Below are 144,179 nucleotides of genomic sequence, written 5' to 3'. Positions count from 1 at the left end.
TTATATTATTAAATTATTTAACTCTTATATAAAGCGCATCTAACATTAAAATCATCTTAAATAAAAATTTGTAAAAAGATAAAAGGACAATAATTGAATATTCAAATTTCAGAGGCTTGTGATTTTCTGAATCATCAGTCATTGAGTATAGTGCAAAGGTTTGCCCTTATGCCATGTGGCTACTAAGGGGGAGTCCAAATAATGAAACCCGTGGTACTTGCTTCATGTTTAGTTTATTTATAAGATGCCTTAACATGTAATTAGTTAATTAATTACATTGCATAATTATTTAATAATCATGTTTCTACTCAACCAGCCTTCCGACATATTCCTAAGAGGACTTTTATATTAGAAATAGTATAATAAAATTTAGTTGACTCGGCGGGTAAATTAACCTATATATATATATAGGGTCAAGTTTAAGTGAAAATCAAGCTTATATGAGAATTGTGAGAAGCAAAAAATATGTTACCTTTTTACAGAAAAGGTGTTACTTTTGCACAAAAAATATGTTACTTTTATTTTTTAAAAATCTAGTACTTTTTACCAAAAAAGTATAACTGTCAGAAAAAAATATAAATGCAAAGTAACACATTTTTCTGGAAAAGTAACACCTTTTTATATAAAAAGTAACACTTTTTTATAGTTCTCACGGTTCTCATATAAGGATGGTTTTCACTTAAACTTCTCCCTATATATATATAAAATAATAAAATATGTATTTATTGTTGGTGATTTGTTTACCCATAGACAAATAAGAATACAAAATATAATTGTTGTTGGTAAGGTGTATTTCAGTATTTATTAGTGTTTATTATAAATGAGTTGTTTATCCAATAGATAGATAAAGTATTGTGAATTTAGCTTTTTAAATCCGAAAGTTATAACCAACAAGAAATAATGGATGTCAACGTTTGAGGTTTCAATTTCTGCGGGGAATTAGTAATTGGTATGTCATATTCTTTCAATTTGTAGGACAATTTCACAACATATACACATGAAGGAATTAAGTTATCTTAATTACATAAAGAAAGCTTTTCTAATATATTATCTTAATTATAGTTAAGTAGAAGTTTAGGAGTTTAATGGGGAATGGTATACATGTATAAATTAGATGTTTAAATCAGTTATTTATGATGTTTAATAAAAATAATCAGAGAAAAATGAATAAAATGTCACAAGTTAATAAAAACCTAATTAATGAAATCTTTTTTAGTATTATATTTAGATTGTGTTTAAGATTATAAGATATGTCGCTCTTCTCTTTTCTCAACCTCTCTTACATCTAAAAAAATTACTAGTTAGATAATTAAGGAAAAATTATAATAAACTATTTAATCTATAGGTCTATTTGCAAAAAACTATCTTATGTATTTTTTTTTTTTGTAAAAAACTACCTAATCTAATACATTTCTCTGCAAATAACTACCCCTTAACGAAAAATATTAGTTGACTGTTAAGTTTGAAGGTTTGACCGATTTGAAAGGTTAAGTTGTCTATGTGGCAGTATTTCATTCCTCGTTTTTTAAATAATTAAAATTAAAACATATAAATTGACAAAATAAAAATAAACGATATTTGACGTCAATTTTACCCATCATAACGAATTTTTTTCAAAAAAAGGACGTCGCGATTATCCTTATGGGATAACTCTTTCGAAAATCCAGTCGAAACAAGTACTTATGCGCCTATTTCCCGACATATAAACCGAAAAAGAAATTTAAAGTCATTTTTACTCATCATAACGATGATTTTTCAAAAAATGGATGTTGCAATTACCCTTATGGGATAACTCTTTCGAAAATCCGGTCGGAACACCCCTTATGGGTAATCGCGAATATGCTGCTTCGAAAGATTAAATAGGCGAATAAGTATTAAGTACTTGTTTCGACCAGATTTTGGAAAGAGTTATCCCATAAGGATAATCGCAACGTCTGATTTTTTAAAAAAATGTCATTATGATGAGTAAAAATGACGTTAAATATCTTTTTGGATTTGCGTATCGAAAATAGACAAATAAGTACTTGTTTCGTCCAGATTTTCGAAAGAGTTACCCCTTACGGATAATCATGACGTCCATTTTTTAGAAAAAAATCGTTATGATGGGTAAAATGGACGTCAAATATCTTTTATTTTTATTTTGTTAAATTATGTGTTTTAATTTTAATTATTTAAAAAACAAGAACCAAAGAGATACTGCCGCATAGACAACTTACCATCTCAAATTGGTCAAACCCTCAAACTTAACAGTCAACTAATACTTTCCGTTAAGTGGTAGTCATTTGCAGAGAAATGTATTAGATTACGTAAGTAGCTTTTTGCAAAAAACATACATAAGTAATTTTTTACCAATAAACCTATAAATTAGATAATTTCTTATAATTTTTCCTATAATTAACACAAAATATAATTAACACAAAATATGAAGGATGGTCAAAGTAGAAGGGAAAAAGTCAAAGCAAATGTCTCTCTCACGTGTACTTAGCACATGCAATGACAAGTCACGCTGAGAGAGAAATTTTTTTACCCCTTTTTCCCTATAAATTTACTATATTTGTAAAATATTTAAGTTTTATTAAAAATAGGATAAACATTTCCTATAAACAAGTGAAAGAAAAATTAATTATTTCTAAAATTGATGATTATTGAACTCTTATCAAATTAAAAAAAAATTTAAAAAATATTGGAAGAAAAATGTATAGATGAGGTGTGGAGGCTACTCAAATAAATTTAGTTGATTTTAACTTTGACTTTTTATATGTCAAACAGTTAAAAAATATGTTTAGTGAATAATTTTTGCTTTTTAAATCATTTTCTCACTAAATAGTTGATAAACAAGAATTATTTTTTCATCAAAGATCTCCCTAAATTGCTTTGAATTGAACACAATTAATGTCTTTAATTTAAAATTGTATAATACTCCCTCCTATTCACTTTAAATGTTTCATTTAATTTTGCACATTTGCTATGCACATTTTTAATCTTAAATATTTCTAATTGTGTTTGAGTAAAAATTATAAAAAATTGATATTAATAAAATTTTCAATATGATCCTATTTGACTATATTTTAACTTATAGATTAAAAACAAAATATATAATAAGATGAATTGATGAATATTATTAAAAAATCAAATGCAATATTTAAAATAAATAGGAGGGATACTCCACTAAAAGGCAAAATGGAGATAGACAAAAATCAAAAGTATTTAAATAATAAATTTGAAAGGAAGAAAGTGCAACCAGGTATATTGTTTTACACTTTACAAATACTAAGTATTAAATTTGTAGGAATTTTTTTATTTTTAAATGGGAGGTATTAAAAGCTGAAAATAAAATAAAGAGAAAAAAAGGGGGAGGGAGACAAACTGCCGCTAACTGCAGGGTGGATGTCTGAAACACAACTCCCTGCTTAACCAACTAATTTTCGTCATCCCCTACAACTAACGTGGCTGTTTATTCACCCTTCGATCATTCTTCCATACAGAGCATATATACATTCTCAACATATATTATTATTATAAAGGAAAAATTATTAATAATTTAATTTTTTATAATTTTTCTACGATAATTTTCCCTATTGATTAACCATGAATAATTTTAACTTTAATGGGGTAAATATAGAGTAAACTTGGATAACCCGATAACCTGCTATAGTAGGTAATTCACCAAAAAGTTAAACTGAAAATAAATATAAAATTAGAGAAAAATTTTAAAAATTTACATAAAAAAGTTTAAATAATAAAAAAATCAGAAATTTTTTTTATATTTTTTGAATATATTTTCGACATTTTAGTTTAATTTGTCTTTTTTTAAATAAAACTTGCAATAGAAAGTCATCCAGTTACCCAAGTTTACACTAGGAAAATATCCCTAAAGCTGGGATTATTAATGGTTAATCAATAGATGAGATTATTGAAGGAAAATCATGAAAATATTGGATTATTCTAAGTAATTTTTTAAAAATATTTTTAGTCAAATCATTTTTAAATCGAATTATTTTTTCTTGTGTTCGAGACACAAAATATCAAGAAATCTTTTTTTGAAAATCTTATTGGTAAAAAGTACCAAAAGATAAAAATAAATTAATTTTATTTCTATATGTATTTTGTTATGAAAAAGAATCAATACCTACACCAATTTCTAGATTTCAATAAGAAATATTGACTAAATTAAAATAATTAACTAAAACTATAGGGTTTTGATTAAAAACTTACGATATAGAATAGAAAAAACTGACAAAATAAGAAAAATGGGTAGTTTAATCCAGTATTTATCTCGTACTTTTTGGGTAGTGTCATTTTTGGATCACAAATCAAAATTTTATATTGTTTCACTGATTTTTGATTAGATCAAAAATTGAGAAGTGAAGTAGATATGAGCCTAATTAATTAGGAACCATATAAGACTTAAACCTAATTACTATATGTGCTAGTTTACAAATTGTTAGAACCATAAACTCATTTTGTGGTTAACATTTTGTACAATAATAATTCATAAATCTTACTTGATCAAGGCACATTCCATTTATTTCAATTAAGGTGTTATCTAATTAGTAACTATACACATAATGAGCTAACGCCTCAATAAATTATGTTACAAATAGCTCCTATAAATATAATACATATCCTTTCATTCAGTTAGTTTTTCCATTTATTAATAAATGGCACGAATATTAAGTAATTGGATACAATTAAAATAGTAAAATATAAAAAAATGGTGAAATTATATATAAAAATAAAATTAAGATATATTTTTTGAAACGAAGTTAAATGAAAAATAAGATAAATTCGTTCAAATTGACATAAAGCTAGGGACTTGGGTGCGTTGAAATTTTTGTATTCTATTTATTTTAGTTGATCCTTAGATAGTGCATGCAACAAATTTCTTCTTTAAAGTACAATTTGATTTAAAGATGTAGTTATCATGAATTAATATGTATTTTATATGTTTGCCTTTTAGTGCCCAAAAAGCCTTACGAATTTACACTTCTTTTTTGATCTTCCACTTTGGGTTTTTCACACATATTAAGGAAGATAGAATTTTTGGGTTGTAGTGGGTATTATTTTAATTAAATAGTAGTGTGAAGTAATGATTGTATTGGAAGTATGAGGTTGTAGTGGGTATTATTTTAATTAAATAGTAGTGTGAAGTAATGATTGTATTGAAAGTATGAGAGAGAAAATAATTATAAATAAAAGAAAAGGGGTACATTAAAAGAAAAGGAGGGGTTTTAAGGGGTAAAAGTGGGATTAAAACTTTCTAAAAACAGAAAGTATTCTAAAGTGGAAGAACTTTTGAAAATACCCGTTATAATAATGTGAAAGATAAAAAGAACGGAGGGAGTAAGATTTAATCAGGCCAAAGGAACTAATTGCCAATTATTCTACAAATATATGCAACAAGATTATTGATGAATATTGAATAGTGCATCATATTGATACTATACAAATAATTCAAAATCCTTTTTTTCTCTATAAAAATTTTCTAACTTATCCCAAATATTAGACGTTTATACTAAACTCGGCTTGCCATATAGATTCATCTACAATCATATACATTTCATATGTATATTTACTTTTTTACGATTTGATTATAAACTGAAAATCAAAATTTTATTTCAATCGGAGTATTATATAATATTTTTTCGTAAAAGAATATAAATTTAATTTTCATAGCCCTCATTTCTAACCAGAAACCTCCACTTCCCTTCATCAGGACTGAAACAATTTCAATTAGGGTTGACTAGTTTTGTTCACTTCAATTAGTTAAATCTTGTTAGGGGCCTTCAATTAGAAGAATTTCCTTTTTTTCACTTATGCATTTATGGTTTTATATGGAGTTACGGTATAAACTGAATCGAATTCAATTAAACTAGACTAATTATATTGAAAAGGATTGAATTGAAAATGAATTATACTATTAAATAGAGTTAAAATAAACTAAATTAAATAGAATCAAACTTAATATTTCAATAGAATTTAATTAACCTTGACTAACTAAGGTGAGAAAAAATTAACATACTCTTATATATATCACAAATTTCAATATATTCATTATATATTTTTTCAAATATTACAAATATGTATTAAGAATGATGTAAGTAGACATTTAAAATATTAAAAGTAGGCATTAACGATACAGTAAGTAAGCATTAAGAATAATATAAGTTGTCATTAAAAATATAAATACGCTATAATCTTTAATAGATTGGGTTTGAGATACGACACTTAAAAAAACGGTGTCTCAAAAGACTAACGGTATATATACATATGTAAAATATAGTTAAATACCTAAAATTAACAACCTATATTAATTTTTGAGCCTATCCATTACTTGTACGAAAAGGCTCTGGTCTTTCACTGTCCAAATAGAAAAATAACAACATTAAATAAAAATAAATACAAGGGGTAGGATGGGGGGACAAATTTTCTATATCATAGGTTCAGAAAATAATAAACATAACCCCACGTCCCCACCCCTTGGGTCCCACCATCCATCACAAAGTCACAATTTCCACTTCTTTCCTTCATTCTACGTTCCACCTCAAATATCTTCAAAATGAAAAACGTTCATTTTGATTTATTTTGATTTCTATGATTAACTTTAAAAAACAAATATAAGTATTTACTTTTTTCGTTCCATATTAGATGCAATATTAAAAAGAATGATACTATTTATTTATCACTTTTAATTTATGATTAGTTTTTAATCTATAAGTTAAAACATACTCAAGTGAGATCTTGTTTGATTCGTCTCATTGCAAAGATTACTAATATAAAATTTTTATAACTTTTTATTATACGTAATTAGAGATATTAAAGATTAAATTAATACATTAAACTGCGTGAAAAAGCAAACATTGTAAGTAAATTGGAACAGAGAAAGTATAAGAAAACCCTGCCTATGTCTATTTACAATTGCAAGTAATATAAAATATATTTTTTTCACTTATCTGTTGTTATTCTTGTTCTTGCCTATTTACAATTTATTTTTTTACTCTATATTTATTTATTTATTTTTATTTTTATTTATATTAATGGTTTAGCTTGTGTTATAAAATTCATGTTTGCTGGCTTAGCTTTACTCAATGTTTTTTGTTACACGAACCTCTCTTTTTGAGTGTCTTTTTCGAGCCGAGAAACTTTTTGGTCGCATTTTCTTCTATAAGTATGATTTCAATTTTCATTTCTTCTCATACTCGAATCATAATTCCTATAAAAAATAGATATATACACCTAGTATGATAATGAGAATGATAGTGATATAAATGTTGATCTCACCTTTATTAATACCTCCCTTGTTTATATATACCCCTCCACCCCACCCTTACTTTCTCCACATTGTCAAAATATCAAACTCTTAAACACATACACAACCCATAAACATAAAATCAGTTCCTTCTAAACCCATCATCATCATCATCATCATCAAATTTGATCATAATCATGGTTGTAGCATCAACAAATCCTCTAAAAAGATCAAGAACAAAAAAAACCAAAGCAGTAGGAGTCCCAACCATTGATCTATCCCTAAAAAATCAAGATAAATCCACCTTATTAGACCTCATTATTGAAGCTTGTCAACAATGTGGGATTTTCAAGGTAGTAAATCATGGTATTTCTATGGATGTTATTTCTTCACTTGAGAAAAATGGTCTAGACTTTTTTACTCTGCCACCGACGGAGAAACAAATTGCTGTCGGTCCCACTGTTTCTAAACCTTTTGGCTATGGCTTCCGTAATATTGGCAACAATGGTGATGTTGGTGACCTTGAGTACCTTCTTCTTCACGCTAATATCCATCACACTTGTCCTCCTATATTAAGGTAATTAATGTATATATACTTGCAATATTTTACTTTATTATTCAATTTAATGCGTTATTTTAATAATATTTATGAGTTATACACTATTAAAAACCTTAAAACACAAATTGTTATGAGAGATAGTTTTTCTGAGAGACTCATTGTATATATGGGTTAAATAGTTCAATTAATACATATTAAATAGAAAATAAAAATGTGGGCTTTTTAATTTAAGATCATCTCTTTGAAAAACGGTCTCTTAAAATTTAATATTGTATACATATAATAGATACCATTAGACGATTTAAATAAAATTGCATTTCACTATATTTTTTTTCTTACATTAAGCGTTATACGTAAAATAAGTTTATATGATGAACTATATAAAAAAAATTGTAACAAGTATTATACACAAAAGAGTATTACAATTTCGATTTTAATCATCAATTTAAAATTTTACTAAAGAAGTATAAACATTGGAGTTATGAGTCCATATGTATTGCATTTACACATATATTTCAACTTCAAACGATTCTGGATATTAAGGGATATAAATTATATTATAACACAAAGATAAAATTATTAATTACTCACTCTATTTATTTGTTTGAATTTGCAACACTAACTTTTAAAAAATAATATTAAATTTTTAAAAATATAAAAGTAAATTGGGTTCAACCTTGTATGTCATTTGGTTTGCATGGACCAAAAATAAGTAATCCAAACTTATGAAAGAGATACTTTGCTCTAATTGTGACAAGAACCAATTTTCGATGGTAACGTATTAAGAGTAACTACTCTATCAAGTATTCTAACTAATAATATCTTTGCTATCATGGGGTGGCCAAGGGTAGTGTAAATGAGGAGTTCAAACTAATCTTTTGGCAACTTAAATACGAGTATTAAATAATCATAAATACTAATAATTCAGACGTTTTGAAAGATAAATACGTAAATATATATTATTATATCGTTTTTTTTATTTTTTTAATTGCTATATTTTTTAAAATTATTTTTGATTGAGATGGTATAGTGAGACCTATTAATGGGTTGACCCATTAATTAAACATTAAAAAAATAAAGAATAAAAAATAAAAAATAATGTTTATAATCCCTAAAACTAAACATGCATATTGTTTTATAAACTACATTGTCCGTTAAAATTTAATTTAATTAATTAATATTTTTTAAAAAAATACATAATTTAAACTGCCTGTATAAGATTGTTTCATGGTGAAACAGTCGCATATAAGACGCACTGAACTATACTTATTAGTTTTCACGCTATTAATTTAAAGATTTTTTAAAAATGAAATATCTTTACATCTACTTAATATAAAAATATAAAAAAGCATATAATGAAAGTATACAAATCAAATAAAATGATACATGATTAAATTTTTTTTTTCTTTTAAAGAAATTGTAATGTAAAATAAGATTATTTAATACTTTTAGTGTTTTGGTTAAGATTGATGGGTATTGTTGCCTACCAACTCTAGACGTTGACTTTTGTTCTAGAATCCATTATTCAACCTTAAAATAATTAATTAATATTTTTCTCCACGGTCTTCCTTCATTATTAAGTTGAATTGATCAGCTGTGTTGCATGAAAATCAAAGTAAAACCCAACTTGATGACTAATGTCCTAATCGATCACCGTAATTTTTAAATAAAAAAAAATTAAATTAAAGAATATCAAGAAAGATAAATGAAAATTACAAAACTTTCATATTATCAAATTATACCACATAAGAGTGATTTGTTAATTTAACAAATAAACGTTATTTACTAAAACGTCCTTAAAAGTTAATTACTACCACTATTTCTTTAAACTTGCCTCATTTTATTAAAAAAAAATCATAAAAATAGTCAAATGGGTAAAAAAAATTGAGGCTTGTCAAAGATGCCCTTTTATGATATAGAATGATCAAAAGTTGTACTTCAACCAACCGTACAACATGGAGTATATAAAAATGGGTTCATAGTGTACATTTTATGATATCCTTTATTCTATACAAATTAATAAATTTTTTTCCTTGCAAAATACTTAGTCATATTACGTTTATCATTATTATTTATTTTTCAAGCTTATTTTATTTATTATGACTTATTTGTAAAAAAAATATTGTTAATTAAAATTTTTTTTGAATTTTCTAATCCCATATTATCTGAATATTAATTTTTTTTATAATTTTTAACTAAGAATAATTATTTAAAGATAAAGGGTTTTTTGATAAAAATATAACAATCGGACCGGAATGAAAAACATATCCTATGACCATAAACGTGGGAATAAAAGGGTAAATGTGCATGTGGCTAAACAAGGAAAGTAAGGTTTACACATAACAATATTGTGCTACGTATCATCATAAGATAGCTACCTTCTCCACGTTGCTTCTCAATCACATTATTAGTTTGATGATTATTTTATTTTTTAATTATAAAATAGACCGAGAAGATGGATGGTCGAATGGCAGAACTAAATAAAAAATAAATTAATAAATTATTTGTGAAAGTAATACTTATTTAAATTGAGATAAGATCTGATTCTGATGATGGGTTTGGTGAATTTCATTGATCAAAAATCGTTTATACAATCATCATTCATCAATTACATGATTGATGAATGATAAGGAGCCCTACAAATAGTGAAATAGTATATGCATGTCTCTAGTAGATGAAGAAGAATCTTGCGCATTGAAATGCTAAAACTAGAGGATATAATACTTTAAATGAACAAAATTCAAATTTCCTCCTGTCCCAATAATACTCTATATTCCAATTTTTTTTAATTTTCTATTTTTCTATTTTTTTTCCTTACATTATCTTTGTTTAATTAATTGTTGATTACATATTTCACATTGTTAATGTGGCAAATAAAAATAAATTAGTTGAGATGTATCAATTGATATGAGTAGTGCATCATCTAATGGCCCTAGCTACCATTTACTCTCTTTGTTTGACTTTTTTTTACACAATTTTTTAAGCATAATATAAGTCTTACTAATAAATACATATTTATATATTTCTATCTTTTAAATATTTCTATCTTCATATATGAAATATTTTTAATGTAATTAACAATATGAAAGGTTATTATATTACTTTTCACAAAATTTGGAGGAAAATAAGATTATGTGTCAATTATCTTAATTAATTATACCTACTTTTTTTTGAGTAGTAATTATACCTACTTTTGATAATCATCATAGCCTAATCTATTTGAATTTAGGCATTATTTTTTTTATGGGTTTAGGATTATATGTCAAAATCTAGAAAATTCATTTTGAATCTAAACACATAAAGAGTATTCCCTTATTGTATGGTACTTTCTCCAATTCATCACTAACGTTCTATTTGCTTTTTGAACACTATTCGTCTCTTACTTTTTATTTGTATTTTATTATTAATCTACAAGTTAAAACATAGTCATGTGGGATCTTGTTTGATTCGTCTCAAAGTAAGTATTAATCATATTAATTTTCCATAATTTTTAATAATGCACAATTGGAGATATTAAGGATTGAATAAGTGCATTAGAAAAGTGTATAAAGTAAATGAGACATTAGTGCTGAATTAGAGGGAGTATTATTTTGTATCTTAAGTACATTAATAAATTTTAAACCTCTAACAAACAATATTAAGACATGTCACCGATTAAGCCATGACTTCACCAATTGAGCCATGTTTGACTGATATACTTTAATGAGTTTGTTAATATTTATTTCGATTTTAACCTGACATTAAAAAAATAAATTTACATTATATAAAAACTAATATATATAAAATTTACTTTTAAAATCGAACCAAAACAGTTAACCTGGAATCGATGTTTATTTCACCCTAATCAAAATCTTTAGTTAGGGAGTACTTGTAGTAGCAAATTTATCATAGGAAATATACATAAAAGGATGGGGAAAGCAATTGACACAAGTGTAAGCAGCATTGGCTAAGAAGAAACTTGTAGCAGTGGTAGTGGCAGTGTCAGAAATAGATCAATGAATTTTCACTAATCAGATTACTCATTACTGATTTTATATCACATCAAATCAAATCAAATCTATCATAAATTTGGATATTATTTTGTGGAAACTCAATTTATCCTTATTTTTTACTATCTTTTTCATTTTGTTCGTCACCTTTATTTTAAATTAATTTAATTAAACGACGAAAATGCCTTTGAACTTAAAAATTTTAAAACTTCTACACAACATTTCAAACTCACTCAAAATACTTTTATCACTTCAAAATACACAAAATCTATACATAAAATTAATCAGAGCTAAAGTGCGACTTAACCTAGGAGTAGTCGATAACAAAAACTCGAGGTAATTTCTATTTTAATGTAATTCAAAAAAAAAAAATTACGAGTGGTACAAAAAGTGCGACTTGTAATTTTTTTTTTTTTGAATTTTGAAATTCCTTTTGTTTATTTAATTTTTTTTAAGTTATTATTATTTAATAAATATTGTAATAAATTATTTTATTTTAATATATTATTATATTGTGATAATATTATTATAATAATTAGTTTTGAATTTAAAATACATAAAAAAAATAAAATAAATTAAAATAACATAAATAAATAATTTAAGTAAACACAAAAATATATATAAATATATAATAAAATAAAATAATTTACTATAATATTTAATAAATAATAATAACTTAAAAAATAATTATAATAAATAAAAAGAATTAATTTTTCAAAAAACAATTTCCAGAACCCCCCGGTTCTAAGTCGTGTCGCATTTTTTGTGCGACTGGAGGGGGTTCTAGAATTTTTTTTTTGAAAAATTTTGAATCGATTAATTACTTACCGAAACGTTATCATGCTCGTTTCGGTTCGCCATTTTATTCGATGTACACTTTTAGCTTGCTTAAGTTAACATAGTGTTTTTAGAGAGTTTTAGAGAGATGTTACAGTTTTCGAGTTCGAAAATTAAGCAGAGACAATTTTAGAAATTCATTATATATAGGGTGGCGATAAAATAAAAAAGATGGCGATATTTAAGAATACCCATTTACTATATTCAGGGTTGAAGCTAATCCATTTACTATCTTTCTAATTTAAGATAAACCCTATAAAATACTTGCTCATTCAGTGTTATGTATTTATTTATTTTGTATTAATTGCTATAAATCTAAATTAATCAAATATAATTAGACATCACTATAATTAAATTGAGTTTGTTTAAGTATATATACTTGTAGTGTTAAGCTCTAATAAGGTGATTAAATTTTTGTTTATGCAGTGAAGTTGTTAAAGATTATGTGGAGGTAGTAACAGATTTAACATGTGAATTATTAGATTTGATGGCGGAGGGATTGTGGATTTCAGATAAAACTATTTTTAGTAGGTTTATCAGAGACGTTCGAAGTGATTCTCTCCTAAGACTGAATCACTACCCTCCAATTAAAAACTACGACCCAGCAATCCTTAACGGTTCCGGTGAACGGATTGGATTTGGGGAGCATTCTGACCCTCAGATCTTGACTATCTTAAGATCAAATGATGTTAGAGGCCTACAAATTTGCATGCCTGATGGTTTATGGTTCCCTGTTCAACCTGATCCTGATGCTTTCTACGTTATGGTGGGGGATGCACTTCAGGTTAGCAGCACATAATTAATTAATAGTATTAGTCTTTTACGTCATGATTGATTGATTGATTGATTGATTGATTGTTACATCACATATTTTGTTAAAATTTATAGGTGTTGACAAATGGAAGGTTTGAAAGTGTGAAACATAGAGCAATAGCTAATAACTCATTAACCAAGCCAAGAATGTCAATCATCTTTTTCGGTGCTCCTCCTTTGAACGCAACAATCTCTCCAATACAAGATATGATTTCGCCTTTGAATCCAAGTCTATATGAGCCTTTTACATGGTTGGAATACAAAAGAGCAATGAATGCTTCAAGATTAAGTGATTGTCGCCTCAACCTCTTCAAGAGACGCAATCAATAATCAATAATCAATGATCAATAATCAATAATCAATAATTTTTTTTTAAAGATAATTTTATGGTCCATTTTCCTAGTTTGGTAGTTCATATATTGGACAAGAAAGAAAGAAGGGGATTTTTTTTTTTCTTTTTTTAGTTTTGCTCCATCATGATGAATATCTTAATTATGTACTTGTGTTGGGATATTAGCTTGCTAGTTGGATATAGACACTTTGGGAAAGAGGAAAATGATGTATATAATCATGGTTTTCAATTTAGGTTTTGAAATTATTGGAGGGTGATCTCATTTTGAGTAATGAGCTAGAAAAATTAATGACACCTTTCATTATTTCATTGTAATGTAGGCCAATGGTTTCGTTAATTAAGCAAATATATATTAATGAGAAATAATAATCTTTTAATTTATATGATTTTTTAGTTTGTTGTTTAATTAATTATTGTCTCTTAATTTATTGGTGTTAAAATATTTGTAGTTTTTTTATTTCAGATTATAATGAACTAAAGTGAAATGATTTTTAAAACATGTGCACTTTTTATCTATGTGAAGTTGCATATAATATTTACTACTAAAGATCAATAAAAAACAACCTCTTTACTAGAGTTATCAATAATATAGGGAATGTTGATTACATTCGACCTCTAAACCTCACCCTAGGTGGGAGCTAATTAATGCATTGGCATTATAGAATATCGTTGTTGTTTTATTTAATTTTTTATTATTTATATTTTATACGAAAAGAATAAATTCAAACTTTAAACATTGCCCAAATATATGGAATTCACGTGAATTTGCACAAGATGTTTACTATTAATGTTCAATTGGAAAATAATCTCTTTACTAGAATTATCAATAACAGATTAGATTGCTTACAATCGATCCCCTAAACATCACCCTAGGTAATTGTAATTATAACAATTGTGTTAATGAAAATTGAATGTATTTATTCATATTTTCATGATACAAGTTTTCACGGATGAAATTATTTCGTTAATAGTTCTATGTCGTCCAGAGATTTATACATTTACCCTTAAAAGTTCTTGTAAAGGTTAAATATAGCAATTGAATTAAATAGATAAGTAATCAATAATAGTTATTTTAGAGTTTGTCTAGGTAAATTACTATTATTTGTTAACTTGATAAATCACCCTTATATTACATGATTTGACAGGGGAGAGATTTTAAGATTTTTTTTATCCTTGTAAATTTTATTTTTTTTCTTTGTATTTTTGTGGTGATTTATATATCAACGTGATTGACTAGAAATTTCTAATTATTTTAATGTTTATAAGAGGAGTAGGAGTACTCATATCATTATCTTAATGTCTGTTTGGTCATCACATTCAATGATAACAAGGAAGTGTTAGAACTCCCAAGTCTCAATCATGCAATTGATGTCCACTAACTATAATTGAATTATATGATGATTCATCCCATGATAATCAATCTAAGTTGAAGTATATCATGTCATTATCATTTCCCTACAAGAAGTTTCACTCTACATGCTCTTCTTGATATTGACTAATCGAAAAGATTGGTATGATTCATCTCATTAATGCTTACCTTGGTGTGACAAAACCTCTAGCAATTCATACCACTTGTGGTGATAGGCTAAACAATTAATCATCATCAATCATCATCTCTCAAAGGTATTCTTATTTATTATTGCAACTGCTTACTCAGTTCTGTTTTAGTTGCTATATAAGATTTCGTACAAAAACTAAAAAATGAGTATTTTTGTGTTAAAAATTATTTTTTACTTCTGAATAGATAAGATTAAAAGACTAAAAGTTAATGAGGTGTGGGGTAGAAAAAAATAGACATTTATATAGTTTTTTATTTAAATAATAATGTAGCAAGTATACTACTACGTCAACAGCAAAGAGAAATATATTATTTTTTAAGATAAATGTGAATGCTTGTAAATAAATAAAGAGAGAAAACAAAGTGTGTTATTGAAATTAAAAAAGAATTATGTATGTATGCGATTATAAGAAAGTGATTAATCATTGTCTAAAAATAGAAATAATATGAATCGAGTAACAGAACCAAGATAGCAAATAATGTTGAATAAGTGAGACAAAAAGGGTAATAGATAAGAACTTATAGAGGAACGAGGTTCTAAGATATGGGCAGAAAAATTCATATATTGTAACTAATACATCTTTTGTTTTTACATTATTAATGCAATCTAATATCGTCTCCTTTATTTCACAATGTTTATAGTGTTGATGTAGCCTAATATCTCCTTCATTATACAATGTTGACTACCATAATCAAAGATTGATTTTAGTATGAGATTTATTAATTTCTGATTTTGTTATTTTAGTAAATATTAATTCGGAACTTTAAAATTTTTGGTGACCCTCTATTAAACTAACCAATAAAACCATTTTTGTTCATTTCTTAACTAAGAAAGAAACTTTTAAAATGAAATTTATACAATCAATATTGTACACTTAGGGAGTATTTCATTCATTGATTCTTTATTTGGTGTTCACAAAATTAGTCAAAATAAGATAAACAAATAAAGTCAATATAATATTTCTTTTTTCTTAGGAGTACATATGATGAGACATTGGCATGTGAGTTTTTCTTCCATACATTAAATATATGGGATAAAAAAAAAAATTACATTGGGCACTTATCTAGCACATATAGAAATCAAAGTCTAGAAACACTAGCAAAATTTGTTAATCTATGGATAAATTATTCATTACTAATATATAAATAAATTATAGTACTTATTATTGGTGAATTGAACTCCATTATTTATTAATATTTATTAATAATAGATTATTTATTAGTGGGTAGATAAAGCAATGTTTTAATAAATAGTATAGTACTCTTAATTAATTGTGGTTGGAACATAAGTTAATGGGACCATCATCTAAGTTGTAATTGCTCTGTCTAGCTGTCCCATTGATTTATAAGAAATGACTACATTGAGTATATCTTTGAATTGATTATAATTAGTAATCATAATCTAAGAGATTATCGTTGCTAATGATCCAAATGATTGAGATGATGTTACTTTAGTTTACATCAATGTAACAAGATTATCAATTATCATGCTTGTTTCCATAAATGATATGGAATTCATCCTTGTAATGATATATTGTTAATGTATTACATTAGTGAAATTAATTATTTAGATAAGGATGAATTGAAAAGTAAAACTATAATTGTGTACTATTCTTTCAGCTCCTTTTAAATTTTAATAAAAAAAAACTTCATACAAATTAAGAAATTATGAAAATATTTAAATTGTATGGATTATTCAAGTAAAATTAAAGTGTTGGAAATGAATTTTATCCTTCTATTTATCATTTCTAAATAGGGGAAAATTTTCGAGAAAATGAAAAAAATAAGACAAAAATAAAATGTGTTTTGAAAGTAAAGAAAAAGTTATCCAAGAGTATTTAATCATCAACTTTTCTAATGATAAGTGATAAATGATAAATGATAAATAATAAAAGATATTGATAAATGTGGTTGGTGAGATATTAAATGAGATATTTAATCTAAGGTAATGACTCTTACCACAAGTTTACTGAACTGCTTATGTTCTTATGAGTTTATTAATATTTTTATTTGAATATATTATTTTTATTTTGTACTAATTTTATGTTGGATATGTCTATATCGGAACAATATCAGAGTTTTAATTTCAAAAGGTCGAGTAATGTCTCCACTATTTTCTTTAACTACTATTCACACATCTTTTTTTATTTTCTCCTACTTGTTATCATATTCACACAATAATATTGTTCCAATCACTTTCTTAGTCGGCGTGTCATTTTTTATTATTTCAATCTCATAGGGATCGAATGAATATTCCTTTCTTAGTCGCTAACTCGCTATCAGGAGACAATCTCATAATAGGACTAGGTAAGAGACATTAAAATGACACCATACCATAACCAATAAATAACAAGTGTCGATCATCTATCAGAATAAGTTTTATTATGAAAATTAGATCTTATTTCAGTTGCGATATGCAACACTTACACAATTACACTTCCCCATGAGATATCCAAATTTAATTTTGTTTTCTATCTCGTTTCCTAGCTTTTTATCCTTCAGCGTTCAACCTACCATATACAAAAAAATAGATTATAATTTATAGTATAATACATCAAATAATTAAGCAAAATATTCATTAGTAGGACTATGTTTTACATTATCGTTTTTTGTAGCTAAAAAATTAAGAATATTTATAAATGATAAAGCGTTAAAATGAATTTTTGAGAAGAATATGAGATTATTAAAGTAGTATACAAGCATAAGCATTAAAATAATCAAAAAAATTTTTTTATTAATATGACACTAAATTTTCCGTATCATTTCTACCGAGTAAAAAAGGGCCGTGAAGGTATCAAAATCTCTCGAGTTTCTTTCTCCCATTTTTTTATCAGTTAGTCTTCTGAAAGACGTCTCTTCCCAATCCATTAAAGCTTGTTGCCTATTCTTACAATAAAATTTTTTATGGCCGACCCAATCAGAAATGACCTCTCAAAAAGACCGTCTCTCACAAGAATTTGCGTTGTTTTTATAAAATCTAGGGTTGTCCAACGCCCCTTTTGACTATCATGCAAAGAGCACCAACCATCAAGAAATTTGTAGGGCATGGATTGCATGAAGATTATCCTTTTATTTCTTGACGAAAACCAATAACTTACACTATTCCCAAATGCATCAATCATGACCAATTTTCTAAACTGAAATAACTTTTTTTAACCTAAAATAATTAGTAAATGGAATACTCATATAAAATGTGGTTATAAATTTAAATACATATTATCCTTTTAAGTCTTGTATATAAGGCTTTCATTGAGTTATGACTTATGAATATTGCTTATACACTGCACATATTCTCAAAAGAATTTCATTCTAACCCTAATTGTAGTCCTTGAACCCTACTATTTCAATGGCTTCTCTACTGTTGTTAGTGAAAGCAATAATGACATGTCGACAGGAGACAAACGATAACTTGATGGCGACAAAGGAGGATAGAGAGAGATATGTCGATGACATGAATGACCGCCTTGATAAGATTAATGAAAGAGATGACTTCCTATTTTATTTGAAGATGAAGAGAAATGGGCTCGGTTCAATATTTCTTGGCCAAGATTTCAACTATTGATCCATCAAGTTGATGTTGCTCTAGGCGGTCAACATCTTGAACCAGCCCAGAACCACCCCTATTCTTAGACTAAAAAGGTGGTATTAATTTTTTATGTCAATTCAATTGTCATATAGATATAATGGTTAATAAAAGCAAATCAAATCTTATTTATGTTTTTAATGGTTTTGAAGAAAAGTAAGAGCTTTTATTTGTTTTTATTTGCATGTTTTTTTTGAGTCGAGTTGAGGGTTTCAATGCTTGTAACCTTCTTTGATAACGGTGTGATATGTAGTTTTTCATTCTTTTTAGATTCTGATTATAACTATGAGTAGAAACTATTTAATACGATGATGAGGATGAAGAAAAGTAGGACACCTTTATTTCCTCTTGTACGAGCGAAATCTATTAAATATGATGATAAGATTGAAGAAAAGTAGAACGCCTTTATTTCCTATCGCACTATTTTCCACATAGCTAGCAATTGTACGAATTTGACCAACGCAAGGCTCCTTTCAAATCCTAGGTTCATAAAGGATCTATAAGTACCAATATGTCGGTATCACTTGCAAAAATTCGTGTTGGACAATAGGTTGTTCAAAAGTAGAGCCCTTTGAGGGTAGTTTTCTATAGCCTTCAATTTAATAAAAATTATTATCTCCGTCCTACTCAATTTTCATATTTGATCATTTCACTTTTTTTACGTTATTTTCTTAATTGAAAATAAACCTCACCACATTCTTATAATTTGAACCATATATTTAAACTTCCTTTTAATATTATCTAACTTAATTAATCTCTCTCTTCTTTATCATCTTTTCACAACTTCAAATATTTTTCTTAAAAATTACCTTTTTTTCTCTAATTTAATCTCACAGAGACCGAAAATATATTTATGAATCATTAATAATTGATTGAAAGTAAGTCTCAGAATTTCAGTAAGACTTACTCATTCAAATTGAACCAAAATGCAAATGTAAAAATGATTCACACAACTAAACTGTTAACAAGTTAAGAGTGTGAGGGAAAGATGTCAAAGATAAAAACGTAACAAATTAAATAGAACCATTTATAACAAATGTAGCAAAACTAGTAAAACAGATAAAATATATACAACTAAAATGAATAAACTTAATAAGACCCCTACCAGTTTTCGATTAAGAAAGGACTGGATACATATATAATAATAATACTCCATGTTTTGTAGGACAATAATCTCAGGTCGTACTTTTATGACAATGATGCATTCCACTGATTTATGTTGTTCATAGACCGTAGTCCATAGTCCACACTAGCATTAGCATTAGCATATAGATAGTACTAAAAATAAACATAAACCACTCAAATAAAAGGCGCTCACTGCGACACATGAACCTATTGTTCACGGCTAAAAGCATCATGCATGTTGGATTATCCGTATCCAGTATCAAGGCGTGTATTTACGTCTTTCAGAATCTACTAGTGCTTTGTCGTAGTATTTCATTAAGCTGATGCCACTAAGTGGCTTCAATCTATGCAGGATTAGAGAGTTGGATGTAGACAATCTTACCGTTTTTAGTAGCCAAATGGCTTGGTATGAGGATAGTATGAGAAAATAACGATCAAGTTGCAAGTTTTTCAGGAGACAGATAAATTCGAAAAAAGGAAGCATTATTTTCCAAGTATATGTACCACCAAGCATTTGAAGGAACTAGAGAAGGATTGGTATAATTATAATAAACAATAATACTTGTTTCAACATGTGCCAACAAGTGAACAAGGTGAGCACAAATATTAGATGTTAGTACAATGTACTATCTGTAAATAGCTATTTTCTAACAAAATTTTTGTCCCAATCTTAGGACCGAATAAAAATAGAATCAACGTAATGGGATGGAGGAATTGGCTCATCAACCCATGGTTCAGGTTCAAGCTAACATGTGATCTAGTTGAAGTCTTGCTTTTTGCCTATTAGACTCGGAAAACCGAAAGATGTTAGCAAGGAATCTAGTTCAAAAGAATACTGCACGTAAATTAGATAGAACATTTGAACAACAAAAGCCTTCAACAGGAAAAGTAAATTGATTACCGTAAAATGCTCTGACTCTATCAATGGGGTAGCTTGAGTGTTGGCTTACCGTATCGTAATTCATCATGAGATTCAGCATCTGGGTCAGCTTTATCAGTATCTGACCCATCGGTTCTTTCTGGAGTTTGCTTCTTAGTTGAGCTGTGCTCGCTAGATTGAGGGTTCGAGTCCGTAGAACTTTCTGTTTCCTTATTGTCTGTGTTATTCTTTACAGGCTTCTCTATCTTCGGCTTTGGTTTTGGGATTCTATTCACTCTGGCAACCTGAAAACCAAAGTAGCCTTATTCAAAACGCTGTTACAGCAAAAGGTACATTATGATACATTAAAAGTCATCATTATGAATAAAGTCAGATTTACCGTAGCCTGAAGTTCGCTTAACTTCACATATATTTCCTCAGAAGTTAAAACAGGTACACTTGAAGCAGGAATCCTGTGCAAATACTAACCTCGTTAGAGTTTGCAGTCTAAACCTGAAGAGCTGAACTTCACCTTCATATTTTCATTTAATTAAATATCAAGGACACAACTAAAAAAAGTACTCCATCACTATATCAACTCAACCTCTGAATTCATACAAAAACATGAAACGTGGCTTCAGAAAAGTCTTTTGAAAAAACAAAGAATTTTATCTATTATACGGTCTCCAACTTTAGATTAAGCTAACATAAGATGACCAAATAACACTTAAACATGATCTTCTGTGTTCTAAGTCATCTAAACCTTAGTAATGGTCGGCTAAGAATCCTAATATTTTCCAGCTATCGCAGAATAATTAGAGATTCAAGAGAGAAACAACAAACTGTACATTGGATTGAATTTCCAAATAACCATAGAATTTAATGAACTAGAATCCAATTAGGTGCCCCAGCTTACCAAAAGTTTATTACACTTCAAGTCTTCAACATAGCAAACATTTAACAAGGATATTTTTAATAAAGTGTGAAAAGTTAACCAACAATACTCTTTGTCTCTGTTGGTTAAGTTGGTATGTATTTCTAAGGATTAATAAACAGGTTACTCAATCTCAAAAAGTAATATAAGATGAAGCTTACTTGTCCTGTTGAGCCAGCTTCTCATCCAACCACTTTCTAAACTTTTCAGCGTTACCCAAAACCTAAAAAATTAAATACAATCAACTGATGTAAAATGCAAAAGGTAGCTAATAGCCCAGCTAAAACATGCAAAGACCAACATAATGGCTCAGATTTAAACCTCGTTTTTTTTCCTTTTGGGATCCAGGATTTCTTCCACTCCCAGTTACGTACTATCTGTGGTCAAAGAAGAAACAGATCAGTGCATCCTTTTGGCAAAAACAAACTCCTCACTAGATACATAAGCAAGTTAAAGTATAACATATAACCATAACCATTATCAATCACAAAATGTTCTCCAAACAATGATGGCAGCTGCAGCCCCCTTACATACCTCTACTACTTCAGTAAGGTATCGTCTAGCTTCTTCAATGGCTGTAGGGCGAGCCGTCAATTCCTTTAATCTAACTGAAGTATTGAACGAACATCAGTCAGATATAATCATCTAGCTTAAAGATCCAATTTTGTTCTTGATGCCAAACTGACCTGAAAAATATGGGGTCACCAATAGCTTTTAGCTTTTCAAAACGTTCTTCAAAATTCTACAGCATTAGCATCTTCCCCGTCCATATATAGCCAATCTTGGACCTGACGCCAATAATAGAATTTTAATTTTATTTCATTGAAAAATCACAAAGAGAATGAAGTTTCAGAGTTTTATATTGCCTCCTCAAGCTTTCCAATGAATGATTGCCGCTCTTCATCAGTTGAAACTTTTTCAACCTCTATTGATGACCCCATCTATTACAGGTAGCACAATGGAAAAAACAATTAGGGCATAGTTCACAAAAAATTTGATGGTATATTCTATTGAACAGCAACATTTCATGGTGGCTTCAAATGTGTGCAGATCGACATCAACAATGCACTATAACTTATTCAGCTTCCTTAGAATCAATAGACGACAGAGTCCCAAATATATCAACTTATAAGAGAATGCAGAAATACTTTTGAGTATTGTAAAAAAAGCCAAACCATACAATTGCTATCCAAGAGAAGTTTGGTTTTTATCTCAGGGGAATGTGGGTATAACTGATATTTGTATTGAAGGTAACCTCGAAAATCCAGCAATACAAAGAAAACGGCCAGCATTTGGGATGGAGCCTTAGATTAAAACATCAACACTATGGCCATTCCAGGGTAGCAGACTTGTCTCTTATTTGTATGAGTAGCAGAGAAGGGATTTATAGATTCAACGGGCTCTCTCACTAGCTAAACTAGTCTTTTGGGATGAAATTCCATGTTTGATTTATATTTATATATCAACGAGGATGCCGGGCCTTATTGGGAAGGGGGGGGGGGGGATCAAATGAAATGGATTGTATAAGAAACAGATGAGGGATTGATAAAATAAATGGACTCTCACCTATTAGACTATTCTTTTGGATGAGCTCTCCTGTGTGATCTATAACAACCCTGGAATTAATTGTGCATGATTATACACCAACATGACTCTATGCAGCAATGAAATCAAATTTTGTTTTTGCTTCTACGAAAATCCTCCTAGAATAGCATTGCAAAAAAGATTGCTAACAAACAAAGGAAAGTACTTGACTTTTTATGTTACCAAGAAAAGGATGAACTACAAACCCTTATTTCAACAGACCAAATTTAATAAGGGCAGGAACCTTTTCACGAGTTGAATAAATGTATTCTTCCAGGTTGTTTTTCAATTCAGCTGTCCTCCTTGGCTCGGCATCTCTTTTGTTGAGTTCTTCCAGCTTGCGCTTTGCATCAGCCAGGGATTTTTCGGAAAATGGTGTTCCAGGTCCACTTGTTTTCTCAGCTATCCGCATGTCACCAGGAAATTTTAGTTAAGGCATCCGCAAAATGGGTTTCACCAAAAACATTAACTTCACAGAAGAAATACTGTATCAGCATCAAGGAGCTACCTTCAAAGGCATCCTGAAGGTCCACTTCTTTAATTTCTTTTCAGTAACCTCAGCAATATTTTCTTTTGTTACACTGGAGTTGGAGAGGTTATTTAAGGCATCATTTTGCATGTTTCCATTAGCATTTTCAGCAGAATCCCCACTTCCCACTTCAGTTGGTGCATTCCCAGATGGAGAAGCTTCAACTGACACGTTTGCTGAAGCACTGGAATTACCCACAGTTACAATCTTTTTAGGAACTACTACCCACTCAGTAGTCTCAACAACAGCCTCAGCACGATCTAAGGTTAGAATACCACTTATACTTATAGAGAAATGTAGGTTTGCCTTGATCGGAGCAGATAGATTTCGGGATGCATATCTGGAATAATAAAAACATAGATAGTTAAGAACTTAAGATTAAATTTATATCATACAGCAATTTAAAAGTTGCAGATACTCAAATCAGCAAAAGTTACATATAGCACAAGTTCACACCTCTCAGTGGTATTGGCCAACCCAGAGACTGTATACTGAGCAAATATGGGAGATGCAACACCAGGTGGCATTAAGTGTTTGCTCTCATAGGATAAAGACACCTCAAAATCATCCTTAAGAATGATTGACCGGAACAACTGCAACAAGAAACAAAAAAAGTAGAAGATAAAAAGTATCCTATCACGATCATGCTCAACAAGTTCAGTGAACAAATCAAATTACCTTACCAGGCACCTTCTTCATACGTGGCACAAGGACTTGCTTTGTGTTTTCATCTTTAACAAGATCAATGCCATCCAATTCCATCATATAACCATAAGTGTAGAACCATCTATCATTCCCAGTTTTCTGTTCAATTTAATTCCAACACTTAAATTTGCTGCATGTAATGCAGCCCCAAGAACTATAGCTTCATCAGCGTCCAAATGTTTGTCCAGCTCTTTCCTCCCAAGAAATTCCTGGAGCTTAGCCTGTGAAAATATTAAAGTCATAATCACAAAAATGGCCTGAGAAGTGGAGTTCCAACAGGGGGTGTTCCAGATATAGAATTATAACCTGCAATTTTGGAACTCGAGTGGCACCTCCAATTAATTCAACTGCAGATATCTCCTCAAGTTTCGAACCAGAATTCTTAAGGACTTTTTTCAATGGGAGAAGAGCTTTCGCCCATAGGTCTTCACAAAGCTCTTCAAATTTTTCACGGCTTATTGAACTCCTACAATTATGACAAGTAAACGAGAGAAAATCTTTAGCAATTCCTACTTTAATAAATTATTAGATTATTCAATATTACAATCAAAAAGACCAAAAGGTAAAAGAAAATTGCATGAATACGAAGAGGAAAACGAAAAAAAGACAACTCCAATTCCTCTAATTCACACAAATAGAACCATATCTATTTTGGAGATCTGGAAAATGTGAATGTAGATTCCCATCCAAGCCTAATTGAATCAACCATTTGTTATAAAAGCAACACAAAACAATTGCTCAACAGCTATAGATGATAATTAAGAGTATTATCAATTGATTGTTTGAACTCATCTTCAATCAAAACTTAACATAATTGCCTTGATTGAAGTTATGAACAAAATCAAAGTCATTAATGGAACTTGTTCGAATTTAATGGAACTCAGTGCAGGTGGATCAAATGGAGAGCTCCATTCGGAGTATAATGTTGCCACTAAGATTTAAGGGAAAATTTTATTGAACTACCACTAAACCAACACTAGTATTTGTGTTAGGATGTCGAACTTTCACAACAAATCATAGTATAAGTCTAGGTGTAGCTGAGAGCTGAGATGCGTAGATTAAAAATAAATGAGTGAACACACCCTAAAGGATAAAGTTCGAAAGAAGACATAAGAAGGTCCTAAAGTCGTAGATATTGAATAAACAAATTTCCCAATTTTCAAAAAAAAAGAAATGAAAAAACAAATTGTATATGTTGGCATGGTCATGTGCAAAGAAGACCAAAATATGCAATATTTAGAAAAGTGGAAGGCTGGGACTTTCATGAACCTAGAAAAGAAAAACTAAAAGAGGTGGTTATAGACAAACTAAATGGCCGGATTGAGGAATGACATGAAGAATTGAAATCCATATGAGCATATGATAATAAAAAGAATGAATGGATGCGAACAATATAAAAAGAAGATAGCTAGAATTGAGTTTTTTATAGATTAGTATTAGGTTGAGCTGATTTAAGTAAAATCTTCGTCGGCGACCATCATTCAAATAAATTTATTTGGAATCATGTATCCAAACTCATATTGTTGGGATCAAGTCTTTGACAACGTTGTTGTCAAGTAATATTAACTAATCAGTCCTTAAATTAAGTATTCAAAAGGAAAAAAACGCTTTCTCAACCGAATGGAACTACATTTTCTCCCATGAGGACATTGCAAGTTTCAAAAGGAAAAAACATGTCTTAGATAGAATGGCAATACGCTTGCGTTCAAGTTTCTTCACAGAGCAGGTTCAACAATATTGTGAAATGGCAAGTTCACTTTCAAGCTCATAAACCCTTATGGCCTGTCTATTAGTTAATATACCACAATCAAAATATTCTTTAGCTATGATGGGTTATTGGCATCTAAAAATACAACAAAAGCTTTAGGCATTTTCTAATTTTTGCAAAGAATAAATATCTATTTGAACATAAGAATAACTTTTCCTCCATTCTGCATCAACTAATTACGTCTGTTCCTTATTGTATGTCATTTACTTACCAGTGCAACCTTATGTACTCACTTGTATGGGAATGGAACATTAAAATAACTCAGTTTGCACATTACAATGACATAAGTTATACATCCATTATATTTGGACCATTTTATCTATATGCAGTAGGATCACGGTTCAAGACTCTTTCTGGCTTAAAACTAAAAATTTGATATTTTTTGGTTGACCTTATTTTTCCTTGGATTTTATACATTCATCAAAATGAATACGCAGAGAGGTACACAACTACATTAAAAGAAATAACACTACCCACATCGAAAAAGGGCCAGATGAACCTCTTATTCTACCACTATTTCCTTCTACTTTACTCGCAAATTTATTGGAGAACTTATGTATTTAAACAGAGATCATCATCAATTCATTACCTTAGAGAGAATGATCCACTAAATGGAAGTCGAGTTGAAGCAAAACATTGGAAACTCTCTGATACTCACAGTTCGAATTAGATTCTCAAAATTAACAATGCACAAACCTGAAGTCACGATCATCATAAATAGACTCGACTGATGTTGGTGTACTTGTGTTTGCACTCAAAATTTCTTTAGTACGCTTGACTTGTTTTTTTAGTTTAGCCATTGCCTTTGGAGACTCGCTTATATCAACCTCATTGCCAAGTTGCTTATTGAATTCATCAGCAAAGTACTCCACCAATCTCAATTCCATATCTTGACCCCCAAGTTCTGCATTCCATGTTACATCCTTGACCTGCCTCAATGTAATATAAAGACAATATTACATGAGAAAGAGATGCATCTAAAGTACAACAAACAAGCTCTCCAATTCAGAAAAGAAATCACAGAAATCTTCTGTATTTCTTGATGCAACACCAACCATTGTGAATCCAAACATTCATTTTTTCCCTAAATGCTTAAACTATGTTTGGATATCAAGTTAGGAGAGAAAAGAAGGGAAGCAAAGGGAAAGGGAAAGGGAAGGAAGGAAAAGGAAGGGGAGGGGTAAGGAGAGAGAGTGCACCTTTTTTGTTTAGAAGGGAAGGGAAGGAAAAAAGGAAGAAAAATGAGTGTTTTACCTCCATATCTTAATAGAGATGGCATTCTTAATTAAATTTGTCCATGTTTTCCCTCCAAATCCCTCCCCTCCAAATCTCTTCCCTCTCTTTTTGTTATCCATACAAGGGATCCTCCATCCTTCCAAATCCCTCCCTTCCTTTACCTCCATTTTTCTCTATCCGAACACAGTGTTAGTCAGGGTGTAATAACTAGAAATGCCAATTAAATGAATTGTTTGCACGATGAATGATACATAAAGTTATCATCTTATAGCGCTCTAAGGGCATTTTCTCCTTCTAAACTTTTTTTCTATTCTAGTAAGTTCAATTCATTAGATAAGTTGAATTCAGATCTGATAATTCCGTCCAGTTCTAACAAGTTCATTTCTATTTCAACAGATACTGTTTTCCAATATGTTCACTTCCACTTCATTCAATTTACTTTTAAATAAGTTTTATACATCACTTTCACTTCATTTTACTCTTTTAATATGTTGACTTGTAATAGGATAGGGCGAACACTTACTTCAAAGTCACTCAAATAGTAGTTACGGAGTAAATTACTATTATTATTTTTGATTAAGTAGTAAAGGGTAATAACATCAATACAATAACAAGCCATACACTAACATCAAATGTATGCAATTGTAACCTAATTCTTGTTTAAACAAAGAGGATGTGAGACACTTGAACCATTGTTTATACAAGAAGCACAACAAATTTAATGGCCACTTGAACCATTATAATCCAAAGCAAAGAAAATATAAATCTTTAGCGCCATCAGGAATAGACATCTATAATCTACATCAATACTAAAGTAAATTAATTTTTTTAAAACCCTTATTTAAGGACAAGAATTTGTAGGAAATAGTTCACATGTGAGATAAGATCCCACGTCAATAAAATAGTGGATTGTGGACTTTTATATATATTGGGTGGCCTAATCCTCCTAGGCCCATATAGTTTTGGGAAACAATGATCCTCACCAAGTGTACGTGCAAGTCTAACACTCTTGACCTGTGGGTTTGTGGGCCTGAGCCCACGGGCGTCCCGTGTATACACGAGTGGGCCACGGTGAGATTATGTGATAATTGACACGGCCTAAAAGAGTTATGTCTCTAGAATGGCCAGTTCCATCTCTAAACCTCGATTAGAAACACACTTGAGGGAAAAGCACAGTGTGTTCTTACTATGCCTCTGAAGACTTCAAGATACAAACTAGAGCAATGTCATCTTAAAATTTTTGAGGGACTATACATTATACATTAGGATTTATAATTTTTCACAAAAACTAATTAATCAATCTCAATTAACCAACTCTTTGCAGTGCATTAAGCAGCAAAATTAGCAAAATCGAAGGTGAAAACACAATTAAAAGTGCAAAACTTGCCTTGAATTTACTCATGCTCTCAAGTCTCAAGCCTAAATTTTATAGAAGAAAAGCAAGGTGAAGATTCGATCTCCCATTGCCTAACTACCTTACACATTCTCACTTTACCAACAATAGCAATTCTATACTTATCACAACAAACGCAATATTAAAAACAAAAAAAAAAGAAAAAAATTGAACAAGAATGAACTATACCTGAAATTGATTTGCAGAAACAGTTTTTCCGTACTCTTCGGTATCATAAGCAGAGAAATAAACAAGAGCAGCATAAGTACTACTTGCTCCCATATCATAAAACACAACATATTTCGACTCTTTCGCAAACTTCTTATCAATTCCATACTGCAAAGCAGCTCCAGAATTTTCATTAATCAAAGATAACACATTAACACCATCTAATTGAGCTCCTTGAACCAGAGCTTTCCTCTCAGATTGTCCAAAATACAGCTTACACTGATCACTGCATCTTTCAACACAACTTTCGAATGAAACTCCGCTAAATTCATTGCATAGCTCAAAATCATAGCTAACATTTCCTCCAATGAATAAACTTCACCATTATCAACCTTGACCGCTGCAACACCTCTAGAATCTTGGACAATTTGGTAAGGTAAATAAGAAAAATCAATCTTTTGTTTCGTGTCATCATAAGGTTTCGCGATTAGATCACGAATTAGGGCGTAAACCTTGTCAGGATAACGAGCGATTAAACCTGCTTATTCTTCGCCGATCAATCGAGTGCAGGGACAAAATACGGTGAAAATTATTGCCGACAAACAGGATCAAATTAGAAGAACAAAATAAAAATACAAAATTGAAGAATACCTAATTTCATATCGCAAGAGATGAACCGATTAGATCTTTTAGATTAACACGTATTTTTTAGAGTGACGACTTTAATGTTATCACTTTTAATTCTCTCCCATGATGGGATGGCAGGAGAAAAGGAAATATGTATAATTTAGGAACCATAACTGCTCTATATATATAATAACTTGTGATTAGTATTAGGCCCATCATAGAACTCAGTCATAAAACGAGTCTCTACACATTACCCACAACCTATTGATATATTTAAGCCCAAACCCTTTAACTTTAATTAGATCACTTTAATTAGGGCATAAAGATAATTTTAATTAATTATAATGACATATAAATATTTACATATAAGCTCAACGTTAGACTTTGGTCCAACAATCTCCCACTCGGGCTATGTAAAAATTGTATAAACTTGTATCATTATAAAACCAAATTTGAGCTCAACCATACTCTCAAAAACTGTAATGTATCAGAAACCAATCTCGTCCATCAATCATATTAACATAGACCAAAGCCGCCTTAGTTACATTTGTTGTGACTAGACCTCAATGATCATAATACCAACACAAAAGAGTGACACAGATCATGAAGTGGATGTGTAGCATGAAAACAACATGCAATGTGATCTTACAATTTCCATATCCAACTGATCCACTTTAATAGTGAGATCAAACGATTAAAAAACATAACTATGATACAAAACCAACTTTATCATAACTTTATTTCTGCTGAAAACTTTTTAACTAAAATGTCAACACATGTTCAATAAATTGAATTTACAAACTCCCACTAAAACTGAACATCTTACATAGATGAAACAATACCCATATGAGCCACATGCTCAAGAAACCGCTTGGGTGGTAATGCTTTGGTAAGCGGATCTGCAATCATAGAGTTTGTACTGATATGTTTAACTGACAATTCTTTATGCTGAACCCTTTCTTTTACAACCAAGAATTTGAGAGCCACAAACTTTGACTTCCTCGAACTCTTCTTGTTGTTCGAAAATTTCACAGCGGAGTCATTGTCACAATATAACTTAAGTGGTCTTTGAATAGAATCCACTACACGTAGTCTCGTGACAAAATTTTGCATCCATATCCCATGATTCGATGCCTCGTAGCATGCAATGAATTTTTTTGCCATAGTGGAAGATGTCGTAATGGATTGTTTAACACTCTTCTATGAGACAGCACCTCTAGCCAACGTATAAATGTAACCAGAAGTGGATTTCATTGTATCAATGCATCCAGCAAAATCGGAGTTAGCATACCCAATGATCTCAAGATAATCTGACCTCCTATACGTGAGCATGTATTTCTTTGTCCTCTGTAAATACCGTAAGACCCTTTTGACTTCTCTCCAATGTTCTAATCCTGGATTGCTTAAATAACGTCCCAACATCCCTATTATGTATGCAATATCTAGACGAGTGCAAACTTGAGCATACATTAAACTCCCTACTGTTGAAGCATAAGGAATATTTTCCATTTCCCTTTTTTCAGATTCATTCTTAGGGCACTGATCAAGACTAAATTTGTCTCCCTTAGCCATAGTGGTATCTCCTGGTTTGCAGTTTTGCATGCCATGCCTTTTTAACGCATTTTCGATATAACTCTCTCCTGATAACCTAAAAATAACTCGGGAACGATCTCGATGTATTTTAATACCTAATACAAAAGAGGCGTCACCAAGATCTTTCATCTCAAAATTATTTGGTAAAAATTTTTTAGTTTCACGCAAAAAGCTTATAGCGTTGCTGGCAAGCAATATGTCATCAACATACAAAACCAGAAAGATGTATTTCCTTCCACTAAACTTGCGGTAAATGCATTCATCAAGAAAATTCATCTCAAAAACCAAATGAGAGAATCATTTGATGAAACTTCAAATACCATTGACGAGACGCCTGCTTGAGTCCATAGATGGATTTCTTAAGTTTACAAACCATCTTCTTTGGGTCACCCACCGCAAAGTTTTCAGGTTGTTTCATATAAATTGTCTCATCAATATTACCATTGAGAAATGTTGTCTTTACATCCATCTGATGTAACCAAGATTAAAATGTGCTACAAATGCCATTATTATCCTCAAGGAGTCTTTCGAGGAAACCGGAGAGAAAGTTTCTTTGTAATCAATGTCTTCCTTTTGTGTAAAACCTTGCACTACCAGACGAGCTTTGAATCTCTCCACATTTCCATTTGAATCATTTTTGGTTTTAAATATCCATTTATTACCAATAGGTTTTATACCTTCTGGCAATGTGATGAGATCCTAAACATCATTGTCCTTCATGGATTGCATTTCCTCGTTCATGGCTTCAAGCCATTGCTGAGAATTTGCACTTTCCATAACTTGATGAAAGTCGACTGGGTCATATTCCATTACAATGTGTTCAAACTCATCTTTTTCGGTATCTATCCAGCCTGGAGAGGTAGAACTTTTATGTTCTTGAAGATATGCAATGTAATCATCTGGCAATGCACTTCTTCTCTTTCTAGTTGACCTTCTTAATGGCACGACTTCTTGAGGAGCGAGAGTTTGTTCTCTGAGAGGTTGTCCATCAACATTATTTTGAACTGCATCATAAGTAATGTCCGATTTGGAAATCGATTCAATACCAATGACATCTGGAGGAATAATAATATTCTCTTCTTCAAAAACAATGTTTCTAACTGTATCTCACTCCACAAAATCAACATCCTCAAGAAATCTAGCATTAATTGTCTCAAAAAAAGATTTAGCTTTAGGATCATAAAACTTAAACCCCCTTGACCTTTCAGAGTATCCAACAAAATAACAACTAACAGTTCTGGAATCCAATTTTTTTTCATTAGGCTTGTAAGGTCGTGCCTCAATTAGACATCCCCAAATATGAAAATGATTTAGACTCGGCTTTTTGCCAGTCCACAGTTCATATGGGGTCTTATTATTAGTCGCTTTTGTTGGTACTCTATTAAGAATATAAGCTACAGTCTTAAGCGCTTCTCCTCATAGTGACTCTGGTAAGGTAGAATGACTAATCATGCTCCTTACCATTTCCTTAAGAGTTCTATTTCATCTCTCAACAACACCATTCATAGTTGGAGTACTAGGCATGGTGTACTGAGGAACAATACCACATTGCTCCAGGAATTTAGCAAAAGGTCCTGGACGTTGTTCACCTGAACCGTCATAACGACCATAGTATTCACCCCCACGATCAGATCTGACGGCTATAGTCCTTTTGTTAAGTTGATTTTCAACTTCAGCCTTATAATTTTTGAACACGTCTAGTGATTGAGCCTTTTCATGAATGAGATATATATAGCCATATATGGAATATTCGTCTATTTACAAAATAAAATACAGTTGTCCATTCCAGGTGGGACTTGGAAATGGACCACAAATATCTGTGTGAATAAGTTCTAAGACATCTAAAGATCTGTTGGCATCATATCTCCTTTGATTGGTTTGTTTTCCTTTAATACATTCAACACACATATCCATGTATGTGAAAATTAAAGGTCCTAAAATGCCATCAGACACAAGCCTTTCCATTCTCCTTTTAAAGATATGGTCTAATCTCTTGTGCCACAATGACGCTTAATTTTCATTAGTTACCTTTCTTTTTATCCCTTGCGAAGATAATTGTAAGGATTCATTATATGAAGTAATAGAGTCAATTGTATATAGATTATCATTTAACAATAAAGAACCAGAACCAACCAACTTTGAATCATGAAACAGACTTAAAATCAATTCCAAGCGAACAAGAAAAATCAAATTTGTCCAAAGCAAAAACTAAAATCAAATTTCGTCGAAAAGACGGTACAACAAAAGTTTCATTAAGATCCAAATAAAATCCAGTTTTTAACAATAATCTAAAATTTCCAATTGCTTGTACTTCAACCGTCTTGTTGTCTCCCACATAGATGTATCTTTCACCATCAGTTGGTTTTCCACAACTCAGGCAACCCTTTCTTAGCACACCAAGCGTGATAATTGTTGCATTGCTTCTTCCTGTGATTAGGATTTCCACAAAAGAAACAACCCTTATTTTTAACATCGGTTGATTTGTCCTTTTGTTGCTTCTTTCTTTTGTGGTCTTTTTCTTTTAGATTTCGAGGTAAAGGCAAGATGAGCAATTTCAGTCTTTTCTAGCTTTAACCTTTCCTCTTCCTGTACACAGTGGGAGATGAGCTCATTCAGAGACCAGGTCTCTTTCTGACAATTATAGCTCACCTTAAACTGATTAAAACTAGCTGGAAGAGATATCAAAACCAAGTACACTATTAGATCCTCAGAAATTTCTAGGTTCAGTGTCTTTAGTTTTGAAGCTAGATGAGACATTTTCATTATGTACTCCCTGATATTACCATTACCTTTATATCTCATTGAAATTAAGTTCGTCAAAATTATACCAATTTCAGCCTTTTCATTTTTAACAAACCTCTTTTCAATATCCGTAAGGAAAGCTTTAGTTGTAGTTATGTCATCAGACATTGTACCCCTGAATGCTTCAGGAATGACCCTTTTGATAATCATCATACACATGCGATTTGATCTCTCCCACCTTTCAAACTCCCTCTTTTGATCAGAGGTACTCAAATCAGTAACTAGTGCGGGAGATTCAACCTTTAACGCAAGGTTGAGATCCATAAATCCTTAAACAATCGAAAGATTTTCTTTCCATTCTTTAAAATTTGAGCCATTCAACATAGGTATTGAATTGATGTTCGAAGTAATATTAGCAGGATTAGACGTAGCTGACAGAGAACAAGAAAAAATAAACATAATAAGAAGCTCACATACTTTAATTCTTAAATCAATAATAATAAGTTTAATTTAGTAACATCCCATTACAAGACGTCAATTTTCCATTAATATTCCATCTTTGGATGAAAATACTTACTTCTTAATGACATCATGTTTCAGTAATTAAACACTGATGATAAATAACCCGTCGACTATAAAACCTTCCTTTGGGACGATTAAATAATCATATGTAATCCTTATAATTATCACATGTTTATCACAACCCGAAAAAATTCACACAAGTATAATATTAGGGACCTTCTTTTGAGCCAAATCGACAATAATAAAATTCATATGAATCATCCTTTTATACTGTTAATAATTTAATTTTAACAAAAGAGGTCACTTTGGCGACTTATTATGTCAATCAAATTACCTCCGGTATATATAAAATCATACTATAATTAAACTTAAATTATTCCGAATATCCTATTTTACAATAACATTATAATTATTGTAATACGAGAGCAATTAATAATTCATAATTTCAAGAAAAAAAAAACAGGTTTCTCAAAACTTATAATAAATTGATTTGCTAAAATATCTCCATTAAAAGTGGATGATGAAACCATAATCCAAAAAAATAGGAGCTTAATAATATTAGGGCAAATCGTGAAAATTACCCAATAATAAAATAATTCCAACACCTAAAAAAACCAATTTCCTAAAAAAAAGAAACATCAACCATATAAAAAAAAAAAAACTTATTCTAAGACATTAAAAAAAACTGAATTCTTAATCTTAAACTTAAATAAAAACTGATTTCCCTAAAATAGGAAACTAATTAAAATCAATACTCCCACAGTCCAGACTTAAAAAAAAAACAGCTAAATTCCTTCAAAAAACCGTAAAAAAAAAATAACTAAATGCTGGAATGTATTCGGCGAAAGCACTTGATTTTCTATAACTTTTCTCTTATTTTATTTTTTTTATGAAAAAAATAAATAATAAAATAAACTAATTTATGGTGGTGGAACCAATACAAAATAGGGTTAAAATTTCAAAACCCAAATACATATCCAAGATCTTAAAAAAATCTTAATTTTAAAATCAGATACCTTATAACTGCGGCGGAAACTTGAGATCATGAAATCAAGATGCAATAATCAACGGAGTTAAAGGTTATGCACAAAAGTCCTAAAATCCAACATAAAAAGGCGACTGATACCACTTGTAGGGACAAAATATGGTGAAAACCATTGCTGACAAACAGGATCGATTAGATTTCCTGGATTAACACGTATTCCATGTCGCAAGAGATAATCTTGGAAATAGAAGCGATTAGATCTTCTAGATTAACCCGTATTTCTTAGAGTGACGACTCTTAATGTTATCACTCTTAATTCCCTCCGATAATGAGATGGCAGGAGAGGAGGGAATATGTATAACCTAGGGATCATAACTGTTTTATATATATAATTAAGATTAAACCTAATCTCAGCAACATTGCAGATTTCTGGGATGGTTGATTTCCCCAGAAATGTATAAATTTGATCAACAGCGTAGGATTATTTGTGACGACTGGGGAAGAACTATAGCGAAGGAAGAACAGAGTTTTAAAGGTGGTTTTAGAGCAACCACAACAATGGTGATTAAAGTTTAAAAATATCACCTTATGTTTTTTTATTTATTAATCTCATGATTAAGAATTTTTTTTTGTATATCACTAGTAATACAAAAAATTTATCAATTTGTATTTTTTTTTCTATTTTAACTAATTTTCATCATCAACATCAACCTAATATCTCGCTCAAAAAAATTTTAACTAATTTTTAATCATATTACAATATAAATGTCTATTTATAAAGAAAAAGTTATGAATTTTGGTGTAATTTTTGCAAATTATTTATTAAATTAACACTCACTCCGTTTCTTTTTGTTTATCCACTTTAAGTTTTTCCAGTTTATGAGAGAGAAAATTAAATTTGATTTTTGAAATATATATTCAAGATAAAATATATTCATTTGCGATCTTGTTAGATTCGTCTTGATACAAAAAATTTTAATATATAATTTTTACAATTTTTTATTATGCGTATTATAATATATCGAGGCTTAAAATTTGTTTTGAAATACATTAAAAAATAAAGTGAACAAATAAAAGGAACGAATAGGGTAGTAATTCCAAAAGTGAAGTAGCTGTTTGCAGTTAGTAATAACAGGTCAAAAAAAAGTCAAAGCATTCGTAGTTATTAACAGCCTCAAACTACAGGTTTGTGAATTACACGCTTACTTTTGGAAATAAGTTGAAACTTATTTTATTTTGTTCATTTTGTTGATAATTTATCTTATTCATTTCAAATTTTCGAAAAAATTCATCTAATGGTTTTTTCTCATCTCGTATAATCGAACAATTTTATTTGCATCAAAATTAAAAGATTTGAGGAGTAATCATTTATCCTATTCAGTTTGTTTATTAGGAGTATTTATTTTAGTTCATCCTAATAAAGTTATTCGATTTATATTTTTACGTACACGCCTTTATTACTTTTACTCTATATATTTGTTTTTATTATATGATATCATACTATTTTAACAAATTATACTTAATTTTGAATAGGGAATTTCACGTGGTAACCCTATGGTTTTGAGTTTTCCATATGATATCCAAAACTTTTAAAAAATTTACGCGGTAATCCTGAGTTTTCATCCAAATCATATATTTCCTCGAAATTCAAAATGGTAGAGTAGCCTTTATTTTTTTTGGAAAAAAGGTTGAAATTGATGGTATTTGAAATGGTGAGTCGTATAAATAAGCATACAACAATCTTAAAGCTCCGAAATTAAAATTTGCTAACATTTTATGTGAAAAAAAGGACACAGTGGAACAATTTGTTAAACCTTAAGGGTTACCATATGAATTTTTTAAAAATTTTGATTACCACGTAAAATTTCTTATTTTTAATTTATGGTGCAAAAAATAAATAACGCTAAATAGGGAATAATTAATTAATTGACAAAGAATTGAGTCCATATTTAGTATTGACCAAGGGGGAGTTTGAGCATTGTCGTTCCATTTCGTTAAAACCGTTTTCGCGCTCGAAAATCAGACAGCATCAGAAAATAGCCTTAACTTCATCGATTTTAATCAAATTGAACTGTAAGTCTGTAAAGAACCCTAATTTCAGTTTCACCAAAATTTTTTAAACGGATATTATTCATTTATCCTCAATTACATAAAATCCTTAACTTCATCGGTTTGCAAAACCCTAATTTTGTCACCGAAAGATGGATGCGAAAGATATACTCGGAATACCGAAAAATGCATTGCCAATATCTCAAGAGAAGAAGTCCAAGCCTCCTAAAGAACCTCAAAGGAAGCCTGATGGCATTTCTCGAGAGGTAATTTTTATTTTTAATTGCCTTTTAATTATTGGGAATTTTAGCTAAATTGTAAATCAATGGTGAATTATAGGTATATATGCTTACTGGGGGAGTAGCACCTCTTATGCCTACAGTTGATGTCTCTCAATTGAAGAAACGTCCACCAACTGACGAGAAGGTTAGTGTTTTTTTTTGTTTTTTAAAATTTTGTTTTTGTTAGTGCAACAGTCATATCTACAGGCCAAAATCGCACCATGTTGTGAGCAATTATGGGGTGCAAGGGTTGACTGAATTGAAGTTGGGGCTTCAAGAAAGCAATGAAGGAGGATCTTTGATGTCCCATGGTGATGGAGCAACAAAGTACAAGAAGATGGAGTGCATGAAGAGTGCCTTGACCAAGGCAAGAAAGTGCACAACAAGAATATTGGATCATGCCTTGAACGAGGCATGAGGAGCTTGGATGTTGTCTTGAACAAGGCAGTTAACAACAGTCGGTAAATCACATAGAGTAGGTGCTCGGTTGAGCACACATTTGTCAGGGGCCAATTTGCGGGTTTCTGTTTTATGCTTGCTTGGTGGGCAATTATTGGGCCTTTGGGCTAGGGTGAGGCTAATACATAGGGAAAATAGGGTTTGAGAGCCCTGAGTGTTCTCTTGTATTAGATGAGTGTGCACTATTAAAGGTGCAACCTTTAAGCATAATAGTGTGTGATCAAGCAAAGTAAGTGTTTTAGTACCTAAAACTTAAAAATAGCATAAACAGATTGAAGCATACACGAGGCGCGCTCCCCCTCGCTTCTTGTACTGCGATGCGCCTTGAGACTCTGAGGTGTGTTTCTGGTCGCCTTGGTGCGCCTCATGCCTAGGCGCGCCTCGAGCGCGCTTTTTAAAACCAAGGTGTGAGCTTTGTTCATCAAAGTTTTAATCTTTCTATTTCTCTTGTGTATACTTTATTTTTCCTACTTTATGCTACACCTCCTCTTGTCATTTGAGGGTCCAAACACCTTCGTTTCAATTTGCTATATTTCTCAAAAAGAATTGTTAATGTAATTTGGGCACATGCAATGATGGAGTGTTGGTGAATTCAGGGTATTTAGGAAGAGGGAGAGGAAGACCAAAGATGACTTGGAGGACAAGTGTGGGAAATAGATGTGTAGAATCTGAATTAACAGATTGAAACATGAAATGGTGGATAATCTAAGGATTGAAGAAGGATAGTTTATGTGGATGACCAATGGGACTGATTTATGATTCATGTAGATGACCTTTATCTTTTGTGATTAAGGCTTTTATACTTTGTTTTTCCTTAGAATTGGCCATTGGGATTGAGTTTTTGGAACAATTATTGAATGGTAGCTAATTATGGTATGGGGTTTTGTAAAAATAGTTGTAATTACTTACATTGAAGCTTTCTTAAGTGAATTTGATTTGTTATTAGTACGTGTACACTATTTGAAACTTTTTTTTTTACCTCAAGTACATGAGTTGGTGCAAGTTAATTGGTGCATTGACATAGCCATAGACATTTGACAAACAAAAATGACAATATTTTTCATGAAATGGTTGAGCTTGAGCCCTGGATGGTGGATATCTGTTTGTGAGTTGTGACACTATCAGTCAAGTCTGATTACCAAAGGTTATTGATGAACACAACTTTTAGGGAGAATTCCAAGAGTTTTTGTTCTTTTGGATTTGGGTTTGTGCTAGGTTTGTTTTCGTGGTGAAATTGTTGGTGAACTTGCTCATTAGACGTTTCACAGACGCGCCTTGATTTTGGAAATTGACCGCTGGGAATTATAAGGCCATTCTGTAACATCCATTTATACTTGTTATTCTAACATGTTAGCTATTGTATCAACAACAAATCAACAATGATGCTAAAGTTTGGATCCCAACAGATGGATTGGCCACTCGTATGCATGAACAAATATTTTTTTAGTTGCTTCAATCATACAATATTATTCCCCTCTTCCATCAATTTCTTTATACTATCACTGGCTCTCGCAAATCTAAGTTCATCATATCTCTTTTCACTCCCTAAAGTTTCCTCTTTCCACTCTCCTTACTTGTACATCTAGTGGACATTTTTGCAAATGTCTGATGTAATCAATTTTCCTTCATCTTTGTCACCCTAAATTCTCTTGTTATGTCCATGTTTCGAAATTTGGCTATTAGTCTAAACGATGGAAGTATACTATAAGCTTTGATCTAAACAAATTTCTGAATTTTTTATCAACTTGTAAATTGACATTGTGCTTTTGCGACATTGCTATTATTACTATAATCACTATCACATAAGCAACACATTTCTAGGCTGACTGCCTGGTTTTTGGAGCATGTACATTCTAAGTGACCCACTTCATGTTCTTGTAAAGGTTACCTGGCGATGGCTGTCATTCACAAATTCAGCTCGGAAAGATAATTTGGAGCTATACCATTGGGTATGTGTTTTGTGCCTTTCTAGGTGATGGCTTATGAAAATATTTCATCACCCATTGAAAATTTATAATATTTTTTGTTTTTTCCTGTAGGTCAGAGTTGTAAATGGTGTGCCTCCAACTGGTGATTACCCTTTTGCCAAATACAACAAGGTATACACTTTTCCTTTTTGAGATCAAGGAGATAAACCCGTTTCAAGTTGATTATAGGATTATATTCCTAATATTGGTTTTATTTTGAGTTCTAGGTGGTAGCAATAGCATTTGAAACGATTCCATGAATGTCTCTTTTTTCTTTTATCTTCTAGCCTTTGGAGCTGGAAGAATTTGTCTACTAAAACATACAAAATTCTAACTTAGATTAGTAGATGTTCCAAGGGGTGAGTGAACCTAGTTCCCATGGGTACTTCTCTTCCATCCATGATGCTATATTAGACAAGTCTGAGCTCTTATCTCATAATTTGATACTCAGCTATGGCCTATGGGGAATCTACCCTTTGGCCTCTTTCACTTGTTATCTAATTTTTGGGTTTCTTTGGTTGCTTTTCTATACTGCCTTCCTTCCTGACATGATGTGCTCTTTTTTTCGTCATAATGTTGCAGTCAGTTGATATTATCAAGTACACGGACGAGGAGTATGAGAAGTACTTGACAGATCCAGTAGGTACCAAAAATAATCTGCATGTTTGGGATGTAAATCATTTTTTCATATTTATCATTAAGTACAATGTTTTGCAGTCCTTGGCAAGAAAACAGTACAGACCATGCTCCATTGTGGAGTGTCTTCACCATCCCCTTTATGAAGGGTTGGGAGGAATGCATGTCACTACCAAAACTACATAAATGACAATATACTAAACAAATAGCATAACTTTGAGATTATAAGGTCATCTACAAGCAACCCTAAAAATGACCTCTTTCATCACCAATTGCTGAAGCATGTACATCTGACTTAAATGTAAAATTATCTTCTCCGAATGTAAATGGCAGACGGACTGTCAGTGAACAACACGAAATGTATTTTATGTATATGCACTCATTTCCTAACATGCTGAATAGCCATCAACAGTTTTTGAGAAGTTCTGTTCTAGGGAACTATCGAAGTTGCAGTAGACTGGTTCAAATTGCTGCAGGTTAACAGCATTGTTCGAAAAGATGGACTTTAAGTCTCCAACTGATTTCCGCATGAGAAAACCTGGAGAAGAGATTTATACGCCTCTGCATTAATCTATCTGATGTGGCCACTCTGTCGAGAATAGCTAGATATGACGTTATATTTTGGATTTTGTTTTTGTTTTGACATTTCACCTTATGGTTGTATTCGGAGTCATTCTACCGGCACTTTCACATATTCGGCTCTGGTATAGCCCTTTCATTTTTCTGTATGTTTACCGTCTGTTTTGTCAAGTTAGGTCTGTTGGCTATTTCTAGTGAGTTACCCGCAGATTGATGGGATTAAGGCTTGACCTTGTTGATGTATACTTGTGCGCCTTTCTGGGGATTTTGTGATTTTATCATGCTCAAACAATTGAAAGCCAAGTGTCTTGTGTATCTTATCCTAAAGCCTTTTCTTTTCTCTTTCTACAATTTTCCTTTTCCCAGAAGTGGTCCAAGGAAGAGACAGATACCTTATTTGACTTGTGCGAAAGGTTTGATCTCCGCTTCGTACTAATAGCTGATAGGTTTCCATCGACTCGAACTGTGGAGGAGCTGAAGGATCGGTATTATAGTGGTATCTCTCTGCTGGGATTATTTTTATTTTGTAGCATGATTTTACATTCCCCTCTCTATTTTTGGAAGCTTATTTGGAGGACACATGAGTACCTTATTTCTTTGGAAATTTAATTCTTTTGTTATATTTTGAACATATTATTTATGCAATGTAGTGTCTCGGGCAATACTGATTGCTAGAGCTTCATCTCCTGCTGAGGTTTCTTTTCATCCATTGATTAAGGTACGGTTAATAAATCCCTTTCAAGTAAGGTTCATGTACAAATTTTTCCTATGTACTCTTTTGCTTGTAATTACATTAAGATTTGATCACATTATGCATTTGTGTTTTAGGAACCATACAATGTAAAGCAGGAGACTGAGCGCAAGAAAGCTTTGTCTATGGTTCTTTCTCATACAAAGTATCAAGAGCGCAAGGATGCTGAGGTCTGAAGCTCATGTGGCATCACTAGTTTGCAAAAGCTTTATTTTCAGTCTCATGTATTTATAGTTATATAGAGGTAACTTCATGCTGTAATTTACTCTATTGCAGATTCTTGCTGCAGCCAAAAGAATCCAAGAGTCACGAGTCTCGGCTAAGGTAAGTTATGCTTTGCTAAAATCTAGTGCCGTGATTTTTTTTTTTTTGGATAAATACAATGGACGAGGATATATCGATTTTTTTTAGTTAATTTGTTCTATGTAACTCATTTTTTTATCCGATTGGTTGTAGCAATTGTGTCATTTGATCTAATATTCTTTAAAAATGAAGTATCCGAAAACTGTGCAGTTTTGTAAGATCTTTTTTAGCTTATCTATATCGTTGGCTGAATTGATACATAGTATCTTGTGTTCTTCTAGGGGAATGATTATGACATTATGAGTTGAGAGAACAAAGGAAATCATTTAGCTATCTCTCTAGTGGTTTATTTAAGTCCTAGTCTATTCACCACTTTCTCATACATTTTGATTTTGATGATAATTTGTCTTAACCTTTAAGACTGTAATATGTTCTCATACTCTGGTCTCACTTGTTCTGTGCCTCCTGGAATGTTCCCCTTTTGGATGTGATTGAGATGTCAGGTGTTTGGGATTTTCTATCAAATAGCTCTTGTGTAACGCATTTAGTTATCAGATATAACAAGATCTTTTTGTCACTCTGATTGTTGCCCTACACTATAGTCATTCTTTACTATGAGAGAATAACCCCTCTTAATGACAGGAATAAAACTGCTTAGTGTTTAGTAAGTTTCCTCTAGATGCTCACCAGCTCATGATGGTACGAATATTCATATCTTAATGTGTGTCTTTTGGCTTAAGCAAAACACTGTAGAAATGGAAAATACATGCCCCCCCCTAAATGACTTAGTTTCAAATAGAAAGTTGGGGTTTGTTCCATATATTATCAAAAACATTGATATTCCAATGTGTAATCGCTGCTGCCTCTTTCACATCTATTATAAAGACTGAATTTGCTAGTATCTGCCGTATGATTTTCTAGGGTGTAGAGGAGTCAGGATTACCATCAGCTTCAGATCCTGGTGTGGAACCTTCTGATCGTGCTGTTCAACCTGACTCTGGATCACCTATAGCTGCCGCTCCAGCTGCTGCAGGAGATAATGCAACCCCAGCCTCTCTTCGTATGGTGAGTTCATTGGAATATGCTCGCTGCACCTTTTATTTTTGTTGATTCATAATTATAATTATAATTATAATGTTCTATGTATAATTCTTATCGCTAAGTCTGTGCTGGCCTGTACTGTTTGCAGTTGCGCGTGTATTTGAGGACGTATGCTCTTGACCAAATGGTGCAGGCTGCTAGTTCTTCTGCTGGCCTTAGAACAATTAAACGGGTTGAACAGACTTTGCAAGATCTTGGGGTTTGTTCTTTACTTTTCCAGTAGTTACAATACTTCTATTTCATGCTCTCATGCTAATATACTGATTTTATATTGACGTACTCCTCATATTGCAAGTACTAAATTCTTGTAGAGTTGAAGTATATATATTAGAAGATCGTTAGTGCACCTAATGATAATATTCAATCTTTGACATTGAAATGTTTGCTATGCTGCAGTCAGCCTTTTCTGCCTGATGATCGCATCTTGTTCACTTAATCTCTGCACATTTTTGTTTACATTTTTTTTCAAACAGTATTTTAGAGTGAAGGAAGAAAATGGGTTGAAGAATGTAGGATTACAAATACAAGATTGCTTGTCTGCTGCCATTTTCCATCACAGAAATTTGTCCATTTCCCAAACCTTTGCTTTTTCAAAACATAGTTCATTGGCTTACAGAATCTTCTCTTGATGAGCATCTTTTGATCTAGTGTAATAGTAAGTAGTAACATAGCCCAGCTGGCAAATGCCATTTGAATAAAGTTTTTCGATGCCATTTGAGCTACTGCTTGCGCTGGAAAAGTTGTAGAGTCATAAATTTTTAGTAAATCTGCCTAAAAATGCATAGAAGACATGAGGCCTGTATTTCCATGCCATTTCTTCCCTGGTTTGGGAAGATTTATATTTGTAAAGTTGACAGGAAAATACATCTCTTCTAATGCCTTCCTTTTCCTTGGCTTAATCAGATAATGTAAAATGGATTGTTTACTGTTTTTCCTCTCCTGATCCTTCTACCTGAACAGCTTCCTCACATATATTTATCTTTCTCTCTCGTTCCCTCTCCTACTCTCTACTACCTTTTCTTGCTTTCCTGAATTCCTTTCCAAAAAAGTGTTGATGAGATATAAAGTGACTTTGACTGTGTTATTGTATACATCTATCCTATTCTAGAGTTTCCATAAATGAGCTTGAAAATTGGGATCCAGGCCACAAACTAGTGTAAAAATGTTTTAATGGCCTCGTTCGCGGTAACATAACGATGATGTAGTGATGAGAGTGATGTGATTATCGCAACTCCTAAATTTCGGTTGAATCATAAGATTTCCCTTGATACGACCTAAAACACGGCTTTTTACACCTTTACAACACGGGAAATATCGGTTCGTTTGTTTTGAAAACCTTTACAACGCGGAAGATGCCATGCGATGCAATTTGCCCTTGTTTTTACACTATGGGGCCATGGGACACAGCATCTCTGGAGCTCGTTTACAATCCTTCTTCAAAATGTGTATTTATTGCTCTTTTTTTCAGGTTAATTTGAAACCAAAAGTTCCTACAAAAGCTGTATGTGCAGAGCATCTTGAATTGAGAAAAGAGATATTAACTTTATTGAATCTTCAAAAGCAGGTAATATGCTTCCTTAGATCAGTCGTTCGCCTGCTGGGCCACTCGATATTCACTTCCAGTGTGTTCATTTTGCATTTTTAACTCATTTATTTATTGAAACTGTTAGTTGCAATACAAGGAAGCAGAGGGTTCATCTCACCGTGATGGATCTTATACCGACACTCCAGGATCACCAAAGGTTTGGATTTAACGTTTCAGCATAATTGTTATTTAGCATTTCAGTTTCCACTAGTCTAAATTTGTGTCCTCTTTTCTTTGAGAACATCTTTTCATCCAATGTGTCACTTTTTCTTTTATATTGAGGTTTATTAAGAACAGATTATTCCTTTTTTAATGTTCTTTTGTATGTAAATTTGACATGAGCTTGAAGAATTTCCTTTGTGTGTTACTGTGTTAGCTGGACTTCGTAATAGTATAAGACACACATTATCTTCTAGTTCTCACTTTGCTGAAATCGATAATTTTCTGTCTGTTTTAACAGCGATCACATCGTGCTGGGGATCAGGACCGTGCTTTTGTTCCCGAACCTATAAGCTTTGGTGGTAAATATTGAACCTGCTTGCAATTTATCTCCCATTTGCAGTTTTTCTTGTTCATTAGTTGGGTTGGCTCACATTATTGCTGAAATTTATTTTGATTCAGGTGATCGAGTAGGCAAAAGGGATCAGAAAAGAAAGGCAAGTAGGAGTACATGTTTTGTAAAACGCACTTAACTTGACATAAATCAATCTCTTTCTTTCCCTTTTCTTCCATGAAACTTCCCCCAAATCTTATTAAAGAACTTTCTGATTTTAACTTGAAGGGTCCTGGAAGATCATCAGATGTTCCATCATCACCAGCTACCAAACGAGCTCGAAAGATGAAAGCAGAAGGATGATTGCAGAACCATGTTTAAATTAGGGGTTTAGGACGATAATTGGATCGATGCGGCCTATATCATCTTGATCTATATTCTGTGCCCATCTGAGCTCTCTTTGTATCTCAATAACTCATTTGTATTTTACAATTGCGAAATTCAGGCATTTTTGTCATATTTGTATTGGGTCCGCAACACATGATCTAATTTTCTATGTCTTGGCGCTCAAATTAGATTATATCGGTAGGATTTGACCTACACTTTAATACCCCGATGCTAGTATTACTCTGATTGGTTGATGGTATTAAAAGGTGGTAATCTACAGTATAGCAGCTTGAAGGACAAGACAAGGTATGATTTCGTTTATCACCAGTTATACAAAGATGTGGATTGTGTGGCGATGTGACAAAGATGGCACAATTTGGTCACCGGCCTTCCAGTTTTACCATCCAATGGAAGTCAGAAGTATAATGGCCAAGATGTCTACGTTTCTGTTGTGTTACATTACAGCCTACAATGGCGAAGAATTGTGAAATGCCTCCATAGCACTTGTTCAATAACATTATATGGTAGTTATTTTCTTTTGTTTATGTTTATTAGTTTTAATGATTGTCTTATCTTGTTTTGCTATTTATTTTCATTTTCGTGTTTTCTCGAGTCAATGGTATTGTGAGCCAATCCAGCTAGGCTCATATGAAGATAGCAATAATGACCCAAGGAAATCCATAGACAACAACAACAACAAGGACCACAGCAACAGAAGCAATGTTGTTGGTTCTGATTTTGATAATAATACACATGGTTCTGTACTAAGGCCGTCGAGTCTTGATGATTTTAAGTTCAGGCCAACATATTCCACGAAAGGGTGAACTAATTAAGGAAGGCCAAGACTCAAGAAACAACCCAAAGGAACCAAAGGACAGCAACAACAAAAGCAACAAAAACCATTTTGATGCTTCTGATTTTATACATACAAGGCCATCATCTACGCATAATGATGAGTTCAATACAAACCAAAATAATAAAGAAGATAGGGAACTAATTATGGGAAATCAGGAACAAAAGCTTGAGACATCAAAGGAACAAAGAAAGCCAACAGAAACAGCAAGTTCAAACACACAGCAGCCTCTGACCAGCTTCACTGAGCAGGCCACCTTGGCAGGCCCGCCCAGACGAGACCCGAGCCCATGGGATGACGTGGAGGGTAGATTTGGAATCTCCACACATGGGCCTAGCTGCCATGGCCCAAGAGTCCTGCTCATAATCATCGGAAGCACATGGAAAATCGAGGTAAAGGTCGTGCAGTCGACAGTCAGCACAGCAGCTGTTGCATGTGTTCTGGTTGTTTTATTTTGAGTTTAATTAGGCTCGTGTACAGGCACGTGAGGTATATTACCGTTATTAGCCGTTAAACCTTCATGTAATCAGCCTAATCCTGATCCCTAGCCTTATAAATAGTAGATACAATCATTGTAAAGCTTACGTTGTTGTTTAATGAAAATTTTCCAGAAAAATTCAGTGTTTGAATTTTTTTTCAATTGCTTGCAATTGGGTTACTAAGGGTCAGTCTACCCTTCGTGAATGTGTAAACCCTTGATCAGCCTTCAAGATTACACTTCATACTATCCAAGAACATTGATAGTTCCCTTGATTAATCAAAGGAACTCTTCATTGTTGCGTTGAAAAGGGGCTTGGCAGTCCAACCCTTATCAAAGCATTGCCCAGCAGTCTTGGAATATCCCCTGGTTTGAGTCACATTGTGTTTGTGCGTATAAAGTCCATCATTCCACACGCATAATCACCTCATATTGCTACCTTATTTAATAAAGGTATTGTATGTCGTATTTTATTCTTATTTTCTTCTGACCTTGATTTATGAATTGGATATTCACTAATTCTTAAATGAGATGGTCTCACGGTGAGACCATCTCTATTGAGCTGATTCAATATATATTTTTTGTCTTAAAATGATTATTTATAATGTTAAATTGATCACTTATAATTTTAATATGATTAATTTTTATAGTCTTAGAGTGATTACCTAACTTTAAAACGATTACTTATGATCTTAATGTAATCAATTGAAGAAATGGGCTATTATATGGACTTGTGTTATGATGAGTCGGTCTCATACAAGATGAGCTGATTTTTAATAATAATTTTATTTAGGAAAAATTATTGTGAATAATATAACCTTTTGTTAATTTCCCTCTAATAATATTAACTATTGATTAACCATAAATAATACCAACTTAGTGGGTATTTTCAATTTTTTGTCCTATAATTACCTATAGTTTGATTTTTAACATGATTTGAATTAGTATTATTCATGGTTAATAAAAAACTGGTATTATTATAGAATAATAAGCAAAAAAAATTATGTTATTCATGATAATTTTTCTTTTTATTTATTATTAGCCATGAATAATAAGAAGATTTTTGATAAAGCACTTGTTCAATAACAATTGAGACACTCAAACATAACAAATTAGAACTTTTTTGAAGAGCAAAAGATTTTCTTAACCAAAAATGAAGAGCATGAGTTAGCAACCCAAAGGTCAAAACCGTTAGAAGGTAGTTTGTTGATAAGCAATACAAATGAAAATGCATCCTAAAACCAAAACAAAACTTTCATTACTTCTCTTATAATCTTATTACATCTGTACCAAAATCTCCCAATTATCAAACCCTAAATCAAATTCCCAATTTCCCCATTTGGATTTGAAGTTGAAATCACCTCAAACGAAGAAGGTTTCAAAGGCGCTTGGTATTTAGCTGCTGTTATTCACCCACCATCTTCATTAGAACACCAAACAGGAAATATTTTTGTTAAGTAAAGAATTTGTTAGATGAGAATTGGATTACTCTTTTGCAAGAATTTTCTGATGTTGAATTTGTAAGGCCTAAACCTCCAATTGATGAAAATGATAAAGATTGTTTTGCATTAAACGATGCGCTTTGCCAAGATGGACGGTGGTGCGGGGTTGTTACTCCTGTTTTCTCTAATAATTTGTTTTTAGTTTTCTTTTTTAATTCTCCCGATGAAGTTGAATTTGGGTCTTCTGATTTGCGAATTCATAAGGATTGGGTTGATGGCAATTGGGTTTTCCTTGAAAATCAGGTAATTTTTCATTTTTATTGTTTCTCTAATTAGAGTTTTCAGATATGTTGTTTTTAACTTTTATAATGATGGGGTTTTGTAAAGATTTTTTTTTCTTTCTTAGGTCTAATTTGAGAATTTAATTATGTGACATTAATAGTGTAGTATTACATGTTTTTTTTTGTTGTACTACTGTACTAGATGCAAATTCAATCAAATATTAAATTTACATTGATGCATGAGATGAAATTTGATGCTCCATATACTGCGTGGTTGAAGAGAATTAAATCCAAATTCCAAAATATTCTAATTGAGGGAAGATTGTTGGATGATTAGAGCATTAAAATATTTTTTATGATGTCCAATAGATCATGAAATGTGATAGAACAAAGTGTTTGATCAAATTGAGCAAGAGAAGGCCAAGTTCGGAGTCAAATTGCTGAAATGCTCGATATGCAATGGTGCTTACCCGAGTGTGAGCACTCTACTGAATCAAGGGGTTACAAGGAGGGATTTTGTGATTGATAGAGCATTGGATGTACAAAACGGGTTTGGGGAGGTGACTCCTAGTCTAAATTGGATTGTAATTTAGATGTGGGTTGAGAGGCAAGGGAAATCTGATATTTGACCCTTTGAGGGTAAAGATAGATGCTTCTTTGTAGTTTTCTATTAAGAATAGTTGAGGAAGGCTTTGGATAATGATGGCTTAAAAAGGAAGGTGATTGGAGGGGTTTAGGTTTTTGGCTTTTCTGAAGGCGGAGGAGGTTTTAGGTTTCATGGTGATTTCGATTGTGGACAAAAGATTCAAAAGAATTGATTCTTTTTGGGTTTTTTATAGATGATGGTGCGAATGTTTAAGGGTTCTATAGATTCTAAAAACCTTTACACTGTGATCGGTGCAGTGATGGGGCTTATATTTTGCATAAATGTATGGGTCTATCGGCAAATGTTTGATTCTAGACGTCGATTATAATTTGACTAGATTATAGTTTTGTTTGCTACATGCTAGTTAGAAAGCTTAAGAGGATCACAATATAAACAGGTTTTCCATCTTCTCGATGAGTGCATATGGTCTTCCCTTTCCATTAGTTTCGTTATATGTTGACATTTATTGTTCTTCAATGATCGATCTTCTCTATATTTTTTACTTATTATTTAAAATAATTCTTTACCAGCATTAAATTACCTTCTATCTTTATATATTTACATGTTTGACGGTTGATCGGACCTTTAATTCTTATGCTCGACAGAGAATGAGGTATTTAGATCTTTAGCCCAAGGACAGCTGCCGAAGTGAACACTGATCAAGATAATTCGTGCAGTGTTTGATTCCCTGCATCTATCATTAAACAAAGATCAAGTGAAGTTGGACTTCAGAAATTAGCTGTAGATTCTCTTCATATTAGACCTTCACCTTCAAGTTCAAGTGACAAAGCCTTTAATTTGTTGGAAACGGTTGACACTCTGTTTAGTAAGTGGGTAGTGACCAAAATTCTTGCAGACGGAAGATACATTGTTTATTTTCATCGCACAAAAAAAGGAGTTGTTTCATGCAAATTTGAGGCTTGACATGGAGTGGAATAATGGCAATTGGATTTATAGTTCCCAGGTATGCCTTGCCTTTTGCTTATAAGGTAATGTTTTACGGAGTATAACAATGAATTTCAGTTTTTATCTTATTTTTGTCCTAGATCTTTATTAAGGGTTGGCCATTCTTAGTTAGAAGATTGTATTAGCTGATTTGATTAGTTGATTGTGGTGTTGATTCGACTGATTCATTTCTTTAGCAATTCATATTGAAGGTCTTTGATTAATTTGGCTAGTAGCTGTCCTGTGGCGGTTAGCTAATAGTTAACGGTTAGTTTTAAGTATGTGCTACTTTGCTAGGTTGTAATTTGTAATAGAATACTGAATTGCTAACTACTTATGCTATGTTTCGGAATGATGATTTCATTTGAAAATATATATTTGACTCAAATTTAGTGTTTAACAAATAAAAAAATATTCGAATTTGGATTCAGTCAAATCCACCATTGTTATAAAAGTGGTTAAAGATGAGAATTTGAGAATGACTTCCCAAACCTTGTCATTCTCAAATTCTGCATTAATGATTTCATAATTGAAATCTACAATTTGAAATGAAATGCTTGTTCCTAGACGCAACCTAATTGAATTGCTAATTGAATCTGTAACTTGTAATTGATATATAACTTTTGGTATGTCCTAGTTTGTAAAAAGTAAACCATTAATTGCCGGTTTTTAATAAGCCGAGTTTTATCAATTTTATACCATTTGAGCTTTGTGTGGAATTGTATGATATGAGATGAGATAATGGTCATTACTCATGATTGAGAATGCATACCTTTCTTATGATTCCTTTATGAACTTAAACTCGTGCCAAATCTACAGGATACCTCAGGGACATCAAATTTTGAAAAAAGTTTGAACCTTGTTCTTAATAATTATAACGAGGAGAAGACCCGCGTTCCAGATGTTGCGAAGAACAATGTTCCATCAAATAATATTCCTACCATATCCGGTAAGAGTGGTCAGAAAGAGTTCCAGACGCCTGGCAATGAAACGGTCAATTCCAGTAGCATAGCACCTAACGACAAGAGACCTGAGCAGACAAGTGCTCACGGTGATGCTAATTTATTCCGGTCTTCAGGAAGATCGAATGAAGAGCATGGGACCTCAGCAAATGTAAACTCCACTGCACCTGACGATGCTCTACCGCCTAAGCTGAAACAAAGTAAAGAAATCAGTCATCCTTCGGATCTTTTGGAGATCAAGGTTTGTTTTCGGGAGATTAGTATCATTGCATGTAAATATTTGCTTGCATGGTTTCTGTGGTTGTTTTTTTTTTTGCTGTGATTGAAGAACGTGTTAGGTTGTGCTAGGGAGGGTTTTAAAGCGGAAAATATAGGTGAATTAGTTTTGTAGATTTGCGCTATTTTTGTTTAGATTGGATAGGAGCAGCCAGCCATGGGCTATGTTACTTGAACTTGGGTACTGATTTTGGATATTGGTACATGTTCAAGTGTCGGATACGTTTGAATATTCAATTTTACGCCTAAAAAGAAGTGTCTAAGTGCCATACCAATGTCCGAGGATCAAGGATCGGACACGGGTACGTGAAGCAAAATGAAGAGTCCGAGTAACATAGGCCATGGGTGTAGATCTTATAAATATGCTTAGTTGTATAATGTGAAGATTGTTCAGTATGCTTAGTTGTATGCTTTTTTTACTGTTTGTTATATAATATGAACATTTTATGAATATTTAATTTTGTTTATTAGGACTATGAAAAACAGTCTACCCCTAGAAAGAGGGGACGACCACCAAAGATAAAGATTTTATCCTCAGGTATGGTGATGATTTAAATTCTTTCGATTCAATTTTTCCGATGGAAATTCCAAGTTGATGGGAATTGTTATTTGACCATCGTTTTATATTTAATATTGTAGAAAATTCTCTTGAAGATTTTATTGTTCAATTCCCAAGTTGCCATGTGGATAATTTCGGACCTAGAGTTATTGGGTTAGCACATAGCGGCAAGGTGATTAGTCCACTTGGTCAGAGATCGAGTCAGCGTTTGAGGTTGGAGCAAAAAAAGGCTACGGAGAATCGAGAGCAAAATGTGGACGTTCATGAAAGTGTAGTAAGCAATGTACTTCGCATAGTTATTCCATCTATGTTTTTTCATTTCCTGAACCCGCTTTCCCTCACCCGATCCCTGAGAAAAGGTTGTTCTTTTTCTCATTCTGAGATGCTGATAAAGTAGAACTTTCTGCTAGGAGAGTGGGATGCAAAAAGAAGGTGAAGTCACCAATTTAAAAAGGAAGAGAGGCCGACCTTTTAAAGTACGTTCGCAGCTTGATAGTCCAAAAGCAAAAGAAGCAGGTATACTTCAACTTGGGTTGTAACACTGTCACATGATTCACTAATCCCCTGCGAATCGCGAATTAAAAAAAAAAGAACTATGGTCGGTTTTGGGCTATTTAAGGGTCATTTTGAGCGAATCGCAAATTCAAAAAGTGAATTAACCGGCGAATTATGTTACACTGTGCTGTAATCATCTGATTTTTGTGTTTGCTAACTTCCTTGCAATTCTCTTCACGTTCTATTATTTGGTGTTAATTTTATGTCAAAGATGTTGATGAAAGATCCTTTCCCGCTAATGAAGTTGAGGAACCCGATTCTATTACCGAACCTGTTCCTACCGCAGAGCCTTGTGGAACCACTGACTCTACTCCCCCTGAGTTATGTATAAACCGCATGATGAACATGAATGATCAAGTGAAGCGATTGAGTGACATACATAGCCATAATTTAGGAATTACCTCGAAAAGTCAAGAGAGAAAACAGAGAAAAATCTCCATTGGATCTTTTATGCCGGATTTAAATGAACCAGTGAAACATGTTATTTTGAAGAAAGTAATGGAACAAAAATCAACCCAACAGGTTGAACCTCAAACTGAAGGTAAGGAACTCTAAGCAGTATTAGCGTTGGTTCTCAAAAGCGTTTTGGTTTTTTGTACTCAATTTAGTCGTCTAATGTCCATCTTCCACATCCTAAACGATGCAACCTGTTTTATTTTTGAACTGTAATGAATGTGTATTCTTTTTGGAATTGTCCGATGTAGATAACTCGGGAATCAGAGCCATTGAGGATCTTAACAATGGAGTGGTGAGAGATGTTGACGGACTAGTCACTGGAACCTCGAGCAAGGCTTCTGATGATGAAGCGCCGTTATTGGCCTTGTTTGAAGGGACACATTCTCTTCTCACAACTGATTCACGTAAGCGTCAGTGCCTTTATGCAATAGTCTTCATATGATTTTGTAATAGATCCGAGATCTAGCTGTGCAACAATATAGAACGTAACAAGGAAAATAGTAGATTAATGCAGAAGGTCAGTAATAAAGTATAAAAGAGGAGGAAAGAAAGCTATGAAAGATAGAGAGAGCAGATTTCGAGCTTGGTCATTCATTATTATATCATATCTATATATAGCCACCTTTTTCGTTGCAGGAACTTTTCTTTCTGAGGATTTTTCAGAGGATCTTTCTCGAGCCGAGGAATTATTTAGCCGCATTCTCCTTTATGGGTATGGGTTGCCGCTTTCCTTCCCTTCCTAGACCCTGATCATAGTTTCCTATGAGCAGGATACACGGGGTACGATGATGATGATCTATGTATAGCAACCAAGTTTAACGGCCTGATGCTATATCTGTTACAAGATTCCGTTCTAGAATGACCTAATAACAAACTGCTTCCACAACATCAATTCATAACTCAGAATATTAGTAACCGATTCATTACTTATTAATTAGTTCACCTGCTGAGCTGGAATGTCGAGTCATTGCAGATCTTTGTTAAATGAAACTTCGTTGCTAAAATTTGTAGGGATCTCTACTGGTGCGTCTGCTGATGAATGTAACGAGAGTGGAGGAAGAGACCATACTAAGACTGCCCCGGCTGGTCAACGTAATGAGAAGGAACAAGATAAAAGGGAGTGTAATGGAATCCAATTGCAAGACAAGAATATCATCGGAAGACCAGATGAGGCGCCAATACAATCGGAGTCTACTGCAATTCTACCCGTGGAAGAGTGCAACTTGCCCTTTGTAAAGGATTCAGTCCTTTGGAAAATGATCGAGAATATGGAAGTATTAAAGCGGATTCCTCAAAAACCTCATTTCCACCCGTTGTACAACTGCAAGGAAGAATGTCGCGAAGGATTAGCCATAGGGAGTATGGTAACTTTTACTAGTTTGGTAGAGAGAATTTCCAAGGCTTGTTTTAATGATCCCAAAAGCCACTTAGATGGGTATCTAGAAGCTCTTGTGGACTTGGAAGAGCTAGGTTTTAACGTAGCACCCGTAAGAGAGAACTTAAATACTATGATATCGATCAAAAGCCGGTTTGAACAAGCTCAAAATACATCTCGAGAGATCGAGAGTCAGATCATGGAGCGGAACCTTGAGAAGTCAACAATCAAAGTGGAGTTGGAAGATGTAGATGAGAAGATAGCGAAGCTGATGGAAACACGGGCTTTGATATTATCGAAGAAAGAAAGGAAGGATGCGGAGATTACGTTGCTTCAAACAAGTATTGATTCCATCAAGGTTACCCTTGAAAGCCCTGAAAAAGAGTTTGAGAAAGTAAAAGCCTCGCTTTGGTAACTAAACCTGCTTATACCCAATTCTTTGTTATTCATATATGTACAGCAAATTAGCGGATTCAGATTATTGTTTGATTTCAAAAAACTGTCGTAGTGCTAACATCGTAGTTCTAGGAAGTAGTAAAAGGCCAGGGAAAGATGGCTTTTTTTCTCGAAAAGTCAATAGAAGGTCTCTGCTATTTATCACAAAGAACATGGGCGGCGTTTGTTTACAATTGCTTCCTTCTACTGCGACAACGATGCAGCCGTTATATCGTGTTAGTAGAGCTGTCCAGGGAACAAGGTGTTGTAATTGTTTGTTGAGCAATGAGCAATGTGCAATGCTTTTGGTTTAGGATTTTGCCTTTTCTGTACTAATGTTGTTTGATTCGAATTAATATTAATAAATTTTTTTTATCATTGTATCCGGTTTTTTTTTTTTTTTTTTTTTTTTTTTTTTTTTCTCCTTGGCACACTGAAAGAAGTCAAGAGCGTACAATCATCTTCACTTCAACAAACACGGAAATTCAGGCTTGGGTTTGCTTAGCTTATAGCTCGAATCACTTGATTGACAACAATAATAAAACACAAATGCTTGTATGAGACGGTCTCATCATGAGACATTCCTCATATTTGGACCGATAATAGAAACTTTTAATTTATAGGCTTCTTGTTTTGAGGTCATCTCATCGGGAGACAATCTCATACAAGATGGATTGTGCTTGAGCTTTAATCCCAAAACATAGAGATCAGATCAATTTGATTTTCTACCATCTCAACCTCCAAATCTAAGCTTTCATATTATTTTCAAATCTTGCCCTGCAGACCATCTTCGCTCTTTCTTACCCTTGTATTAAATCTCAAGTTTCAACTCTATTTTTCATCTGTTCTCCAATATATTGTATGTAAACGTATTGAATTGCACAGCATATAAAAAAAAAAAAAAATCGGTTATAACGACATCCTGGATCCGCGGCTGAACTCAAAAATGTTCCAAGGTCATACTCTATAAACCCTACAACATAATAATTCCCCAAGAATTGTCATCATCAACATAATAGTGGTTTCAAGGGTCCAATCATACATGTTGTTCAAATAGTGGGAATTGGACCACGTTAATTAAACTCACAACCAAGAATTTCCAACTCCATAACATATTCTCTGAGAAAGTACTGATGAACTAATCCAATGATTTCGCTACTTGGTACAAACTTGTATTTTAATAAGAGGAAATTCAACATTTTTATATTTGTACCGTCTATTTGGTTATCAATACTAGTTAATGGCAATGATGATGATTTTTAGTATAAATTTTCATGATACGTATTATGTGACTCCCATGATAATGAAAGTTGCATTATAAAAAAGATTTTTGTTTACATTTTTCCATTTTCACTTGATACCATATTGTTATGAATTTTGTGAAAAAAGAAATTGTTGAAGGAAAATAAGTATGATCATTAAACTTGTCAATAAGTATTCCTGATAAAATTACACTAACTTTTCATTATTATTCACACCATTTAATATTGATTACCAAACAGGCATATAGTATTAATAGACTGAAAGAATAGAAGACCTAGATGAGTAACAAAGTTAGCATTTTTCCTAAAAAAATATTATAAAATTGAGATAAAATCTAATTCTTTTATATGGAGTATATTTTTAAATTCCATGCTTATTAGTAATTTTATGTGCTTTTCATTGTTAATTTAAACCGTTGATTCTCGTCGCATTTCTATCTTCAGTTTATGTTAATTAAAGGTTAGTGTTTTTATTTTTTTATTTTCTTTTTACTTTTTTAAAAAACAAACACACATTAATAATGCTTATCATGCTTGGTTCATGTGTGACTATTGCAAAATTATAAAAATTAATACACCAGAATATTTAAGGTACCTAATTAAAAAATAATACATCTTCTTCAACTTAAAAAAAAATACATCTTCAAGAATAGGGCTTATTTTTATTTTTTTTGGCAAATAAAAAATTTTTCATTCACCAGAAAAAAAAAAAAAAAATCAAGGTAAGGGAACTCAACTTACCTTATTTGCATCAGTGTGAAAACGATGCCCACCTTCTATGAAGAGTTTCCCCCGTCCCACTCTTTATGTGCATACGAGGAAAGCGAGGCCGAAAACGAGCCGACAAAGTTTGTCAGCTAAGGTCCAAAGCTATACAGAAAGACTATAAAACAAGCACAAAGCCTATACAAAAAATAAGCAGTTGCAGATAGCAAACATGTGTAGTAAGCATGCCTACAAGAGCAACCGGCACAAAGGATCTATTCTCCTTCAAAAGATTGATATTCAGCGCATGACATCTTTGAGATACATCCACCTTAATCATGTCAACAATACATCGAGGAGATCGCACAAAGTGATTCCATATTGCCTCATTCCTGTAATGCCAAATATGGTATATAGTGGAGGCGTATACTGCAGTCATGACTTGTTGCTTTAATCGAGAGAGAACATACTTTCTAAAGTCCATACGAGGAACAGGCTTCAAAACTATACATGTCCAATCCTTGATTCCTGCCACACATAAAAGACTAAACGAACATTCAAAGAAAAGATGAGTGTGTGTTTTAGAGTGAGTACCACACAAAGAGCACAGGTCATCATTTACCACCCCATTATGCATTAGCTTGTCCTTTGTTTTTAGTCCTTGATGAGCAGCTAACCAACAAATAAATCTAGTCTTTGGTATAGATAGCCTATTCCAAACCAGATGCCTCCATTGTACCTTCGGACTATTCTCCTAGTTAGATTCATATACCTCCTTGATGGAATATTCATCCTTACATACTCATGGCCTCAAAGGAGCTGTTACTTGACAAAGCTTTTTTACAGTCCAGCTAGCTGTAACTGGCGCATTGAAAATCTCCCATTTTGCATCTTTAGTATATACTCCATGAACCCACTTAACCCATAAGGTTTCCCTCATCATATGAATGTGCCACGCGATTTTACCAACCGCTTATTTTTAGTAAATAGAAGTCTTTTTTTTTTTACTGAATTGAACTCAACTTAATTTTTACTAAATAAACTTATTTCTTATATTCTAAGGTAAGAAAATTAAAGTGACGTATATATGACAAATTCATATTTTCTTACCAATGCAAAATTCGGAAGTTTAAATTTTATAAATTAAAATAGACAAATTCTTTATTTAGACCGTTTTTTTGTAACATGACTTAATATGGGTTGAATTCTTAAAAATTTAATGAAGAAAAACTGTTTTATAATTCAAAATAAGGAAAAAAAAACGTTTTTAAGGGCATTTGAACAAATTTTAAACAAAACAAAAGGATTTTGACAAATTTACTTCTATTTAATGGTTTCAACTACTTGTGAGAATTGTCATTATTGCATTTTTTTATAGTAATTTTTTATAGTAATTTGTCAATCATCAATGCTTCCTCTGTCATTTTCAGAATACAATAATTGCATTTTTGGTGAACTTTAGTAAAAAGAAAAATTAAGTCAAAATATGATAAAATATAGGTGGATGATAAAACTGACTACTTAAAATGAAAAGAAAAAAAATAAATTTGTAAGTAAGATTAAAAAAAGAAAATAAATTCATTATAAAAAAAATACAAAAACAATAAAAAAGACTAAAATGAAAAATAATAAACTCCATAGCGATGTATATAGAATAGTAGGTAGACATATTGCCAAACTTTAAGGAGTTATCATATTGAATTTTGATAGTCATGTTTGCTATCGTGTTACTTGTTACCAAGGTAAAGGCAGAATTAAGAAGACTATTGCTAAATATTCCTACTCTTTTTATTTTATCATCATCTCTATATTAATAAAATAATGAAAATGTCCTGGACTTAAAATAACAATAATCATAATAATAATAATGAAAAGAATATTTAATAATAATAATAATAATTATTATTATTATTATTATAATAAAAATAATAAAAATAATAATAATGATAATAAAAATAAAAATAATATTTTCATAATGATAATAAAAATAAAAATAATATTTACAAAAATTTTAAAAAAATAAAAAAGAAAATTAAAGGGCTGAGTTGCACGCAACTCACCCCTTCAATTTTTTTTTAAAAAATATTATTATTATTATTATTATTATTATTATTATTATTATTATTATTACTATTATTATTATTATTATAATAACAATAATAATAATTATAAAAAATAATATTTTAAAAAAATAAAATGATAATAATAATAGTAATAATAATAATAATAATAATAATAATAATAATAATAATAATAATAATAATAATAATAATAATAATAATATAATAATAATAATAATAATAATAATAATAATAATATAATAATAATAATAATAGTAATAATAATAATAATAATGATAATAAAAATAAAAATAATATTTTAAATAATAATAATAATAATAATAATAATACTTAAAAAATTTAAAAAAATAAAAAAATAGAAAGGGGTGAGTCGCACAAAACCCGCGACTCGGCTGCGGCTCAATCGCACAAAACGTGCGACTGAACCGTGGTCGAGTCGCGGGTTTTGTGCGACTCACCCCTTTAAATTTTTTTAAATTATTATTATTATTATTATTATTATCATTATTATTATTATTAATTTATTATTATTATTATTATTATTATTATCGTTATTATTTTTTTAAAATATTATTTTTTTTTATCATTATTATTATTATTATTATTATTATTATTATTATTATTATAGTCCATAATTATTATTATTATTATTAAAGTCCAAGGGCAATATCATCAATTCATTAAAATAGAGGTGACGATAAAATAAAAATAATGGCGATGTTTAAGGATCGTTAATTAAGAATACTCATTTGTGGTAGAATATCATATCAAAAACTAGCTATTAAAAACATTTTTAGCATATTATACTAGGATTAGTGATAAGTTGTAGGATAACCATTTGATCCAAAACTAGTTATTGATACTATTATCTATATTTACTTTCTTTGTTGGTTTTGTTCTTCTTATTCACTTTTTTTTAGATTTAATGCAAATTTATAAGTCTAATAATTTTAATTATGAATTTTAAATATTATAAAGGAAGAATTACTTAGAATAATCCAACTTTTTCATGATTTTTCACAATAGTCTCATCTATTGATTAATCATGAATAATCCCAACTTTAAAAGGTATTTTCCTAGAGTAAACACGGTAATCGGATGACTTAATATAGCAAGTTTCTTTTTTTTAAAAAAAAAAGATAAATTAAAATAAAATGTCGAATAAAAGTTAAAAAAAGTTTATGATTTTTTAAATTGTTCAGAATTTTTTATATAAATTTTTAAAATTTTTCTCTAATTTTAAATTAATTTTGACTTTATTTTTTTGGTGAATTACCTGCTAAACTTGAGATTATTCATACTTAATTAATAGGTGGGATTATTATAGGAAAATCATGAAAAGATTGAATTATTCTAGATAAATTTTCTTATTATAAAAAAGTTTATATTTGAAATCTACTAAGGCTAATATTTCAATGAGAATTGGTAGTCAAATTTTAGCTCTAAAATTCAAATTATTTAATTTGGAAAAAAAAAAGGAAGTATTAGTGTCTTCATTCCAAATAACTTGCTAGTCACTACATATGATTATATGCATACAAATACATACACACAAATAAGAGTAATCAAATTCAATACATAGTGTAAATGCTTTAAAATAGGATGAATTATATTATATGATATGTACACAAACAAATACACACAAATAAGAGTAATTAAATTCAATACGTAGAGTAAATGCTTTAAAAAAAATAGGATGAATTATATTATATTTGATAAATTTGAAGGTTAAATACATAAAAGTTAACTATGAAATATTATAACAAATATAAAACAATAAAAAAATGAATATATAGCAACTAACTCAAAACTTAAAGATTATATTTTATTAATTGACTTCTAAAATAATTGATGACGAATTTTTGTTGATAATGAAAAAGTTACAATTTTATATTATAGATTAGTTAAAAGAAAATACAATTTCATTTAATATGGAATAGTACAAATATATTTATGTATATATGAACTTAAAAAGAGTCATAACTTACTAATAATGCCCCAACTCCTAGTGACTTGCAAGCAAACGTAAGTACAATGCATCCCAATAACAGAAGTGTATAGCAAAATGGTCCTAATTCCTAAATAAGATAAATTACTATTATAATGTAATGTAATAATGGACATTTATTAGTCACATCTAACACTACTCAAGTACTCATCTAAGAATTTAAACCACCCTTGCTACCCAACAACTTCAAGTTTAAGTGTGTCTTCATTAGTACTTCTACATTGATTCTTCCAAACCTAAGATACCAACATGATACTAGCAAAATGCAGATTTGACAAATGACTAATAGCTGGTAACTATTAATAACAATCTAAAATTAAGATTATTCGTAACGAATAAATGAAAAATTGAATTATTTTCGACAATTTTTCATATTCAAAAATCATTTTATACATACTATTATAAAGTAGTTGTTCAAAATTTATTCCTATATATATTAATTGCATTTTGTAGAATTATTACATGCTTAATTAGACTCCTTCCATTTCATTTTATTGGCAATAATAATAATTTGCACTATTTTGAAATATAATTTGAGTCTTAATATTTATAGATATGTTTTATCATAAAAATATATTATAAATTAAAATTTTATTAAGACGAATCTAACATGATCAGGAAAACCATGCTTAAATTGTTCTCTTGTATGAATTTTTTTAAGGTGACAAACAAAATGAGACCGAGAAAGTAAAAAAAATACATTGGAAAAAAAGCTCACGTACGTCAAAATGTAGTATGTAAATAAAGGGTTTAAGAAATTTTCTAAAAGTAGAAAATTTTGAAATAGAAATAACAAAATAAATAAGCTTAATTATCTTATAGAAAGAAGTACTCCCACTTTAATGATATTGATTCAAGTAGCTGAGGAATTATTCATAATCGTTCAAACAAAAAGATTGTTAATTTGTCTCTCTCACATAAAATTTGCCCAACATTTCTAGCTATTAAATATTTTCTCAGTTTCTCTAATTTTGATATTTATTAGAAGTATATTTTTTGTAGGTTCAAATAAATTTGTACTTTCTCCCTATATTCATAATCAAGACATATAATTTTCTTCACATTTTAAATATTTTATTTTATTCTTATAAATAAATTAAATAAAAAATGAGCATAAAATTATATTTTCTCTATTCCACTATACTTATCACATTTGATTTTTTACGCAATTTAATGTGTTATTTTGATCAATTTATATATTGAACTATACATATTTAAAAATTATAAAAAATTAATATTATGAAAGTATACAATTAGATAATTCATATAAAATCCTACTTAACTAAAAAATTTTTCTTACATATTAATTATAATATATAAAATAAGCTTAAAAGATAAATAGTTATTTCATAATGAAGAAAACAGTCACAGCTAACTCCCCAAGACGGAGGAATGCAATCAACCTTTAACTATGTTAAACCGTTGGATCACGCATATTCGTGAATATATATCGTGATTCATAAATACGTCAAACAATTATCCTTGATTTTTACTTTTGGTTACGTGAAATACTTCCAAGTAATCCTTTACTAGACGAATAAGACTAAAATCGAGCTTAAAATGAGCTACACTAAATCGTTTTTGGAGATATTTAACAAATAAAAATTTCTAATTAATAATCCTAATTTGCAAATTATTATAAAAAGAGAAAAAAAGTAATATCAAAATAAATAAAATTAAAAAAAATAAATTAAAACAACAAAACAATCACCCTATCACATTCACATCCTGTCACATAAGGGTGATTTATTAACTTCATAAATAACCGTTATTTACTAAGAGTTTCTTATTTAATAAATGATAGTGGATTGTTGTTATTTGTTGTTTCTAGTTTGCTATTAGTTTTTCAGTTGACTTGCTTAACTAGTTGAAAGTGTTTATTGTATTTATTACTTTTGAGCTGATTAAATGAGCCAACGATCTAGAGAGATTTATGTTTAGTAAACTTGAACATTAATTGTTCGCTATCCATTAGAGAAAAAGTGAGTTAATAAGTAAAAAGGTTGATAAAAAAAATTATCCAAACTAAAATTTTCATTATAGCTTAAAAGCCTAAAAACCATTTATGAAACATTGTTTTGGCTTTTTGGTTAACCAAAAAATTAAAAGTTAAAACCAATCAAAAAGTCAATTAAAAAATTATTTATCAAATACTCCTAATATGAAAAAAATATCTTAGAAAAGCTAGACCGAGTTGGGCTCGTTTGTATCATATACACATTAATGAGTTCGTCTTACTTTCCTTTCGATTAAATATCACAAAATTGAGGGTTTTTTATTTTATTTTTTGGCTTATTTCCATATTCAATTAATGAATAATCTTTTATTAAGACGGTTTTAAAATAAAAAATTTATATTCATATAGTTAGTATTAAGTTGACTTAGTTAACACATGAATAAAATGCGTATCACAATAAAAATACCTCATAATAATTTAAAATGAAAATACCTCATAATAATTTAAAATTATGAAAATATGCGGATTTTGGGCAGGGTGGAGTGCCAAAGTATTAAGCAATAGTCAAGATCGTTTCAAACATTGAACGCAAACAGGGATTTGTACCAAAACGTAGTAGTTACACTATGTTTGTCACCATTTATAGCTTGAGCTCAAGTTGAAATCAAATTCATGAAAGGATCTGAGTCCACGTTTTGACTTGACCGAGTAAATTAGGATATCGAATTGATTGGTAAAGTATTAAATTAAATATCTTTAACATTTTGTTTGGATAACATTTAGAAGGATAGGAAAAGAAAGAGAAGAAAAGGGAAAGGAGAAAATGAAAGTTTTCCTTGTTAACAGAATTAAGGAGCTAAATCTGTTCTAATCTTACCCTTTTAAAATTATTATTCAAACAAAGAAAAATACATCTTTTCAAATCATAATCTTTTCTTTTCCTACAATTTCTTCAATTCAAAAATAGTGTAAAGTTTCGTTGTCTTCTTTTGTTTTCTTAGCTCGACCAAGAGCTATTTCCTAGTCAAGTTGGACGAGTCTATAAGAAGTGTACTCATCAGTGGTGGACCTATGTAGAGATTTTAAGGTGTCTAAAGTCTACCATAAAATGTAAATCATACTTAACATTTTTAAAAATAACTGTAAAAAAAATTTGAAAGTAAAAATGTCACAGCTCCCTATTTTACCTTTTGAAAATTTTTCTCTAACTATTATAGTCTATTTTAAAGATCCATCATCATCTTCATCACCTTATCCAATGTATCCCGCCCATAAAAAAACTATGAATAGGATCTGAGGAGGGAAGGATGACGACAACTCATACCCATAGATAAATAATTAAAAGGTAATTCGAGTTTAATTAACCCCATTAAAAAATAATTTAAAGGCAAAAACAATTTTGATTATTATTTCACTAACGTATGGATAGACTTAAAATCAAACGACAACGAATTATGAGCTGATTTAATATTAAAGAGTACTTTCTTTTCTATCTCTAAAATAAGGTTTAATTTTTACCGTATAAATACAAGAACATCAAATTTTCCCTCTTGGTCTTTATATTTGGAATTATCGTTAATTTGAAAACTAAATAAATACATAAATAAATAAATAAACTTGAAAAGAAGCAACAAGAAGCATCTAAAACTCATTTTGATTATTCAAATGCTTAGTTTGATTAAACTTTTGTTGCATTTGCATTGCTTTGGTTTGGCTACAAAATGTGTTGTTTCCTTGAAATTAAATTTTCTAGAAATGTTAATATAAGTATTAATTAAGAAATCAGAATCGAATTTCTTCTCGGTTGAAGAGCAAATATTATATTTTTAAGAAAAATTTTAGGTTCGATTCTCATTTAATTTTTTTTCTTCCCTTTGTCCATAGCCTACCTTGTAATAAAATAAAAAAATTGTTAGGAGATGGTGTGTTGTTTCAACATTATTAAATTGATTAGTGTCGTTAGGAAATAATGTGTTGTGTCAACAGTGCATGTGATATAATTAAAGGATATCATCATCATTATACCCGGTGTATCCCACTCATAGAAAACCATGATCCGGGTTTGGGGAGGAAAGAACGACGGCAGCTCATACCCATAGAGGAGAGTGCGGTCAAAGAGTCCCTCGGCTTGAGAAAGGTCTTTAAAGAGAGAGAAACCTGCAACTTAAAAATAGAATAAATAGAATATGTACAAATAACTAATAATAAAGATAAAAGTACAGAAGAAGTTAAAGAGCGATAATTAAAGGCAATGAACAATAACAAACAAAGGGTAAAAGGGACGAGTTTTGTAATCTAGGACGTGGATAAGGCGCCACCAACTGTCCCTATCCCTGGTCAGCTCCTTGGAGAGGTGGAGTTCATGCATGTCACTTTTAATATGTTCCTCCCACGTTCTCGTAGGTCTTCCTCGACTTCTATTGCCCTCCACTATGATGCATTCGATCCTTCTTATTGGGGCGTCATGTGTCTTTCTCTGCACATGCCCAAATCATCTCAACCTGTTCTCCTGCATCTTTGCGGAGGTAGGTGCGACCCCTAACTTCTCCCTGAACTCCTGGTTTCTTATCATATCCATCATAGTATTACCACACATCCACCTCAGCATACGCATCTCTGTTACTTTCATCTTCTGTTCGAAAACCTTTTTTACGGGCCAACATTCTGCCCCATATAACAAGGCCGACCTAATTGCAACACAGTAAAATTTACCTTTTAATCTCCTCGGGAACTTTTTATCACAAAGCACCACCGTTGCTACTCGCCATTTAAGCCAACCCGCTTGTATACGATTAGTAACGTCTCCATCAATCTCCCCATTATTCTGAATCGCCGATCCCAAATATTTGAAATTGGACATACATGAAACAAATTCTCCCCCTATGGTCACCTCCGGCTCCCCTATTGATTCTGTCCCACTGAAATTGCGTCGCAAGTATTCAGTCTTCATACGGCTTATGCGTAACCCTTTACCCTCCAAGGCTTCCCTCAACTCTTCCAATTTACCATTAGCCTCCTCCTTGGTTTCTGCGACCAAAACTATATCATCGACGAAAAGCATGCATCATGGTATGGTTTTCCAGATGGATTTAGAGATTTCTTCCATAATGACCGTAAAAATGAAAGGACTTAGTGCCTCACTTTAATTGGGAAAGACTCTATCATACCCACCGGTGTATGTATGTTAGTCGCCACTCTGTCATACATATCCTATATTACCTCAATGTACCTTCGTGAAATACCTCTATTCTTAAGGCAATCACAAAAGATGCTTCGCGGTATGCTATCGTACGCTTTCTCCAGATCAATGTACACCAGATGCAAATTCTTCTTTCGCTCCCTATACTTTTCCATCAGTCTCCTCAGCAGATTGATTGCCTCGGTAGTTGATCTTCTCGGCATGAATCCGAATTGGTTCTCTCTAATTACTGTCTCTCGTCTAATTATTTTCTCGATCACTCTTTCCCATAGTTTTATAGTGTGGCTTAGAAGTTTGATCCCTCTATAGCTCCCGCATACTTGTGCATCACCCTTGTTTTTAAACAGTGGGATAAGTGTGCTAACCCTCCATTTTTCTGGCATCTTATTGGACCTCAAGATGACATTAAAGACGTTAGTAAGTCACTGAATTCCCTCCTCTCCTAAACCCTTCCACACCTCAATCGAAATGTTACCAGGTCCAATTGCCTTTGATCTCCCCATTGTTTTAAGAGCTTCTACTACTTCCGTCGTAGTAATATCAATAATCGATCTATGATCTTGTATTCTTTGGAAGTCTGAAGTCTGAAGTTTATAATAAGAGGTTTAAACCCAAAAAATTACATTAATTGTATTTCGATTTTCTTATTCTTTAGAAAATGCAAGTTTATCTATTACGATTTAAAGTACCTACTAGGATTGTATGCAAGGCCATGATGATTTGTTATATCACTATAGATAATAAAATCATAAAGATGGTGGAAGTAACAAATAGAAATAATGTGTGTATTGTAGGAACTATATAAGTAAAATAGGCAACATCTAATAATAGAAACTTAAGTGACATAACAACCATCACATATGTCAAATCGTGACACTATCAAATATCACTACAATTTTTTAAAAAATAAAGTAGAAAATTTAACACCTTCGCTTTCTACTAACTATTTAAAACTAAAGTATAGAATGCAAAATATGCATCTAAAACCTTAGACAGAATTGCCAACTTTTGGGGAGATTTGATCGTCTCTTATCAATTGGAATACCAATTTAAACAACATTACTCTACAATAAATAAATTAAATAGATAAAAAAATCCATCACCACATGAAGGTTCACCCTTTTCCTAGGGTATTTCCTTAACAAACTCATAACCTTCGCTCAAACTCTCTACCATATTTATCCTGCCTATTTTTTTGATAGTTGATATTAAATATTGAGAATAATAATGAAAAAAATAGCGTAATTTTAATAGTAATATTTCTTGACAAGTCTTATTGATGATATGGTTTAAGTGGTAATGAAAAATATAAACGTCGTAAAATTTTTTTATAATTAAAGTTTTATTAATAAAGAAATAACATCAAACATGTAAAAAAATTTACACTGTAAATAATCAATTTATCATCGTTAACAACCAAACCAACCGCATAAACGACTGTTAGAAATGGGCGACTGAAGTATGCCAGCTAAATTTTAAATGAAGCAACAAAAATAATGGGTGATTGTTATAATGTGCAATGCCTTAGCTTGCTTTGGTATCTCGTAGCCTTATTCATGGTAACCTACACAAGCGTATTTAAGATAGTAGTACGTAATTGTTTGTACATTTTTCACACTATATAGGCTATAGAGTAGTTATAGACGCTTCCTTCTATCACGAGAAAGTTGAAAGCACCATTCATTCTCAACTGATTTATATTTTAATATTTTAGTTTTTTTAGTTGGCTTGTTTAGCTGTTTGACTAATTGAATGAGTTTAACTGTTTTTGTTAATTTTTAAGTTAGCTGGAAAAGTTAGTTGTTTAATGAAATATTTAGTAAAATTAAATATTGATTGTCAGTTATAAAAAGTAGATCAACAAGTTAAAAACCACTGAAAAAAGATAAAATGATTTCCTTTTTCATTTTGACTCAAGCAATCCTCTTTAGTTAATAAGTTTATGATTGTAACCCCACAGATATTTCTATTGTTTATATTCAATCACGCTTTCTTACGTAATTGCTATTTTAAGCTACAAGTGTGGATGCAACATATACCCTTTTAATGTGATATCTAGCGCTGGATATTCCACTTTTTAGATGACGTTTGAACCTATAATTTAAACTTTATATCGATAAACTAACTTAATCAAAAGCTTAATCTTATAAGTTATATATTCTATCATATATATACGTTAAGATTAAGTTTGACATAGTTTATTGTTTGAACACTATATTTATTGATTTTGTTGATTATTGTTAATTAAATTTCACTGGAGTTTTATTAAATGCCATGTGATGGCTTAATTCCATTAGTAGTAGAAAGCAAGTGTTTAAAAATGCCTATTAATCGAAAGTATCACAAAGATCATTTATTGATCATGATCAAATCTCAATATCATTATAATTATAACGTTAATTAGACGACATAATAACAAAATCTTTTGGCTAATTATTGAAGGGTTATTATTCACTCGTGTAAACTCATTGAATGATACTCCCTCCGTTCTTTTTAGATCTTTCATTTTCGATTTTTCACACATAATAAGGGAGATAGAATCTTTGAGTTGTAGTGGGTATTATTTTAATCAAATAGTAGTGTGAAGTAATGATTGTATTGGAAGTATGAGGTTTTAGTGGATATTATTTTAATTAAATAGTAGTGTGAAATAATGATTGTATTGAAAGTATTTGAGAAAATAATCATAAATAAAAGAAAATTGGTGCATTAAAAGAAAAAGATGAGTTTTAAGGGGTAAAAGTAGGATAAAAAATTTCTAAAAATAGAAAGTATTCTAAAGTGGAAAAACTTATGAAACTACTCGTTATAGTAAGGTGGAAGAACTTAAAAGAACGAAAGGACTACTCCCTTTTATTCTCCTTAAGTGTTCCATTTATTTTTTGGGACAGTATTCATTTATCACTCTTAAATTGTATTTTGTTATTAATCTATAAGTTGAAATATAGTCATGTGGGATCTCATTTTATTTATTTTAATGTAAAGTTTATTAATATCAACTTTTTATAATTTTTAATTATGCATAATTAGATATATTAAGAATTGAATAAGTCTATTGGATAGAGTGCATAAAGTAAATAGAACACTTAAGATAAATAATATGGATTAAATTTGAAACGCATTTTTATTAATCTGGAAGGTTATAATTTAAAAATATTATTTGGCAAAATTATCTTTAATAACTGTGTTTTAGGAAAGGATTGTAACACTTTTTATTTTAGTGTATCCCTTTAATTTTATCATATTTTATTTTATATAATTCTTTGTCACGTTCTTTAATATTCCCTCCTATTTACTTTAAGAGTTCCATTTGACTTTTCACGGATTTTAAAGAGAGTCAAAAGTGGGACCCTAAGGGTAGAAAAGAGATGGTTTTATGGGTTTTTAATGTAAGGGAGGAAAATTAATATGAGTAATAGAGGTATAATTGAAAATAGGATAAAACTACTAAGAACATAAAAGTCAAAAATCCATATCAAAAATAAAAATTAAACAATTAAAATGACTTGACCATAAAAAGAAATAGACACGTAAACTAGGAGGGAGTATATAATCTAATGTTGCAATATCTTGTGCACAAAAAAAATATAACCTCAAGGTAATTTTACGTGTTTATTGACCTATTTTTTCCGTTGACTTTCCTAAAAATCATGAAAGGTCAATATCACTTTTTGTTGTTTTCTTTAATGTTATGGTGCATTGTCAGGTTGTATGTTTTATTCTTTATTTTATCTTATCACGTTTTGCTTTTCTTTTGCAAATTTTTTTAGTTGTGGGATTTTTTGACCGTTTCTTGTAAGTTCAGTATCTTGTAAGTTCATTAGCATCTTCAGACTTGAATAATAGTTTCCATAAACGAAATATGTTAAGTATGAATATGATGATGATGATACGTAGGACGGTAGGAGTATACTTTGAAAACCATATAAGAAGCTATTTTACGCTCAACCATAGCAATTGCAAAATTGGAAGTAGGCATAATATAATTCTAAAATTACTGTATGCATATTATAAAATAGTTATGGCTTGCACAAAGATTTATACTTCTTTCGTTTCATTATACTTGCTATTGATAGTGATATATTCCCATACAATATGTTATAATCGGTTGCGAGTATTTTAAAACGGATAAAATAGTTTATAGTTTGATGTTTTTTACTATAATAGACTATATCAAAACGGTTCATTAAATCACATTCACTTCTTATTTATGTGAAGTTGCATATAGTATTTATTATCAAAAGTTTAATCGAAAACAATCTCTTTATTAATGTTATGCCTAATAAGGTTAATTTGAGGCTGTGTATATCAGACCCCCAAATCTCACCCTAGCTGGAAACATTTAATAACATTGAATTAATGTAATGTATTTATTTACATATATAAAAAAAAAAATACTTCCTTCATTTTTTTTACTTGCACCTAAATACCTTTTGACGTAGTTTAATGTATTTGTCAAATATTTTATATCTAAAAATTACACAACTAAAAATCATAAAAATTTAATATTATATTATTATTATAGTACAAAAAATTAGCAATATTTCAATTAAGTTGTCATCAATGTGGGGACTAGCTATTGTAGTATAAGTAAGTGGTGCAAGTAGAAGTTTTTAATGCCTATAACACAAAAAAAAAAAAAAAAAAAAAAAGATAGTAAACGACTAAACGTCGTCTTGGCTCTTGCATATTAACATTTTTAATGCCTCCCAACTAACATGTCCTTTTCCTCCCATATTTCCATCAATGTAAATCCTCTTTTTTGGCCTACATTTCTCATCCTTTCCTTACCAACTAGCTTCATCCTCTCTTTTTCATACCTCTATAATTATAACTTAAAAAAATACCTATTTGCATACCTCTATAATTATAACTTAAAAAAAATACCTATTTGCTCCCACGGTCATTCTCGTTTAAATAATTTAGCCGTTCTGATTTCAGGTAAACTTAGAGTTTTAAATATATTTCACATTTTTCTTTTATTTTCTTTTTTTCTTTTTATAAGTTTTTTCACAACTAGCTTCATCTTCTCTTCTTTTAAATTTCTATAACTATAACTTAAAAGTTAAAACTAGTCTTTTTATTTTTGCCTAACTCGTTAATTTTAATCCAACTTATTATAATATCACTTGACACGAGCTTTTTCAAGTGCTCCTATAATAATATTTTTTAATAAGCTTTACGTTTTTCTCCCTTTATTTTTTGTGTTACAAATAAAAAAATTTCATTTATTGTTTGTGTCAAACAAACCTATAAACCACGAAAAAAGCATGAAAAAGGGGTTTAGCAAAACTTTTGTGAGTTTATTCATTCCTAATAATAGCTCATAAAATATAAACCTTTCAACAACTGTTGCCTCTATTTTCATTTGTTATTTTCATTTATCGTTTTTCAAATTCCAATGCAAATTTAAAAATCAAATAATTTTAATTGTAAGTTTTTAAAAATTATATAAAAAGTTGATATTTAGAAAGTATATATGAGATAAAACTACAAGATTAAGATCCCACATGAATATGTTTTTTCATATAGATTGATAGGAAATCATAGTCAAAGTTTAACACTAAAAGTCGTAATTCCATCTAAGAAAAGCATATGAAAACAGATGGAGTGTATTATTATATAATAAAAGTACTTACTAACCTATGAATTAAATACTTGTATTTAATTTCTTTTAATTAACTCACGGTTGCAACTATATATATACATATTTTTTATTTTTATCATAAGATAAATTATTATGTACTTTATTTCTTAAAGTAGTATAAATTTAGTTTATGCAAAGTTTATGTATTAGTAATATAAATAAGGTTTAGTTGAACATTAAAAAAGAAACAGATAAAATGAAGAAATTCTCAGTACAAATAGGGAATGGAAGTGAAGGAAGAGATGGACGTCCGGCAGTGGGTCCCATTTATCGGAATATTCTGTGCAAGAATGAATTTCCTCCTCCTCATCCTGACTTATACACTGCTTGGGATTCATTTAGGTATTTTCCATATAATTCACTTTTTTTATAATTTTTTTTTGACAAATTTAGAGGAAGAACATTTTTATTGAAGTTTTTATGTTGATAGAGTATATTTTTGAATTTAAATTATTAGTTAAATTCTGATTTAGTTTATATATTGCCAGATTAAGAAATATTTTTGTTAATAAATCAAGTCAAATAAAAAAATTAATTTCTGGTTGTAACCCTTAATATATTAAGGTTCACCCTTGTATGGGTGCTATATAAATTCTCTTCATATAATTTAACTTCTTATACAATGTTAATCAAGTTAAATTCAAAACTAAATATTTAAACGTATAATCGTAACTCTATAATATGCGATATGCTCTATCTATTTAAATTGCAAAAATATAATTTTTAATCACATTACACGAGTTATAACCTAAATATGTCCATTTTAACAATTATTTTTTTGTGTTATACAGTACACAATTCAATATTAAACGAGTTTATAATCAAATGACACAAGTTACAACCTGAACAAGCCCATTCCTATTATAGAACACGGTTATTATCATCTTTCTATGTTATATATATACTACACAATTTAAAATTAAAAGAATTTCTAATCAAATAACACGAGTTATAACCTGAATAAGCACATTCCTAGATGTTTCTCTTAATTATGGAGTTACTATGTGTTTGTAGGCTCTCAGCTGAGAAGCATCAACAAAATAAGATGTTAGGTTGGCGTGAAATGGTTGATGGCAAGGTAACCAACAACAATGACAAAACAACTACAAATCATTATATTATATACTCTTTTGTTTATTTAAATTTACACTATATAATTAAAAAAAAATTATATTTATAAGTCATGGTACTTTTTCATATAAACAGATGAACTAATTATTAAAAATTCCACTTTTTTTTAATTTTTATTGTCTTTTTTTGCTGATGAAATCTATAGTGGGGGCCCTATGTCTGGAAGACATACAAGGATGTTTATGAAGAAGTGCTGAAAATTGGTTCTGGATTGAGAGCATGTGGGGCTCAGCCTGTAAGCATATGAAAATTTATATTTTCTTATAACTTTTTTTTCTAAAAAAAAATTTATTGGGTTAGGGTAACAATTTTCTCATGACCAAATTGTATAGGGTGCAAGGATTGGAATATATGGTGTTAACTGTCCTCAATGGATCATGGCAATGGAGGTTTACTACATTAACCAACTTTCCATAAATAGAAAGAATAAATATAAATCAATTTTTCAGTATTCCCTCCGACCCAAAGATATTTTCCCAAATTAACTTAAATAATAAACTCATATGAATAAAAAGGTGGAATATATCTTTGGAAAGAGGTTATAGCTGAATTTAGGAAAAATTATCTAAATAATCCAACTTATTGTCCATTTTTTTTTAATAATCCCACCTTTTGAAAAATTTTAAATAATCTAATCTTTGCATATATTTTGTTGCAGATGGACCTTTGTTGCAAAGTTCTTTGCAACAAAGGTCCATACGCAGCACAATGTATGCAAACATTGAATTATTTAAAATTTTTAAAAGTGAGATTATTAGTAAAGAATGAGCAACATGTTAAATTATTCAGAATAATTTTTCCTTTAATTTATTGATTGAATATTGATATAATGCTAAAAATTTTCAATTTTTGTTATATAGGCTTGTAATGCTCACAGTTTGATATGTGTGCCTCTCTATGACACCTTAGGTATGAACCATTTCTGTTCTTTTGTGCAATTATATTAGATCAAATCAGCCCGGTCCATTCTAAACCCAAATCCCGAGCTCTGGCCCAGTGAAATATAATATGCTTTCGCCTTTAGAATTCGCTATTCTCTCAAAATTAATGGTTCGAAAATAACCTAAAACCGACCATAATTCGCTTTTTCGATTTGTGATTCACGGTTCGCGAACCATGTGAAACACGGGCTCTGGGCTCTGGCCTAAAAGTATCGCTTGAATAGGGCCAAAATACAAGTTTATAGGTAAGACTGTCTAGGACATTTTAAAGGTTCTGAACGAAAATTGAAACATGAGCCGTTTATAATTAAATTTATGACCCATTGTTCAAATTAATAATGATTTTTATTTTTGATCATGATCAGGTTCAAACGCTATAAATTACATTATAGACCATGCTGAGATTGATTATGTTTTTGTTCATCCGGACAAAGTGGAAGCAGTATGTACATTAAAAGCCTTCTTTTAATAGTTTCTGATATCTTTTGTGACTGATTTACTGGTAACTTATGTGGGGTTTTTACAGCTATTAGACTCTGATTGTTCGTCTACTCAACGACTAAAAGGCGAGTTTTACATGTAAAATACGAGGTTTAAGTTCAAACTACGTTCGATGTATCCTAACAAGCTCGATTTATGACATTGCAGCTGTCGTTTGCTTCACTTCATTTTCGGAGGAGCACAAACTGAAGGCTAGTAATGCAGGGATAAACGCGTACTCATGGATTCAGCTCGGTGATATGGTCTGACATATGTCGGTACTAGAACATATATAGAACGCGTTTTTTATACTGCATCTCAACCTGATCTTGTTCGTGTAGGGCAAGGAAAACCCGACAGAATTAGTCCCTCCACAACCGATCAACATTTGTACGGTGATGTACACGAGTGGCACCAGTGGAGATCCGAAGGGTGTTGTCCTAACACATGAAAATATCGCTATGTTTATTAGCGGATTGAATCTTTTCATGGAGCAATTTGAAGACAAGGTATAGAATACTTAGCATAATTTGTGCATGATGAGTCGATAAGTGTTATAATGGAGCGATTAATCATGTATCGTCTGCACAGATGACAGTGAATGATGTATATCTATCGTTCCTTCCATTGGCGCATATATTAGACCGCGTGGTGGAGGAATACTTTTTCCATAAGGGAGCATCTGTCGGGTTCTTTCATGGGGTAATCTCTTGTTATTTTCGTGTATCTTGCATTATGACGGACTTTTAACCGAGACCATGATTACACTTTACCGATCTGAATGTTGTCAATTTGTGTTATGCAGAATGTGAAAGAAATCGGAGATGATTTGATGGAGTTGAAGCCAACTTTTTTTGCTGGAGTACCTAAAGTGTTCGATCGTGTGTATGAAGGTACATTCTTACGCTCTTATATGGTTCTTATACATTGAATGAAGTTCCATCTTTCTTGAGTCGAGGGACTCTTTGGCGCACTCTCCTTTTTGGGTATGAGTTGCTGCCTTTCTTCTCTTCCCAGACCCTGATCATAGTTTTTTATGAGTGGGATACACTGGGTATGATGATGAATGAAGTATATAATGTTGTCGATGATACTGACGCATTTCTGTTTTAGGCATACAAAAGGCGATAGACGATCTTCTACCGCATAGGAGGATGATTTTTCGCCTTCTTTACAAATAGTAAGTTTCATGCTCATGAATTGTTTAGGCTGCCTTCCCTCGGACTAACCTGTGTACGAGTCTCGCTGCCCCCCACCCCTAACCCTCGTCTTCCCTCAGCTTGCCCTGTACCGAAAATACAATATCGAAATGCATAATTGACAATGTTAAATCTGCTTGCAGCAAGTTATTTTGGATGAATTTAGGGTACAAAGAGAAGCAGGCATCGCCCTTGGCGGATTTATTAGCTTTCCGAAAGGTTATTACCTTGATGAATATTCTACGATTCATTTACAACGAAAGAAAATACTCATGCTATCTTATTCGATATATTTTGGCGTGAAATTTAGGTAAAAAACAAGCTAGGGGGCAAGATTCGACTTATGGTAAGTGGAGCTGCGCCTTGGAGCGAAGAAGTGGAGGAGTTTTTGCGGGTTACTTGCTGTTGTTTCGTACTTCAAGCCTATGGTAACGGAAAATTCTCCTCTGGTTTCTTCAGCTGTTGATCTGGTTCGAGAAATGCTAAATGAACCATATTTTTTTGGCCTTGTGCAGGATTGACAGAGACCTGTGGATTGTCCACAACTTGCTTCCCTGACGAAATGTCGCATATAGGAACAGTTGGTGCTCCGTCTGTATACACAGAAATGCGGCTTGAAGAGGTTCCTGAGATGGGTTACTACCCACTCGCTGCTCCTCCACGCGGAGAGATATGCTTGCGGGGTAAAACCATATTTACTGGGTACTACAAAAACCCAGAGCTAACCAAAGAATCAATAAGAGATGGATGGTTTCATACAGGTGAAGTACCCTTTCCCAGATTCCTGCTTCTAACAACAAGATATAGCTGATCAACCCTCGGGCCTGGATTTCAGGCTTTTCCAGCCTGTTCAGGCCCGTCTAGATACAGGGGTGAATCCAAGATACTAGTACCTACACGTGTGCGAAACCAACTCGGCTACTATTTTTCTGTGTTTAAACAGTAATAGGTTTTAATCAAATGACTCAGGTCATAGCCTAGACAAGCCGGGGACTAGATTCATGGGTTGATATTGATCGCTTCTAAACGGAACCATTTCCTTTGAATAAAAATCTTAATACTTCCCTATGATTTTGTTAGGTGACATAGGGGAGATGCAACCTAACGGAACAATAAAGATCATAGACCGAAAGAAGAATCTGATTAAACTCTCGCAAGGAGAGTATGTCGCACTCGAGTATTTAGAGAAAGTGTACAGCATTACTCCCATTGTCGAAGATGTAAGCCCTCTTCATTTCCTGGTCGTTCGACACAAGTTGTAAAAGTTTATTACAATTAAGAAATGACTTTTAACAACTTCTCCCTGATCTTTTGAAGATTTGGGTTTACGGAGACAGCTTAAAATCAATATTGGTCGCTGTTGTTGTACCAAACGAAGATAACACCAAGAAATGGGCTGATCGAAACAGATTTAAGAGCGCGTTCTCTGACTTATGCTCCCTTAGTGAGCTCAGTACTTATGTCCTCTCTGAGCTTACTATTGCTGCAGAAAGAAACAAGGTGCAAAGATTATATTTTCTCATCTAAATTCCTCGCTTTCGCTTCATTGTTTTACTTTATAGGCTTGTTCAAGGCGGGTACCTCCTTATCTCCTTTGATAATTCCACTCCAGAGCCTACTCATAGTTTCTATAGGCTGAATACAATGAGTATGATGAAATCAGTGATGAAATGATGATGACGATGAGCGTAATACACTAAGTATGATGAAATGATGATGATGAGCGGAATACCTCTAATTCATATCTTAACTTTTCGATGTTTGTTTTATCAGCTTAGAGGTTTTGAACATATCAAAGGAGTTATTCTAGAACCTCAAACATTTGAAGACATACCGGGTTTATTGACACCAACGATGAAGAAAAAGAGAGATAAGATGCTAAAACACTATAAGGTAAATCCGAGTTTTCTAATTCCATTTTCGCTTTGGTTTCGAACGAAAAATTTCATGTTGTTTCCTTCAAACTTTGTGCAGACGGAAATTGATGACTTGTACTACACTTTGGCAAAAAAGAAATGAACTTTATAGTGTTTATATGTTAATAATAGGAGAAGTATATTATGTATCCTAGAGAATGTGAAACTGTTTAGAATTCAAGTTATGAGGAAGATGCTTGTGTACTTTTTCTGCATAAAATTTGCAGTTCAGGCAGTGTTTGGAAAGAATGACACCAGCAAAGTTTATCATGAATAAAAAATCCAATCTTTAGATGTTTGTAATTTCTAATGATTCTGTAATTACTGCTTGTAATGTGTTGCTCATATGGCTTGGCTTGTAAGTCAGGAAGATTGCTCAAAATTACTCTTTTATCATCTATAATTTACTCGGATAAAAAAAGATAAAATCATGAATTAAATTCATTGAATTAGATCTTGTGTCGATTAATGTACATTACCCCTCCACTTTTCTCAATCTACCCGACCCTCTAACCAAAAACAAAATCCAAGGAAAGAGATGTAAATTATCATAGATCATTTTTAGCTAGTTGGGTTTTTCATGGTAGCACAGTTACGCTCTACCTTAATTTAGTGCAACCTGTCATTGAGTGAAAATGTGAACAAATACGCAAAATTAACAAAAAAAATAAAAAAATGAGCTTCGGGTGAACTTAATTACAAAAATAAGCATCTTTTGTTCCGCAGTTAATAACTACGAATATAAGAGAGACAATGTCATAACATTAGAAGTGACAAAAAAAACTAAAAACATGTTTGTTCGCAGTTATTTAAATGCCAACAAAACATAATTACTATTTTTTTGTCTCTTCTAACAATATGACATTATCTCTCTTTTCTTCGCAGTTAGTAACTGAAAACAACCAATTTTGACTTTTTTGACTAACTTTTTTTGTTCGCTGTTAGTATCTAAGAACTAATCTGATCTTAGGCTCAAACATAAAAACGCTTATTTTTGAAATTAAATTTACCCGAAAATCATTCTTTTTTTTCAAAAAAAATTGCTTATTTGTTTCACATTTTTTCATTGAGTAAGGCCACAATGACTACTAGCATAACCTTTAAAACTAAAGGTCATACTAATAGAAGAGCCAAACAATGAAAATGATTATAATATAAATTATTTGTCGTTTATTCAAAAAAATAGTCAACAAGCTAAAAGACAATGTCATTGTCGCAAAGAATCACACCCCTTCTTCCTTTATCTTAATGTTTCCTTATTATTATTGATTGCCTTTAGATTTCACACTCCTTGCTGTCTTATACCGAACTTTAAACCATCCAAAGGAATTCCACTATCGACATCGAAATTATGTTGAAAAAACTGAACTGGTATTGAACGATCGAGGATAAATAACAAAAAGAATCATAATGTAAATATATCTTTTTCATTGCACGCAAATGAAATCAACAGTGCATTACGAAGGCCAGACGCTAGTTATGGCCGCGGCCTATTAAGTCTTGAAACCCCCACAAGGTGAAAAAACAGTGGAGCAGTAAGAAAACATATCCTCCACAAGCTCACACCCTCTCAACGCCTCACGGAAGCTTACGAAACATGGTGAAGTTGCACACTGCCTACCTCTTGTTCTTACTATCTTCCCTGTCCCTCTCACGCTTCTTGTAGAGCTTCTCTAAAACCCGTTTTGCTTCACAGTTGGGGAAATTTTCAAGGTCATAGTAGTGTGGTGCTATATCAACAAGCCTGTTTCACAAGACATAAAAGCAATAATGAGTATCGTAGATTGAACGATTATTAGACTGATCTAACCAACACTAGCAAATGAAGCTGTTTTCACGGGTGGAAGGATGATCTCACCATTCACCACGAATATCAGTGACAGTACGAATGAAATTCCGGCTCGTCAACACATATTCGTTGTATATAACCCACTCTGGCTTATGGTCCAGGCAATTTGAAGGATGCAAGTGAACCACCTGGAGGGAAATATCACTACAATTATAAGACTACCAAATACTAACAAGGTGTCAAATCCAAAAATCGAAATAAGTACAATTCAAAATTAACTCTAAAAGTTCGGGTCATCATCATCATACCCAGTGTATCCCGCCCATAGAAAACTATGGCCAGGGTCTAGGGAGGGAAGGACGGGGCAACTCAAACCCATAAAGGAGAGTGTGGCCGAAACGTCCCCTGACTTGAGAACTAAAAGTTCGGCTCATTTCTAAGAAATTCTAAGAGCTCAGTCCTGTTCTAACAAATTCTAATAAATTAGTTCAGATAAAACACATTTCAACATGTTAAGTTTAGTTTACATCAAATTCGCATTGGTTCAGTTCTTCCTATGAAATTCTAAGTTCAGTTCCATCCTAATTAGTTGAAAGAACAGATCCTGAAGTGAAGTTATTTTAAAAAAAATTTTGTAGGAGCAAAGTTATGGTTCTAGAAAGGTTGCAACAGCAGATATCAGTAAATGATTCACTGGTCTGCTCTTCTCATTGAAATAAGTGACTAAGGAGCAAAATGTATATATGTATTACTCACTTGGTTATCTTTCACTGTCAGATAGTGTCCAGTCTTTTCCAGATGTGCTACTTGCATGAAATATCCGGCCAGCATCGCTTTCCGTATGTTGAGATAGTAGTCCCTGCTGTTGAAATCCGTACTGCACAACTTTAAGTTGAATCTGGCCATAATGCGAACAAGTTGCTGCCTTACATTATCTGCAGACTTCAACGCCCTCTGGTTGACAAAATTCTCATAACACCAGTTTGGGTCCTCCTCTGTTACATGACAAATGGGGACAGTGAGCAAGGTCACCCTAGGATAAAAAAAAAAAAAAACCAAAAGGACATGAAATGCTGATAAGGGTACTTACGATTCTGCTTGTAGGCATGATATACGTTCAACAAGGTCAGGTGATCTCCGTCGATGTGTCCAAACCTAGCTTTAGCTTCATCTGCAGCTTTCTGGGCCTCCCTAGGCCTCACAAAGCAATTGGGTACTAGATAAAGTAATTGTTATCACAGACGAGGCCCACGGAAGGTCAGCAGATGCATAGAGGCGAGATGATACCATTTGCTTGATGAGAAAAAACTGAGAAATTGATCTAGCTGCATCAGCACTTACTTAGAAATTCTACGCCACATGCCAACCAGGGGCATGGAACCCAGACTAGATAGTTGCTGATGGTGACCTATGCAGACTCACAGACATCTAGATGCACGTGCATAAAATTATGCACAATGGACCAAGGGGTGATTGGTTTGAAAGAAAATTTGAAAAAAAAAATTGTGAAAACAACTTTCCAGTAGAAAAGGCAAACAATGGTTAGTTTTTTCGGTTTGATGGAATTTATTAAGCTGAATAGATAAAAACTGGTTTCCATTTTGAAGAAAAAGTTTAAGAGGGATGAAAATTTCTTTTCTACACTACTTTTCTATTTCTAAATTTCTTGGGCAAACCAATCAATGGAAATGGGGAATAAAGTTCTCCATAAAAACATTTTCCCCAAACCAAATGCCCCCCTAAATCTATGCAATACATGTACATATACATAACCCATGCATATGTAGACTTGGGAAAGATGCAAGTATCCTACCAGGGACAACTATTGCCCCTCACAGCCACTGTGGTAAACAGATTCTTAAACTAACATTCGACTTATAAAATTAAACAAACAATCATGAAAAAACAAGACAAGTTACCTGAAAGCATTGCTGATATTGATAGGATTTCATTTGAACAGTTAAATTCAGGGCTAACAACAAGCATCTTTCCCATCTGAGGATCCAGTGGAAATTCACTCATGATCTCTCCAAGCCTGGTCAAATTACCCTCATCATCCAGAGCACTAAGATAATTCAGCACCTCTAAAGCCCGCATAAGAGTTTCTGGAGCTGGGGGGTCCATGAAATCAAAATGTACCAGATCATCAATGCCCAACTTCTTCAGTGTGAGTACAGTATTTGCAAGATTTGATCGCAGTATTTCTGGATATGTCTGAGGCTGAAGATCATTGTGGAAACTTTTCTCTGTGTATAGCCTAAAACATTTACCAGGCTGTGTTCTTCCAGCACGACCAGCTCTCTGGTGTGCGCTTGCCTTTGATATAGGAGAAACCAACAATGACTCAACGCGAACTCGAGGATTATACACTTTTTGTTTGGCAAATCCTGGATCAATCACATAAACTATACCATCAATTGTCAAAGAAGTTTCTGCAATGTTAGTAGATATCACAATTTTTCTCCCAGGAGGACCTCCCTCTTTCAATGGTGCTGGAGCAGATTCAAATATCTTCTGCTGCATAGCAGGAGGAAGGGTAGAATACAATGGAACGACTTTCACGGGGCCAACTTGGTCACCCAAATTTGCTATTTCTTTTGTAATTTTACGGCAAGCATCCTCAATTTCCTCTTCTCCAGTGAGGAATACAAGGATGTCACCAGGAGGTTCACACATATGTATTTGTACAACAGTTCGGATAGCAGCCTCAAGGTAGTCTCTTTCAGGATCCTGGGTGTAAAAAATCTCCACAGGATGCAGCCTTCCAGGAACTTTCATAAGAGGTGCACCATTGAAATAATCTTGAAATTTTTCTGCCTCTAGTGTAGCACTCATAACGACCAGTTTTAAGTCTGGTCTGTTCCTCAAAACTTCCTTCAACAGCCCAAATAAGACATCGGTAGCCAACGTCCTTTCATGAGCTTCATCAAGAATTATAACTGTATACCTCTCCAGAAGTGGATCTGTCATTGCTTCTCTCAAAAGCATACCATCTGTCAGATACCTACAGTATATAGCCAAATGAGACTTAGATATCACACAAAATTACCGTACTAACTAAGCAAAGAAAAGAAAAATCATTTGTCTCTTATCAAACAAGACATGCATACTTCAAAACCGTTCTTGCACTACTACAGTCCTCAAAACGAATGCTATAACCAACTTCTTCTCCTAGAGTCACATCCATCTCCTCTGCAACTCTTCGTGACACTGACATTGCTGCCACCCTACGAGGCTGGGTACAAGCAACCATCATCTTCCGCTTTTTATCAGGACTCTCAAGTTCCACAGCTTCTAATACAAATTGGGGAATCTGGATACACAAAGCATTGCAAATAAGAAAAGCATAATTCAGCCACTCAAAAAATCGTTATTGGTTGTTCAACCAGACAAGAAACTGTTGAAACTTAGCAAACCAAATATTTCCATAGGTTGCCAAATAACTAAATGTATAGAAAGCAATTTAGAGTTAGACAAAAGCCTACACCTACGCCTGACTATAGTTTACAAATTACAACCTACTAGTACAAACATAAGTATTACCAGAGTCCAGAAAGCTTGAAAATATCCTATACAATTGAAATCGCATATATAAAACTCTTTCACTTCCTGTTCTAGATCTTCAAACAGACATATTCTACGATTTCTAATGAAATGTACTATTGAATATGTGTCTAAAAAAACAAGGCCACCCTTTACAAGTTCGAGTAGGGTGCTCAGTGCACAGATGAAACGTTGACACACACTGGCTTTTACTTTGATTTTCACAAGAACTCGACATTAAGCGCCTATATTTCCTAATTTTTACCAACCAAAGCACCACTTTTCCATCAACTAGAATCCAATGTTAGTATGATATGACATCAAAATGAACCCTTATCAAGTTGATCCATTCCAATTAGCCAATAAATCAAATGTGCAAATCATTCCATTAACATTTTTATCCACAAACATATGAACTCGTATAAGAAAAAATGCAACAAAATAGCCCTAATGAATCACAGATATAGTCGAATTTTGAAAAGAAAATACCATAATCAAATACTAACCTGGGTAGTTTTACCACTACCAGTTTCACCAACCAAGATTATAATCTGATTATTATTAAGAACTTGTAAAAACTCCTCCTTTTGCTGCCAAACAGGAAGAGATTTTCGCTTTTCCAAAATCTCAAAAAATCGCTGAGAATAAGGTCTTCCATTCCAGCGATTAATCGAAGCATTACCGGTTCCGCTGTTCATAATCAAGGACCCGTTGGCTTTCGAGAGCTTGCCTGGAATTAGGGCATTATCATCAACTACATCGAACAAGCTAACTTTCCTCTTTCTCTCTGTTCCCATTCAATCGAATATTAATTCAATTTGCACTTACTCTAATGTCACAACCAGTAACTACCCCCGATTTTCGGATCCGGAATCTTCACCAATTTTGAGGGTTTTGAGTGTGATTATTTGGAAGGATAAACCCTAGAAGAGAAAGAGTCCAGGGAATCAGGAATGTGTTGATTTGGGGATTATATATTGGGCCCCGGGAAGAAGGAGAATCCACTTCAATCTTGTTAAGTCGGCTAGGCCCAACAGCTTCCCAATTGGGGAAAATTTGAAAAAAGCAAGACGATTTAACAACTTTTTTTCCAAAATAAGCTCCGTGAAAACTTATTTTCCAAAATAAGCGTCCGTACATCTAAGCCTAGCCTCGGGAAGAGTCGCTGTTAGTAATAGCGAAAGTGAAAAAAAAAAAAAAATTAAAAGCCCAAAGTCGCTGTCAGTAACAACGACTTAAAAAAAAAATTTTAAAGCCCAAAGTCGCTGTTACTAACAGCCACTTAAAAAAACAAATTTTTTTTTTTAAGTCGCTGTTAGTAACAGCAACATTTCCCATTTGACATGACCAAGTTTGTGCAGCAGCGTAACCTACATTTTAGACAATACAAAGGGAAATACTAAGATGGGGCCTTTTGTACATGCTTGTATCGGCATGAATGAATTTGTCCAATAGATAAAGTTCCAGAATTGCATATGGAGAGAATGAGATGTGTAATTCCTTCTTGAATAAAGTAAAAGGATCAGAGAAATCATAACCTTGGTACTAGAAACTTTTCAAAACTTACCACTATTTTCAATAAGCTTGGAAGTATTTAATCTCTTGGATGGCATAGAACTCAATAATTTCTGATAATCTGGAAGCAGCGACTGAAAGAACAATAATAAAAAGACATACAAAAAGAATTGTTGTCATCTTGAGGACCAAGTAGCCAACTCATCATACTTTTGCATATGTAAGAAAATCGTGCTTACTAACAATTAAATTCTGTAGCTATTTTAAAGAATTTGACTATAACATAAAACGACATCATACATAGAAAATATGTGATACCTTTGGAATTGAAGAAGTATTTCAGAGTTCTTCTGTCTTGTTAAGCTTCATACCAGCAAAGATTTCATATGTCAGACAACCTGAAAGATAAAATGAACAATTTTAGAAATGCAGACATATATAAGCAATAAATTAAAATACAACAAAGAAATGCATGGTTTATTAGCGTACTAGAACAGTAAACATTTAATAAAAAACTTTATATATATATATATATATATATATATATATATATATATATATATATATATATATATATATATATATATATATATATATATATATATATATATATATATATATATATATATATATATATATATATATATATACATATATATATATATATATATATATATACATATATATATATATATATACATATATATATATATATATATACATATATATATATATATATATACATATATACATATATATATATATATATATATACATATATATATATATACATATATATATATATATACATATATATATATATATATATATATATACATATATATATACATATACATATATATATATATATATATACATACATATATATATATATATACATATATATATATATATATATATATATATATATATATATATATACATATATATATATATATATATATATATATATATATATATATATATATATATATATATATATATATATATATATATATATATATATTTGTTAGTAACAGCGACTTTGAGCTTTAAAATTTTTTTTTTTAAATCGCTGTTACTAACAGCGACTCTTCCCGAGGCTAGGCTTGGATGTACGGACGCTTAGTTTGGGAAATAAGTTTTCACGGAGCTTATTTTTGGAATTAAGTTGTTAAATAATTTTATTTTTTTCAAATTTCTCCAATTGGGTGTCTTTCTCGATCAAGTCTTATACAAGATCATCTCATATTGATATATGAAACAGATTTATTTATTTTTTAATTGCGATTACTTTAAGTTAATGGTTGATTCCTTTGGAATTGTAAGTAGTCGGTTCAGGTTATATGTGATCACTTTATCATTGTAAGAATATAACTAATCACTTTAATAATATAAGGGACCACTTTTAAAATAATAAAATAATCATTTTAATATTATAAATAACCACTTTAAAATTGTAAGTGATCACTAAGGTTATAAGCAATCACTTTAAAATTATAAAAATATCAATTTAAAATTATAAATTATCAATTTAAGTTAGAATTAATCACTTATAATTGTAAATAATCATTTTAAGGTTATTAGAGATCACTTTAAAACTGTAAGTAATCACTTTAAGTTATAAATGATCACCTAGGATTGTAAGTAATCATTTTAAGGTTATGAGTGACTAATTTTAAGATTATAAGTGATTAATTTAAGTTTGTAAGTATTGAGTCAGCCAAACAGAAATAATCTCATTTGAAAATTTGTGTTATTTATAAAAAAGAAAAAACACATATTTTTGTATAAAAGAATCTCATATGAGAAGTGTGTCATATATGGGTTAACTAGCTCAACAAATTTAAATTTTAAAAATACAAACTTTTTTATTTTGAGGTTGTATATGAATTAACCGGTCTCCCGTTGTTAAGCAAAATTTTAAACATTTGTGAAGCTCCAAGTTAAAAGCAAAGATGGGCATGAATTTCAAACCATTTGATTTAAATTATGACTTATTTTTAAAGCTTGAGTATGAATTGATTAAGAAATCAATTCATCTACAGGTCTTAAGTTTAAGTTGATGGTTGAATTTAAGATCGATATGTTATATATTTTAACACACTTCTTACACGAGATGCCTTTAGATTTGAAATGTTGCAATCTTGTAGGACAAAATTGGTTTAGTATCAACATTTTGCATTTATTTAAAATTTTTGTTGTATTTAACACTTATTTCCTAATTATTAAAATAAATTAGAAAATTCAAATTAAGTGTTCTATTAAAATAAGTAATAAAAGATGTATCTCGACTGCATGATAAATCAAAACTAAGGTTAATCCAAAACCCTTAATACAATCATAAATGAATAGATGTTTGTCGGTAACTTCACTTTTAAAAGTAAACTCAAATAGATTCAAAAATAGTTACATTAAATTAAAAACTTTTAAATTCAACTATTGTTAGGACACTTATGATATTTAGATTGACTTCAGAGTATAATAGTTATACAAAAGAACTTAAAAAATTGATCCTTTAATGAACCTAAAGTAATCACCCTAAGCTAATTACACAGCCCCATTGTAACCTGCCAAAATCAAGTATTTATCCTTCCTAGTAAGGTTAGTACACTCAAAGTTAAGGGCATCCCCAATCTCTTTTTGCACATGATTAGCCACATCAAATTTCGATGCGCTTCCATCTTGACACGTGGATAAACCATTGACAACTTCAAGAAATTGGACAGTGTAACTAGGTCTAGGGTTCATAAGGAAAAAAATTGGGTCTAGACATTTAAGACCACTAGCAGTAGTACCATAAAACATTGTTACATGACAGTCCAACGCTACAGGAATAATATAATCATTCATCTCAGTAAATAAGGGACTAAACCTTAAAATATAGGGCTCCCTACAAGTAGTTCCTTCGGGGCAAACCACAAGGTCCCCTTCATTCAAGAGTTTCTTCATCATGATTGAATCTTTTTTTCGATCTCGAGTTAATCCAACGGTCTTGATTGGTGCTAAAATCTCTGATAGTTTACTTAGACTGTAAGTTACTGCAGTAAGGGGTTTGTTTAGTATAAAAAAAAGGTAAAGCGGGTCCAATAAAGTTCTATGGTTACAAGCATAGAGTTTACCCATTGATGAACATTTTAGATTTGAAGTTCGAAAATTTGTAGCGCGGTATTTATGAGCGGAATATACTAAATGTGATGATGATGCAGAAGTTAATGGAATGGTAGGGTGTTTTGTAGAAGATAATAGTCTTAAGCCACTAAATACTAGGATTGGAGTTGCTATTTTAGTGGGTAGAAATAAAGCAATTACACCTCTAAAAATAGCAAGTAATATTCCAAAAGGTAACCATAAAAATAGGGTTAAAATGGATGTTGGAGTTGGTCTAAGAGCTAATCTTCCATCATGGAATATTAAAGGTTTAGGGTATTTTTCACTTGGTAAAGATTGCCACCTTTTCCTCATTTCTTCATTTGTTAAATAAATTTCCTGCAAATTAAAATATTGAAAGAAAAATGTTAATTTTAAGAAAAATTATATGCATAGCTTCAAAGGTTCTGTATAAAAAACTTAAAAAATAAAAATATTATTATTAATTATATATACTGATTGATTAATTGATGATAAAATTCGAATTTTGATATCATTTAATATAATGTAATTAATACTAATACTAATTATATATAACTCAAAAGAATTGTTGTTATTACTAAACTTTGTAAACATAATTTATCAAACTAGAAAAAGTCTAAACTTGTTAATCTTAATTAATTTCAAAAGTTAAAAAAAGAGTTAGATTTTATTTTGATGAGTTTGAAATATAGTACAATTTTGCTTGTATTAAATGGTGGTGTTAATGAAGTACTAAGTTTAAGAGATAATAATTAAATAACTTTGGAAGACCAATCTAAAGCTCTGCTGTACTTTAGTTGTCACCTAATTATATTAACTTATTACTTACACGTTTAAAAGAATATTGTCATTTTGCTTACACGTTTAAGATAATTAATTAATTAATTAACTTTAAAACACAAATTTGAACCAATAAGTCATATTAGTTTAATATTAGTTGTATCGGTGTAAAGTTAATCGTACTGATATATTAATATAGTATTAGTCATATTAGAAATGTATTAGACAACCACAAAAATTTGCATTTGATAAAATAAATAATTCAAAAAGAAAATTTTAAATACTCCAATACTTTTACGGACCGTTTGGTTGATGGTAATAAAGTAATGGGAATGAAATGTTGTAATGACAATAGTAATAAAGGAATGGATATGAGAATTGGTAATGAAGATTCTTTTGTTTGGTGTGCATGACTAAAGAATGGTAATGGAAGATAATATTCCATTGATTGCATTTGGTTGTTAGTAATAAAAAATGGTAATGACTCTTAGTTTCATTATTGTATATTTGTACTAAAAGCATTATTGTATCTAAATTATTCTATCTAATGATTCTTTTTTTAATAATAATATTTTTTTGGATAATTACATACATTACCTTTTTTTTCTTCATTATTTTTTTTCTTCAGCTCGAAACAACATTACCTTATTTTATTACCACAGTAATAATTCATTACCATTACAGCCTAATACCAGGTTGTTTGATGGTAATAAAAAATGGCCCTTTTTGGTAATTTCATTACCTTATTTTATTACCATCCATTACCATTGAAGGCATCCAAACAACCAAATTTTTTATTACTTAATTTTATTACCATTACCGCCCTTTAATACCATGTACCAAACGGGCCGTTAAGGATCACATTGGAAAAGACTAACAATATGTTTAATTGTCGATATTTAATAACGAGAATGGTAATGAAAATTTAGTATAATTTTAGTAGGAAAATCTCATGACAAGTTTAATGATTATACTTAATTTGTTCTCTTTTAATAATCTCATTTTCTCTACAAAATTAATTTTTGTGCATTACCATTTGCCTAACTAGTACTTTACGTTCAAGTTTGTTCTCCTTCAATCACTTTATTTTCGTCACAAAAATTATTTCAATGCATTATCATTTGGAGAGTTGATATCAGGTGGTAATAGAAAAATTATTTAAATTATTATGATCAAATTACATCATCATGAAAATAACATAAGGAATTTCATAAAAATTTACCCCAAAAAAGCATATTCATTATCATTATTTAATATCAATAATCAGACAAAATACGTCAAATCTAACATTATAATTGGTGATTCATGGATTCTAAAATTATTATAGTAAAAGTATATATTGAATACAAATACTTATTTAACTCGAAGAATTTAATATGCTATATAACATTTAAAAACTTATTGACTTTGACAATTGCATATTTTTTCTTTATAATTGGTGATTCATGAATTCTAAAATTAGTTAGCTTCCTTTCATGTGGTATGTAGACCAAATACTATGAATGGGTTTTTAATTAACAACAAATGAACCATTATATAACACAAATTTTCGTTTCCCATCACGAGGCAAGTTTAAATTAGTATAAAAAGTTCAACTTAAATAATTTAAAAAATTTATTTTTGTATTTAAAATTTTTCTAATTTTTTTAATGTTTAATAAATAATTTTAAATGTTCAAATTAACACATAAATTATCAAAACAATCACTTTAAACTCTTTACATGAATATGTCTCACTATATATGTATTTTTATATAATATTATTTTATACTCCTGAACATATCTTACCATAAAATATTCTCGTACAAAATTTATTCAATATAATCTAGACACTAAAATCTAATAAAATGAATAAATAAAAGTGATTATTTTGGAATATAATTGGTTGATAGGCTTACCTTACAAAAGGAGAACAATGGATGACTTAGGGATGCTTTGGTGCCACTAATTCCAAAAATATTGGAACACATCACATCTCCCTTACCCAAAATGTGCTTAAGAGCTTTCACTTCCATAATCTTATTTTCTTCAATTAAACCAATAAAATATCCCTTAAAAACCTTTAACTCTTTTCCAACAACATATTCAACTTCTAAATACTCTCTTAAAAAACTCTCAACCATCACATGAGGCAAATCACTTACACCCACTTTTCTTTTACACTTTCTAACCACTTCAAACCCTTCTAACCCAACATCTTCAAGGAAAAACTTAGGTAAAACACCTCTTCCTACTACAAACCCATCTTTTTTTAACCCAAAAAAGCTAATAAAAATCATAATCTTTAACCCCATTTCTTTGCTTAATAAGCTTATAAAAGGGTACATAATTAGAAGGATCGATGCCCTTAAAAGACTTCCACCTTCGAATGCGACGAGCATGAAGTATGGGAAGATTAAAGATGATTTCAACAATGTTTCCTCCATGTTAAAGATCAAAGTATGATCATCATGATCATGTGACCCAAGAAAAGAAGGGTACCTTGGAAACTTGGTTTGAGAAGATGAATTTAAGGCATTGCTAACTTTTCTTTGTAAGTACCCTGGAGTTTTAGAGTGTCTATGAAGTATTATCCTAGTGAAGAAGAAAACTATAGTTCTTAGCAAGGAGATATATGTTGCCATGGCTTTTTTTGGATAAATAGTCAAATTATCATTGTGGGTCTAACTATTTATAGTATTGAGGAATGGGTATAGGGGTAGTACCCTTAATTTTTAGGGGTTGTTTACTAAAATGGGATTGCTTATGAGGGATTGTACCAAATGTGGTAAGGTCCAGCTGGTGTGGCGGTGATCATGTATGACTTTGTAATAATTTATTTGAATTTTCTAATGGGGATAGATTTGGTCAGAATTTTTAATTTAACACGATTAAGGGTTAATACAACAGTTTACAACTTTTAATTTTTATGTTGCTAACTAAGGAAAAATCAATCGACAACTTGGAATTGGGAGATAACATTAAGATATAGTACTCAATTTGGTCAATGGTTTTGGTCATGTCTTCCGAGTATCTCGCTTGCTCACCTTGTGTGAGAACCTATAAATGGTCTAGTGGATGCTCATAGTGAGACGCATGACTCAAATAATAGACATCACGAGAATATAAATATTTTTTTTTAGGTCGTTTTATTGAAAGACATAAGAGTGACTGATTAGGTTATGCCATATGTTTTTATCCATTATTTAAGCAGATATTCTTACCCAAAATTTAAAGGCTCATCACTTACTCGTCATTTATGGTAGTTGCATACTCATTCATGGATTCGATCAAAATAAATGATCATCACCTATTATTTAATTAACAAATCATCAGTTAACTATTTCAAGCAAACCTTAAAAAACTTCGAATATTTTCGCCCCAAACACACATGTATTCAATTATTGTAATGTATCTTGAGTCAAATGACATGTTGGATTTTTTTTCTAGATCGGACTAATAAATATTAGTGTTTTCTATGAAATAATAAGCAGAAGTGTGTGACTTGTCCTAGCCATTTAAATATCACCATAAGACGATTTTACATAAGAATTGCTCGGTAAAAACTCTTAAAAAAACTATATTAATACCACTATAAACTATAAAGAGATAGTTGGCAGCGGCACATCTAATGGAGGATGAAGAGTGAAGGGCGCCCGCGTTAATCGGCATCCATCACCCCTCATGCAAGCATAATGCATTGTTCATGGTTCCCAATTTCCAAGGGCGGCAACATGTCATTATGATTACTTTTATACATTTACTCCTTTCTTTGCACTTGTGTTAGGATCTTGGATACTATTGGAGGATACATCTTTTGATTACATCATACCTACTTATAGTCCTAGTGTATTTCTTCTTACGTTTCATTATACTTGTTAGATTTGATTTTTTAAGCAATTTAATGTGTTATTTTGTTTATTTATGTATTGACCTGTGCACATGTAAAAATTATGAAAATTTAATAAGATGAAAGCATGCGATAAAACGATTCAAACAAGATTTTATTTAACTAATCTCATTTGACAATATTTTTTCTTACACATTAACTGCAATATATAAAATAAGTTTGAACGATTAATAGCGTTAATAACTGTAATATAGCAATTATTTCAGAACGGAGGAAGTAGTAAACAATCATGCCTTTGTAAAAAATGAAAAAAAAATCGGATTTTCTCCCAAGTAGAAGCCTCACTCTACTACTAGGCCTGTGCAATGCGCCGTCTACGAGTTGGGTCAAATTCTGGTATAATGGGCCAGATTGGCCTTTACAAAATAAAAACGGACTTTAATAGGTCGGGCCCAATGAACCTACTTTCAAAATCTATTTAGGAATCTATTTAATTACTATGTGTTATTTTGTCTTAAAGCTAAATTGGGGGTTGATAGTAGTCCGACCTTTGCGATCATACTTTAAAAATCTAATTTTATAATTTGTTTTATTTTAGTTTGGCCGCTAAAAATATTTTGAATATATGCTGCTACTACTAGTATTGCTTATATGTTATCTCACTTTCCTCTATAAACATTTTGAAATTTTCATATATTGATCCTCTTCAAGCAAAAATATTCCCTATATATAAGATCCACTTTTCAACAACCTCTATCTATTAATTTTGTTGATAGTAAACCAGTACTTACATTATATTTATTTTCCATTCAAGCACAAAATTGTTTTGATTAAATTAAAATGCTATAGAATAATCATATTTCTACCCAACTCTAATATAACAAAATGTCAACAATCAACAATTTTCTTTTTGTATTCCTAGTAAATCCTCTAATAATTGTATATGCAATTTGAAACAAGAGTTAGGTTTCATCATTATTATAAATTAATTAATTAATTAATTAAGTTAAGACAATAAAGAAAATCAAGATAAATAAAGAATTAATAGTTTAAGATGAGAGCATTAATATAAAATTAGTTTAACTGAAAATCAAATCTTATCTTAGTTGAAGAGCAAGTATCATATTTTAGGGTATGTCTTGAGTTTAATTAATACTTAGCTCTTATTTTCTCTTAGCCTAACCTATAATCCGAAAAAATCAGTTTAATTAATTGTGATCAATGAACTAATATATCCATGTGCCATGAGCTAGCTCCTAAGACCCATGCTGGAGCTATAACATTTGAATGCCTTGTACCAAATGATACATGTCATGAGGTACTTAATTTCTTAGGATGAATGTGTTATGTTGAGGTACTCATCAACACTAAATTTAAATAAATGCTTGAATTAAGCAATGTTTCTTACCAATTTATAAGCCACTTGCATGAGACAATCTTATTGATCGAGAGATGTGTATTACATATAAATTAACTAATTTATTTAATATATATTATGAGAATATAAACTTCTTATGTAAAATAGTTTTTATAAGGACTAATTTCTTCCCATAAGCTATGGAAATTTCTATATGTTCAACATCTTTCTCTTTGCTATGAATAATAATGTTTCACGAAAGCAACGCAAGTTAATCGATTTGTATTTGTTAACTGATAAGATCACTTAATTAGGAGAATCACATCATGTCTCAATCGAAACAAGTATTGTGTTTCTCATGTAAGGTCCTGAGTTTTAATTTTCATCAAAACTATTAGTTTATTGAGTAAAACTCTAATCACTTACTCTACCTTATTACATTATCATTCTAATATAATCTTTTTACATACGGGGCCTTTTAGTTTTAAAAGTCCCGTGCGATTGAGCATCTTGCACACCCCCAAAACACCCCTGCAATTGATCAACGTCATAGATGACCTTGATTTGAGTCTGAGTGACCTAATAGGACTAGATTTTAAACGAGAACCAAACTTATAATGGAAGCAGTTATGGGAATATAGCATTGGTTCATGAATTAGCGTCATTTGGCTCATCGTCATCCTTAGTTTGATGAGAATCGGATAATAATAGACAGGTTTATCCGGCTTGCTAATGACCCATTTTTTAAAGTTTTAACCCATCCCTGAACCTAATAGACCGATCCACCCATAAATCACAGAGACTGTAAACAAGGAGTATTTTGGTCGACTTAGAACTGATCTAGAAAGGGAAGAAACAACTTATGGGCAATTAGAAGTATTTTGGAAATTTGGCAGTACTATTTCACAAGGAGTACTCCTTACGAATGGACGGAGGGAGTAAGTAGCTATCTTCTTAAACAATACTCAAATCTATGAGCATATTCCGCTTAACATCTTTTTATTAACACTATGTTTAGATAGCAACTTTGGAGAGAAAAGAAAAGAAATAAATGGGAAGGGATGAATGCGAAAACCGAAAGGAAAGGAAGAAAAATAGGAGTTTTCCCTTCAAATCTTTTCAATTTTAGAAAGATTGATACCTAAATAAAAAACATTCATCCAATCTCTCTAAATTCCTTCCCTTCAAATCCCTTCCCTCTCATTTTGTTTTTCAAACAAGAGATTTCTCATCTTTACATTCAAACACACTTCAAAAATCTCGCAAACAGAGTGTTATTAATTTCCATTCCAATTCAGAAGAGAAAACTGAAAGCATGCCGATAACTAATGAAGTAGATCTTGAATGTGGTAAGCTGATTCGGAACAGGGTGATTAACACCGAGGAAGAGCTGGATCAAAGTCGACCTAATAGACACTATAAACACTCCCCTCCAACTTATGGCTCCGAGAATACCAAATATATTGTAGGGTTGGACATACACAAATATTTTAGACCCAAGCCGTTCCCTCTCGGTTCCAAAGACAGCATCCAAGTTGCTGAAAAAGTTGCTATACAGAAGCTGTGTGATGAAAATAGTTTGACGATTCAATTACATCTCTCGAACAAGGCACCTCGTCTCTGTCTCTTCGTGGGTGTTGGGATTAACTAATGTCTCGAGACTTTGGAGATGAATTATGGTATCAAGTGAAGGAATGTTGATTTACGAGACAGCAGAAACCATTAAGAATTGCGGAAACTATAAAGGGTGCGCGCTAACTACTGGATTCGACGAATGAGTATAATCCAATAAGTGTAGACGTAAAGAAGCTGATGGCTAGTTCAGTTGCTGTTGTTCAGTCTAATTCCTTAGCATGTTGTTCTCTAGGCAAGCATTTGATACATTTAAGGCCCTATAAGTTCATAATTTAAGAAATAATTTTAAGTACATTTCTGCTTTCATGGAAGTAAATGCAGTAAGCAACAATAAGGATAACATTTTAATGTAATTTGCCGATGTTGATGTCATTCGCACTATGCTGAAGGGTTCATAGTGAAGCAAATTACATTCAGCTACTCTCTCAATCTCTTTGAAGACCGTCTCTTTGAAAGAATTATTTCAAGCCCAGCCCGTTAAAAATTAATGTTTGTTTACCGTATTCTTAATGTCTATTTATATTATCCTTAATGCTTACTTACCGTATCTTTAATGCCTACGTCCAATATCTTAAATGTCTACTTACATTATTCTTAATGCCTACGTCGAATATCTTAAATGTCTACTTACATCATTCTTAATGCCTACTTTTTATATTAAAAAAAATATATAATAGGTCAGCCCAATTAAAGCTGATCTATCAAAGAGACTGTTTCTCATAAGAGTTTGTGAATTACATTAATTTTGTTTGATCAAGGAAAACATTTCTAATAGGGAATAGATCTTGGATCGAGAACATTCTATGTTAGATTGTATAGTTTAGAATGTTTCTTGAGCTAACATTGTTCTTGGAGTTGAGGTGAGTCTCCTAGAAATTAGGTTGTTAAAAAGCATGCTACATAGACAAGGCCGCATCACTGTATCTGTTGTGCGACAGTAAAAGCAAGGTCGATGAACAATAATGAAACAATAAGAAATTCAATGCAAACAATAAGAAAATGACACAAGAGATTTAGCGTGGTTCACTGTCAATGTGATAGCTACGTGCACCGGCACCGAGATCAAATAATTTCACTATGATCGCAAAGAATATACAAGATGAATTACAATCACACTCACAAATTATAATGGCTCCCTTGTGATCTCTCTCAATTTGTGAATCATTAACCCTAGCACTAATAAGAGGGAGTTTATATAGTAAGCCCTATCAAAGTATCCCCAAATAAACGGCCACAAATAAAGGTAACCGTCAAAAACCCATGAAAAAACAAGATCCGCAAAAATCGCAAAGTGGGTCGCGAGCCGTATAGTTACTCGCAGGCCGCGACTTGACAAAAAACACAAAACAGAAACTTTCTACTTTTAACTCGCGAGCCGTGAATATGGTCGCGAGCCGTGACGTTCTTGGCATCTAGATCCCGTGTTTGAGGCACACTAACAAGAGTATCGCAAAGGCTTTTTGAAAAGTTCATCGCAAGCATAGGCGCGAAATTATCTGTATTGGCCGTGAGTTTTGTTTCCCAACAATTTCCGCAACCACGACCAAAACCGTATTTTTACACTATGATTGATTAAGGAGCAAAGGGAAAAAAAGAAAGGGAGATGATGTCTTCGTTCCAAACCTTTCAAACTTTGTAAAGATGAAGACTTTAACAAAAATTATTCATCAAAACCCTCCAAATCTCTTCCCAGCCATTTGTTATTTCATCCCTCCAAATCCTCCTTTCTTTTCCTTCCATTTCTATCCATCCAAACACACCCTTAATGGTAAGAAATGTATAACAAAATCATAAAATAAACAGAGAACCACTCATTGCAACAAAAAAGTATAACACAACATTGTAGTAAAATGCAACAAAAGGAACAAATACAGCTTTCATTCAACATCAAAAAGCCAATTCTCTAGATATATCATTGATTCATAACATTAAAATTGACAATAGAAAAAAGAAAGTCATCCAAGCTACGCACCCTCAAATTCCGGTTTCAATACCTCAATCAAACTAGCCATAGAACAACACAATCTACCTTCAGAAACCAAAGAACTAACAACCATTTCAATCCCTTTCAACTCCTCATGAAACTCCGAATGCAACGCCAACGACGAAAAATGCTCATCCACAACCAATCCAAAACACTTTACAACATCTTCAAGACTAGGAACCCATTGACACAAGCTCAATCCCAATGTGATCACACCCTTAGGACATGGACCCACTTGAGGAAACCTCTCATATTTGCTCAACCACCTTCCTAAATACCTAATAAAACCAAACATTTCCTCAGCATTAAGCTTGCTCAAGGCACTCGAAAACACAACTTCATCGATACTCGAAGAAGACAAGAGAAAATGCATACACAATTCTGCACTTGAAAATTGATCATAAGCAAGCATAAGTAACAATGCAGCTTCTTTTGCTAAACCTAATTTCTTCCCACTAAGTTTTTTCTCACTCAATTTCTCAATCACATTTGTAGCCTCAGTTTCCCAATCATTCCTAACAAGATTTATAAACGAACACCCATCTTTCGATGGCGAAAGAAAACATTTGAGAATCATACCCAAATCAGAAGATTCTAAATAAGTAAAATTCCTTAAACATAAGCATATGAAATCACATCTACCCTTGCAAACCAGCTTATACAACAAATCAGATCGAACCCCATTATCAATAACAAGCTTGTTAACAATTATGGTTTTCAAAATTTCCCAATTACCCAAGACGAAACTCCCTTCAATAATTAACCCTATTACATCCCTTCCGACAAAAGACCCAAGCTTTTCTAGTAATCTGCAACTATAACCTTCACCTTCAGCACTATCTTTTACAATTAAACTTTCTAAACCCCCAAATTTGATTTCCCCAATTTTCTCAAGGAAAGAATTGAGCATTTCAATGAAGGATGAAGATGATAAAGAGTTAGGAGATTTTAAAAGGCGGTTGAGTTTTTTGAAGAATTTGGAGTTTGATTCGATGAGTTTGGAATCGGGTTTGGAGATTTGGAAGCCTGTAAGAGGTTGGAGGGGAGAATACGGGTCAGGGTTATCTAATTTAGGTTTGAGAAGTGGGATGATTTCTTGGGTACTGAGAGTAAATGGGTATTTTTGAGGTTCGGAATTGGTTTGTGGGTTGGTTGAAGATTTGAGGATTTGTTCAAGTAAAGTCATGGCTGCTCTCTTCAATGGCGATGAGTGCAGATGAAGAAGGGGGCGGAAGAGATTTTAATGGAAAAGGGTTTAAAGGGGGCTTTAGAGATCGGAAATTAGGGTATGTACTTCCACAATATCAGACCACAATCGAATTTATTTTTATTTTATTTTTTTGAGTAGCAATCGATTTTATCTAAATATGGAATAATTTGCTTATATTATTATGGAGAAATTACCTAGAATAATTCCATCTTTTCATTATTTTCCTATAATAATCTCAATTATTGATTAATCATGAATAATTTCAATTTTATGAGATATTTGCCTATAGTAAATTTGGGTAACTCGATAACCTGCTATAATAGGTGATTCACAAAAAAAGTAAACTGAAAATTAATTTAAAATTAGAGGAAAATTTTGAAAATTTACATAAAAAATTGTAAATAATAAAAAAAATCATAAATTATTTTTGAACGTTTTTTTAACATTTTTTTCGACATTTTAATTTGATTTATCTATTTTTAAAAAAAACTTACTATAATAAGTCATCCAGTTACCGGGTTTACTCTAGGATAATACCCCTCAAAATTGAAATTTTTCATGGTTAAGGATTATTGTAGGGAAATCATGAATAGGTTGGATTATTCTAGGTAATTTTCCTATTATTAAATTTAGAACTTTTATAAATTAAAATTAAAATTTATTTTTAATTACTATGTAGACCAAATCACATAGTTGTCAGAATTCTAAGTTAAGGGGTGCGAATTTTTAATTACTATAGCCTCTAATACCATATCAAGAAATCAAAAACTTAAGTTGATGACTGGGGTCTCTAGATATGTTATATACTCTAATAGATCCCATAACTCAGCACTAATGATTCAACACAGTGGTTAATCCCAACACTCACAAAGGAAATCTAGATAAGTTCCAAGAAATTATATTTAAGGAATACTACATTTTAGAATCACACCATAACTCTCCATCAATACATAATAATTAAAAAAAATAATGCACTCCCTTCAATGCCCAAAACGTATGAAAGCTAACCGTTGGAGTATACTAGGCAAGCTGCTCGTACGAGCCACCCCATTGCTCGAATGAGCGGACAAATTAGAAATTTTTTGTGAGCTGCTAGCCAATGTGCTCGGCCGAGCACAATACATACTCGAACGAGCAGTGCTCTTCTCCCTTAGTCTCTTTCTATGTTTCCTGCATCAAGTTGCCTTGTTCGAGCAACCTTTATAAAACACACATGTCTTGACTAGTTCAAGGTATGATCTAACCTCTTTAGTGAAACCTCATTACACATTGTCCAAAGTCTTTCTTATCTTGTCCAATGCACTTCATATACTCCACATCAAGCACTTATGAATTGCTCCAAATATAAAATATCATAACTGGACGCATTTTCATCGTCCTTTTCCAAAGTACAAGATAAAATATGTCCCATTATATATATGTCCAAAGTCATTATTAATGTTAAGAGTTTGACACTTACATTAATATATTTACTTTTTTTCAATTTTTTTTTAACTATAATCGAATGTTTCTAACTATGTAAATAAACTTTATAACATTAAGTTGAATTTAACAAGATTTATAAAATAATATTTAAAATTTTTCTTTTTTGTACGAATTGTACGTAATCCATGACTTTATAGATTCCTTTACGTTGTGAAAATCAACTTAAAGAGCAATAAACTTCTACTCCTACCATTTAAAAGCACCTACGCATTAATATTGAAGGGTCAACTAATCAATTCCCAACTGCTTTTTCATTTAAAACTATTTTCTGTTTCCCATAGCATTACTAGTTTACTACTATTTTCTATAGATTTCATTCGATTAAATATGTTTTGTTTAACCTTAATAATTCTTTTTTTAATTCTTATTCTTATCAAAACAATTTTCACTTTCTTTAAAATATATTTTAAAAAATTGAAAAAATTACCTAGAATAATCCAATATTTCATGATTTTTCTACAATAATCACACCTATTGATTAATCCTGAATAATTCTAACTTTAGAGAGTATTTTTCTAGAGTAAATCCGTTACCTGATGACTTACTATTGAATTTTTTTTTAAAAAATATAAATTAAAATAAAATGTCAAAAGAAATGTAGAAAAATTCTAATTTGTTTTTATTATTTGGGATTTTTTATGTAAATTTTCAAAATTTTTTCTTTAATTTACATTAATTTTTAATTTATTTTTTTTGGTGAATACCTTCTAGTCTTCTATAGCAGGTCATTGGGTTACTCAAGTTTATTCTAGGATTACCCTTTAAAATAGAGATTATTCATGGTTAATCAATAAGTGAGATTAGTTTAGGAAAATCATGAAAAGATTGGATTGTTCTATATAATTTTTCCTAAAAATTTTCATTAATTTTGTTTTCCACGTAGTACACAAACTTTTTTTATCCGCATGATGATTTTAAGTTTCTAACTTTCCACTTGATAGTAAAAGTTATAGATCACCATACGAATTAAAAAAAATATTTATCTACTTTGTGAAAGGTGGAAAACTTTAGGCTATCAAAGCCTTTCACGCAGAGTGCTACTCCTATATAAGATAGGTAGCTATCTTCATTCAACCTTCAGCATCATATTTTTTCTTGTTCCCATCTAAAAACAACACTTTATCAGCCAAACCCACCAGATTATATGATTTAAACACTTGTGTGTTCTTAACAGCAGCAGCCAACTGACCCAAATCAACAGAATTCCCACACTTAACCCTATAATCTCTGCTTAATGATTCCATTATATGATTGATTCCAACACAGTGTAAAATGCTTGGTAATGGTCGCAATCACGGTAACGAAACGGTGATACGGTAACAGAAGTGATGCAATTATCATGACACCTAAATATGGGTTGAAACCACAAGATATCTCTTTATATGGCCCAAAATGCGGATTTTTACGCCTTTACTACGCGGGAAATAGCGGTTTTTTGTTGTTGACACGATGCAATGCGATGCTGCCTTGTTTTTACGCTATGTTCCAACACCCACAAAGGACACATCTTGAAGTTGCATGAACTCTGAAAGTGAACATGGAGGTTTACCCATGTGAAGTAGTTGGATGATCAGGCAATGGGTGCTAAAACACAGGCTTATGACAGCAACTTTTTCATTTACTTGAGGAACACCCATATTTTTAAAGTGTTTTTGTATGTCAATTCCAATTATATGTTTAAGATCTCTGTTTTTGTTGTTTCTGATGTTTGATAGTAGCTTTCTTAAGCTTGTATCAAGCTCTTGTATGGTTTTAACTACTGTTGCTGTCACTGTTCTGTTGTCTACTCTTACCTTGTAGGCCATTAGAATTGGTAACAAGCTTGGATTAGAACAGTATTTTAGACACTAGAAAGGAGGTGTAAGGAGGAAGAAAGTGGAAGGTATCAATAATATATACAAGCTAGTGATTGAAAGAAATAAGTTCTTGATTGCGTCCCTTTAGCTAGTACTCTTTTTGTCACACCAACTTGCTCATAGAGTAATAAAAAAAAAAGTTGGTGATATTTTATTATAAAGTAGAAGAAATGTACGAATAAAAGAAAAAGATAAATCAATTTAATGTGTATTTGAGAATTAAACGGAAGAATGTGTGTGGTAGATTTGATGAGATGGATTAAAAAATAGTTATTTTTGTGTGAGATGGCTCGCCGTGAGATGTTTTTGAGACATAGGTTGAATAGTCAAATTAATATAATAATCATATAATTTCTTTTGTTTTGAGGTCGTTTTACTAAGAGGTCTTTCACAAAAATCGCTAGTAAATTTTTGCTTTGTGAGATGACATTCAATACAAAATTTGCGGCTTTTCCACAATTATTTTAGTTGGGGTTTATAAGTACATGAATTTGATGGGTAGTACTCTTTATGCCCTGCTAAAATAATACTATTTAATTCAAATATGTGAATTTTTTGAGTTGAATGGTTTATTTCAATGGAACAGAAAAAGCATATGTAAATGATTACAAACAATGTCACTCTTCATAAATAGTGGGCAGATGATGAATATAACTTTTACGAAATGTAACTAAACTATCATAATTGATAAATGATATGTCCTTTGTCCCTCCCAATTTCCTACTTTTACATTCATTTCCTTTTTGGCAATAATTTCACTCGCCTTTTAATGTCATTAGTTATTATCTTTTCATTTTAATTGATTGATCATACCTATCATAAACTTATTTTCTTATCTATCCTTCAACCTAAATTACATTTCTACTAATCTTAAACTAAAAAGCAATGATTGTTAGAATGAGTAACATGGTAGAATAATTCTTGATGTTTTAATATAAATTAAAAGAACTTTAATCAAATTCAAATCCAATGAATTGTAATAAAAAAAATTGATTACATTATACATTTAAGTTTCATTAAATTGAAATAAAATTATCACAACTTATAAAACACAGCATAAATAATGAAAATTGAAGCATTTAAGTTTCATTAAATTGATAATAAGCTATCAATAGAACTTAGATGATGAAGAAACATTTTCAAAATTATTAGCATTACATAAATTGAGCATTAATTGACACTTTTTTCAACTACAAAGAATTATCAATATATAAAACTTAACTCATTTAAACCAGTGATAATTTTAATCGTTATTTCTACTTTTTACTTCTTTCATGCAAACCCTAAGGACCATACGACTTTTTGCCGTAAAAATGAAAATTAGATGAATAAAAAAAATACATCGCATTCAATCCATATTTATTTAGATGCATGTTGATGCATAGTAAACGTTCGAACGAGTTATAAGAGGTTACATTTTCAGATAATATAAATTACGTTATAACATCATAGCACAAATCAACAAATCAACGGGGTGGGATACGAAACCAAGTGTGCCTAGAGATCAATCTAAGAACAAAATTAATGTTTTGAGGTTAAAAACATTCAAATCAAGTCTAAACCTAGTAAATTTTACTTCTCCGTCCCATTCAATTTGTCGTATTTCGGTTTTCAATGTGAGTTACCATTGAGGGATATCTTGCATTCCTTACTAATTGGTCAAAAGGAAGAACTTGCGACGATAAATCTTAAAAAGTAACCTCAAGTAGTAATTTTTTGTGAATTATAACATCAATACAACTAAATATCAAAACACTTAATGAGTTCCATAAAGGCACTATACCTCCCAAAACAACAAGTGGTTATCAGTCCGTCGAGATGCAAGTAGACAGAGATTCGAGCTATACTTATGGGTCGTGCCAAAGCAAACCACGTGATTTGTGTGTCATGTTTTGCCGGCTGCAAACAGTGACAGGACGTGTGTGTCGTACATCTTCAAACAAGCACACGTATTGTGCCGCAAGCAAAAACAAAAGTTCAGTTTTTTTTTCAAAATCAGATATAAAAAGGCTGGTCTAGTCGTCTAGCACGACACTAAGGTCTAAGTGTCAGGTTGCCGCATTTTATTCTAAATAATAGTGAACCTCCCAAGGCCCACTTTGCGGTTGGCAGTTCGTGTCAGGCTGCCCATTTCGCCTGGGCTGTGTCCATGTCTAGATGTAGGGGAAGGCAAAGATCTTAAAGGATGGTGAGAGTGTGATAATCGAAAGTACAACCCTGCTTAATATGGGTAAAATATCGGTACAGAGATTATCATAGGCAATTAGGTTACAAATATGGGTAGCAATGCTAGGACGAGCAATACCTCTTACATTTCAAGGATGATTGTAACAGAGATTTGGAATTGAGGCCAAGTTATGACTGTCTAACAAGTCTACTTGACGAGTAACTCTTTATCTTTCAACTGAAAATCTTGAGAATGTCTCCAATTTCTTGTTCTAAAATTCTAGATGAGACGGAAGCTATTAATTTGAGTTGTGTGATATTCCTCAAAGAATGAATATGATTAGTTTTTTCATAAAACTTCCCAATTTGAGAGTCGCATGGTCGACAAAGAGGGCTACAAAGCTCCATTTGATTGATTATAGCGAGGTTGATTAGAATAAGATGAATTGATTGACTAGAGCAAGGTCGATTAAGAATTGATGATTTTCCGCAACTTCTTTCCTTACGAGGTAGTGCAACCATGATTGCAAGATAGCACCAATTCCTCCGGTTAAGGGCATAAGCCTCACATATTTTGTTGACGAGATGGATTTTCCGATGGGAAACATTTATATAAAACTTTAAAAGATCTAGACTAACCCTCCAAAAGTGGTGACTTGGGCGGAAGAGTTAATTAACGGTTCAATCCTCTGAGGAAGTGTGAATTAGGGGAGTCTAGTAAGGGTTTGCATGTCCTATGTGCTAAAAGAATCAATGAGCATTAGGGAGAAGAAATGCTTAGAGGATTGTTAGCCATGACGAATTGAATTTGAAAGAGGGACGAGGATCAAGTTATGGACCGAGGAAGAAGAGAGCAATTAATAATTTACGGTTAACGAGAAAAGACGGGGGATATACGAGTTCTATAATGCAACATAGAAATCCTATAGCGAGAGGATTAAAGTGTAAACTTTATGGATATAACTTAACTTTCAAGTATTGATAGAAAGATGGGAGGTTGATTTCAACTTCCAACAACTTCAATAGCTTGGCTGGTAGGAGGCGGCATTAATATAAGAGAGAGGCACTTAAAACAATAGAGAAGAGTCTCTTTACATTTAGAGGCAATGTCAGATGTCCATTCTAACATAGCTGTTAAAACCGAATACCTTATCTACACTCGAATAGAACGGAGTCATCAATCGACAGTCATCTTGAAAATAGGTTCCTCTAAAAGAAAATTGTTCCAATGACGGTGCTACAGTTGTCTAAAAACTCTAACATGGAATATATCCAAAAGATTGATTCAGAATATCCTACAACCTTTTGGCACATGAACATAGTTCATATTCGATGGAGGCGAGGATTTATAGTTTTATGAAAGTCGCTGGCCATGTAACTCTAATGAGAAAGTCTGGAACCTATTGAATGTACCTACATGTAGACAATGTTTTTAATCACAGTGGCAGCTTATGGGTTACAAGCCTTACTCAACTAAAACATGAGGACGGGATTGGAAGAGAACACAAAAGTTGGCTGACTTGACCGGCGCAAAGAAACCGTAAGACGGTTTGTTTTCCAAACGAGAAATGCATAATCGATAAAAGTAGAGGCTTTCAAGCAAATAAATCGTGAGACAGTTGGTCTCCCAAAAGGGATAGGGCATAATCGATAAAAGACAGGGCTTTCAAACAAAAAACATTGTGATAGCTTCAGAGAACGAGATGATCAGAGAAAAAAATTTCATCTCAGCGCATATAGCTGATGCTGGAAGTTCATTGAATCAATGATTTCAAATCCAGACAGATTTGAAAATTCGGAGAAATAATAACAAACAAATCCAAATAGCAGAAATACAGATCCCTGAATTTCACGAGCAATAGAAGAACAGAAATCTAGCCACTCAAATGTAATGGAAACTTCGAGAAATTAAAGCTTTCAAGACAACACATTCTACCAAATTTACGAACCATTCAAATCCTGTGAACTGAAGGTCAGTCATTAAGCCGACATTGGATGATATGGAAGTATAAGAGGGCATGAAAAGCAGATGCAGTTTTGCACGAGTATAATTATAAAATTAGACCTAAGAAGCAACATTGCAGGAAGAGAGGAAAGCAAATGAACACAACATAAAATACTGGTTTGATTATTAAGGTTAGCAAAAGAAATCCTTTCAGGCAGGGACATTATGCTGTGCAAGGGACAGAGAGTTACGACGGATAGAACAAAGTCAAACCACTGAAACAGAACCGCTGGAATATGGATAACAAAGAATGGAATGAAAGATCCTATCTTATGTAGATGAGTTGACTAAGTAGCCATGAAACCTAGGCTTCACTAAGATCTGAGTGCAAAACCTCGAACAAGATCTTGACATTTTAATGGAAGCCATGAAATCTGGGGGAATATCCTAAATGAAGCTCTGATAGAATAGCTTAGAGAGTAAAACAAAAATAACAGTGAAGAGAGAGCTTCCAAAGGTTTCGACGTTCCTACCAATAAGAGAGCCTGAGAAGCTTTTAAGTAGCCATAATGAATGCTTGAATCAAGTTTTCAGCTGAACGCTTCTGCTCAGTTGTGCCAGAAATATAGGCCACATAATCTCCACGAGAAGACTTTGGTTCTGAAATCTCAATAAGTGCTCCTGATATCTGGAAGACCAACATAAAGAAAATATCCAAATGAAATTCAGATATCAACACTAAAACAGAGAGGAATATATATATCCAAAGGAGATAATGAGGGTTAATTTTGAAAAAAAAAATAAATTCAGATATAGAATATATATATATATATATATATATATATATATATATATATATATATGTGTGTGTGTGTGTGTATACGTAGCAATGAGATGATATGAATTGATCAAAGCTTGATCCTTTATCAATAAGTATGGGCACGGACCTATTAACTTAAAAGAAATAAGTCTGGGAGGGTCACTCGTAAATGCTTACAAAAATATGTAATTCTAAACAGGCATAGCTTGAGCAGTACATGCGCATCTCATAAATCTCATTCAGAAATCAATAGTACTAAGCGCTAATCAGTCCATTAACAGCCATCAAGACACATCGTAAGTGAGAAAATAAGTAAAAGCAAGAGAGGAGTTTGCTGAAGAAGGACCAAAAAAGACTTCCATAACGTCATATTTGGTAACCTGAAATTTATTTGTAAATGCTGAATTGAGTATTTGCTCAAATACTATGTTTGGCAAATCAAAAATTTGAAAATGTGGAATTGGGTCAATTCCATAAGATTCCAATCACAATGAACATGGGTCAAATATCAATTTTAGAAGGTTCTAAGTAAATAGGCGTCATTTACCGTTCATGAATTTACATAAAAAAATTGAATTCCCCATTTTCAAATGAATTCAACGTTGTCAAACACTACCTAATGTTTTTTTAAAATTAGTCGGGTATCAAACAACTATCAAAGTAAGGTTGCCATAATCTACTATCTATAAGCCCCCCTTAAGAAATGTGATCAGAGAATGAAAGCATAGCAATACATCATACTTTGGCCAATCAAGCTTTAAGAAAACTAAAATGAAAAATATTGCTCAGACCAAGAAATCATAATTTACCTGCCGAATATTGGAAAGATTAGCACCATTTCTTCCGAGGACTTTAGTTACTGCACTAGACGGAATCAATATCTCCAGAGAAGTGGAAGGCAACAATCTATTCAACGTTAGCAAAGTCATAATCAATAAAGAGAAAAAATCTAGCAAGAAAAAATAACTCAAAGCAAACAGCAAAATAGTAAGCATACCCTCCATAAAGCTTGGACGGGTATGAGGATGGATAAGAGGATCCATAGCCATCATCTTCCATCTAAAACATTGTGAAGCCAGATTTGAATCAAAATAAACCAATAGAAAAAATTGACCACAATATAGACCATATTGTGTAGAGTATTACATATAAAGAACACCCGTCAAGACAAGCCATTATCCAGAAAACAAACTACAACAATATCAAAGCCTTAATACCAACAATATGGGCTCCGCAATATGCACCAACACAAATCATTTAAAAATGGAGTAAAGAAGGGTAGAATGTTGAACATTGTTCAAAACAGCTTCAAATATCCATTAAATCGGCGAGTGAGAAAAGTAATCACTCTTGAAATCCCTAATTCCCACAACCATACACCAGAAAATTACAAGAGAATAGAAATAGGACATGGGAAAGATGATGATAGGAATGATACAAGTATACAACCATGATTAAAGATCATTAGTGGAAAACACAGTTGACAATTGATAATACCAACTTTGCATCTCAACATACAAGGAGAATAACCAATGAAAAGCCCACGGTGAACTCATGCATCCGATAAAGATGGTATTTGTCTACATAAACCTCCTAACACTAACCAAGGACCTTAAGAATCTTAATGATTGGTTCTCTACTACTCAAACAATAAGATTGTATTTGTATCAGAAATCCAAAATCAGTTTTAATCATTAACAAACAGTCTTGATCTAGAAAAGTTTACAAGGCATAGATTTTTTTATATGAAAAAAAAAACAGAAATCGGTAAAAAAAAAAAAAAGTTTAATCAAATAATTTTTGACTTTATGTGCAATAAGAACCAGGTGAAGAGAAAATTTCCAATTCTCCAAAAAATATTCATAACTAGATAAAATCAATAACTAAACCCGATTTGTTAAGCAAAGTAGAAAGATTCAACATACCGGCAATGATCCATAATCATATTTGTAACGGCTATGTGATGACCGCATCCCAACCCCACTTCCAGACTCAGCTCTTGGTTCATAGCCTAAAGCTTTGACCGGAGGAACAGTTTGCAAACCAGAAGGCAGTGATAGACCACTGCTGCCAGTGTATAAAGGGTCAGGAGCAACAGAAGAATTATAAACACCATCCTTATCTTTCAGAGCATCATCACGGAGCCTTATAACAACTTGTATAAGAGCATCTCTAACACTTTTTACTTCTCCAGATACCTAACATGTTAAAACACGTAATAAATTATCCAATTACCTCAATATATTTCCAAATAATAAGACGATTCGTACCTCAACATATTCATCACCTGCATCAGCCGATTTTGGCTTCTCTCCTTTTGAGATGCGGATATCAGCTCTGGTCCTTTTCCTGATTTCATTGATAATTGAGCCACTTTTCCCAATAATGCATCCAATATTCCTAGATGGTAGGAGAAGACGCATGGTAACAGTTTCAGCCTCTTCATTGATTTTTTCTTGAAGCAATAGAACAGCTTCAACTGCCTTCGATTGCGTATCATCCACTGACTGCCAGAAAACAGAAGTTCCGTGACAAATATTTCTTAGAAAGCAAAGGTACATAATAGATGTTTACAGTAGCAAGCAGTAAATAAAAGGATAATGATTGATGGTTTCCCGTGTACACCAAGAACTGAAGCAGAAAAGTATATTCTTTGAGATGGACAAAAGTAATTTCGTATACCAAAAATACAGCACATCCCAACATTTATTAGTTTTTCTGATCAAAGGTACAAAAAAAAAGGTTCACAAACATCACGATACTTCAGTTATGTTTTACTTTTAAGGCCTAAAAGTGAGTTTTCATTAGAAACATGAAACAGATAGGGCCAAGAATTCATAGGGAGACAACAGCTACAAAGGACAATAAAAAAAGTAAAAAACCATAGTTTCGAAATGAAAGCTTATTGTAAATTTAGTAGACCATTGAACTACTCTAAGCAATTACAAGAACAACGCCTGTAACTCCAGAAAAATTACAATGTATGCTTTTATAAAGCAGATAGAATCTACAATAGCAAAAAGCCAGGAACATAACAAATTATTAAGATAAAATCACCAAAATATTAACCTTTTTTGTTTTTCGGGAAAGAAAAACACTAGTTATGTCCCACAAAATGGGTCATAACTGAAAAACCAACTCATTTCAAGAAAAACATTTAATCGTTCACATCAGAGATAAACCAACATTACCTCCTGGCTTCTCATTGCTATCAATAACAGAATGGTGAACGTTCCAAAAAAACTAGAAGGGTATGAAAGTCAAAGTATGCAAAAAATACATCAAATAAACGTATATAAGAAGTATTAGATGGACAAAACAAATAGAACTACAACAAATTGACAATCACAATGGAATCAGGTCGATATAACAGTTGCATTAGTAATAACATATAGAAAGGATTGCGTACCTCAGTTGAAGTAATGGTAATCACACATTCGCCATACTTATCTTTGGTAACTTTAGTATCATCAACATCGACTTGCGCACCACTGGCCTGTCTTACACTTTTGATAGTAGCCCCACCCTTCCCAATGACACGTCCAATCTTATCTGAAGGGCATAAAACCCGTATTGTCAACTCCTCAGACCTAGACGTCCCATCATAAGTAGGAATAACAAGAGACCATGTGCTTCCTGTATCAGAAAATCCCGAAACAGGGAGTTCTGGGTTGTAAGCATCAATTAGAGGAGCTGCTGATCTAGGAGGGATTAAGGGATCATTAAAAAATCCACTAGCAGGATAGATTGGCACGTCGGCAGGAATAATGATGCTTGGTGCAACATTGGGTATACTGGTTTCCAGGGAAATAACTTCTTTAGCAGAAAACTTGTACATGACTGTCGAAACAGCATACAAAGCTTTCTTCACAGATTCAGAATCTCCAGTGATCTGAGTAAAGATAGACGTTTTAAATTATTTTTTAAACCCTTCGCATCAACCAAAAAAACTACTGAAGTGTTTTGCAATTTGAAGAGACAACCTTAGAGATAAAAGCCACAATTACACATGACCGTAGATACTTAAGATTAGTGTTGACTTAAGGGATACAAGAACTTGCAATCTAAGTAAAACAAGTTACATAGCCTTACAAAAAGTCAAAAACACTGACCTGCACAAAATTGTCAAAATCCATTCCACATATATGACTTGGGTCTGAAACATCTTTACGAGTAACCTTAATATTAGCCCTTGTGTTGCTTCTCAATTTCTTTATGGTGCTCCCTGATTTGCCAATTACATTGGCAGATTGACTAGCTGGGACAAGCATATTACACTCCTCTCTATCACTTTGCCTCGTCTCAGGATCCCCCAAGCTGGCCACTGCATTCTTAATGGCAGCATGCATTCTCAGAAGAGCATCTTGAGCAGGGCAAAGCGGTACTATGTTGTTAAACTCACCATCCACGTCAACATCGACCTTCTCCTTAACATAACAATAGATAATGATAACCCTATCCTTGGCTCCAGGAAATCGGTCCACCACCTGAACCTTAGCTCTAGTCTCCTGTCTGATAGAATTTATCACTTTACCTGCTTTACCAATTACGCTTCCGATCACTGTATCAGGACACAGTATCCTGTATGCAACTAGTTCCTCACCATGACCAGCCTTATCTTCCTTGTCCATCCGTCTTTTCTGATTCTTTCCATCCCCATGGTTGTCTTTCTGTCCTCGGTTTCGCTTTCCCTTCTCACCCATAGATAATAAATGTCTACAAACAGGAAAATTTGGTTCAAATTCATTGTTAAACCCCATAACAAGTCATGAAAAGTGATAACATATTAACAGATTACAAGCCTATGTTTATTTGCAAGTGTTAGTAGCCAAGTTGGTTCTCCAAAGTACAAATGTGAAGCAAAATTCATCAACCACAAATTCAAACTCCATACCATAAAGAGCCATCCAAGGAAAGTACCATTCTTCGCTTGCAAATTGATAACAAGGCTCATATTATAAATACGCTAGAGCCAAAAAAACTAACTGAATAAGCTTCATGTATCTTGTACTCTTGTTGTAAAAATTTGCACATTCATAATTTCATGTCCATTCACTTCTTATTATAATGGATCATTAAATCATGAGCACTTTTCGATTATACGAAATTGCAGATGATGTTTGCCACCACGGACATATTAGAAACAACCTACCTCTTCGTTATCACAATTAAGGGTAAGGTTACATCCAAACCCAAACCCCACGTCCCCAACTAAGTGGAAGCCGAGGGATAATGGAACGTTATTGATATCCATTTATAGCTTAAATATACCCAAGCAAGGCATCTAACACTTAAACCGCTAATAGCTTTTGCTTTTCACTATTAACTTCAATTTTCCAGATCCAAACAGATTTAAATCAGGGAGATTTAGTTCAACAAAACCATACTCTCGAACTTATGACCAAAAAAATGCTAATAATCCGAGTTGAATAACAGCAAAAATGAAAACAAAACAAGAGGTAAATAGTAATTTCCGTTACATTAATGATTTTTGAATTCACAAATCAGCCATTTTCCAAGCAACAAACATAAATCTTTGTCAAAGAAAAATTCCCCTTTTACCTCAAAACTCACTTTCCTTCAAATCAAATCTGGATTTATCAAGAAAGGACTAAAATCTTCTTCAACCAACTAAAAAACAACCATTTATTAATATTTTTAACAGAAGAACAAGCAGAGAATTGAATTATAAGACCGTATTCAACGCATCCCCCACTAAAGGAATACACAAAATTAAGAACCGAAAAGATCAAAATGAAAAACAAGAAGATTACTTTACCTTTATAATCGCAAAATAGAAAATAATAAAGAGAATTATGAAAACCTAGAAAGAAAAACAAAGAGAAGGAGAAAGAAAAAAGACACTAACCAGGAAGAGGAAGGAGACTTGGGCGAATAGGTTTACAAAGGATTCAACTCGAAGGATAGTTGCGTGAGATATGTACGAGTATTTTTCCTTTTAACTTTATATTCCCCTATGTGTAAAATAGGATATGTATACAATAGCCAATAGGAATTGCAAAAAAATAATAATGATGAAATGATTTAGACGGTGTTTTGCTTGTGGCTTTTTGCTTAGTTTTTTTTGTTGGCTTTTAAGTTTTGGTTTGTTAGTTAGTCAAATAACAAAAAAAAAATGTTTGGTATAAATAGCTGAAATAAAAAAAACTATTATAGTCAGTTTTTAAGTTTGTTTTTGGCTTATTGTAACACTCGAATTTCCTTTGTTTCCTTAGGGTTTTGATTTCGTATAGAGAGTCGGAAATTCAAGGGTGTTATAAGTGGGGAGTGTTACACTTATTGACCCAACAACCAATACCTAAATTTACCAAACATCTCCATAAACAGCTGATTTTTTCAACTATTTTAAAAGCCAACATAAACGATCAACATTTCTAGTTGGCCAAATAAGCCAACTAAAAAGCCAAAAACCAATAGCCAATAGCCAATAATCAATTGACAAACACCCTTAGATTTTACTAAATGATATTAAAAGAATGTTGAAATTGTCATGAAAATAAAAGATAGTTTTGGGAACATTTTCATTAAAAAAAACTCATAACAAAAGAAAATAAATGGATTAAAAAGTAGTGTGACAATCTATTTAGAATAGAGGTGAAATGTAGAAACTAATGCTATAGTCGAACAAGAGCGGTTGGATGTTAGGATAGGATAATTTCTAGTCGGGTTTGATTTTGGTAGAATTGGATTCAGGTCGATCCAACGAATTGAGGTTTTATTAAAAAAATATATATTATTTATCAAAAAATTAAAATATTTTTTGTTTTAAATATTTTCTTATAAATCCACCGATTTTAAAGCTTTGGTAAGAGAAATATTGACTTAAATTATTAAATTTATTTATAACTGTATTTGATTTCTGTTAAAGAAAGGGTGATATGAAATTTAAAACTTGACGAATTTTTAACAAAGTTAAAGCAATTGAGTTTGAATTATGGTCAAACTCGACCCAAATTTTACCATATTTCAAATTGAATTTTCAAATTTTACCATATTTAAGATAGAATAGTGATAATTTGTTTACGTAAACAAAAGAATAATAAATGCAAAAGTGAGCATAAAGTTGTCTTTTGCATCAATATTTAGACGTTTTACAGCCCGTTTGGTTGATGGGAATGAAATGTTGTAATGGTAATAATAATGAAGAAATGGATATGAGAATTGGTAATGAAGATTCTTTTGTTTGGTGTGCATGACTAAAGAATGGTAATGGGAGATAATATTCCATTGATTGCATTTGGTTGTTAGTAATTAAAAAATGGTAATGACTCTTAGTTTCATTATTATATATTTGTATCTAAAAGCATTATTGTATTTAAATTATTCTATCTAATGATTCTTTTTTTAATAATAATATTTTTTTGGATAATTACATATTACCTTTTTTTTCTTCATTATTTTTTTTCTTCAGCTCGAAACAACATTACCTTATTTTATTACCACAGTAATACTTCATTAACATTACAGCCTAATACCAGGTTCTTTGATAGTAATAAAAATGGTCATTTTTGGTAATTTCATTACCTTATTTTATTACCATCCATTACCATTGAAGGCATCCAAACAACCAAATTTTTTATTACTTAATTTTATTACCATTACTGCCCTCTAATACCATGTACCAAACGGGTCGTTAGGGTAATCAAGTTCTCAAATGTTAGAAGTATTTGAAGCAGGTTGAAGGTGGACGAATATGGATGGAGATCACCAAATGTTTCTACAAAATGAATAAGAGTTACTAACCCGAGATGAGCTCTAAGAAAGTTCATTAAAATGTTTAAGTCATATATGAAGCCTGAATGCAAATACTTCTAGATAGGGGTGATCATACATTATGTAAGGTATAAAAGATTTTAGGGTCCGGGACGAAATATATTACGGGCCCTAATTATATATAAGATATAGAATAATAAATACAAAATTTATAATTGAGCTTTATATTATCCGCTTTTTTTTTATAATCATGCTATTCAATAATTTGTAAACAACGTAACAATTATCATTTGGCTTGGCGGTTAAGTGCACAAATTAATTACAATAGGTCTCAAGTTTGATACATACGAGATTAAAATCTATCTAACTTTTTCGTGGGCCCTGAACACATGCCTTTTTTACCCTTGTCTAGGTTGAATATCTAGTGTGTAGAGATAAAAATGTTGTCACAATATAAAAAATGTCTTGTAAGTAATTGCTCTTGACGAATAATTTAAGAGTTTTGATATATATTATGAACAACTAATTTTGTGAGAAAATTGCCTCTTAATGAGACGATTTCATAACAAAGAGCTATATTTTTATAATTTGTATAAGTTCAACCATTTAGTTTATGTATTGGGCATGTCTCACAGTGACACCGTCTCATATAATAATTTATATTTAACACATCTTTTCAACTCATCCACATATTTATACCACTTTTTAAAAATCAGTTTTTCTCCCTTGCATTGAGTTACTAAAAAATTGTACTTGAAGCAAAAGTTACTGAACATTAGGAGTTACTCTCTTCGTTCCTTTTAATTTACATCACTTTCTATCCCCACACTCCCACTTATTTTGCACCCTTTACTTTTTTAGTAATGATTTCACTATTTTTATTTTGTTTTTATTGACAAACTTATTATCTATCTTCATCTTTACCATTTATTAATTTTTTTTCTTATTCGCTAATTTTAATTTTTCTTTTACTAAATTTTACCCAAAATTTTTAAGTGTATTCTCATAAGGACATAGGAAATATAAGATAACTTCAACATTACTATAAAAAAAAAAAATTTAAATTTTAGCAAGAGGGAGAAGCAATATTGCTCGTACTTCACCTTATGTATACATGTACTTGCATGCTAAGGCCCTTGTACTAGCAAAATTTGCTTTAAAAGATTGCCACCTCCTCCAACAAAATAGTACTACAACCCAATCATGTCTAAATATTCCCCATTAATAAACTCATTGAACCCATAAATAATCTTTCTCTCTCTTCTTCTCTCTCCTAATTAGCCTCAAATTTATCAATTAATCTCTTAATTACCTCTTTGATCTTATCATTAAACCAATTTTATATACTCCTAATTTTAATTATAATTCATAATAATATCATATTTATATAAAGTTTTTCACTTTAAATATTCTTCCTTTTTCCTTTTCCTTTTTCACTTGTAAGTTGTACTACTCTATATTTTTGTAGTACACTATTCTTCCTATCAAATGTACATCAACATTTTCTACTTCAAACTTAATGGTTGGCAATTATGTGTTCAAGATAATTAGCTCCTTAATCAACATTTAATCCTTTTTTATGGTCTCTTATTAGGCTTGTTGGTAAGACTCTTATCTCTTAATTAATTATTCCTTTAATTTATTGCAAATTATATCATGTATATATTGTATGTTATTCTTTCTTAAGCTATAAATATTGGTGCTATTTAGGTTTGTCATACTAGTATTAAGTATCTTTAATTTCTTAGGTTAATTAGTTGATAAATCTTCTTTAATTTTTTTTTACTTCATTTTCTTTTTATGTTGTGGCAATTGTTTATTACATAACACATGACATTGAAACTTATTTATATCACAAATTCTTTTATTCTACCCCTTAATTTTAAATTATTAAGTTCAGATTTATTTGTTAAACAATCAAAGTACAATTTTTAAAATTTTAAAATTTCAGATAACAACATATTACATTGAAAAGAATCAATCACGAAGAACAATTCAAATATTATTCGCCATTTAAATATATTCCTTACACATAAAATAGACTAGACAGCAATAATTTAAAAATATACGACTTTTTATAGCATCATACTATATGTAATCTCAATTTCAATTTGTCAATTCATAACTTTCTATTGTAACATGCCAGAGATGATTCAATATCTCTTTTTTCTGGCCTTCTATGTTCCCACAATCATATTATAAAAACATTGACTAAATGTACCATTTGTTTGTATGTCTAACCCTCCTTTTGGAAGTCCCCTCTATAGTGAGGAAGATGACTTCTCTTTCCCTTGTCAACCACTATATGATGATGATAATAATAATCCCATCAATTTCCCACCTCTTATTCAAGATCAAAACACAAATTTGCCCAATACATCATCACAACCCATGTTAGAATACCAAGATTTAAGCATGTTTTTACAAGATCATGATCAAGATTATGCACTAATAGGGCAATATGATGATCCTAACATACAGGAAACAATCAATTGGCCAATTAGTCCAATTGAACAAGTGGGTCCTAGTAAGGTTGTTGTTGAGGATTCTTCTCTTGGGTATCATGATATGCAATACTATGGGCCCGCCACCGCTACCGCCATCGCCACAACCACCGCAACCACCACCACCGGTGATCGAACGGCTGCTGCCGTTGGAGGTGGTGTTGGAGAAGGATCAACAAGCAAGAAACTTGATCATAATGCTAAGGAAAAAGTTAGGAGATTGAAGCTTAATGAAACATATTTGACACTTCGTTCCTTGCTCCCGGATTCTAGACGAGCTAAGGTACTCTACAATATGTAACATGTTAACATGTTACATTGTTTTTGTTGTTTTAATTGTTAGTTTATCTAGTAAATATCATTTAATCGTTGATGAAATTAATGATTTATGGATAAGAAATTAGTTTTTCCGTATATACAACATAGAAGTAATCTTTAATTTACTAATATCTGAAGGAGAATCGACTACACATAATTTTAGAAAGTCGGATTTGAAACCAACGGTATGGACTATAGCTAAGAGGCTAATTAATTTAAAGTTTAGTTGCTCATAAATAATTTTTACGCATAAAATAACATGAACTATTGAGAAGTACACAAGATCAAGAAATATGAAAATGAAGAAAGAGGAGCAAGAAAGACACATATGTTATAAATAACTTGTTCATGGACTATAAAATCCACCAAATAAGCGGAAGTCGATTGTATAATGATGCTTGAGTACAAAGAATATAATTGAAAACTCTCACTAATCGTCTCACCCATAAAACATCAAGAATATTGTGTTTAATCACACTCAAACCTTCCCTTTGTGGCTCTCAATTGTCACATACATTACTCTTTGAATCCTTAGTCAAGCTCCTCAAAATGTATTAATCTATTTAGAAGAAATAAAGACTCGGGGGTGTTTGACAAATTAATTTATTTAGCAATTTTAGCTTATTTTAATACAAATAGAGAATTGAGTGGGCAAACCAGCCAATTCTAATATTTGGTAAACTAGGGTTGAAACAACTTAATGACATGAATAAGCTGTTTTTGAACAAGCTGCTCATAAGAGTGAGTTCAAAACCAGCTGGTCAAATCCGATAATAAAATCAACTGGTCAAATCAGCCACCGTAATCGGCTATCAGCTACCAACTATCAGTTGTTTGCCAAACACCCCCGTAAGATATATATTTATAAATGTGCGGAAGAGAATTAGAGATTAGAAGCCTGCAAAACAAAACAGGGCATTTATGCTCACCTGCTCGGCCGACAAAAGGTCCAGTGCTTGCCCAAACACTATATGCACACCATAATTTGTTAGTAGCTAAGCTTGCCATTCGCGGGTGCTCACCTGAGCACCTGGATTCTTTGCAGTCGAAAACTTCTCCAAAGCAATTTTTGTCAATGTATTGTTATCGTACTCACTCGATCAAGCTGGCACTATAACAAATTTAATGACATTGAATTTAATGACATTAAAAAAATGCAACTGATCTATATTTTTAGTGTAATAATTATTTGTTTTTATTTTAAGTTCCACTATAAAGTGATTTAGTAACACTTTATTTGGCCTGTAGTGGCATATATAATTGTTACTGTAGTCTATAGTGACATTTTTGAGAAATGTCACTAGATTCTATATCGCGAAAAATTTTAGTAAGTTTTTTATTATGCTGCTAAATGGTTTAATAAATATCACTAAATCCATTGTATATACTATTAGATATTTGAAGTAGTGATAATTAAATTAAATGTCGCTAAATATATCCCACTAAAAGCAAATTAAATTATATTGGAGTGTGAAGACATTCTATTGTAAGTCATACCAAGCTCCTATGCATATCTTCCTACTCCAAACATCAATGTAGATTCACAATACATACTACAATATTACATTCCAACTACTTTAACCAGTATAGTGAGTTAATTATTGAGTCACACTCATACACAACCCTAATAAGCTCCTAATAACCCTTAAACAATATATTACACAAGATTTCAATCAACTAATAGCTAATGATGCATTCATATGTTGGTAATTTCATTTCGAGACCACCAATTTTTTTTACCGTTCGTTTAGTATGAGATGTTTCACCATAAAATGAGCCTATATAGTTAGCAAATTTTTCTAATTGATCAAAAATTGTAAATGATCACTTTAACGCACTAAATATATATGAGTCAGCCCAATAGAAACGGTCTCAACATGAACATGAGACTATCTCATTTAAGAATTTTTGTTTTTTAATGTTGAGTTGGTAGAAATAATTAAGGATGAGAAGGCATACTTCTTGGTTCTTGCCATTGAACAAACAAACATAATTGAGGCTACTTTCCTAATGGATTGTATGTTCTTATGCTCATGTTGTTACTCTTGAATTCTTTTTCTTCCCTTAACAACCTCTAAGCAATTTTTCGGTCATCATCTACAGGACTACAATCATATTTTGGTATGATATTTATAACTAGCTTGACTTCTAGAGAAAATGTACGTGATATCATCAATTTGATTACTAATATTCGCTTCTTATTCAATATTGGAAATATCTTGATTTAATACAGAAGAAATGGAGTGCACCATATATAATAGATAGAGCCCTTGAATACGTCCCCCAGCTTCAAGCCGAGATAGAGAAATTAACACTTGAGAAGAACAACATGCTATCGGTGCTAGGAAAGAAGCAACGACAAATCGATGTAGGTAGAGATGATCATGAATCTAACAAAGTTAACAAGACATTAACAGTGTCTATAAATGAAGTAAAAAGAGGTGAAGTAATAGTCCAAATTTGTGAACATAATAACAAAGTTGGTACGGTGTCCAATTTGATTGGGAAACTAGAAGGCCAAGGCATGCAAATCCTTGGTGCCTCTTCTCAACATGCATGTCAAGATAGATCATGCTTCCATCTTCATGTTCAGGTAACTTTAATTTGCTTCTTATCTTTTTAAAAATCTATGTAAATGGAAAAATATCTATCAACAATAATAATGTGAGATTTTTAATTTCAAAAGATTGGGGTTTGCTTCATGAATGAACAACTACATCGTTTTCAATGGTTGTTCATGTCAAAAAATCAATTCAACCAAAAACTTAAGTTGATGGTTGAGACCCCAAGATACGTTATATAACCTAAAACGCCCCTTCACACAAGAGCCTTTTTAGAAGTGTGAATGCAATACATGCCCTCCTCATACCTGATGCTAATTATTCCACTTAAAAGCAGTGTTGTTAATGGTATTTTATGGGCGTTAGGCAAACTAAAAAAAGTAGGCCCTCTAAAGGGTCAATTCTGAACTTTAACGGCTTTTTGAAAAAATAATATAGATGAACAATATATATTATAATTATCATTATAAATGTAAACATGTCATATAGTACTTCTTAATTGATAAAAAAAAAAAAAAAACCAATCATAAATCGGAAATTTTCAAGTACCAACTTCATTAATTAAAATTTTCAAATATTGGGGCCATTCTAATTCTAAGCCCTAGGCAAATGCATACCTTGCCTATAGTCAGGAACGACCTTGCTTAAAATGAGAGGTGATTGAGATTCGAACTCATGAACTCGTATCACACTAACTTCTGATACCATGTCAAGGAATCAATGCAACCAAAATAATGGTTGAGACCCCCAAGATATATTATATACTCTAATAGTCCATATGGATTTTTGTTGCTTGTTGTCAGTCCCAAGCTCAAATAAAATAAGAGAATAAGTGATAGGTAGTTACAGTTTATTTAAAAAAACTTAGGCACATTCATAATCATAAACGAAACAATTGCCTTAGTCGCATATATAAATCATATACAAAATGGGAAAATATGAATGTTTATCTTCATACTTCCGTCACACTTGTTACCACTTACCACCCTTAAAAACTGACTCTTGTTATCATAATTCATAAATGTGTATTGTCTAGTAAAATACTCGTAACTAGTCTTAAGCCCTATTATGGTTAATAAAAATTGTTGAATGATCTTTATCGATTTGGTAGCACCTTACATATTTCACTCAACAAAATGCAATATAATTAAAGGAGAAACATAATAAGATGAATTCTAATAAAAGTATGTCATATTAGCTTAATTAGCGATCAATTCTATTCATTTATCTTAAGGAATTTTTATCTAGTAATTCTGAATTGTTTTTTTTCACGTGGTGGACAAATGTTTTGTTTTATGTGATTGGTGATCTTAAGTTTTTAACTTTTCCACTTGATAGACGACAAAAAGTTAAGATTTTTGTTAAATTTATATTATTATTACCCATTGTAAAGAATTTTCTTAAAAAACATCGTCAGTTCATCATCATTATACATCCTTATGAAGCACGTTTTTTAAACATATGTTTGAGATGTTTGTCTACCATATACATATAAAAAAGTGAAAAATTCAGGGTCATCATACAAATTTAAAAAAATATTTTTCCACCAGACCACATAAAAAAGTAAAAAACTCAGGATTATCGTAAAATTTTTCTTTTATCTTATATTGACATTGATTGTCATATTAGGCCTTATAGTCATAGGTATATTATAAAGGTAATAAATTGTTTTACTTATGCATTAGTATATATAATAATAATAATAATAATAATAATAATAATAATAATAATAATAATACTCCGACTACAAGTGCCGGATGAAGCTAATACAATTTTCCAGAATCTAATAATAGAAATACTGTTTTTGTGTAGATGGGTGAAAAACCGGTAGAAGAAGACTATGTTGCAGTATTATACAAGAAGATCATATCATGGTTGTCTTAGTATAACCAACGAAAGTTCTCGATACAAAATTTTATCATCCCGATGCAAAGATTATTGAAACGTGCTTAACAGAGTTCTTAATCTCCACATAGGAGCAAAAACGCACACTCACATAGAAAATTAACATAGTATTATTTTTTGGACTAATAACGAAAAAAATTTAAGAGCGTAAGATGAAATTTTGTTCTCGAAATTATTACAAATATGATCATTCATTAAGTTTATTTGTAAGCATTCGCTATCATTCTTGAGGTGTTTAGTTCCTTTAGTTTTTGCGGGATTTTGTATTTGGAATTAACACAAACATTTTAACATCAAACTATAGTTTTTGGCCTATTATTATATTGTATTATAACATCAAACTATAGTTATAGTTATTATTTTAGTATTTCACTCGAAAATATAGTTAGAGTGGGAAAAATAACAAATAATTCACACCCATACTCCCTCCTGAGAGGGTAAAGAGTAATATAGTCAATAATACTCCAAATAGATCAGAGAGCCCTACACATAGGGAGATATAAGTAACATTCAGTGCTTATGAGCAAAACTACTTATAAATCACAACACAAGCTAAATTAAGAATGAATTATTTGAATCGTTACAGCTTTACAGTTCAGCTATTATATTTTTACAAATTGCAATATGCGAATCATGCATTATACAAGAATCTCCAATTTGGTTACAAATTAAGTGTATTTTCTTAGGTCTTTCTTTTGTGACTAGAGGCTTAGAACAATCTAATACTTTTATGTAGTACTCTTTTCGTTTCGTGTTATTTGTTACATTTTGACCAATATATTAAAAATTTAACAAATAATATGAAACAAAGGGACTATATACTTTCTTCCCCTTATTATTGTCTGCTTGGCTGCTATTAGACGAAGTCTTACCGATAATTTTATAGTTAATCACTTAATTAATTGCATTGATTATTGTCTTTCAATTAGAAAAATGTCACATAAAAATCATTATGTTTCAACTTGATTCAAAGAAATCAATCCATATATGGCCAATGGGCCTCTTACCTTTGGAGGAAACAATCATCTAAGACTTATTCTACACTCTTGAAATTGTCATTAAAGAATGTGTATGATTTTGTGTCCAAAGTGAATAGTATTAAATTGGACTTGGGACAAAGCCAGTTCAACTCCTTACAACAATGGGCCTCATATGACCTATTACATCTATTTTAAAACTTTCTTTTGATTTTAGTTTTTTTGACTAAGGGAGGAGTAGGCTAAGGCCGGCAGGGCTGAGTAAAGCTATATGATGATTCTCTATGAGATATCAAATATCTAATTCAAACATTTTAACTTGTCTCTAGTGCCGAATAGTGAAAATGAAGATTCGTCATATCGACCTGATTGCTTGTTTCAGACCGAATATTCGAAATTGCTCAACACTTGCTAGAGGGGGAGGAGGCCACGAGAATCAAAATCAGAACCTTACTAGAATGAAATGATACATACTTTAACAGAGATAAAACTCATTATTTCTCTGACTACACACAAACTTGATGAGATTTCTTCCGAAAATCATATGTAGTAGAAGGATCGGCCACTAAACTTATAAGTTGGTGAATATCTCACTAAATCACCAATGTGAAATCATGAGTGCATTTCCTCACCAAAAAACTACTTGTATATGCTTATGCCTTGTTTAATTCTAAGAGTATTTAAGTATGGATAAGTCTTGTATAAATTTAATTCACATTAAAATATTATACATATTTTCGTTTTAAAGAATAGAGCAGTTGATTTAAATAAAAAATAAAGAAATTTTAGCAGAGATACACAATATTTAAGTCTGGACTAAATTCATATAGGATGCTCTGATGTATAATTTAGTGGCGTTTTACCAATTCGGGAAAGAGGTCCCTAAAATTAAAAAGGGCTTTATTAAGAGACATAAATGTCATTATTTGACACTTATTGTGTAACCCACAATTTAAGTATTAATTTATTGTCAGCGTCCTATTAATTAAATTTATGGGTATGATTTTTTGACCCTGTATAATATCACAAATTCTTGTGGGAGATAGTCTTTTAAGAGACCATTTCTAATTGGACCGAACCATAAAGAAAAACATAAAGTAAGAATAAGCATTAAGTTTTAATGGTTAGCTCTGAGAGATATCTCTCAAAGAGTTAGTCACGCAGAAGACCGGTTAATATAATATATATGTGCGGAATAGATTGACTATAATGATCCATCAAATTTATAGTCCAAACATCAATGAAACAAAAAAAAGAAAATACAAATAGATTTGCTGTTGTAGTAAATCCAAACCGTTGAAGGCCATCAGAAGACAAAACTAAGTAAAATACAATTTTAAAATATAGTTATAATTTCTGTCGACATTATATATATTTTATGACAAAATAAAAATAACACCCTTATAACGTAACTAGTACTCTATCCGTTTTATATTATTTGTTACACTTTGACTAAAACTAAGAGCTTTTTAAAAGTGTAATAAACAATATAAAACGAAGTACGTGAGAGAATTCTCCTATAAACAACTAGACTAGACTTGTCTAGGCATATATTTTCAAAATTTTAGTAATATCAAAGTAAGTAAATGTCCCTTTATTTGTGTTCATAAATATACCATATGTAACAACCAACATTCAATGCTCTTCTTTTGTTCTAAATGTGGGCATCAAATGTTCACAATTCTCATGGCTCAATAATTGCTGCATCTAACCACTCATTCAGCTGTATCTTGGTTAATTTTGGCAACTATAGGTGATAAATCCCTAGAGTGAACATCCATCACTAGCCCATTCTTCATGAATAAGGTCAAGGACATTTTTTGCTCAACCTTATGACCTTTTGTGACATTAAGTCGGTGGCGGAGAAGAACCGCCGCAGCTATTGACTTCATTTGGAGGTAGGCTAAGTCTTTTCCTAGGCAAATTCTTGGACCTGCATTAAACGATACAAATTTAAATGAGTCGGTGATTTCTATTTTCTTACCGTCTGATGATAACCATCTTTCAGGTCTAAACTCTAAGCAATCCTCGCCCCATATGAACTTCATACGCCCTACTGAGTATATTGAGTAGGTGATTGCAGATCCAGACGACACGAATGTTCCATCTGGAAGCACATCATCAGCAACCACATGCTTAGAATCTTGTGGTACAGAAGGGTATAGCCTTAGCGTCTCTGACAATGCAGCCTTAAGATATATCAATCGATCAACTTCCTCAAACTCTAGTGGATCATCAGTCCACTTGGTTACATCACTACCACGTGTCTCCCTTAGAACAGTACAAATTTCCAAGAGGATTTTTTCTTCCACACGTGGATGATTACTAACAAGCCAAAAAAACCAACTAAGCGCCACAGAGGACGTGTCACGTCCAGCTAGGATAAAATTAAGTACAACTTGTTGAAGGAACTTATCAGAGTAGGATTCTGCTTTCCTCATAAACCTTGACAACAAGTCATCATGGGCCCCGATTGATTGCTGACTCGTCAATTCATGCTTACGTGTATCAATAATATTCGTCAAATACTTATCCACGTGTGCAACACTCTCCCTCAAAGTAACCTCCATACCAAGCCCGACCCATTTTCTAAACCTCCATATAAACTCGGGTAAAATAAACCGTTGAAGACTAGCTTCAGTAGCCTTATCAAAAGCCAATGCAAACCCGTTTTCAGGCAAACCGGGTTGAAGGGTTTTGGGATTACCACCAAAAGCTAACCCACAAATGTTATCAAAAGTTAACCTAAGCAAAAGGTCTTGTAGATCAACGGGTTTACCTGTAACTTCTGCCTCTTTCAAAATCGGAACAAACCGGGTCTTAATAGCCCGATTCACCCACCGACCCATAGCTTGTCGGAGGGTTCGAGTGGTAAATTCAAGTGCAGCTGTTTTCCTTTGAAATAACCACGTATGACCATCCGAATTAAAAATCCCTTCACCAAGCAAATCACGAAAAACTGCTTGCCAAGTGGGACCCTTTGGGTAATTATCAAATCGAACCTTAAGTATATGCTCAAGATTCTTAGGGTGGCACGTTACAGTAACCAGGCCTTGTTTGCGCGCTAAAAATGGTAGTGCGCATATACAGGTCTGGTACGTACCACCACAAGATCGAAGATTCTCCGCAATCCACTCATGCATACGGTGTCCATTCTCGATCAAGCCAGGTAAACTACCCACTAACGGCCATACACGTGGACCGCGTAATGGCCGTGCTAGTGATTTGAACCATACTATATAAAGTGTGATCACTGCTAGTAAAAGTAACAAAGTGAAAGGTTCCATAATGATGGTTTAATTTGAATAATGTATTTAAGGAAAGAGTATAATTGTATATGACTATATGAGAATTGGGAATTGTTTTATTTGTACATGAATGTGTGTAACAAGTATATATATAGAAGGGGAGAACAAGAGTGACTGATTATGGGACAGATGTGTAAGACTTCCTTTGTATCCAAAAGATTACCGTACTTTTCTTTAGTCCTATCATTATAACTCTATAATATTTCTATTTTAAGTAATATTTTCGTAATTTCTAAAAAAAAATTTATTAACGTATTTTTTTTCATTTTCTTTCACTTTTAATTATATTTATACAATTTAGTGTTTGCTATTAATTTCTTAATATTTGTGTCAATTATTAGTGTCGCAATCTCTTAGACGAAAAGAGTAAAATAGAGTTGAAAAAGTGAGAATGTGCATGCAGAGTGCAGTTAAGAAGTAAGCTACTGACCAACTAAGAAGACAGCAAATTTTAGGTAATAAAAGTCAACTAAGGTCGTTGGAGAGTTAAGAAGCAGGAGTATTTAACCATCAACAACCAACGAACTTTGAAACTATGACTAGATCTCTTTTATCTCACTGCTAGGGGATAATGTAGATTTACCACTTGGAAGTACCAAAATTATACTACTCTATCTATATTTATTACACAAACAAGCGATCTTATGACGGTATGATAAAATATGGAGTATAATATATTTTGGAGCTTTAACCAGTAACTTAAGTTTATGGTCGATTAAATTGTTTTTTTTGAAATCGTATCATAGTGTATCTCGCTCATAGGAACTATTATTAGAATCTGGAGAGGCATGGAACTGAAGATTATGAGTTTCAATCTTATAAACCTTTTTCATTATAAGTAGAATATACTCCCTCCGTTCTTTTTTGTTCTTTCCATTTATTTTTTGCACAGTTTTCAAAGCAATTTTCGAGCCTCAATATATCTAAATATGCATTATAAAAAATATATGATAAAAAGTGTTCGTTAAGACGAATCTAACGATATCTCTCATAGATATATTTTATTATACATATGTCTTAAAAATCTTAATCAAATTTTTTACTCCAAAACAAAATATTCTAAACCGGAAGAACATTAGGAAATGAAGGGAGTATTATTTAATGCTTTGACAATATATAATATACTAGGGAATCCATATCAAGGCCTTTTTAGGTTGTGATCTTGGTATTTATTAATAATTTTATTGATATTAAATTGTATAACATATAATATGAAAAAATTATAGTTAAAATATTTGAGCACACATGAAGAAATAATGTTTACTTGATCTATGGTATAATAATTCCCAGGATTCGCCCTGATAATACACAAACTAGGTTAATTGGTAAAGTTGTATCAGTGTATGAGGTTGTCACTTGGGATCTAGTCTTGTTTACATTACTTTATCCTCGTGTTTCTTCCATTTCACTGCTAGCTAGAGAATAATTAATTTACTATTGAAGGTATATATCAAAATATAGTCTTTTTTAATGAGTTATAGCCATCGATTATTTGATATATCGGTGATTAATACTGTTTTACAAATTTGTTGCATTGCTTGAGGTTTGAGAATCTAATCTCGTTTTTATCATTTTATCTTAAGTACCGAAATAAAGTTATTTTAATATCGTTTTTATCATTTTATCTTAAGTACCGAAATAAAGTTATTTTAATCGATTTATAGTGGCTAGTTTAGTTAGTAAAGTGGTGGAGACTACATGCATGGAAAATTAAATTCATTCACATGCATGCATTATTTTGTCAAAACCTTAATGATCAACTGTTTTTACAACCTGTGGGAATGCTTGGAATTTCGCTTGATTTCTTATCACTATGCTCGCTTTAATAAATCACGCTTCAACTGATCTACTAACGGTTTATTTAATGGCATTTAAAAGTAATGCATTTTTCAATCAACCACTAGACTTAATAGAAGAATACAAGGGTTGCACCACTTAATAGTGTTGAATTGGTCACTCAATTATCAAAACAAAACGTTTAATTAAGGGTATTATGATGGATTTTCAACTTATTTGAACTTACTTAATTTATTTAATTACTCATAAATCAACAAAAAGGTGAAGCAAAAATTAACAAATTCTTTAAAGATCTGTGCAATTTTAAAAATTATGATATTTTTCTTATTGTATTTAAGTTAAAAGTACAAGTATTTGTACTTAACTTTATATTGACTAGTTTCAATGGTTCGGTTCAAGCAGTTTTTTTTTTTTTGAAATTGAACTAACATGACCAAAACCAATGGTTAGATTCGGCTAATGCCCTCTTTAGAGTCGATTCATTTTAAACTATTGGTTTGAGTTTTCCTGTTTGATTTATGGTTCAGTTACAATCATTTGTAGTTGTATGTATGTACTTATTCATAAAAATGTGAAGTTTCCTTTTCCGTTGTGATGGCGAATATAGCATATTCAACTTGGTTAATATTTTGTTACCAAGTATGGAGAGAGTGAGACTAACATCTCCCATTTTTGGTAAAAGTACAACTTTGAGCTATTCTTATGATAGACGGTTTTTCGATGAGGCAATTTCAACATTGTGATTGTTAAAATTTCTACTCGTATGTTGCAGTAATTTATGGAAAGGGAAATTCTATATGGTGACTTTCAGTTTTTTGCTTTTCCACATATATTTTTTAAATTCGCGTGGTAACCTTAAACTTTCAAGTTTTCCATGTTGTAGACAAAGTGTTAAGTTTTTGGTTAACTTAAGTAATTATTTCAACTAGATTTCGAAATATGTGGTCAATTAGGATGATCTCGATGTTTGTTTTTCAAATAAAATTTCGTTACATTGGGTAAAAATATCGCAAAATTAACAAAAAAAAAAACTTTTCTTTTGTTTACCTTGTGGAAAAGCTAAAAGGTCAATGTCACCACGTGGACTAAAATAAATTTTGTCTATTATAAAAAAAAAGCTAAAAATTCAAGATTACTACATGAAATTTCCCTTATGATTATCCACAAGTTAACGCCCCAATAAGCCAAAAATTCCAAATTACAGTGTTTAAAATTTAATTTCCAATAATATTATACATAGTTAGAGAGTGTTTGGTATGTAGGAATTGAAATTTAAGGATATAAAAGTGGATTGGGATTGAAAATTGATTATTGGGAATTGTTAAAAATATAATTCAAGTCTTTGTTTGGTATGTGTGATAATAATATTAGGAATAAATTGTTAAATTTATCATTTAACCCTTTTTAAATAAAATAACATGTTCAAATTTTTTAATAAATAAGGATAAATTACTTTTTTTTACATATATCTCAATTCTCACCCATCAATTACCACTGTCTCCATGTTAATTTTTTCTAGAAAATTAAGGGGTTTTTCCCATTCTCATTCCCTTTCCGACATTCCCTATATTTTTCTCATTACTATTTACTAAACATAAAAATATAACATACTTAGGGGCCATTTGGTTGGGGGTAATAATCAAAGGGAAAGGGAATGAAAATACCCAATTCCCTTTGTTGTTGTTTGTTTGTCACTTTCTATCATTCCCTTTCCCCCATTTTAGTTTTGGGTTTACCCCAAACTATTATACCCTCATTCCCCACCCCCCTACACTTTCCCATTCCATTCCCCACTTCATTACCCATCACTTAAAATTTGAACTTTTATTTATGGGTATTGTTATAATTCGCCACTATTTTCATTTTTATTGCCACCCCTAATTAAATTACGAATTTGCCCCTAGATTTTAAAAAATTACGAATTTGCCATTGGACATAATAACACTATTATCAACTAAATTAATAAAAAAAATTATTAATAAAAAATTAAAAATTAATTAACAACTAAATTTTAATTAATATATTATTATTATATTAAAAAATAATTAAACATTCAAATAAATTATTTAAATTCAAAACTAATTATTATAATAACATTATCATAATATAATATTATATTAAAATAAAATAATTTATTACAACATTTATTTAAATAACAATAAAAAATAAATTAATTAAACAAAAAAATTTCATAATTCGAAATTAAAAAAATTAAAAAAATTTAAAAAAATACCAGTCGCACTTATTGTTATTAATTTTATTTATATTATTATTTCTATTATTATTATTATTATTATTATTATTATTATTATTATTATTTGTAATCAATGGAGCTAGAAAGATATTATTTAGAGTTATATTTTTTTTTCTTCATATTACAGGAAAAGATGATACAAGTTAATGATATTTTTTTAAAAAATAAGTTTATCAAGTTTATCATATAATAACTAGTTATTTTTGGAAAAAATATAAAAGAATTTAAAAACTCATAATTTGATCCCTTAACTTGAACCAAACAGCAAGGGAATCAATGAGCATTTCATTTCGTTTTCTGAACGCAGCCAAACGACTAGGCTAAATTAGGGGAATCTATTCCTTTTTCTTCCATTCCCTTTCCTCATTTCATTCCGATTTCCTTGTGCGAACCAAACGGCCCCTCAGTATAATAATTTTCATTCTCACCTTTAATTTCCACGTGCCAAATACCCCCTTAGTTGTTTACTTGTTTTACTGAATTGTGTCTATCTCTCAGCTATTATTTAGGGTATCAACCTATCAACACAAACTAGGTAATCGTCTTAATTAAAGTTAAACGCTTTCAATTTCTTTCAAGTTCATAACTTTAATTCATTTATTTTCAATCAATTTTCTTAAATTAGTAATTCACATGGTTAAACTTACAATTTTAGGGTTGTTGTTAACCTAATTTGCAGATTTAGGGATTTATTAGGTAAATTTAATGTAATTCCAAATTTAGGGATGTAATTTTTACCAATTATGTTAGCTAGGGTTATGCTCATCTAATGCTATTGAGTTCTTCAGTTGAAACTAGCTTAACTTGAAAATGGAGAATTTTCCTTATCTAGAAAAGGCGTCATTTTCTTCGAAGGTAGATACTCTAGTGGTCCTAAATAGCCTTTTGTCAAGAATTGAATGAACTTTGAGGGGAGAAGGAAAGGGTAGTAGGAAAACTTGAAAACCTAAGTTTTACATTAGAGAAGAGTAAGCCGTATCTTTTTTTATGGGTCTTCCCATCCAAATCTGAATAGTTTTTATGAGCGGGATACACCGAATACGATGATGGTGATTTGATTAAAAGTTGATTTTCAAACTATTAACTTTTTGTATTGGCAATGGGGTCAATCAAAAGCAAACTTTATATTAGCGTAAGGGTAAGGTTGTGTACATTCGACCCCTCTGATTCCTCTCCGGCAAGAGCCTCTTAGTGGCGTTAGGATGAATGGTGATGGATGCTGTTAACATTTTTACACTGTGATGACTAAAGATGTCAATAGTTGAAGCTTTGTGTTTGTTTTGATTTCATGTCTTATCGTCCTTCATCTTGTCTGGTCACTCCAATTTTGGATTGTTTAACCTTTAAGTTAAGTATGTGTACAATTGGACCGAGCATACAGTTTCTCTGTATCTTTCCAATTTTATTAGATGTCTTCGAAGAGACCTAATAGATTAGTTGTTCTTGTTGTTTGTTTATTTAACTTTGTTTTATGTGGAGATGATGATATCCATGATTCATCAGTCAGAACATGTACACTGTTGCGCTCTCTCTCCTTTGCACCACTTGAGTTCAATTGGACAACCTTTGTTTAGTTACCCCTGCTTTCCATCATTGACATTAATTGAAGCTTCAAAGTTGCACCATTTTGGGTATCAACACACAAGCATGGTCTTAAAAACTTTCATTTTGATGGTTGGCTCTACTCTCTACTATGGTATATGAGTCACTTTTCCTCTTCAAATCTACATCAAACTTCTTCAGACTTGCATTGAATTTCTGGGTCGTTTTCCTCATTCTAGCTTTTGTTTTTGTTGAATGAAAATCCAAATTATTAGATGTTTGATTTCCATCTGCCTTATTTATCATCTCCCTTATACATTCCATCTCCGCCTACAATCTAACTCCATGAACTCACTGTTTGAGTGAAACTTGAAAACGATGCTATATTAGAGTTCTTACAAATTTCAATATCACCAAGATCGAGTGCATGAAAGTTTTGTGATGAAAAAATTACACTTTTAATGAAAAATGATGTTTGCAAGAGAAAATGATGCAATAAAAATAACACAAAGATTTAACGAGGTTCACCCAATTAAGGCTACATCTTTCAGTGTGTAGTATCTCGTTTATATTAAAGGAGTTCAAAGAACTCTCAAATGGAGAATTACAATAGAGAAGAAATTAGGCTATGAGTTTAGGCCTAGGGTACTTTGTGGATGTGTTTGATGAGCATATGAGAACTCTATTTATAGTGGTTATTACATTAATAAGTATTGCATACTTAATACAAGGGATTAACTCCATAATAAACAGCTCCAAAGAACACCAAGAGTCAAAAATCGAATCCAATGCTCAATCAATGCAATCCTTCATTACTTGGATGTCTCATACAAGAATCTTCACCCTTTAATCTTCTCATTAACTATCATTCATCATGCCAATTTAATATCCATGTTTAAGATACCTATCTACACACTCATAGCTTAATGCATTGAGCACACTCTTAACCATCACCATATACTTCCCTCTTAATGTCCATACTCAATGCATACACTTTAAGACACATTAATCCACTGATGAGATTCCTTCTCTATGCAGTTACTTAAAGCATAAAATTGATTTAGTGCACTCAAGTCACCAATTACAGTAATAAAACTCCGTAGCATTTTTAAGATCTTTAAACCACCCCTCTAGATTTTCCAAATTCTTCAGCTCTAACCCAATCCTAAATAAAGAGATGGCATTTTGATCATCCACCTTAAGTACTAAAGATCACAAATCCATAACATCACTTAAATTTTCCATTTTCAAATGCAAAGAAATAATCCAGTTGGTCGCAAATCCAGTACTATCGTCCATCACCATCACCATCACCATCACCAAAAATAGTTATGATGAGAAATTTAATCGCCATTGCCCATTATACAGAATTACAGATGAAACAAACTTTATCTTTGGCCTAAGATTTTAACATTCTTTGAGTAAGGCCACATAAGGTCAAATTTTCAACATTAACCACTCATTTTTGTCATCCCTTGTTTTTTTGTCTTATTCTCCAACCGTAATACCATTTTTACTATATTTCAGCCAAAACATTTTGGATGCATTCTCATAGGGACGAATGGACTATTGTTTTGTGCAGTGTGTTAACTGAGGAGGCTACCAAGCTTTAAACAATCTATTTATTTTCATTGGGTATGTTGGTTGAACTTGTTTGAGCTGTACTATGTCTATGTTTGCGGTGACACACTTTTTCTGTAATCATTTGTACATGGAGCCTGAAATCTGAATCCTTGGACTGTCAAACAGAGCTTACTTTAAGTTATTTTTTTTATTCCTTATTTCATCTCTTTCATCCTTAACAATTCTGTTAATTTAGCATTTGAAGTATTTTGAATGAGGAAAATTAGAGTCTTTTCCTTAAAATGCTCTACTCCCAATCCCAATGAGTTTCCTTTGTAAAGCTCAGAAAGATCTCACATTCAAAGCACTTAGTTGGTCCAAACCGAAAACTCAAACCCAAGTCTACAAGAGTGATGCTTTTATGTATTTATAGGTTAAGGTTGAAAGTAACAAACAAAATGAGCTAGTAAACAAATAAACACTGTGTTTATGTTGGTTTATAATTCAATATGAAGATGTTCGCATATATTGAAGACAAAATAATATAAAACTGTTTATGTTGGTTTCGTCATGTGTTAAGAAGAACTAACAGATAAAGTTGAAGGTTGCAGATTTGAGGAGCTTAAAAGAGGAAACATAGGTCGAATATGAGTTCGTTAATGTAAGTGACAAATGATACATAAAACTGAGATTTACGCGAGGATGTGACAAATTTTAACTTAAAAGAATGTATGGATGAAGAGAATATACGTAGATGATTTGATTTTCTTCGTTGTAGAAATAAGGCTGAATAAAGTATTATCTTTGTAAGCATCGATTTAAGTCAACTCTATATTGTCGGGTTTAAGGCTTTGCATCTGTCGTATGTGTTAAACAATTGAAAGACTTCAGTATTGTTGATTGATACTGGGATTGCAGAAACTGGTAAGTTGAACTAATACAGGGTATAAATTGGAAAGGGTAGAGTGGGATTGCAAAAATGGAGGGATCGCATAAACCTCATTTGGATACATTTAGGCGAAGAGAAGGGAATTGGAGGGAGAAGACGTTATAAATCAGAAAGGTTGGAAGAAAAACAAACCCATCTTCTCAACCCTCCCCTCCCCTGAGTCCCCTCCCCTTCCTTTCCTTCCAATAATGTTATCCAAACAGTGTTAAGGTCGGCTATAAGTTTATGTTGACAACTTCTGATGCTGTGCAAGAGCACACTCATGAGCAAGTACACTAGCTTTTGTTGAACACAAATTCTTGTGAGAGACGGTCTCTTTGAGAGACCATTCCTAATTTATTCAATCTATTATCATCTTTTAGTTTAATTAATCTTTAATGGGTCGGGCCTGAGAGACGTCTCTTTGAGACTGTTTGTTGAATAGGTAGCATCTCAAAATTTTCCGTTATATTTTCCATTGCGACTGCTTTCAGACTGTTTTTTATCTCGTGTTTTCCTTCCTGCTAGTTCAATATGTGTTTAGCAGTAAATTTGTATCGATGTTCTTGGACTAGGTATTATAAGCACATGAATTTTTGTCGCACTAAAATGTACTTTTTCTGTGCTAAGCGTTGATATTTGGTTAGTCCATGCCTCCATGGTGCTAAGAATGTGGAACCTTAACGGGCTTTCTACTAGGCGTAAGGATATCCAATACCATCATTGTTGAAGCAATTATTTTTAACACAAATTCTTTAAGACTGTCTCATCGTGAACCGGCTTAAAATAAGCTGGCCCAAAAACTAAAAGAGTTGGTTACTTTTTCAGTTTCATAATATTTTCTTTAACACTAATTCTTAAATGAGATGTTCTCTCCATCTTTATTGCGCTGGCCCAATATATACTTTTTGTCTTAAAGTGATCACTTATAACGTTAAAATGATCACCTACAATCTTAAAATATTCACTTTTATAGTCTTAGAGTGATTACTTATAACCTTAAAACAATCACTTACGATGTTAAGTAATCAATTAAACAAATGGCAAATGGGCTAATAATATGGGCCTGTTTCAGTTTCATGGTGAAACGGTCTCATATAAGACGAGCTGTTTCTCAAATTATAGCAATTTAATTTTTTGAGTTATTTGTATGGGCCCATCTCACGATGAGACAGTCTCATTCAAGACTAGCTGCAATTAGAGGTGTTGGGTCCTTGGGCCAGACCCTTAGATGGGCTTTCAACGGTTCGGGTGTTAAATGGGCCGGCCTTGGCAGGATGCTTCATGTCCTGCCTACACTTGTATATGACAGGCGTAAGGGCGCGTGTTTTGCATTCACTGCCCAGAAAACAGAGGTCTGCATATCTATTTATTTTCAGTTTCTTTATAATATTCTTTGTTTCACTCATCTTATTGATTTGGTAGATTAATATCATACGATTTTGGTACTCCAACTCACTCCACAGCGGCATATTTACTGGCCATCCGTAAGCGAACACTCGGCCCGGCAAACGAATATATACAGTTCCGGCTTCACACACCTGCCGACACCTTCCGAAGACGCCTATACTAGAACATTACTCCTATGACCAAAAACATGAAAATGTACAAACAACCATGACAAAATGTTGTAATATAACATGCTCTATATTTATGTCATGTAATCAGTATGAAGCAAAAATACTGCTGAAAAGTGTGATGTTATATTGTGTGTCCACTTTGAGTACTTCCTTAGCATTTAATGAAGAAAACAAAAGCCAAGAGGCAAAGAAGAAGTGTAGACAGCGAAGCATGCACCAAAGTAGTAAAAAGATTTTTGCACGCTTACTGTTTTCGAACGATTTTGCCACACTTTTCTTTTTAGTTCGTTTCTTTATGAGGATGTTTGACAAATGACTAGCTGATTATAATGGTCATTTGACCAGGTGATTTTATTAACTGGTTTGACCATCTGATTTTAAATCCGCTGCTATAAGCAGTTTGTTCAAAAATAGTTTATTCGTATCAATAAGCTATTTCAACCAGCTAATTCACTAAACATTAGCATTAGTTGGTTTGACCACCTAACCCTTTATTTATATCAAAATAAGCTAAAATTGCTCAATAAGTTAATTTTCCAAACACCCCATATATTTTACTACGTAAAGTGTCTTTTTATAAATATATCATTATTATTTTCTTTTATTTTCATCGACACTTTTTAATTAATCTTTAATATCATTCGTACAATTTAAATAATTTTAGTAGACATATCTAAAAGGGTTCGAAGGAGTAAAAATAAGGGTGATAAAAAGTAGGGTACTTATTGGCCCCAACATTGAGCCTATTCCTCTTTTTTTTGGTCCTTTTGGCGTCTTGTTTTGGATAATGCATTTACTTCTTCCCTCATCAATGAGGTTATTAATTGTACTATTTTTCATCACCAAAACCCATAAACTAGACTTGATCAATGTCATGTGTGTTTCTACATCAAGTATCACAATGTTTTCAGTGAAAATTCTCCATGAGAGAGACACGTAGTATTAATGGTGCATTGCATTTATTGTCGGAGTTCGTTCAAATCATCAAGTTGGATTGGATGTTATTACCGGCGGATTTTAAATAATTCTGATGAGTTAATGGATATAATTAAAAAACCATATTAATACTTAGGTATGCCATTAAATTAGGAGGGTTTGATTTTGCTTGGCTTCCACTGAGGTATGTCATTAAACCTTACAAATCAGGTGTTTTTTACATTAACTGCGTACATAAATAACATATACTCTATTGTTATATTTCGATGATTATGATAACTGATTTGAACAGCTAGAAATTCGGTCAATAATCATTTATTAAATAGACTAAAATTATTTTTAGGTTGATTTTAGTTCATTTTTAGGTTGATTTAAACTTAACTTGGTTTTACTCCTCTACATATGTGGTTGAAATATACTTGAAACCATGACCAAAATGTTAAAATTTACAAAATAATTCTTAAACTATCTTAAAGTAATTATATCAATTTGTGATACTAATTAGATTCTTTTAAAGTACCATTTGGAATTCACTTGGATGTTGAGAGACATCATCATGATCCTATCCAGTGTATCTTACTCTTAAAAAAAACTATGAACAGGGTCTAGAGGGGAAAGGACGACGGCAACTCATATCAATTTGTGATACTAATTAGATTCTTTATGTCATTGTTAAAAGCCTAAACTAATCATTCACTTTATCACTAATTAAAATCGATCACCACTATTAGCACACGAATTGAAGAGTTTTAAGGGATTCTTACTACTTTTTCCTTATTTTACAAATTTGATGCTACCAAAAACATATATTACTCAAAACAAGCATAGGATAATATGATATGAGGGACACATATTCCTAAAAACATACTATACATAAATTTTGTTTTTATGGCTATCATTATTCATTATAAATTTTTCATTTTTTCTTTCAGTTTTTATGATTATTCTGCGTTAAAAGAACTCCCATTAATTATAAATTTAATATAATTGTTTATTCAAATATCAAAGAAAATTTTTACAAATTTCAACTATAATTAGTTTTTAATCAAAATTCACTTAAAAATTTATTATAATACTTATAATTTCAACAATACTTTAACAGTACCAAGCTGACTGACTCTTTATTCACAAACTTTTTTATGGGTATAATTTATCGTCTTTTAACCCCTTAAGCTCTGATTATAATTTCAATAAACGACACATTATGATGGAAATGATATAGTATCCACCCATCAAATCTAATTATGATACCTCTAAATTTTTAAATAAAAAAGTATTGAAAAAAAGGTGTAGTAGGGCATGTGGTCCTAGCATTACTTTTGTTTATCTTTAATTTTTAATTTTTATGTATATAAAGCTCAATTCCCAATATGAAGAATGCAAAACCGAAAGTTGGTCTGTCCTTACGTACTTTGTTGCATTGTAGTAGTAAAACTCTAAACCCTTCAACAAATGATCACTCACTAGCTTTGGCAAACCCCTCTTCTCCATTCTATCAACAAATTTAATGCATGTTTCTATAAATACACAAACAAAGATACTAAGCCCACATGTAGATTATTTCCATTTTTAGACCTACTTTAATACTCCATCCTTTTTTCCCAAAATTTTACTCAAACCAAGTACTCCATACTTCTATGTATCAAAGAGGACCAAAAGTGCTAACAAAGGTAGAGCTTCATTAAGTTTTATAATGTATCTTGTACATATTGCCTTAAGGTATTTTTTCGTGAAGAATCTAAATCCGAGTAAATATTAAATCGTTTAACATAATATATAAAAAAAACAATAACATTTGAATTAGTTCAATGTACTTAATAGAGATTATTGTTTAATATATTCTACACTAAAATTTAGGTGATTTTCTATCTTAATGTGAGCTAAATTGTAACAATATAACTAAAATGAGTGAGTTGATATTATGGTGGGTTGTGCTTATGGATGTATAGGATTTTGGAGTCTACAAGGAATTTGAAGGTTTGACCATGTATTAATGCTCATTATTATTGCTACCTAATGCAACCCTTATTTGGATGTGGGGTATGATGCACCACCATATTATATATACATTGATAGAAGTCTCTATAAAGACTTCTCTATAGTTATTAATTAAAAGCATTGCTTTAAGCAAAAATAATCAATAAATAAAAGAAACTATTAAAAGTTTTTTTCATCTTGTAGTTTAAAGTTATCTCTTTTGCCCTTGAGATAAGGGGATTTGATTCCCATCAATATAGGAATGATTTGTTAGCCTTCTTTCTAATCTCTAAAGATTTTTAGTCTGCCAGAAATAAAAAAGGTAGTGTTTCCATTCATATATCCCAATAACCAAAGTTGATACATTGACAAATATGAAATACCTCTTATGGGAAATACTTTTAATATATATGATAATTGATAAAGGATCTTCTACATCAAATATTACACTAGCTAGGATTAATGACAGGATACTACTTAAATTACATACCTAATCATTAAAAAAAAAAAAAAGAAAACTACACCAAAAATATATATAAAGGATCATTAATTTACTCTTCTTTCTTCATGATTGAAGGAAGTATATCTTCAAGAAGCCCATAATCTCTAAATAAAGTAGCGTTTAGTGGTGCAGATACAGCTCGAGAAATGTTCTTTTCTTGGGAAGCTAATAATGAACAAGTAGGACTAACACCACTTAAATTTGAATTATTTTGAGTAGGAATATTAGCAAATTGGTTAAGTTGAGGAATTAGAGTTGTAAGACAATTTAATTGAAATTGATTGTTAGTCATTTGCATTGGCAAGGCAAATGGAGAGGTTGCACCGACACTAAAACCCGAACCAAAATTGGAATCCGATATAACGCCACGTGGTAGAACGGTACAAGGGTGAGTGTGTTGACCTTCGTAGGTTGTAACCACAATGGATGGATCGGTGTAAGACCTCTCTACCCTTTTCTTTACATTACACGATTGACTAGTGCAACGGTAGTAACTCCTACAACAATATAAAATATGTTGAGAGAAAAAGTTCGCCAAAATCTAGAAAATACAATTTTTAATTTCTTCGGTACGACACTGTCTATGAAACGTATTTATAAAATTAGTTAATTTTTTTAAATTGATTACTTTAAAATTATAAATGACACTTGAACAGATTAAATGGTTGTTTGGTTAGATATTTTAGGGGGCAAGTAACGAATTCAATTACTTAATACCGTTTATTTAGTGTGTTTAAGAAGATGGGTAACAATTACCGTTACTCAAAGGTAACACATACCCCTAATTTGTTACCCTCTCAAAATGTTCGAGAAACACTTTACGTTTCCGGATTTTTCTCCCTCAATCCTCATGTATTCTTTCATCTCACTTGTATTTCTCAAATTTTTCTCTCTTTGCTCTTAAAATCTGAATCTCATTCTTGGCTACTGATTATGCTCCACACAAACCAGGCCTCCACATCAAAAGCTAATCATCCAACCCGTTAGTAATTTTTATTGTTTGAGAAATTAAAAAAAATTTCATTGTGAAAACTTAAGTGGAATGTTTTCCCATAATATTGCCAAAAAAAATTAAATTCCGACAAAAAAAATTAAATTCCGACTTTGCTTGAAATGGAAAACTATTTCCCATATTACCGTCCACGTAGGATAGATGTGAGAAATTTTTTTTTTCCTTTTTTTTAATAGAATCGCTACCTGAAATGGCGGTTATGTTTAGGAAACTAAGTAAACCACTAGATGAAATGGCGATTTTATGTATATTAATTTTTTTTTTTTTAAATAGTAAGCAAACCGCCACTTGAAGTGGCGGTTTTGTAGTACTACAAAATAGCAGGTCATATTAATTTTTTTTTTAAAAAAAAAAACAGTAAGCAAATCGCCACTTCAAGTGGCGATTTTGTAGTAGTACAAAACAACAGGTCATATTAATTTTTTTTTAAAAATAAAAAAATAAAAAAATAGTAAGCAAACCGCCACTTCAAGTGGCGGTTTTGTAGCAGTACAAAACAGTAGGTCATATTAATTTATTTAAAAAAAAATTAGTAAACAAACCGCTATTTCATGTGGCGGTTTAGTGCTTAAGGAAAACCGCCATCTCAAGTGGCGGTTTTGTCTGAAAAATAATTAAAAAAAAAAAATTTCCATGTGGACGGTATTGTGGGTAATGCTTTCCCACATAATGCAAAATGGGAATTTTTTTTTTGAGCAATATTATGGGAAAAGATTCAATTTATGTGACAAACCAAATAATAAGTAAGGGAAACGTAAACAAGTGTTTCCCTTACATTGTTATACCAAACAACATATAACCATAACCCTTATCTTTACTCTTACCCCTCTTTATTAATTCCCTTTCCTTTACATTTTCTCTTTCCATACCAAACACCCCCTAAATGTATAATTTTAATAACTTAATCCAAAAGAGATAATCTCCAAACATTATAGAATAGTCTCATTTAAGAATTTATATAATTTTTTTGAATGAAGCAAAATATTACGCACTCTAAATTTTGAAATGACTACTATTTATCAAATTGGATGATTAAAGTGGTGCAAGAAATGTTAGAAATATATGATTCATTTATATTTTAGATATATTACACTGCATTTAAAAAACTCAATTAAATTTGCATAATGTTGTAAATTTAAAGTTATGTATTAACCCAAATTTACATGATAAAATTGTCATTTAAATTTGCATAATATAGCAAAAATTAAAGAGATAAAGAAGATAACACTTCAGTTTAGTGTGTATTTTATGGTTTGCACACAAACTACCCCTGTTCTAGCTTTTTTATTTGCATCAAACAAAAATTAGATTATTTTTAATCACAAATTTCTGTGATAGACGGTATCTTTGAGAGACCATCTCTAATTAGCTAGACCATTATATATTTTTTAAAATATTAAAAGTAGGCATTAAGAATTATATAAGTAGACATTTAAGATATCAAAAGTAGGTATTAAGTATACGGTAAGTAAGCATTAAGAATACGGTTATTTTAATGGGTTGGGCTTGAGATACGTCTCGAGATGGTCTCTCAAGAGACCAGCTTATTTTTAATAAATAAAGAGAGAATAAATTGTGTGGATGAAATTAAAAAAAAAATTAAAATGTATGAATGTGATTAAAAAAGTAATAAACCATTATCTAAAAAATAATACAAATTAAGTGAGATATACTAAAATTAAAAATAATGCAAACTCAATGCAAAAAAGAAAATATAAGAAACAGGTTATTATAATATACTACCTCCTATTTAGTCTAATTGTCCCATTTTTTTTACACTATTCACTTATCACTCTTAATTTGAATTTTACTCTTAAATCTATAAGCACTCTTAATTTGTATTTTACTCTTAAATCTATAAGTTAAAATATAGTCATGTGAAATCTTGTCAATACAAGGATTATTAATTATCAACTTTTTATAATTTTTATTTAAGAATAATTTGAGATATTAAAAATTGAAATGTCGTCTCAACAAGTGTGAAAAGTAAAATGGTACAGTTGGGGAGAATATTATGAATAGGAGGGAGTATTATGCAGCAAATTCGGAAATATAGGAGTATAAAAAATAAACCTTGGAAAAGGGCTGTTTTTCACAGCTTTTTGACCATACTTTCTCCATCGATACCCATCTTCTAGATGATCAACTTCACTCTTTGTCATGAACGCAAATCTTGGCTCCCTCTGCCGTTTCTGATTTGTCTTTTTAGCTTTTGTGGATCTTTTTATAACACCCAAAAACAAATAAATTAAGATTAGATAAACTTAATAATGATTTAATAAGGGATTAATTAATAAATGTTTGATTAAAGCACAATCTAGACATTTAGTGTATTATTAAACTATTAAACAATATACAATGAACAAACTTTGTTCCTAATAGTTTGAAACATAGTCATTTTTCCACTAATATATGTTGTATTTAATAGATTTGGTATTAAAAAATCAAGACATAAATCTATGAAAAAAACCCTTTTGTTTTATGCATTTTATCAAAAGATGCTTGATGACCCACATGGTAGTGTTTTGGAATATGTCTTAACAAGTTCGATCGTATAGATAATCTATTTTTTAACCCTAAAATGATGAGCATGAGACATGCTTCATATATAGATTAAATAGATTCATAATAAAAACTTTTAACTTATAAGCTTCTTATTTTAAAGTCGTTTTAGGTGTTGTGGAATATCAAAAGGACCCATTTTCCCTTTCACACTAATTTCAAATGGGTTTGTCTCAAAATCCACAAAACCATAAAATAATTAAATTAAAAATTTTCAAGAAAAAACTTACTGTTTTTTGGCCTTTTGTTCTTCTTCTTCATCATCATCATCTAGTTGTAGTTCATCATTAAGACCTTCATTAGAAGCAGAGGATATAGAAGAAGAGTTGGGGGTTGTAGGAAGATTATTATTAACCCCCTCAGAAGCTTCTAGATTCACATTAGAAGTTGGAAGAGGAGGGGTAGGATCAGGTGCAGGAGGGTCTAGGGAACTATGGAAAACTTCATCATCATGATTTCCACCATAACCATCTATCATCATCATATCAAACAAAGAAGGGTTAACATTAATCAAATCTTGCATACCTAATAACTCCATAAACCCTGTATTATTTGATGTTGTTGAAGATGATGAACAACAAATCTTCTCAAAAACATGAAAATCTAATGATGTTGATGATGATGGATGATTATTTTCATTAAAATGATGATAATTATTATTAATACTAGTACTAAGTGAAGTTCCTTCTTTCAAAGTTTCAATCTTTAATGCTTCTTTCATCTCCATTTTTTTTTTAACTTTCAAAGTTTTGAGCTTTGTGTTTTCACCTAAAAATGATTTTCTCTCTAGATACTCTCCTTAAATTAAAGATGAGAGAGAGGGGTGGTGGATAATAGAGATGAAATTAAAAGGAACTTAAGAGAGAGATTTGAAAGGAGGGGTGATTGTAATAGAGATTATAATTTGGATTATTGGCACTAAAACACGCAAATTTTTAAATTGGATGATTTCGTAATAAAAGTACTTTTATTGAGATGATATATATATATATATATATATATATATATATATATATATATATATATATATATATATATATATATATATATATATATATATATATATATATATATATATATATAT

At 31.5% G+C, this 144,179-nt stretch overlaps 13 protein-coding genes and 1 pseudogene across 23 annotated transcripts; 5 read left to right on the top strand and 9 right to left on the bottom strand.

Annotated features, from left to right (window-relative positions):
* The first annotated feature begins 7,200 nt into the window (after window positions 1–7,200).
* On the top strand, window positions 7,201–14,179 carry LOC130800062 (gibberellin 2-beta-dioxygenase 2-like). Its single transcript, XM_057663407.1, has 3 exons — window positions 7,201–7,826; window positions 13,061–13,418; window positions 13,523–14,179. Exons 1-3 carry the CDS (start codon window positions 7,447–7,449, stop codon window positions 13,775–13,777), a joined length of 993 nt encoding a protein of 330 aa, XP_057519390.1. The 5' UTR covers window positions 7,201–7,446; the 3' UTR covers window positions 13,778–14,179.
* A 6,399-nt stretch (window positions 14,180–20,578) lies between these two features.
* LOC130800275 (heat shock 70 kDa protein 17-like) lies at window positions 20,579–31,032 on the bottom strand (annotated as a pseudogene).
* Window positions 31,033–37,669: 6,637 nt separating this feature from the next.
* On the top strand, window positions 37,670–46,865 carry LOC130799682 (SWR1-complex protein 4). The gene is made up of 17 exons (XM_057662863.1): window positions 37,670–37,783; window positions 37,912–38,025; window positions 38,099–38,185; window positions 40,383–40,448; window positions 40,539–40,598; window positions 41,049–41,105; window positions 42,048–42,177; window positions 42,332–42,399; window positions 42,510–42,602; window positions 42,709–42,756; window positions 43,657–43,800; window positions 43,925–44,035; window positions 45,305–45,400; window positions 45,507–45,578; window positions 45,882–45,942; window positions 46,043–46,077; window positions 46,203–46,865. Exons 2-17 carry the CDS (start codon window positions 37,912–37,914, stop codon window positions 46,275–46,277), a joined length of 1,317 nt encoding a protein of 438 aa, XP_057518846.1. The 5' UTR covers window positions 37,670–37,783; the 3' UTR covers window positions 46,278–46,865.
* Window positions 46,866–48,735: 1,870 nt separating this feature from the next.
* On the top strand, window positions 48,736–55,941 carry LOC130799711 (DUF724 domain-containing protein 7). 7 transcript variants are annotated; one of them, XM_057662915.1, is made up of 10 exons: window positions 48,736–49,377; window positions 50,607–50,965; window positions 51,766–52,149; window positions 52,656–52,722; window positions 52,824–53,026; window positions 53,154–53,259; window positions 53,510–53,839; window positions 54,003–54,158; window positions 54,391–54,466; window positions 54,766–54,927. In XM_057662915.1, the coding sequence occupies exons 2-10, from the start codon at window positions 50,927–50,929 to the stop codon at window positions 54,788–54,790; spliced, it is 1,386 nt and encodes a 461-aa protein (XP_057518898.1). In that variant the 5' UTR covers window positions 48,736–49,377; window positions 50,607–50,926; the 3' UTR covers window positions 54,791–54,927. The 7 variants fall into 7 exon arrangements, with proteins under 7 accessions (XP_057518898.1, XP_057518894.1, XP_057518895.1 ...); XM_057662911.1 differs by lacking the exon at window positions 54,391–54,466 and having other exon boundaries at window positions 53,543–53,839; window positions 54,766–55,940; XM_057662912.1 differs by lacking the exon at window positions 54,391–54,466 and having other exon boundaries at window positions 52,824–53,017; window positions 53,543–53,839; window positions 54,766–55,939.
* A 10,127-nt stretch (window positions 55,942–66,068) lies between these two features.
* LOC130800273 (uncharacterized) lies at window positions 66,069–66,638 on the bottom strand. The gene has a single exon (XM_057663730.1). It carries the CDS (start codon window positions 66,636–66,638, stop codon window positions 66,069–66,071), a length of 570 nt encoding a protein of 189 aa, XP_057519713.1.
* Window positions 66,639–71,422: 4,784 nt separating this feature from the next.
* On the top strand, window positions 71,423–78,400 carry LOC130799896 (long chain acyl-CoA synthetase 1-like). Of its 3 annotated transcripts, none has more exons than XM_057663180.1 (20): window positions 71,423–71,717; window positions 72,609–72,765; window positions 73,438–73,501; window positions 73,700–73,789; window positions 73,887–73,943; window positions 74,415–74,463; window positions 74,861–74,937; window positions 75,022–75,061; window positions 75,144–75,238; window positions 75,317–75,484; window positions 75,567–75,677; window positions 75,781–75,868; window positions 76,089–76,155; window positions 76,318–76,393; window positions 76,485–76,602; window positions 76,690–76,935; window positions 77,255–77,394; window positions 77,492–77,674; window positions 77,948–78,067; window positions 78,149–78,400. In XM_057663180.1, the coding sequence occupies exons 1-20, from the start codon at window positions 71,495–71,497 to the stop codon at window positions 78,191–78,193; spliced, it is 2,214 nt and encodes a 737-aa protein (XP_057519163.1). In that variant the 5' UTR covers window positions 71,423–71,494; the 3' UTR covers window positions 78,194–78,400. The 3 variants fall into 3 exon arrangements, with proteins under 3 accessions (XP_057519163.1, XP_057519161.1, XP_057519162.1); XM_057663178.1 differs by having other exon boundaries at window positions 71,455–71,717; window positions 72,615–72,765; XM_057663179.1 differs by having other exon boundaries at window positions 71,455–71,717; window positions 72,593–72,765.
* A 1,079-nt stretch (window positions 78,401–79,479) lies between these two features.
* Window positions 79,480–84,390, bottom strand: LOC130799816 (probable pre-mRNA-splicing factor ATP-dependent RNA helicase DEAH2). 2 transcript variants are annotated; one of them, XM_057663058.1, is made up of 7 exons: window positions 83,929–84,390; window positions 82,990–83,192; window positions 81,799–82,883; window positions 80,970–81,095; window positions 80,636–80,874; window positions 79,949–80,067; window positions 79,480–79,834 (listed from the first exon to the last, which is right to left on the bottom strand). In XM_057663058.1, the coding sequence occupies exons 1-7, from the start codon at window positions 84,217–84,219 to the stop codon at window positions 79,708–79,710; spliced, it is 2,190 nt and encodes a 729-aa protein (XP_057519041.1). In that variant the 5' UTR covers window positions 84,220–84,390; the 3' UTR covers window positions 79,480–79,707. The 2 variants fall into 2 exon arrangements, 1 of the variants encoding a protein (XP_057519041.1); XR_009039339.1 differs by lacking the exons at window positions 79,480–79,834; window positions 79,949–80,067 and having other exon boundaries at window positions 80,852–80,874; window positions 80,970–81,187; window positions 83,929–84,355.
* Window positions 84,391–87,410: 3,020 nt separating this feature from the next.
* LOC130799782 (probable glycerol-3-phosphate acyltransferase 3) lies at window positions 87,411–91,472 on the bottom strand. The gene is made up of 2 exons (XM_057663020.1): window positions 90,747–91,472; window positions 87,411–88,426 (listed from the first exon to the last, which is right to left on the bottom strand). The coding sequence occupies exons 1-2, from the start codon at window positions 91,470–91,472 to the stop codon at window positions 87,488–87,490; spliced, it is 1,665 nt and encodes a 554-aa protein (XP_057519003.1). The 3' UTR covers window positions 87,411–87,487.
* A 6,058-nt stretch (window positions 91,473–97,530) lies between these two features.
* On the bottom strand, window positions 97,531–98,958 carry LOC130800078 (uncharacterized). Its single transcript, XM_057663429.1, has one exon. The coding sequence runs from the start codon at window positions 98,837–98,839 to the stop codon at window positions 97,634–97,636; it is 1,206 nt and encodes a 401-aa protein (XP_057519412.1). The 5' UTR covers window positions 98,840–98,958; the 3' UTR covers window positions 97,531–97,633.
* Window positions 98,959–100,869: 1,911 nt separating this feature from the next.
* LOC130799171 (uncharacterized) lies at window positions 100,870–106,329 on the bottom strand. The gene is made up of 2 exons (XM_057662270.1): window positions 101,841–106,329; window positions 100,870–101,612 (listed from the first exon to the last, which is right to left on the bottom strand). The coding sequence occupies exons 1-2, from the start codon at window positions 102,151–102,153 to the stop codon at window positions 101,419–101,421; spliced, it is 507 nt and encodes a 168-aa protein (XP_057518253.1). The 5' UTR covers window positions 102,154–106,329; the 3' UTR covers window positions 100,870–101,418.
* A 142-nt stretch (window positions 106,330–106,471) lies between these two features.
* LOC130799170 (KH domain-containing protein At4g18375-like) lies at window positions 106,472–113,111 on the bottom strand. Of its 2 annotated transcripts, none has more exons than XM_057662268.1 (8): window positions 113,005–113,111; window positions 111,248–111,851; window positions 110,545–111,027; window positions 109,406–109,642; window positions 109,061–109,333; window positions 108,133–108,194; window positions 107,945–108,041; window positions 106,472–107,003 (listed from the first exon to the last, which is right to left on the bottom strand). In XM_057662268.1, exons 2-8 carry the CDS (start codon window positions 111,836–111,838, stop codon window positions 106,872–106,874), a joined length of 1,875 nt encoding a protein of 624 aa, XP_057518251.1. In that variant the 5' UTR covers window positions 111,839–111,851; window positions 113,005–113,111; the 3' UTR covers window positions 106,472–106,871. The 2 variants fall into 2 exon arrangements, with proteins under 2 accessions (XP_057518251.1, XP_057518252.1); XM_057662269.1 differs by having other exon boundaries at window positions 112,915–113,029.
* Window positions 113,112–116,512: 3,401 nt separating this feature from the next.
* LOC130799666 (transcription factor bHLH160-like) lies at window positions 116,513–123,958 on the top strand. The gene is made up of 3 exons (XM_057662839.1): window positions 116,513–117,656; window positions 119,925–120,284; window positions 122,065–123,958. Exons 1-3 carry the CDS (start codon window positions 117,102–117,104, stop codon window positions 122,134–122,136), a joined length of 987 nt encoding a protein of 328 aa, XP_057518822.1. The 5' UTR covers window positions 116,513–117,101; the 3' UTR covers window positions 122,137–123,958.
* Window positions 123,959–124,458: 500 nt separating this feature from the next.
* On the bottom strand, window positions 124,459–126,615 carry LOC130799665 (cytochrome P450 86A22-like). The gene has a single exon (XM_057662838.1). The coding sequence runs from the start codon at window positions 126,419–126,421 to the stop codon at window positions 124,850–124,852; it is 1,572 nt and encodes a 523-aa protein (XP_057518821.1). The 5' UTR covers window positions 126,422–126,615; the 3' UTR covers window positions 124,459–124,849.
* A 12,779-nt stretch (window positions 126,616–139,394) lies between these two features.
* Window positions 139,395–144,060, bottom strand: LOC130799810 (WRKY transcription factor 23-like). The gene is made up of 3 exons (XM_057663051.1): window positions 143,326–144,060; window positions 142,607–142,753; window positions 139,395–140,018 (listed from the first exon to the last, which is right to left on the bottom strand). The coding sequence occupies exons 1-3, from the start codon at window positions 143,820–143,822 to the stop codon at window positions 139,571–139,573; spliced, it is 1,092 nt and encodes a 363-aa protein (XP_057519034.1). The 5' UTR covers window positions 143,823–144,060; the 3' UTR covers window positions 139,395–139,570.
* Between the last annotated feature and the right edge of the window lie 119 nt (window positions 144,061–144,179).

Source organism: Amaranthus tricolor, chromosome 14 (genome assembly GCF_026212465.1).
Source record: "Amaranthus tricolor cultivar Red isolate AtriRed21 chromosome 14, ASM2621246v1, whole genome shotgun sequence".
Lineage (NCBI taxonomy): Eukaryota > Viridiplantae > Streptophyta > Magnoliopsida > Caryophyllales > Amaranthaceae > Amaranthus > Amaranthus tricolor.
Note: the sequence above shows the minus strand (reverse complement) of the source record. Positions and strands in the feature narration are given on the sequence as shown.

Excerpts from the sequence above, each read along its gene's own strand:
- LOC130800062 (XM_057663407.1), top strand. The coding sequence starts at position 7,447 with ATGGTTGTAGCATCAACAAATCCTCTAAAAAGATCAAGAACAAAAAAA. Across the intron at positions 7,827-13,060 it reads ACTTGTCCTCCTATATTAAG|TGAAGTTGTTAAAGATTATG; the intron begins GTAATTAATGTA and ends TTGTTTATGCAG. Across the intron at positions 13,419-13,522 it reads TGGTGGGGGATGCACTTCAG|GTGTTGACAAATGGAAGGTT; the intron begins GTTAGCAGCACA and ends TAAAATTTATAG.
- LOC130799666 (XM_057662839.1), top strand. The coding sequence starts at position 117,102 with ATGTCTAACCCTCCTTTTGGAAGTCCCCTCTATAGTGAGGAAGATGAC. Across the intron at positions 117,657-119,924 it reads CGGATTCTAGACGAGCTAAG|AAGAAATGGAGTGCACCATA; the intron begins GTACTCTACAAT and ends GATTTAATACAG. Across the intron at positions 120,285-122,064 it reads GCTTCCATCTTCATGTTCAG|ATGGGTGAAAAACCGGTAGA; the intron begins GTAACTTTAATT and ends GTTTTTGTGTAG.
- LOC130799896 (XM_057663180.1), top strand. The coding sequence starts at position 71,495 with ATGTCCTTTTCCTCCCATATTTCCATCAATGTAAATCCTCTTTTTTGG. Across the intron at positions 73,502-73,699 it reads GTGAAATGGTTGATGGCAAG|TGGGGGCCCTATGTCTGGAA; the intron begins GTAACCAACAAC and ends TGAAATCTATAG. Across the intron at positions 76,394-76,484 it reads ATTTATTAGCTTTCCGAAAG|GTAAAAAACAAGCTAGGGGG; the intron begins GTTATTACCTTG and ends CGTGAAATTTAG.
- LOC130799170 (XM_057662268.1), bottom strand. The coding sequence starts at position 111,838 with ATGGGTGAGAAGGGAAAGCGAAACCGAGGACAGAAAGACAACCATGGG. Across the intron at positions 108,195-109,060 it reads ATGATTATGGATCATTGCCG|ATGGAAGATGATGGCTATGG; the intron begins GTATGTTGAATC and ends ACAATGTTTTAG. Across the intron at positions 108,042-108,132 it reads CCGTCCAAGCTTTATGGAGG|ATTGTTGCCTTCCACTTCTC; the intron begins GTATGCTTACTA and ends AACGTTGAATAG.
- LOC130799711 (XM_057662909.1), top strand. The coding sequence starts at position 50,927 with ATGGAGTGGAATAATGGCAATTGGATTTATAGTTCCCAG. Across the intron at positions 52,150-52,655 it reads CGGATCTTTTGGAGATCAAG|GACTATGAAAAACAGTCTAC; the intron begins GTTTGTTTTCGG and ends TTTGTTTATTAG. Across the intron at positions 53,027-53,153 it reads ATGAAAGTGTAGTAAGCAAT|GAGAGTGGGATGCAAAAAGA; the intron begins GTACTTCGCATA and ends ACTTTCTGCTAG.
- LOC130799782 (XM_057663020.1), bottom strand. The coding sequence starts at position 91,472 with ATGGCAACATATATCTCCTTGCTAAGAACTATAGTTTTCTTCTTCACT. Across the intron at positions 88,427-90,746 it reads CATTGTTCTCCTTTTGTAAG|GAAATTTATTTAACAAATGA; the intron begins GTAAGCCTATCA and ends TTTAATTTGCAG.
- LOC130799682 (XM_057662863.1), top strand. The coding sequence starts at position 37,912 with ATGGATGCGAAAGATATACTCGGAATACCGAAAAATGCATTGCCAATA. Across the intron at positions 38,186-40,382 it reads GTCCACCAACTGACGAGAAG|GTTACCTGGCGATGGCTGTC; the intron begins GTTAGTGTTTTT and ends GTTCTTGTAAAG. Across the intron at positions 45,579-45,881 it reads ACACTCCAGGATCACCAAAG|CGATCACATCGTGCTGGGGA; the intron begins GTTTGGATTTAA and ends CTGTTTTAACAG.
- LOC130799816 (XM_057663058.1), bottom strand. The coding sequence starts at position 84,219 with ATGGGAACAGAGAGAAAGAGGAAAGTTAGCTTGTTCGATGTAGTTGAT. Across the intron at positions 82,884-82,989 it reads AGTGCAAGAACGGTTTTGAA|GTATCTGACAGATGGTATGC; the intron begins GTATGCATGTCT and ends TATATACTGTAG. Across the intron at positions 80,875-80,969 it reads TCATGCCTACAAGCAGAATC|AGGAGGACCCAAACTGGTGT; the intron begins GTAAGTACCCTT and ends GTCATGTAACAG.
- LOC130799810 (XM_057663051.1), bottom strand. The coding sequence starts at position 143,822 with ATGGAGATGAAAGAAGCATTAAAGATTGAAACTTTGAAAGAAGGAACT. Across the intron at positions 142,754-143,325 it reads GAACAAAAGGCCAAAAAACA|ATCCACAAAAGCTAAAAAGA; the intron begins GTAAGTTTTTTC and ends TGTTATAAAAAG. Across the intron at positions 140,019-142,606 it reads AAAAACAGCCCTTTTCCAAG|GAGTTACTACCGTTGCACTA; the intron begins GTTTATTTTTTA and ends ATATTGTTGTAG.
- LOC130799665 (XM_057662838.1), bottom strand. The coding sequence starts at position 126,421 with ATGGAACCTTTCACTTTGTTACTTTTACTAGCAGTGATCACACTTTAT.
- LOC130800078 (XM_057663429.1), bottom strand. The coding sequence starts at position 98,839 with ATGACTTTACTTGAACAAATCCTCAAATCTTCAACCAACCCACAAACC.
- LOC130800273 (XM_057663730.1), bottom strand. The coding sequence starts at position 66,638 with ATGCTTTTCGTCGATGATATAGTTTTGGTCGCAGAAACCAAGGAGGAG.
- LOC130799171 (XM_057662270.1), bottom strand. The coding sequence starts at position 102,153 with ATGGCCTACAAGGTAAGAGTAGACAACAGAACAGTGACAGCAACAGTA. Across the intron at positions 101,613-101,840 it reads TCAAGATGTGTCCTTTGTGG|GTGTTGGAATCAATCATATA; the intron begins GTGTTGGAACAT and ends GCATTTTACACT.